The 144179-nt window shown below is 46.1% G+C and overlaps 4 protein-coding genes across 4 annotated transcripts; 2 read left to right on the top strand and 2 right to left on the bottom strand.

Moving 5' to 3' along the window:
* Window positions 1-29735: 29735 nt before the first annotated feature.
* Window positions 29736-44379, bottom strand: LOC149333024 (pfs47 receptor-like). The gene is made up of 6 exons (XM_089558549.1): window positions 43943-44379; window positions 38550-38653; window positions 37709-37761; window positions 34108-34155; window positions 32171-32394; window positions 29736-30127 (listed from the first exon to the last, which is right to left on the bottom strand). The coding sequence occupies exons 2-6, from the start codon at window positions 38555-38557 to the stop codon at window positions 29798-29800; spliced, it is 663 nt and encodes a 220-aa protein (XP_089414675.1). The 5' UTR covers window positions 38558-38653; window positions 43943-44379; the 3' UTR covers window positions 29736-29797.
* Window positions 44380-59437: 15058 nt separating this feature from the next.
* LOC149333023 (pfs47 receptor-like) lies at window positions 59438-83605 on the top strand. The gene is made up of 7 exons (XM_089557615.1): window positions 59438-59540; window positions 62144-62292; window positions 65947-66023; window positions 73510-73733; window positions 78167-78411; window positions 80289-80362; window positions 83544-83605. Exons 2-7 carry the CDS (start codon window positions 62264-62266, stop codon window positions 83603-83605), a joined length of 711 nt encoding a protein of 236 aa, XP_089413741.1. The 5' UTR covers window positions 59438-59540; window positions 62144-62263.
* A 691-nt stretch (window positions 83606-84296) lies between these two features.
* On the top strand, window positions 84297-87603 carry LOC149333022 (pfs47 receptor-like). The gene is made up of 2 exons (XM_089555960.1): window positions 84297-84500; window positions 87130-87603. The coding sequence occupies exons 1-2, from the start codon at window positions 84312-84314 to the stop codon at window positions 87442-87444; spliced, it is 504 nt and encodes a 167-aa protein (XP_089412086.1). The 5' UTR covers window positions 84297-84311; the 3' UTR covers window positions 87445-87603.
* An 11041-nt stretch (window positions 87604-98644) lies between these two features.
* On the bottom strand, window positions 98645-116872 carry LOC149333021 (pfs47 receptor-like). Its single transcript, XM_089555958.1, has 5 exons — window positions 116636-116872; window positions 110535-110683; window positions 107560-107609; window positions 100274-100503; window positions 98645-99269 (listed from the first exon to the last, which is right to left on the bottom strand). The coding sequence occupies exons 2-5, from the start codon at window positions 110561-110563 to the stop codon at window positions 99015-99017; spliced, it is 564 nt and encodes a 187-aa protein (XP_089412084.1). The 5' UTR covers window positions 110564-110683; window positions 116636-116872; the 3' UTR covers window positions 98645-99014.
* Between the last annotated feature and the right edge of the window lie 27307 nt (window positions 116873-144179).

Genomic DNA, 144179 nt, shown 5'->3' with positions numbered 1-144179 from the left:
ATGGGAATAGGCGTTTGTCAACGCCACTCCCAGCCACAGGCGGCACAACAGCGTAGTATCACCGCGGGGGAGGCCGAATGGTATATGATGTTTGAGCAAGAGGTTGAAGTGATGCGTTGTCTGGAATCAACCTTCCAGACAACGGAAAGCGGTGAAAGCGCTCCTGACTTTCTTAAGGGACTCGGGTTTGCATTCCCGCCTATAATCTTTAAGTTTTCAGTGCGCGCCCTCTGTCCCTGTGACATGGTGGTGGCTGGACACTTAGAAAACTCATTTCCTTGCCGCTCTTTTTCCTTTTTTCCCCTTTGTTCCCCTCCCCAAGTGTAGGGTAGCCAACTGGGCATCGCCTGGTTAACCTCCCTGCCTTTCCGTCCTTTTCTCTCTCTCTCTCTCTCTCTCTCTCTCTCACAGCAGCCGCTCAAGTTTCACCTTCTAGGCTGATCGTCGTGCAGCGCGCGGGCCCTCTACCGTATGACGTTTGGCGAACAGCAGAGCACCGGCCGTTCAAGTACCATTCCGTCGAATCTAGACACATTGGTCGCTGCTGCCCACACAAGGAATTTGTCCTTCGAGGGTACCCTTTCGATGCACGCTGTCCACTGTTGGTCAGAGGCAGCGAGAGGTCCGATATTACATTGCGTACGCCCAGCCAGGCTCTATCCGCTTCTGACGATCACCCGGTACTCTACTAGTTAATCGTGGTACCGGTCCCAAAAGTCCCTCAGAGGAAACTATTTATTTATTTATTATTATTAGACACACCAGCCTCAATGGAGCGGCTGCTCTACAACAAATTGTACAAGATCCCCCAACGGCGCAACACACTACTCCAGCATTGTCGCGCAGCACAGGGCTCCATACGACCCAGCAAGCAGCCGTCCTGTCGCCAAGGCGGCGACTCGAAGTTCCCCTCAGTCAACCCACAGTCAATCTCCGCCGCATCGCTACTTTGAACTGCGAAAGCCGAGACCGAAAAACCCCACTGCTGAACTGCAGATCTTCGTCAACGGCAGTGACGTAACAGCCCCTGTGGGTATTGACGTCGATTATTCCTCCATTAGTGGGCAGTTTGCCTCAGCACTAGTAATGTTTACTACTTGGGACGCCCAGTAATACGTATCACTGCAGGACATTTGATTCTGCTCAAAGAAATGTGCACATCGCGAATCACGGAGCAAGGGGTAAGTAGCCTTCCAGCTAGCCCCATTCCAGAAAAGGGCAATGCCTCTTTCAATGGCAAGTCCTGGGTCTAAAACCGAATGGGCGCTCCACTCGTTAATATCTTCAGCGTCCTCGGTACTGCTAGTAACCACACGGAGAATGACGCTTTACTGGTATGGTACACACACTTGCTTAACGACGACACTACGTTCGGAGTGATGTTCTAAGGTTGCCATCTAAAGCATGGATTTACCCGGTGAAAGCGTGATCAGCTTAGATCGAGGGTCAGGAAATTCATAGCGAATATTAAGTCGTGGGAATATTGTGAGAGAACTACGAAGCTGGGAGGGTAAAGATGTCCGTTGACCTTTACTCACGCGGCTCAGCATCCTGACGACGTGAAACGGCTGGCTCACACGGTGGATATTCGTGGACAGTTCGAAGTTTTCGTCACGTTCATCAGCTGAGTGGCGAATATCCGCAGGTCACACAGGAGTCTGCACCCGTGTCCAACAAGACAGTAATCGCCCTGCAGTTTATAGCCACTGCAAGGTGAATGGCAGGAGTCAGATTTCAGTTTCGCGTTAGGCTCGGTTGACGGCTTCATCTGACACTGTGACTGCGGCTGGAGCTTGTAGCTGTCATTGCAATGGAAGGCGTGATGGTCTCGAAGTTGTATTGCTTCGTCGTTAAAGTGACTGTTGCGTATGCGGCGTGGTCATGCAGCTTCGCCGTGTGAGGATCACTTTTCTATCGTTCTCTATAGTTTTTCCTACAGAGGCTCGGGGACCTTCGTCGGGTGACCACTGCGTAGCTGCAGTTTAGGGAATCGAAGAAATTTGGTGCGTTTTTGGTTCAGCAGCACTACAGGCAAAGTCCATTGGTTAGTGGACAGTTGCGCTACCTCGCCATTAAACATTTCTTGCACCTTGGTGGAAATTGCCTTGGGTTCCATTGGCAGTGCGGGGCGTGGTTCGAAGACTTGGGTTTTCTTTCATTATCGAGTTTAACTCAGCGTTTTGCTACTTCACTGCAGCCTAGTTTTGAAGCTGATGCCAGGCACCCGGAAAAATCTTTACGGAATTGCGACAACTGCTCCTTTTGCAATCCCTACAAGCCGGAATTGGTGTGCACGTCTGACAGAACGTCACTTGGATCGCGCCTGACTTGCGACGGTAACTCTAGAGTGCAGATGTTCCACACTCAAGAAAGTCGGGGACATAACCGATGGCGGGGCCTTTTTCATCTTGCTACAACTCAGACGGTAGCAGAAATCTCATATAAGGGTATAGGGCCTTATGGAGCACAGATTACTTTCTCGACTAAAAGTCATCTCTTTTCGCTATTGCGCCGCGTTAAACCGATGATTCGCTCTTGAATGAAATTTTAATGTTGCATCCTGATAACAACGGGGCATCGTCAGAAGCAATCCTCAGGGCGGCACCCGCGACTCTTATGTGTCGATTTTCGCCTTGGATTCGGCCGGACAAAATGTCACAATCGGTTATTGCAAATCGATAACCCAATCATCTGCGTGGAAGAAGTCCAGGCTGAGTATGATTTCTCTCAAACATCGGGGAAGGTAAAAAAAAATCGCGAACAATGTGAGCCTTGTGTCACCAGCCATAGCTAATTTCTGGCCCAGTCCATTTGGTAAATTTCCTCTGAATCCTTTGCCACTGCACTCCTCAAAATCGAATGCTCAGCACCACACGTGTGTAAACTAACCCGAGCAATGCGAAAGTGTCGATAGTTAAAGGTCAGACCGAAGCTGCGCATTCAAGTTCTGGAGTGCGTGTCCTAGTAGCAGCTAACCATGGTGGATGATGTTCGACCATTTGGTCCTCAGCAGCTTCACCTCCGAAGGCAGCCAGCCTTTGTAAATCTTTCATCGTGGCCGAAGTGCTGATAGCATAGCAAATTATTACAGACGTGGCCTAAAAGTATACATGAGAACACGTCCTTGCATCTGCTTACGCGACAGAGGAGGCACCTGAAAATATGATGTGGTATCGCATTGTATGGTATGGCATGTCAGGTTTAACGTCTGAAAGCTCCACATGGACCGAGGTACGACCTAGTGGATATGTCGGGATTAATTTAGTCCGCCTGGAACTATTTCGCGTGCACTGACGTCGCGCAGCAAATGTGTGTTTTCGTTATCCGTCGCCATCGAAATGCAGCCCATGTTGTCCGAATCCCGTACTAAAACATCTAGCGCCTGGATTGAATAGGAGCCTAGCCGTTACGAACTAAGTCTTTCAATCCGATTTCTTCATGATTTCGGAAATATTTTTTTATGATTGTAACACCAATGCTAACGTAGCCTGGAGACAGGTACTTACGGCGGGGAGACCTAGGAATTGAAGAGACGCGACCTTGAACTTGAGAAGACGAATCGTCGGATTTGGCTGTTCTGGGTACGAAAAAGAAAGAAACTTCGTTAGCTGATGGATCCGGCATCGTATTACATGCATCTATCTGAAAGGCTGTATTATTTTCACTTTTATAACCGACGTGAAACTGTCACCTGTATAAATCTTCTCTTAAACGTTACATAATTGGGAGGTTAAATCGGGCAAAGTGGGGTGGCCGCTGATTTTGAGAGGATATCTTGTTTAGTAGCTTTATACAACGTTAGTCCCTTACATGTGGTAAAGTGTAATTACATGTAATAAAGACTACTTTTGTTACCTCCCTAGGTCTACTTGTTCATAACACTGATGTAAAGCGGGCGTAATATAAAATAATTATTTATTTCTAGGTCTTTGAGAAATACACGCCCGCGTATATAAGGGAATTTTCCCGTTCTATCACTTGACTTCATGCTCTAGGTTCACCATACGATTAGCTTTTTCGACGATATTTCATACACCTTTCAAAAATTCGCCCTCCGCAGTCTGCTGCCGACACAGGACAGATACTATGCCGCTACTCACAAATGAATTTAAAAAAAGTACACCGGCCCGTTGCTTGTCTTCACGTGACCGCACGCACAACTTGCTTCTGGAACTACGCTCTCTTCTCAGCCCTAGCGGCTACTTTAAAGGTTACGTCCATATCGCTGCCTATCGCAATACCTAACGCACATCGCTTTTCTGTGTAGAATTGCCAATCAGAATTCCAAGAACTTCAACACCTGCGGAACAACTAGGCTGCCAACACTTTGCTGGAAGGGGCAGGTAGTTAATTTTTTGTAGATTTAGCAAAAAAGAAGAAAAAGAAATGCCCCGCAGGGATTAAAAGGGCTGAAACCATTTTTGCCTGCAATTTGATGGCTTTGGCTCATAGACTACACAAATCGTTTGGCAACTAACAAGTTAACCCTCAGCCCTCAGTACCAAGCGGATGCGGGTAAATTTGGGGATTAGAGTTAATGGAGAATTGTCGTAGTAATTTGCGATTCGCTGATGACATTGTTTGCTAACTCACCCAGGAGATGACCTGCAAAGCATAATCAATGAGTTAGATAGGCAGAGCAGAAAGGTAGGTCTTAAAATTATCATGCAGAAAATCCAAGCATTGTTCAGCAGTCTACCAAGTGAACAGCAGTTATGAATGGTTAGCGAAGTGCTGGAAGTTGTAAAGGAGTACGTCAACTCAGGGCAGGTAGTGGCCGCTGATCCGGATCATCAGATGCAACTAACTTGAAGAATAAGATTGGGGTGGAGCGCATATGGCAGGTTCTCTCAGATCATGAGTGGCAATTTACCAATATCCCTCAAAATGAAAATATACAACAGCTCTATCGTTCAAGTAGTCACCTACGGGTCAGAAACACGGAGGCTAACGAAAAGGGTTGAGCTAAAGTTTAGGACACCGCAACGAGCTATGCAGAGAAAAATGACAGGTGTGAGGTTAGGAAACCGGAAGCGGTCAGATTGGGTGAGGGAACAAACGCGGCTTAATGACATCCTAGTCGAAATCAAGACGAAAAAATGGGCTTGAGCAGGGCATCTAATGTAAAGGCAAGATAACCGCCGATACTTAATGTTGACGGAGTGAAAGAAAGCAAGCGTATCAGGGGGCGGCAGAAAGTTAGATGGGCGGAAGAGATTTAGAAGTTTGCGGAATTTAGAAGTTTGCCGCTGCTGGCAAAGGACAGGGTTAATTGGGAAAACATGGGAGAGGCATTTGCCCTGCAGTGGGCGCAGTCAGGCTGATGACGATGATGATGATGAATACATTGACAGCTTTACCTCTGCGGATCACTGATCTTTTACCGCTGGGTGTGGACTGAACTACTCGCTGCATGGAAAATGGCTGCACGCAGTGACACAAAATAAAATGAAATTATTTTAACCAAGGTACCAAACATATCCACAACTAAAGACGCACGAAGATAAATCAAGTAAATTACTAGACAGCACTTAATCTCAATTCAACACTTAATGAAAGAGTTCACATTAATCAAAATGTAACAACAACACATGGAAGGGGTAGTAATTGAAGTGAGGAGAAAGATGCATTTATCTTGCCAATAAACATGGTAATGGACTGAACATCGATAGGTGCTTCACTGCAGAAACGACAGCGGTTTTCAAGAGGCAGCATGCGTTCCTGAGCACGAGCTGTCAACAGGTCAGCACAGCATGATGTTTGGCATATAATAAATGCCTTTTAGATTTCGCTGCACAGAACAGCAGGAAGACTGGAGCTTCCCTCTTTGAAGCCTCTTTTTCACACAATGCGCCCGGTGGGCGTAGATACGGCCCGCTGTTATCGGTTTCAGGAGCGGGGAGGTGGGGATGGTGCAGGGCGTAGCCCGCAGGAACCTCGAGGAGCCACGAAGGAGGCATCTATGTTGGCTACACCCTTAGTATCAAAGAGAGAGGAATGGTGCTGCGCGAACGCATGACGACGGCCGGCGTGCAGGACTGGGGATATGTTGGTCGGGAGGGGGAGGATACGAAGATTGGGAGACCGGGAGGGGGGGGGGGGGGAATAGGAGAGGTAAACGGGGAGATTGGAATGGGCGACATACCAGCTTTAATCAATAATCACTCACCCTGACGGGCAAGGGAAAGCCGGGCAATCTGTGAGTCACGATGGAGAGTGAGAAGAGAAGGGAGACGATGGAAGAGGCCTGTGGCAAATAGCTTAGCGGTAGAGGTAGTGATAGGGAGGTTGAGAGCTGCCTTGTAGAGGCTCACAAGGGCAGTTTCGAGAATGTTGAGCCTAAGTGAACGAAGCGTAGGGTGCAAGGTAAAAGACCTTGTTGAGGGCCAGCGCATGGGCAACTCGGGATGCATGAGCCTCGTGGAGACCTGAGCGCCGAGTGACCGCGTGCCACAGGAGGTGAGTTACCGAGTGCAGGTGGTGACAGCGTGGTGGAGGGCTTGCACATTCTTGGCCGCATGCAAAGGGAAGCCAAGAACTTTGCACTGCGTGACGACATGAGTGGAGAGGCAGAAAGGTGAAGAGAGACCAAGTGGTTGTGTGAGCGGCGGTAGGAGGAATGTTTAAGAAGGAGAAGCATTGCCCTCAAGGTCAACGCCATTGCGCATGCCCCCCAGTCATTTGCCTTCCTTCCCTCACTCCAAGAGTACACAGTCTATTCAGACTCTAAAGCCGCTATACACAGCATACAGAAACGCACCCTAACCCCTTCTCTCCAGCAAGAGGCCCAACGAGAGGTCTCCGCACTGCAGCCTTCCATCGTTTTCCTCCGCGGAGTCCCTAGGCATTCAGGGGATTGACGGTAATGAGGTGGCCCATCAGCTCGCCCGCGACTTACTTCCTAGGGCACCGTTTATCTCCTGGCCCAAGCCCTCGGAGGACGGTGGGAGACTCACCCTTCGCCGCACCATAAAAAAACTCTACCTCGAGCTCCGCCTCGACAAACGCCTTTACCCTGTCACAGCTCATACCTACCACAGCAGTCACTTTGGTGCTAAAAAGAACTGGGTGAGACGATCGAGGCCAAAGCCTTACTTGATCGATTGAGCTAAAGCCCGCCTTTGTGTGTGATAACACTCGATGGTTCCAGTAAAGACCTGGGGTTTCTCGAGCGGCCGCCACCATATCGCCGTTCGAATGGGTTTGTCTGAAACTAAACGTAGAAAAATGCATGCAGGAACGGCGCTTAGCCGACTGCACCGTTTAGCCAATTGCGATAAAACTAGGCCTTGCAAGGTTGCATTTGTGCCGCAAGACGCAGCCGATGCGCGGCCCGCATGCGTGGATGATTTTCTGCCTTTACAGGAGTAGAGTGAAGATGATTTTCCTGCCACAGTAAACCAGCCTTTAGCTCTTTTAGAAAGCCTTTTAATTCTCGAACAGTGAGGTATGAAGTTTCAGATGATGGTGTTTTACAATTTCTAGATTGGAAGTACACTCGCAGAGAAATGTGTGGGGTGTGAGTACCATCAAAGAGAAAACAAACCCTTCTTACCATTTTATTCGTCCCTTTCTAAACTGGATAAGAGACAAACTGTAAGCCAGAGCCTAAATAACGCCCTAAAAAAAACCCTGCTGTTATTCAGTGTTTAAGAGTTACCAAAGGCCGGTGGCACGTCCTGCTTCAGCAGGCTATCGCAAAAACTTTCTATACCGGTGCAGTTGCTAGAAAAAATAAATAATAAAAAATGCCTTGTGTAAATAAATGAAAACCGCACTGTTGTAATTCCTTACCTGCATAACACCTCGCACTGCTTAAAAAAAAGATCGGAAGTCGTCGCAATGTTTAGGTCGTGCTGTCTGCGCCCGAGAAGCTGGCAAAACTTTGCAAGATGACAAACCTATTTAAAAATGCAAGAAGCCTGGCAGAACGAAACAACCTGGCCAATTTTTACATGTTCATCTCGAGTGGTGTATGAAGTCCCCTTTTCTTGAGGGTCCAGTTATAGTAGTCACACAGGCCGGTGCATAAATGAAAGATTTATGGAGCACAGGAGGAAGACTGGAAATCTCAGTGAAGGGTACCTTCCTGTGCTTTTTCACGACTGTGAAATAAAGAACAAAAAGCCTTGTAAACCTTTTTTCTAAGCGTGCAGAATACTAGCTATGCACAGGAGCCAGGATGTGCGAGAAATCATTGAAGCGGATTTCTTTAAAAAGCCTCTGCATCATGTGTAAGCGCTCCATACATTTCCCTTGATGTCAAATCCTCATTTCTAAGCGCGATCACCTTATCTTGGCATTTTGAGTTGGATGACGTCCCGAAGGAAGGTCTATATCATGTATTTGGGCCAATAAGCCATTAGTTGGAAGTGAGCGCTTGTGCTGTCTGCATCCTTATTTGCCCATGTTCGTGCTCGTACGTGCTCTGCGTTGCTTCCCACCCGACACTTTGATGAACCTGCTGTTCAATACCTTTCAGTCAAGGATATTTCATGTCCTGTACTGCTTGTGTTGCTCTTCTCGCCCTCCATAATGGATGCCTTCGGCGTGAAATTGTGCCTTTGCAGCGCCTGGAACCGTTGAGGTACGCTCGTCGAATCCTCAGATCATGAAACCAGGATCACGCTGTTTCTTTGCTTGTCAGCAAGCCCCTGAACAGAGATGAGTGCTTCTGTAGCGCCATGAGACAGGTTCTCCTCATTTGTTGGATATAAGCACGGCGCGCAGTGCGCCGCTCGTGGTGACGACTAAAACATATCACACTCACACCCAAACATATACGATGAATTGTAAACGGAAAAAGCACCCGTATGCTGTGCGATGCCAGTGGAGTGCTAGTAGTCCTCTACTGCGGCTACCTCATAGCCCATGTGTCGCTTTGGGCGTGCTAGAAAACGGAAGTCATGTCTTCCATCCCTTCATAAGCAACTAACCATGCGGAAAACAGCCTTGCTAAGCGCAGGTCCCGAAGAAAAGAAACTTTCGCAAGTGGGGCCCCCGTAGCAGCTTTAACCAATGTAACCCTGATATGCAGATTACAACCAATGGGCTTATACATAGTTTCTACAATGAACATTTTCAAAAGCAACAACTACCCACCGAAGAGGATCTCCACTAAAGGAAACGTCTACATGCAGCCGCCGGCCACCGCCGATGAGGAGGAGACCGAACCATGCGCCTTCGAGATATGCGTGCGGTCACCCGGGTTGGCGCCCCTTGGAAACACCGGTGTCAAGATTAGAGGATCGATAACCAGCGTTTAGGCATGCGTCGTCTTGTGAAGGAACAACCGCGAGCTGCAGGGGCCACTGCTTGCATTGCAAAGCACTTAATGCAAGACGGGTTCGGAGCGTCGTGAGTGGTCAGCAATATACTCGCATTTTGACAAAAAATTAAGCGCACAAGGAAGGGACATGTAAGAGACACAGGGCAAAGCGCTAACTTTCACGGCCTTGTTTTACTTCATTTCTAGTCCATCGAATGCTTTTCCATGCGCTAACCAAAAAAGACGAGTGGCACACACGAACTCGCCTCCCTTCGACAGGGCTTTTTGAATCCGTGGAATTTCTTGTACCTGTACTACATGGGTATCTTCGAGTGACATCTCAGTCGGACGACAATCTAGATTTGAAATGAAATTCGGACTCGACGGACTGCCGCGGAGCTACACATTTTCCAAAAGCATTCAAAAGCTTGAGCTCACTTTCAGTGTACAAGGACTACGACGGCACCGGGGTCACACCAGTCCGACAATGACACCAGGAAGAGAACAGCAGCAGCATCTCATTGTAGTGTGGTGTTTTTCAGGCGGAACGACATTGCCGAATCAGACTGGTGGTCGGTCAGCCTTCATTTCCTCGTCAGGTCAGTGGCGGAGCTAATGGCGATGATGAGGGTGCGGTGTGAATACATTCGCGCTTGTTTCTACCTTATTCGCATTGGAAAGAACCGAAATGGGCCACTACATTTCACGTGTGCAAATGCGAACACTCAACACCGATAAACGCTTGCCAAATTCTTAAGTTTTACGACGACCACCCCAATCCGCGACGGCAAGGCCAAGAGAGTCTACAGGGTCCGCTTTGTGATTTCAGCGCTTGGAGAGAGGGAATTCACAAGTTTTAGCGAATGCAAATGATCAACGAGTGTACTTTTGTGAACATTTGCCTAAAATCTAGTACTGCTTACATCGCAAGATGCGCATAAAATGAACGGGTCGCGCCGGTGTGACCCAGACTGCCCAGTAGTGCTTTACGGCACGCAGCACTTGCCGCCGTCACGAGCATGAGGATAAAAAATAAAGTAGGCCGTTTCACTTAACGCGGACGGTCATAGAACATACGTCTGGATAAAGTGGTTTAAAATAAAGTACTGGTAACACTGAGAAAGCAGGGACCATTAACGAGAAGCGCCGGTTTTTCCGGAAGTCCTGTTCGAGGGCGGATCGCATTTTAAAGAAGTCCTGCCACACACGCTTCTTCAAGTTAGCAACGTCACGCGGAAGGATTTTTGTACAGTGACCCTTGGTAACCAGTATCACAACAGTAAGACACCATAGATTTAGGTTGAAACTCACGAGTCGTGCGCCGTCACAGTCACGTACCGCAGCGGCAGAGTGAAGAGGACGGCTCAGTGCGTCTATTTTAAGCAGCCAGTCCCTGGTAGTGGCGGTCATCTTGTTGACGTCAGAAGAGATATCGCCTGATGACGCATTCTTTTGACATTGCAGCAAAAAGCGAAATCACCGACAGATAGTTCGGCCACCGCTGCCTGATGCCGTGGCGGGATAATTATAATATAAATAAAGGAAACGTATCAGGCGTGTCATATCGCGTCCTCATCAATACCTTCGTGAGTACCCACGACCACCCGCATTACTTTTTCCTCAGTCTCGGCAATGCGCCTTTTATGAATAATCGAAAACAAGTCAGCGCGATGAGAAAAATCATCATTCTAAACGGCGTGATGCACGGTTGGCAGATATGCACGGTTTTGTCCTTTATAAACAAACGTGAGCGCTGATGATGATACTAACCCCAGAAGAGCACTTCCGGTATCAATAGTACCCGGGTTCGCACCCGACCGCGGCGGCCGCGTTTCGATGGAGGCGAGACGCCAGATGCGCCCGTGTGTTGTGCGATGTCAGTGCACATTAAAGATCCCCAGGTGGTCGAAATTATTCCGGGGCCCTCCACTACGGCACCTCTCTTTCTTCTTTCACTCCCACCTTCCTCCCTTCCCTTGCGGCTCGGTTCAGGTGTCCGCCGAGATATGTGAGACAGACACTGCGCCATTTCCTTTCCTCAAAAACCAATTTTACCGGTATCAATAGCACGGTGTTTAAAAATGTGTGCCCCGGGTGCACATGACTGTTGCCGTGCTCTTTTGTGGCAAGCGTGCCAAGCGAGTGTTCAGCGCCATGTTTGATAAGTCGCTGGTGACGCGCCAGCTTTCATTCAAACAGGAAGTGTCCTGGGGCTAAATCGCAGTGTTGCCAGAACAAAAAACGTTCGACAAAACCGTGTATACGCACCCAACCAAGCCTGCCGCTCTGGGCTGGCGTGGTGGAAGCTCTGAAAACGAAACACATGGCTGAACTCCCTCTCGGCCTGTCGATAGGGGCCGCGCGAACACCTGCTGTTTCTTGCAAGAAAGGGGGCCGCTGGAAGCAATGTAACGCGCAGTTCAGGCCTGGGGACAAAAATCGGGACTATCGCTTATTGAGCAGGTCATACCCCTGCACGGCGCCACAACCGCAGCTCTTCCGAATTCAACAATGAAATACCCAGGTCGTCCTAATAAAAAAACTTTCGACGCCATTGATTTACATGAGGATACTTCGGCAGGCACTCGAATTTTTCTGAATTTGTGAGTTAACGGGGGTCTCTTTAACTAGGTTTTACTGTAAAGCGCTGCTGGTGGTGATTGCAGGGATGGAATATGACGCCCTCTTGTGGCGGTGCGAAGTGCGACCAGCGGTGGTGTGGTTTCTTGAATTTCATATTTTTGTAATTAAAATCTATTTTTCGTAAAATTTGCCGTAAGATTCGTAATATAGTGAGGCGGGTCCAAAAGAGTACATTGTGCAAAAAATTGGAAAATGTTGGCGCATATGCGAAGCGCACAGGGCGAGTCAATAATGTTTTATGAAACAAAGAACTCTCGGTTCATCCACTGCTTTGAAAATTGAATAGCAATTGTCAAAGAGCTTGAGCCTTGACTCAATAATGTGAGGAAATTGATCTGTTTCGGAAGAAATTCTACGAAAACATGGCCAATTTAGTAAAAGAAAAGTGTTATGAGCTAGCTTGGTGACCGGACCATTGCACCTTTGTGGTCGTTTGCCATAAGATAAAAGATTTTTCTTTCACGGGAGTTACGAAAATTTGGCATGCTCGTAAAAGGAAGCGAAACCAAAGTTCATACCATTCACCTGAACACATAAAAGTACAAACACGGGCTGCGGTGTTGTAGGACATCTCAAACGGCACCAAGCAGCGCCGATATCCTATTCGGTACACAATGTATTAATAAAGGCATTGTAAAAGACGTGCCATTTAATTCTAGACGAGTAGTGATGGAGTGAGGGAAAACAACCATTTGAAAGAGTCACCAGCAGACTGAGAGGAGAGCAGCAGTATGAGATGTGGAGCTACCAAGATTAACAAACAGATTATTATTTGGCGACGAACTCCGGGCCAGTACAGTGCCTTCAGAATGCCTTTCTACTGAAAAAAGCTGGGCCACATTACACATAGGACCTTTCATTGGCGAGGATCAAAGCAGGAGAGCACAGTGTGCGCGCAACTATTCAGAATTCAGGTAATATTCTTCTTTCACCGATCTGTTATATGCGCGGCTTTTCTAAGAGGTGCTCCACGCGTCCTAGAGTACCGTGCAGGGAAATCCTTTCTGGCTAGTTTATTTGCTACGAAGACAAACGTTGTTTATACGGACGAGAGGATGTCATGTCGACCGTACAATCACCAAATTAAAAATGAAACCTGTGCACTGATTCCCAGAACACCTTACTGTTGACGAAGACGAAATAATTGATTCAGTGGCGTCGAGGCCCCATGCGTTTGAATAAAACTGAACGTAAATGTGACAGAAATGGCGTCAGACAACTTTTCGTCTCTCGGCCTTCCTTTTCTCTCTGACGATCAATATCATTTTGGTTCAAACATACAATGATTGCCAAAGATATCTCAACTGTCTTGGAACAAAAGTATTACGCTGCTCATGTATAAATGAGCGCAGTGATGGCAGTGCGCCTAATTGATGCTTAGGATGTACGTGACATTCTCGTCCCTATATATGGCTACCCCTTTCCGGCGATAGTAAGCAGTAAGCCGGTATACTACGATAAGACAGAATCATCACGATAATGCACGCTTACGTGGGATGGAATATTGCCCAGCATTGTGTTCTCGTTGAAAGCACTTATATTCCGTTTCAGACAAAGCGTGCAATGCCGCGAAAGGTACGAAAATAGTACGCAGGAAAACTAAAGTAGGGGCTGGGGAAGACAAGTTAGTCGATAATTTATTTATTTATATATTTATTTATTTATTCATTTATTTATACAAAATACCCCTAAAGGCTCTCGAGAGGGTATTACATAGGGGGGATGGGATACATGCAATTGATAAAAATAAAGCAAAACCAGAAATATAATGCAACAAAACTACAAATAAAACACTTAGGATGGCATAAATAAGCAAAAGAATCAAAATTATGGCCGAGCGGCAAAGACTGAATATTACTACAGTATTGAAGTTATATAAACAAAGCTCTAATTCAAGAAAAATTTTTATAACATACCCTGCAAAAAAGGAAACCATGAATAAATAAAATGATAATGTATGCAAAGAGTTAAGAAGATATAAGATTAAAATATTCGTCAGGATCAGTGGTGGTTGCGATATGTGAAGCCAGAGTGTTCCAGTCAGATATTGTGCGTTGTAAGAATGAATGCGCATAGGTGAACGTTCTGCACGTGAAACGCCTAACTTTAAAGGGATGATCGCGGCGGTAAAAAATCGAAGGAGGCAAAGAAAGAAAGTCGTTATGAAGTGATGGATAATGACACAGTTTTTGAAAAAGTGATAGTCGTGCAACTTTGCGGCGGCGCAATAAATCATTGAGACCTGCTCCTTCTTTAAAGGCTGTGATGCTGGTATTACGTGAATAATGGAAGTAAATAAAACTAACTGCGCGGTTCTGTAATGGTTCAATGTTATTTATTAGGTAAGATTGGTGAGGGTCCCAAAGAGCCGAGGCATATTCAATTTTAGGTCGAATTAGAGCAGTATAGGCATGGGCATGGAAGTGAGGAGGAGCATACTTTAGGATATGTTTTAAGAGACCTAATGACCGATTTGCAGATGCAAGAATAAGGTTAATATGGTGGTTGCATGCTAAGTCTGAATGAAGGTGAAGTCCGAGGTACTTATACGTGGTGCCTAGCTCGAGTGAGCCATTATTTAAGGAGTATACTCTTTGATTTCAAGACAGTCGGTTAGTAAAAGACATCAGTTTTTGTTTTTGAATGATTAAGTTGTATAAGCCAGGTTGAGCACTATGCTGTTACTGAATCCAGGTCAGATTGAAGGGAATGGCTCTCGGTGTTAGAATAAATTTTTAGATAACTTACACAATCATCAGCAGAAAGTCTGATATGGGAAGTTGCTGATGAATATTAGAAAAAGTAAGGGGCGAATCACACTTCCTTGCGGGACGCCAGAGTGGACTTGGCTGAAAGACGAATTGTGGCTATTGACAGCTCTAAATTGAGACCTGGAAAAGAGAAAATCTTTAACCCATGCAATAACAAGCGGGTGAATATTAAGCAGTGCTTGTTTCATTAATAACCGGTTGTTAGGTACCCTGTAGAAAGTCTGATATGTGAAGAAATGTCATCTGGTAAGTTGCTGATAAATATTAGGAAAAGTAATGGACCAATCACACTTCCTTGCGGGACGCCAGAGAAAGACGAATTGTAGTTATTGACAGCTGTAAATTGAGACCTGGAAAAGAGAAAATCTTTAACTCATGCAATAACAAGCGAGTGAATATTAAGCAGTGCTGATTTCATTACTAACCGGTTGTGAGGTACCCTGTACAAAGCTTTAGAAAAATCAAGAATTATGGAGCCGCCATAAAAACCAGCATCAATCGATGAATGCATGTCTTGAATGAACTCGGCAAGTTGCGTTTCGCATGGGTAGCCTTTACGGAACCCATGTTGATATTTAAAGAGAATATTGTCACGGCTATACAGTCGGGACAGCCAGGTCACGTTTTACTGAGCAGCGCCAGGTAGCAGCGAACTCCCGAGCGGAACCCGAAGAAGAGACGACGAAGAAGCCCCGCCCGCCACCATGGCTAAGGCTAGCCAGGATGGCGGTTGAGACAGTTCGGCCAGGAGACGGCGCCACGAGAATGTCCAGGAATATGGCATTGCTCCCCCCCTCTGGAAAGCGCCGCCCGCGGCGCTGGAGGGCCTGTGGTCCGGCAGCCGCTTCCCCGGGCACAGGATTTTGGGGCACGAACATCCGCTGATCATAGAGTGCCCTTGCAGAGGCGCAGTAGTCCTGGTGTATATAGTAGGTATCGGCGACGGGCGCGGAATCCACTTTCTCGGCCGTCGTGATCTCGTACGCGAGGAGAGGGAGGCATTAAGACAATCATCATAGATGCGGATAGCTGGAGCATATTGACGGTCAGGATGGAGAATGCCATGATCTTTGCGCTCTTAGTCGTCTGGACATAGGCTACTTCCAGTGGGAGCAGCACTCGGTCGTTCAGCGTTCGCGACAGTGAAGCGTGGGTACTCCGTCCGACGAAATATTCAAGCTGCAGCGTATTGTGGTTGAACAGCACGGCAAGTGTGGAATGGATGTTGACGTTGCCGAATTCTATGAAGCGGTTCTGGCCGATCACCATTTCGACGGGTGCGCACGGTGAAGAGCCGAGTGGAGAGAGAGAAGGTAGAGACGAGTGAGCTGCTAGCGGGCGTGGTAAGGCTTCATTCGGGCGACATGCACAACTTCGGACGTTGGTCGCCTAGAGGAACGAACAGTTCCTTGAGGGAGAACTTCATAGTTTACCTCGCCGAGTTGGCGTAACACTTCATAGGGGCCAAAGTACCGCCGAAGAAGCTTTTCAGAGCGCCCTCGTTGACGGACTGGGCTCCACACCCAAACATGTTCTCCGGGCTGGTAAGTGACATCCCTGTGGCGATGGTTGTAAAGGCGAGCGTCTTTTTCTTGTTGATGCCGGATATGCTGCCGAGCAAGTTGGCGGGCGGCCTCGGCTTCGTGAACAAAGCGGTCGGCCCCCACGACAGTGGAGTTTTCACTACCAGGAAGCAGCATGGCGTCGAGCATTGTCACGGCCTCGCGACCATGGACTAAGCGAAATGGTGTGAAGTGAGTAGTCTCTTGCAGCGCGGTGTTATATGCGAACGTAACGTAAGGGAGTACTGCATCCCAATTGCGGTGGTCGTCGTCGACATACATGGAAATCATGTCGGCGATGGGTGACAAGCTGTTGTTCGTCGGTGACTCGTGCCGCTGAGTCGCATAACTTCCTGTGTCAGCACCGAGGTAAAGGCCGTTCCTCTGTCAGTTATAACGACCGTGGGTGCACCATGACGAAGCACGATGTTGTGCATAGCCGTGACATATTTGGTGGAGCCGGCTGGGTAACGTCCCATGTACACTGACTCTGAAGACACCTTTGAAGCCAGCCCTCAGTGCGTGGACACAACCCCCGTCCACAAAGCGAGCCGCCGCCTGCGAGGCCTACAGCCAGAGTTCAGCGGCCTGACAAAACCGGCAAGAGATATGACATCAACCACAGCTAGCCAGACCACTCAACATTTTGGAGCTGACACTCCCTTCGTACTTCAAGCGCCCAGGTCACCGCCGACTTTCCACGGTGACAGGTTCAGGATGTTGAAGACTGGTTGGCCAGTTTCGACCGTGTGGCAGCCTTCAACCAGTGGGACGGTGAGCGCAAGCTGAGGAACGTTTACTTCGCGCTAGAGGACTCGGCAAAGATCTGGTTCGAGAACCACGAGTCCTCTTTTGCCACCTGGGAGGTTTTTCGTCGCGAGCTGCTGACGACAGTTCGGCCAGGAGACGGCGCCACGAGAATGTCCAGGAATGTGGCAATATTATCTTCTTCAAGATAGTTGATTACCTGCGAGTGAATTACGTGTTCAAGAAGTTTGCAAACAGTGCTACTTAGTGAAATGGGTCGATAATTCAGTGGTGAGGAACGATCGCCAGACATGAAAATTGGCACAACTTTAGTTAGGCGCCAGTCCAGCGGAATTATGCCAGATAATAGAGATTGTGAAAAAATAGCGGATAAGATGCGATTAATACCATCAGATGAATTTTTGAGTATTTTGTTATTAAAGGCAAGGTGATCTGATGCTGATGTTGTTTTAAGCTTCCCTAGTAAGGATAAGATACCGGTATCGGTGATACATATTTCGTACATTGAGGTATTAGAAGTATCTGATAGAAATAGGGAGTAGAGGGAGATCTTCACGGGTAAAAACGGATGTGAATGCGTTATTGAAAAGTTCGGCGCATTCGACCACTGGAACGCTGATGCCTTCCGCGTTGGTAAGAGTAATGTCGGGATCATTAGAGGGGTTTATTATCTGCCAAAACTTCCGTGGATTATTTGTAAGCATTGCCGGTAGATCGTGTGTGAAGAAATGTCTACGTGCAGATATTAACTCAGACTGATATTCCTTATCACATAGTTTGTACCGTTGCCAAGATTCGGAGTGTCTGTTCTTGTCGGCCTGTCTGTAAAGGCGCTTTTTTATTACTAAGGCGACGTAGATGCCTATTGAACCAAGGCGATGTGTTAGTGCATGGGATACTGATGACGGGTATGAATCTGTCAATGAGAGTAGCAAGTTTCACGCTGAACAAGTTCCAGTTCATTTCCACAGAGCGTGACGAAAAATCGTGAAGAAAATGACCAGCAAAGACTGACTATTGAGCGTTTATTTCACCGAACTTTGCTCGGTTGTAGCACCTTATTTGTTTAGTACGAGTTGCTTTTTTATGGGACACAAAATTCAGGTTTCCCGTGATTATGGAATGATCGGAAAGGCCTTCTAAGTGCGCAAGGTTGGGGCAAAGGTAAGGATGATTTGTTAGGATAAGATGGAGAATATTGGCTGTAGTGGCGGAACGACGCATAGGTTCAGAAATAAGTTGTTACAAAGAGAAATCGAGACAGGACTGGAGGAAAGCCTGAGCTTCAGAATCATTGGCAGGAGCTGTTAATGACGACCAGCTAATAGCGGCAAAGTTGAAGTCACCAAGTAAAAGTACGCTTGAATTCGGAAAACGACAAGTAAGATTGCTTAGTAAATTAGAAAACTGACTTGAGAATGAAGAATTCATGTCCGGAGGGCGGTAAATAACGCCAATGATGACGACCATGGGACCACATCTCAACCGAACCCATACCGATTCAAGGTACGACTTGACCTCGATACGCACAGCAGTGATCACTTTATTGCTGGCCAGAAGTACACCGCCACCTCTACGGTCTGTGCGGTCACAACGAAATATGTTGAATTCGGAGTCACAGGCGAAAGCGACATCGTCAGGAACCATGTCATTTAACCAAGTCTCGGTAAGCGCAATGACCGAGGAACAGCATGAATCAATTAAAGAAGAAAGAGCCACGTTTTTGGAAAGAATACTCCTAATGTTGGTGTACAGAACGCTGACCGTAATTAGAGCAATGCTGTGCGTTTGGCTGCACGGGTGGTTTGCTTGCCACTTTACGAGAACGGGAAGGGATGCGTCAGCCATGGGACACGCGCACTGCGCTACTGACTTGATTATCCCAGACATATGAGACACCATTGATAAGCAGCTTATCAAAAGCCAAACGAACCTTGTCATCTTTTTTTTTACTGATTTGGCATGCTTCCACAGTTGGCTGCGTTCCTCACGAACCGTTTTCGAGTAATCATGTGGGGTTGATAGCATCAATTCCAAGTTTCTGATCAGGATTAAAGCCTACAGCGCTATAATACTTTCTCATCTTTTCCAGCAATCTCTTGACACAGCCTGCATTCCTGGCGACAGGAAGGTCGGGAAGGTGATTCCCTTGCACAAGTCTGGAGATAAACGTTCACCACTTAATTATAGACCCATTTTTCTCACGAGCATTCCATGCAAAATCATGGAGCATGTAATTTACTCTCACCTTGCAATATTCCTACAGTCAAATTCCTTTTTTACAGATTATCAGCATGGATTTCCTAATTCATTTTCCTTTGAAACACAGCTCTAATCATTTACGCATGATCTGAATTCCGTCCTTCACTTGGGTTTCATTGTCGATTGTATATTCCTAGATTTCTCAAAAGCGTTTGACAAGGTTTCACATCAACTGCTCTTTTTCAAACTAAGCAAACTTAATATTCATAATAACGTTCTTGCATGGTTGCATTCTTTTCTTACTGATCGCTCACAATTTGTCAAAGTAAATAATACTTGCTCCTTCACTTCGCCAGTCGAATCAGGCGTATCACAAGGCTCTGTGTTGGGTCCTTTGCTTTTCCCAATATATATCAATGACTTGCCTATTTGCTTATTTTCATCAATTATCCTTTTTGCAGATGACTACGTCATATAACGCGAAATTAACAGTGACGCTGATGTAACTCTTCTTCAGTCCAATATTGATCATGTTCTTGACTGGGCTAACATCTGGAACATGGAACTAAACCCTAAGAAATGCAAGCATTGCGTGTTTCTCGTTGTAATACTTCACTGCCCTCGTATCATCTTAATAATAGTAGCATCGCATCTGTGTCTTGTTACAAATATCTAGGCGTATTTATTTCTTCTAATCTATCTTGGAACACGCATGTAGATTATATAACCAACAACGCTAACCGCATGCTGGGCTACTTACGCCGCAATTTTTATCTTGCTTCTAGTTCTGTAAAATTACTTCTTTATAAATCGTTAGTTCATACTAAACTGGAATATCCTGCATCTGTTTGGGACCCCAGTCAAGAAACGCTCATCTATCAACTGGAATCCGTCCAGAACCGGGCGGCTCGTTTGATTTTTTCAAATTATCATCGCAACTCCAGCGTCACGACGATGAAAACAAGCTTGTCTCTATCCCTGCTGTCACAACGTAGGAAAATATACCGTCTTTGCCTGTTCCATAAGATTTATCATGACAATCCCATTCTTAAGAATGAAATGATGTTACCACCCTGTTACATTTCACATCGCATCGACCATCGTCATAAGGTTGGTATTCCTTCATGCCAAACCAACCATTATCACAATTCATTCATCCCAAGTACATCAGTAAGCTGGAATCACCTTCCCGGATCTATTGTCGAAATTTCTGATAATTCTACGTTTCAATCTGCTTTAACCAGCCTGCTGCTCTCATAAACTCGGGAATCCTAAACACTGTCGTCTTTTTTTTTCGGTTGTTCTACTTGGTCTATATGCGCGCATGTTACTACCTTTTAAACGTGATTTCTCTTGTCGTTTTTGCTTTTATTCTATGCTGTTGTGTTTTGTTGTAGTTTTTATTCTCTGATATGCGCTGTTAATTTCTTAAATGTTTTAACGTAACCTGTTTGTTCCTTTTTCTGTGAGCTTCATTTATGTCTAATTTTTGTGTATATTTGCAGCTGTATTTTTTGTTTCGCTTTCGTGTCTAACTCACTCCCCTCTGTAATGCGGTCTGGCCCTGAGGGTAATGAAATAAATAAATAAATAAATAAATCTGGCGAAATGCTAAAATAGGTATTTTTGAGTTTATAGCCCCTACTCATGAGCGTTTCGACTTCTTTTTCGTTGAACAGCTTTGCAATAATGGGTCTTTTTTTTCCTGAGAAAAACGGCCTATGCGGTGAGCACTGGCTAAGCAAGACAAAGTGACACCAAGTTTCCTAGAACAAAATTCATTCACAAGACTCTCAGAGTCTTCCCAAGTTTCAGACTCATCAGTGTCCTGAAAACCATAACAAAGATTGTTAGACCGGCGGGAACGGTTTGCCATGTCAAGTTTTACTTCAATGTTGGACACATCGTGTGTACAACTCGTACTAGACACTGGCGGTTTTTTAAGTTCCAGTTCCTGCACATAGGTAGCTAAAGACTAAGTCACTTTGAACAACTGGGATAGACTCGATTTTAAGTTCAAGTTCATGCAGACGATCAGTTAGTCTTCGTTTCATTTTGCAAGCCAATATGAATTGTAAGAATCTTGTTAACACTTTTGAGGATGCTCGCGTGGTTCGTCTCGAGCATTTGAACAGATTCATAAACCAGTTCCAGCTTTTCTTCTTGGCCCTTCGTCATAGGTCCTGGGTTTGCTTCAACGTCACCACCAAGGACCAAAATGCGCCAAAAGTACAATACCGCCGTGCGGCAGTGTACTTGCTTTGTGGCAGAGTGGTCTTAGGAATAAGAATGCGAAAGCGTGTTGCCAGAAATAAGAGCGCATTTAATCAATTTCATGACAAAAGTATCACGTAAAAAGGTAGTCAGCAAAAATATCCACAATTTTTCGCCCACTACAAGAAACGCACTACTTTTCAATCGCGAATGTAGGCAGCGCAGACAAGAGCCTTTGATTTGACAGTTGCACCTGATGTATGAAGCGTATGAGGGACAGCTTGCACGCAATATACAGTTTTAAAAAGTCAGAGGCCATGGTACGCAGTAGCAGTCATCTACACCTACTTCGCCAAATTCAAAGCTTTTTCTCGAACATGCGAGGGCGACATAGAGCTAGCACGCCTGAAGCCCCAGTAAAAAATTTGGATTTTTATCAAGATCTTATCTCAAGATTTTTTGTTTTATTTGCACATTGTGGCAGCCGTGGTGTTCATGGGCAATTAGGGTTACCTTTCCTGCGGGTGTGTTAGTAACTGCTCCACCTACGTTCCTTGATAAATTAAAGTGTTTTTCCTAGCACTGCCCTTCAAGGGAAGATTTACGCTCAGAAAATCTTTTACATTGTTCATACGAATGATGCGTGCCAATAAGCTTATAAAGCTTTCTGACCTCGTGAGAACCGAAAAGAAATTATCGCCTTCTAATGCTTTTCGAGTTCACAGAAAATCAGGTGCGCCTTTCAACCGTGGGTTCGAATCGCCTCAAGTATTTTAGCTCTACATGCCTGCCTATTGTGGCATTATAGTTATACAAAAACTAGATCCTATTTATTATCAGGCCTACAGCAGCGACTCATAACTACGTCTGTGTAGAAAGTTCTTACTGGAGCTAGTGCTAAAAAGAAAGAAAAAATCAAAAGATCCTATGTTGGCATCAAAGCATAACTTACGGAAATCACAACAAATCATCCGGGGATGTTTTCGAGCATTCCCATTGTACAATCATGTTAATCTTGTTTAAACTTTCACGTAAAATTGCATTGCATAAAGGCAGCGTTATAAATAGGTGAAAGTAAAAACATGCTGTGAAACTCTTTCTCTTGTTTCTGGAGAATTTTTGCGGCGAATAATTCTTTTGTAACTGGTATACAGCGCACTTTTTACACCAGTATTATAGGATGCGATCACTTGCGCTTTGAGCAGTTGGAAGATGGTGATGGAATGCAAAATTTTAAGCTCTTGTATCGCGAAGTGCAACAATATAATTCATGCCAGGTAAGCGATTCTCTTTTTATGCTAGGATTAAACTTCGTTAGATAAAGAACTTCGAGCATTTTCCACAAAACTACAGGTCTATCCTTGGCATGTACTATGAGGACAAGGTCTGGTTTATGGTTTGGTTTATATGGGTTTAACGTTCCAAAGCGACTCAGGAATGCCGTAGTGAAAGGCTCCGCAAATTTCGACTACCTGGGGTTCTTCGATGTGCACTGACATCGCACAGTACACGGGCCTCTAGAATTTCGCCTCCATCGAAATTCGACCGCCGCGGCCGGGACCGAACCTGCGTCCTTCTGGTCAGTAGCCCAGCGCCATAATCATTGAGCCACCGCGGTGGCCATCTGAGGACAAGTAAATACAACTGGACATTGACGAGTGAACATTTGCGCACCCGAAGGCTTTTTGGGACTCTAATGATGCACTGGTATACCATTTGCATTATGACGAAAAACAAATGGGTAACCTGTGGATACGAATGAAGTATTTGTCAACTCGATGATGAAATCCAGTTAGAAAGTTCTCCTAGTGCGCTTGGCCCCTATACATTTTTGCACCATACACCATTGCTTTCTCAGCATTGCGACTTCTGTGCCTTCCATGCGCCTGGCTCCAGTCAAAAGCCTGTTACAGTCCATCTTTTTCGTTATTTATAAGTAAAACGCATTATAGAAGCAAACCGGCTATTCCATGATTTGCCAGAGCAAGTTTATACATAAAAAAACTACAAAAAGTTTACATTTTCATACATTTTTTCGATTTGTGAAAATATTTGTGCCATGTGAAGCTGCATGCTCAGAATTATATCAAAATTCATAATCTGTGCAAATCTCATTGAAGAAATTGTGGAGTCTTCTCTAAAGATCCCAGTATTCTATTAATTTTTCGGCAGTGCCTGGTTTCTCGCCTTTCTTGATGTTTAAACTGCGCTCACCTCACGAATAAATCCTTTTCGGAAAATGCATTTCAGGCTATTATTACGCATATTAGGATATGCCCCGCCGCGGTGGATCAGTGGTTACGGCGCTCGGCTGCTGAGCCGACAGACGCGGGTTCGATCTCGGCCCCGGCGGCTGAATTTCTGTGAAGGCGAAATTCTAGAGGCCCGTGTACTGTGCGATGCCAGTGCACGTTAAAGGCCTACTTGACCGAAACTTTACTTCGGGTAATTTTGCGCTCGATATTGTGTGCATGTTATTAACAATATTTATATTTAATATTAGGGCTGTGAAACGCCTAGAATTTTAGTTAGAAGCGTTCAAACACCTCTGTAGCAGACGACGCAGTCCCCTAGCGGTGTGCTGGACAACTAACAAACCTGACCAGAAATTACGCACAATTGTGACACTGGCATTGCCGGCTCGCCAGATTCAGGCGTTCTGAAATGGGTGCGCGCCCCTTGAAAGGTATTCTTCTGTCGCATTTCTGGCTGTTTTCACCGCGAAGCACGATGGTCTTCGAGAAAAATAAACTGTCGACGAAGTGCATGGCCGCGGAAGGGCATACGAGGAATGCGGAAAGCACCATGTAGACCTCTCGGCCACTGCCCTTTACCCCCGATCTCGAAAGCTGGTGTCAGCTGTGGAGCTCAGGTTTTAACGTGAATTCCCTCCCTTCTTCAAAAAAGATAATGGTGGGTGACTGACGCTTCTGCCTCGCGCTAACCCCTTTTGTGGGTTGGGCTTTGTCAATAAACCTGTCCCGGTCTACATCATGCATCAGAGCACGTAGTACGTGTTTCTGGCCCGATCGGCAATGCATGCCACGAACCGGGTTGTAATTCGGAGAAGAAAGGCTTCGAGGCGTCTCTAATCGGGAGAATAAAGAGGAGGTGGGACCGCTTGTCACAAGCTAGCTAAGCCGGTTCAGAAGCTAAAGAGGACGGCTTTGCTCATCGAGCAACGCCCTTTTGACGGCACGTTGTTTACACCAGGCAGAAGTCTAAGGACCGGTCTGCTTCGTCTGAAAAGGAATCAGCATATGCACACCCGTTTATTGCAGGCGCAGCTCTGCCCAATGCGCAATAATGCCGTCGTGCGCCGAGTGCATCTGCTGTCTCGAAGATTTGCAGGCCGGGCTGAGAATCCTGGAAGGCCACACTATCGTTACTGTAAACGTCGACTTTCTTACTGCCTCACGAAATTCGTACTTGAGGTCAATTAGAGGAAGCTTCAGCGTTACCGTTCCAGACGCGTCTCCAAGACCCCAGAGAACTGGTTTGGTTTTTTGGTTTTTGTGTGGTTTAACGTCCCAAAGCGACTAAGGCTATGAGAGACGCCGTAGTGAGGGGCTCCGCAAAAATTTCGACCACCTGGGGTTCTTTAACGTGCACTGACATCGCACAGTACACGGGCCTCTAGAATTTCTCCTCCAAAGAAATTCTAGCCGCCGCGGCCGAGATCGAACCCGCGTCTTTTGGGTCAGCAGCCGAGCACCATAGCCACTGAGCCACCGCGGCGGCCCCAGAGAACTGAATGCATGTTATTTCGATGATAATATTTTCAAAGAATTTTGATTATATGTTCTTCATTATTACTCAGTCGATAGAGACACACTGCCTACGGTAATTTGCGCGGTGGGTGTGTACGGTCGACTGGGGTTTGGCAACCACGTCGTGCTGCCCAGCTGTGTGGTTTGAAAAGATTAGAAAAACATTTCCGTCCCTGCAGTACACGGTATTTAAGTGGTTCTAGGTAAATACTGTAATGAACGCAGCGCATAAGGTTTTGTTCATTTGAATCGGCATGTATTTCGCAACGCGCAGTGGCTTGCCCGACCGAGGCGCGCAAATATGAACCAGCCCACCATCGGCACCACACTGATGCCACGATCCTCGAAAAGAAAAATATATATTTATTTTGCAACAAAGATTTTGCTTCTGGCATATTCTTTCGCTTAACGCAGCACTTAATTCTCTTGAGCTCTCTTTTTAGACATCCAGCTATTTTTATTGATTGAACTCGCGTTCACAGCACCTGTTCTAAATTTCTGTGCACAGGCAGGAATCCCTTTCGACGGGGGAGAAAAATGAGAACAAAAAGGAGAAGGCAGGTCATTTTTTTTTATCAAGACAACAACGACATTGTACGCACAGCAGAGCGCACATGTGCTGTTGGCACACGCGTGCCCGCTCAAAAAAGCCGACTTTACAAAACAAGCACTTCTACTTGGCCTCCGTTTGAATATGCTTCCTTCCTCCGCTATATCCGAAGTTTGCACAAGCTGTAATCGAATACTGCCAGGCAAACAGCGCTCACTAGCATTGCGGCGCGATCATCTTCGCTGAGGTTGAGCCAAGACTTTTCTGGTGTACTACAGCAAATAAAACCCGTTTAAAACTTTTTCTAGGGCGTTTCATCCGCTTTAAGATGTGTGTTTTCACATATAACCAGTATTTATAGTACAAAGTGCTGCACGCGCTACCGGTACCAGCGCTTTGCTCGAGCCGCAACGAGCAGACGCTCCGAACCCGTCCGGACTACAGTCTCAAACATGCTTCACTTCCGGCGGGCGGCAAGGGCGCCCGTTTTTTCAGTTTCGGTATTGAAAACTTCAATTTTTGCGTGCCCTTTTCATCGTAACTGCTTGAAACTGGACCGTAATGTTTTGTGTGTAGCATAATACGGGGATGTACTATGAAAAAACAACCTTTTTAAGGTTTGAAAAATTTCGGTCAAGTAGGCCTTTAAAGAACCCCAGGTGGTCGAAATTTCCGGAGCCCTTCACTACATCATCCCTCATAGTCTGAGTTGCGTTGAGACGTTGCTTTGACGTTGCTTTGAGACGTTGCTTTGCTTTGAGCCTGAGTTGCTTTGAGTTGCTTTGAGACCGGAGTGTGCGGCCTAGCGCTTCGAGATACCGGCTGAGAGAGGCTAACGTTAACTTCTCCTTAATATGGATGAAATGGTTTATATTCCTCTAATGACTGTTGAGCGCCTCGCGAAGTGACTGCATTCTTCAACACGCCGGATTTTCCAGGCGCTGTCATCAACAATGAATGTTCGTGGAATTCAACTTTAAGTACTCATTCACCACGAACGAAAACTAACACGACCGCCCAGTCGAATCATGGTCTGGAAACTGCAGATGTGAACTCAATATGAATGCTAATTGTTCACATACGCTTGCAGTCAGAGACGGCTGACAGCAAGATACCGCTGGTCACAGCGGCCTTAACCAGGCTCAGAGTGTGGCTTGCCATGTGAGCAAGGTAAGGAGTGCCCTGTCCTCACATTTTTTAGACATTTTTGGTCTTTATATGTGTTTGCCGTGAGCGCTCCACCATATGGCCAAGAAGTAAAGCCCGTTGGTTTTGCAAGTATGGGGCACATACTCTAGATACACACATGCCGCGCGCGTGTTATATTGTGTCACTATACGTCACCCCTGTGGCACACTGTGCGCTAGTAGTCGTGATGGAATGCACGGCTGCATTCCGCCCTTAGACAGCACCAGCGGAGCGTGCCCTCAGTATAGGTCTACCTGCTGTGCAGGAGACCACATGCCAAGCCCATATGTTCGATCTACGCGGGTAATACACGGGCATTTACGGACTAGCTTCACAATTCCACAATAATCAACCGTTATACCCACACCCAGTATATCTTACACGAGAGTATTACGGCATGACGAGGATTCTGAGACGTGTGTTTTTTTTTTATTGGAGATATACTGAAACCTAGGTGTCGGCCTAAACGTGAGTTTAGAGAAGGGGCAGGCTTGAGTGCTCGCCGCGCCAAACGAAGCTCGTGAGTGTAAGATGCCGCCATGGACCAGGAAATGCCTCTGAAACGGTAGGCGCTTGTCACTGTCGGCGTACAAGAATCTTTTAGAAAACTGGCGATAGCACTGCTTCTGACAGTGGGAGGTGACCTGCATTGTACCGGTCAAGGAAGCGATTGGAGGGGGAATGAAAATTGCCGCAAATATAAAAACGCAGATAAAATTGACTTTTCATCTTGCTAAGGGTCACTAGTTATGCGTCGTTCGGTAAGCCTAAGCAATTATTTTTTTAGCTTCATATTTTTGCGCAAGGTGCCTCCACATTAAATTTATGCTGATCAGGCTTCAGCGGAAAGAAGACCTGCTGAGCACATTTATAACTTCGAAAAGGACTGCTCCAGATTCAATAAAGCATGAATGGCGCCTACAAAAAATTTCCAGTCTATCTCGTCATCTAAAGTAGGTGCAAGTATGAGATACAATGCACGAAAGGCGCAGCAGATTCTAAAGCTGCCTATAGATGGCGTTAGCCGCATAGGCCTACTGTCCACGCTCCTTGGCACTTTGTCTGTGCTGTGTACCGTTTATACGCGTATAAGACAAAGCGCGAGTCACTGCGGCGATACCCAAGTGGTCTGATGAGTCTGTGAAGTCGGAGGTTACATCGTGCCGAAATACATGCTCTTTATAAAAGCACGCAGGCAAACAAATCGCTCCACCGCTTGGAACAAGTCGAAATAGCCATATTTTGTTTAGCCACCGCTGCGAGCGTAACCTCTATTTCGAAATTCTAAAAACTGAGGCGGCCATTACTAACTACCGTTTACAAGTCTCTAATTCCAATCACGCGCCTAAAGCAAAAACAAAGAGTCAACTATTGCAATTAATTTGAAAGCTTCACTTGTTAATATTGATCACCTGTTTTTTAATGTCCGCCTGCACTGGTATTACTATGCCTCTTTACCTGCTTTACCTGAAAATCCCGATTTTTAAAAATTGGTGATCACGAGAGAGAGAGAGAGAGAAAGATGAAGAAGGACGGCAGAGATATCACGAGAAGGTTGTTCCGGTTGGATTTCCTGCACTGGGGAGAAGCGCTAAGAAAGTTGAAAAGAGATTGAGGAAAAAGGGTTGAGAAGCGCAGTCCATGTTTGTTATCCCAGCCAGTCGCTCTCACGAATGCCGTAGTAGTCCTTGAGGACAGTCGAGTTCTGTTGCCGTGGTCCGAGGATCTTATCCTCTCTTAATGGGCGGGGATGCAGGCAGGCCAGATCTCAACACAGCGGGTAACTAGATCACAAATGGCTGTCGGCAATGCCGACGTTCATGTGGAGGTTCTTGGCTGCTGACCTCAACGGCAGGCTCTCGGGCCTGAAACACCTGGCGCATCACCATCCATTCGGATAATAATTAGAGTTTTATACCTTACACAAGTTTGTTGTTAGCCCGCTTCCTGCAGCGAGTTTATGTATATATTTCATACGTATGACGGATGACTGTGTGTACGAGGTGGAACCTCACACGCCTAGCAATCTGCTTTAAAGGACAACTGATGACGTATTAGAATTATAGGAGTTTAAACGAGTCGAATGTGTGAAACTGCAGGAAAAGCATGCGAATTTTTTTTTTCCGATAGCATTTAAAAGGGTGACGTTATCGCCGCGAAGGCGGCGTCGGCGTTCACGCTACTCTGCAAGGCGCAGGACAGGCAGATGCGGCAGTGACGATGTCTCATACGACGATGCCTAGTTTACACCCAAGAAGCGGTTGTTTAAAGGAAGAAAACGAATGTCGTCGAAGGTGAAGCTCACGAAGTGGTGCTTCGTGGCATCGGATGACGTCAAGTAGGATGCAGACGAAGGCAGCGGAGAACTGAAATTTAGGCAAAAATGACGTCCCCACAAGTATCCCAGCTCTACTTCAACGCAGTGAGGAGAAGCGAGCACACTGCCGCGGTTTTAATCGGTGATGACGTCACCACTTTAAAAACTAGCGCAGAACTAATTTTGATGCTTTAGCTAGAAGCTTCATAGATTTGAATTCTGGAATAACTACGAATTTTGAACAAACCAGTCCGCCTTCCCTTTAATACCTACGATTTGCTGGAACAGTCTTAAGATTCGCACACTCATACAGGTAAAACTCTATATGTATACATATATATATACCGAAAAGTGCCTACTGCGGGAACATTGATATTAGTACTTCCGTTAGTTTCTGCGCTTTTTTCGCCGCGATTTTTCACCATGGTTTTCGTGCAGACTTCTCATATTTTTGTTTTACGAAACTAATTTTACGCACAGGTTTATTCAATGATATATTTATTTTAGAATTGAATATAAGGTAGTGCAAAAGCATTACGGAAGTTTAACATTCATTTTTGCCTTTATTGCACTGATAGTCAATGCTTGATAGAGCTAGCTTGTAGAAATTCCGTGCTTGCGAAGAGACTGAGAAAGCAGATTCGTCGACGAGCACCATGTAGTCCGTGTAGCGGTATTCGTGGCCACCGTACGTGATGTAGAGGCATTCGTGGGAAGGGTGCACCTTGCCCACTATCCACGCACCCTCGTGTTCAGCGCGGCCTATGTAGAGTTTTTCTCCACAACGGGTCCAGCCTCCCTCAATGGCTCCTTCCGGTACGGAGCCGTCAGAACCCTGCATCCACGTCAATCTGGCACCGCTGTTGACGAGTACCTGCACAGCAGAGTCGTGTCATGTGGCAAATTTTTAGACTAATTAAGGTTGAATAAGGGACCAAAATTTTTTGCGGCACTTCCTGCTTTAAAAGAAATGCCTCTACCAATCGTGAGCCAACACGATAATGACGTGCAGGATCAGATGTGTGCAGAAGTAGATGAGTGAGATCCAGTGGTGCAGTGAGCCATTTGTGAATGGAAGCGAAAGGAGATTCCTGGCTACTACAACACGATCGCTTTCGTTGTTACCTAATACGCTTTCCCACCAGGGAACTTTTGCAGCGCGACGCCTGCAAAAGCTACTGGAGCGGCGTTACGTGCGAGAGGGTTAGCATGCCCACTCATGCTTCGGAAATGGAGATGATTCGTTCCCTGTAAGACTTGCGCGGATTAACACATGCGCCATAAGGTGACATTGGGGCATTTCTGGCTTCTTATTTCCTGTTTTCACACACCTGGAGTCATCGTGAAATGAGCTCAATAATTGCGCCAAATAATGATAGGCGGTATCCTTTAAAATATATTCCTTTTTTTATATGCAGGGCGCACGAACAAGGACTTTAAGTAATTTTTGAAAGCAAGCTTTTTGGATTTGGAAGAGGCTCTTTTTTTGGCACAGCATTGTCAGAGATATAGTACATCAGAATACAGTTAAGACATGCTAACTAGCCGGCTCGTGATATGCTATTGAAAAGTTAACTTTCTAACTTTTACTCTTAGGTTCCTTAATTATTGAGAAACCTGTAGCCCAGCGTAACTATTATCCATATCAGTGTTTATATTTTAGAAAACCCCGGTCACCCTCTGCGCTGTAGCCCAACATATTCTGGCTACATCACGCCATAATGCATGCTCTTTCGAAAAGCTTCCGCGTAAAGCAACCTGTCCAGTGCAGGTAACTCGTCGAAATGACCAAAATTTGTTATTCTACAGCGCCGACGCTAACCACGCTTTCGAAACTCTAAACACTGATATAGATATTAATTACGGTGGGCTACATGCCTTCGAATACTTAAGGAGCCTAAAAGTAATAGCTAAAAAGTTAACTATTTATTATTAGTAAACCAGCATGCTAGTTAGCATGTCTTAACTGTGCAGGTATCAAGATAGGTACCACCGCCAAAGGTCTGTTTCTCGAGCCAAGTGCAGTGGCGTAAGTACATGTGTTGTTTGTGCAGAGAATTCTGAAGCTAGACGACGCAGCCAGCCCTATATGTTGTTGATCGTGGATATCTTTTCATCACGTGCATCACGAGTTTTCTCTTGAATGGCGATAAAAGAAATGATTTTGCAACTAAAATTTTTCACCAATAATTTGTGCCGTCAAGTAAACTAAAAGGTACTGTTAAATAAACTTAGTCGGAGTCAGCGCCCGTCCTGTCCGTATTGCTGTGTGTTTTGTGTAGAATTTAGCGCTGTTTTTACTTTCCTAACACAACGTCAAGTAAACACCCAAGCGAAAACTAGGTTAGCACTTCGTTTTAACTTTGAGCAGAAAATACTGAGATGTTTAAAATTTTAAAAGTTTCAGTACCATCGATATCATCAGTGGCGCGAAATGCTGATGGCAGTCGGAGTGCTCAGAAACTGCGGTTGATGGTGGAAACGATTGTTGCGTTGATGATGCTACACTCGCATCACCACAACGGATATGCTGTCGCATTTTTTTTTTAAAGCTTTCTACAGGGAATGTTGGAGTAGCCAAATTTAGATATCAGTGCTGAGGTGTGGCATGTGATGTTAGAGATGTAGGAGGGCTGGAGTGCGCCATGGAAGATCGTATGTCATACAGTCACGCACGGTAACTCATCCATGCATGCAATGCGGACGTCCAGGGTGACAGGCGCTGCAACGGAATGCAGGAATCAGAGTGAGGGGGGAGAGCAGCAGAGTGCGGATGACGCCGGCAACGGCAGCATAAATTCGTCAAATGCCTACTCTACAGCTCTCGCTGGAGTTGGCTTCAGATTTGCTGGAGTTGTTCGCAATGTACCCTTACTTTTCCTTTTATTTTCGAACAGGACACCGGTGGATTACTCACATCGAATTTGTCGCAGCGTTGCTCGCCGCCATCGTAGGAGACGCAGCAGCAGCCGTCACCAGGCATCACCTTGCCGGGAATGACGTCTCCTTGGTGTTCAGCGCGGCCGATATAAATCGTCCGGCCGCCTTCCTCGCCGCAGGGTAGAGCGCGTCCAAGGATTTCATCGCCGTCGAATGGCAGCCACATATAACCTAAAGGCGACAGCGCCGCACGAAGGACTACTGCAAAGCAGAAAGGGCCCATTTCAATAGAGCATGAGCCCCCATAGCAGTTGCATGCCGAATGACCAGCGGTTGAGCCGACGAGGGAAGGAAAATGAGGGGCTCATTATGACATACATTTGAAGGAACAATAATCACCGAAACCCATGATGATGAGGGAATCTGTCGATCTGTTTCGCTTAATTTCTTCTATAGAGCAATGGGAAATACGACTGGATTTAGGTTATTGCTGAAATGTATTTGATAATAAAGTGGAAGAAAAAACACCCACATGCTATTGGTGGCATCCGAACTAACGTCCTCGAGATTTTACGGCCAGTCGCCTAGCAACTGAGCTATAGCGATGGCTCTCCGTTCTAACACTTTCAGGGTTATTTATGTAGCGTGTAAGCCAACCTCAAGAGTCTTAAACAGCTCCACCATGAGTAAGTACAAACCATCTTGGATTATTCAAGGCCTCTCAGCTTGCTCCGTGACGTCACGCTAGTTGCCCGTCATACGCTGGCGGCTGCTAGGGTGCGCCGGCAGTGTTCAGCGCATTATATTACTACCCGAAGTGTAATTTCTGTACTAATAATATGAATTAGCGACATAATAACAGCTTTTTAACAGCTTGCATAATTAAGCTCTATATTTTCCATGTTAATTTGTAATTTATGCTTTCTTTCGTGGCCCTCGAGACACACTTCGAGATGGAGCTAAGTGCTTCGTTTTTATGGTTTCATGATAATACTTGTGACCAAGTATCGCAATACTATAGTTCCTGCTCTCAGTTCATCGCAATTAGTTGATATTAACACCAATATATCATTTACTATACAGCATAGTATCAAAATGCAGTAGAATTAATGAATGAAATGAGGATCTAGCCGCATCTCTTGCATTCCAGTGCATTTTAAATAAACGCACGTTTTTTTTTTTCAGTTTTCGAAAGCGGACGGCGTGTGAACGCCAAAATGAACAAAATAATATAGTCGTGAAAAACAGTAACATGAAGTCTATATGAACATTTTATTGACCTCGGTTGCTTCCATTAAAATAATTCAATTCATTAATCAATTTTTAGCTTCCTGGCAGCTGCCTTCTTCTGTCTGCTGTGTTAAATTACGTCATTCTTCAATTTCAAAGGTAGTGAGCGCAGCCTCACCATGCCAGTAGTCACAGGTACTGTCAGATCCGGAAGGACTATGACAGCACATTTCACATATGGAGACGTCTCAGTTTGTAAATGAAGAAACATGATGGACTTCTTTTCTTTTGGAGTGACTGTGACTTCAAACGAAGACACTTAATTTATGCGTTTTTCTTCCTTGCTTGCCTTGATAGAATTGTTGATGGCTTCCTAAATATCGTCATTTTCCTGACGTGCTCTCTTACTTGCTGCGTACTCGCGACATGATTGTGTAGAAGAAAGGTACGATGGACAATTGGGGAACACTGAAGGCACTGCGTCTTTAGGAAGTTGAACACCATCGCAGTTGAGTTGTGCGGTTATTCGTGTTTGCTTATCATGATGTGAGAGCTTGGTATAAGGTCTTGCTCATGGAAACGGAGCTCGAAAAACTACACGAGAAAGCCTAATTTTAATACCATTCAGTTCTCTCAAAACAACTATTTAAACAGCTTTTAAATTTACAGAACATTTTCATTTGGTGTTGTGTTCTATACAACATGAAATAATCTATCAAAAGAGGTTAAATTTTAGTTACTTACGTCTGTGAAAGGAAGTGCCATCATCCGAGTTTTCTGGGAGCTTCAACCCTGGGAAAATCAAACACTCTTTTTGGGCCACCGTCGTATTTCCCCCGCCACCCATGCACACAGCATCTGCCTATGTTGCGGCGGTTACAACGTCAGTGTGGTTTTCTTCAGCACCACATCAAGGTTTTAAGCGCACAAGCCAAAAGAAAACAGTTTGGCCTCCTGCGGCTGCAAAACCGAGAAGCCGGAAAGGAGAAACCTCAGCACGTTCACTGCCTAACCTAACCACAGGAAGAGAGAGTGGCAATATACACATACGTTGCCTCCCGGGTGCCATGCACCTGTGTTGCAGCCGCCTTCATTTCACAGAACTCTAGTCTAGGTCGCTTTTGTAATTAGCGGCAGACGTAGTACTTTCGTCGCGGTGAGGTGGAGCGTGATTGAATGGTGGGAGTGAAAGCAATAGGAGAGCCCTTTTATGCTACTGTCACCCAGACTTCGCGCACTTTTAGTGGGAAGCTCCCAGACACCCTTAGAGCGTGTGGGGGTAGCGGTCTCGGACTCGAAGGAGCTGCCCTCGACTCAGCGTGGCAAGCTCAGCGGAGACCAGCCACCAAGTGACAAGAGGTTTTTGGGCGTTCGGTGCCAAGCTTTCGCTGGTCGCAAGCCAGAGAATGGGTCGGAGCCAAAGGTTCACAAACAAAACAAAGTTTATACAGCAAGGAGACGATACAGAGGATTTCACAATCACTAGTACACGCACATACAAAGTGACTAACAGAATAATGCAACTTCGTGCAAAGTTAAACTCGAGAGAGAATACAATTCAAAGGCAATATTGCACCTAAAGTGCACTAACACAGGAGAGAGAGGTAAACAAACAAAACACAATTTGTTCACCGGGCACTGCGGCAGTCCGACGACCAGAGTTCCACGACGATGCCGTCCCGCAGATTGGCGAACGTTGCCTCGTTGGTCCGATGCTGGCCGAGTGGTGTTTTCCCGGGAGTCGAACGGGCGCGCTTCGATGAAGCTTAAACGGCGGTCCGGACTGACTGATAGCTGTCAGCGTCCTTCTTTTATAGGCTCGCTCTCACGTCTGTTTGTTCTACGCGCCAGAGTAGGCGCGCACATACACGCAGCATCTCCAGTGTAGTTTCCCTTTCTTTCTCTCGCCGGCCGCGCGTCCCCATTGGTCAGAGGTCGGGGGTCGCGTCTCGACGTTTCGAGCGTATTCTGGCCTGGCGCCATCGTGGCGGCGTCGCCGACGTCCGAGTGCAGAGGAGGGGGACATGTCTTAGCGCACGCAAGGCTTTCCCCTCTTCCCCCCGTCAGCTGTAGAAGCGACTCGGATGTTCTAGACTAGAGTAATCTTCGTGCATGACTCATTCCCTCGGCGCACGCCGTGGCGGTGAGCGGTTGTGGAGGAGAGAGGGAGCACACGCACAGGCTAGGCGCTCCGCGGGGGTTTCCTCCTCTCCCGTTCGTCTCGTGCCGGCGAGACGCGTCCGCGCGGCGCTGTTTTTCTTTGTTTGCTTCAAAAATGCGCCGAATTTTGTGACAGCTACATATGGCGTCAAGCGTGTTGAGCAATCAGCACAAAGTTACGCTTTGAGTTGAGTTGAGTTGAATTGTGCATACTACAGGTAGAATAAGGTCACGCTTGTCGGTGACTGCATCTATATGAATGGCACAAAAGTTTAAAAAGGGCGTGGCAATGAGAGTTTTGCGACGTAGATTGGAGGCGTAACTACCATACTATTGATCTTTCCGTAAACTGCTCCGTGTATGCCTCATAGCGCAAATGAAATGTCTCCCAGAACTGCTCCTGTAACCATTTCAAACATAGCTTTACTGGTTGCTGCAGGAAGCCTCTTAGTTTGTGGACTGCCAGGGAATACAACGAAAAACTACGCAGTCTACGCGGTCTTGCGGCATTTTGCAGCTGTGCAGTTTACGCCCCAAACCCCTCCAGTTGATGTCTCAAGCATAGAGGCGTAGCATGGCGAGTCGTATGCGCGGAGTCCGTGCGCAAGAAAGGCTGGAAAATGCATTTATTTTGCCATAGATGAGGTGCGGCCCAAGTGGATGTACAGAAGATAGGAAGATAGTCATGTGGCACATGCTGCTTAAAGGAACTTTCGTACCATAGAAGTATCGCTAACAGTGAACGTGACCGAGATTTCCGGAAAAAATGCGAGGTACTGTAATAAGCGTGCATGCAAACATAAGTGGAGTAGATGAGGCTTTAGACATAGAAAATAAATCTTGCGCCTAAGTCGGCTTCTTGCTGACGTTATTGTTTATTGCCGGCGATCATAATTTTGTCTCTTTCTAAAATCTTCAAGACACTTCTGCTTAAATAAGGAAAGAACCGAATCGTGCTGCTTCGCGTGAAGTCCCTTAATTAAAATTTCAAACTGCGTTTTTCACTTCAAAAAGAAAATAAAAATTTTATTAGCATAGAAAAAAGTGGAAATGATCAGGTGTGCACCGCCGGCGGGCGCTCACGGGTGCTGGATCAAAAATTGACAACAAATGATAAATATTCCGTGGCGGCCAGGTAATTATCACTACAAGAAAGTGTGTCGAAACTTTTTTCTGCTATGATGTTCGTCAATAAGAATTTGGAAAATGCAGTAAAGAAGATAGGGTGGAGGAAACACGAAATACGGACAGAGTGGAGCTTGTCGGCGTCGCCCTGACCACCTTTCGTGTTTCCTTCGCGCGATTTTTTTTTTTTTACATCATGAGCCTTCACCAACTATAACAACTTTCGGCTTTGTAAACTGCTTCAGGATGTGTTGTGCATCGCATGCAGTTTCGCCGAATATCACTCTACAAGTACACCCTACTGTCACATTAGACGACATTAGAGAGAATTTGCGACGTTTTTTGTTTTTTTTTTCACTGGGACATCTATGAATATGTACGCATATGGCGGACGAAGACACCAATTAGTGCCTTTTGGTGTAATGTGTATAGAAAAAATGAGCTCAGCAACTATAATAATCTTTTTGATCACACAACATTTCGCTCCTGTCGCCTAATACTACTCCCCAGACCACCTGAATCCTGACTACTGGTCACTGCATCTGCGATCTGTGCACGCACGCTTCCAGGGTGTGCTCTCAGAGGGAAGTTCTCGGAAATCTTTGTCCGATACAAAACTTCTTGAGCAATAAGAAGCACCTTTCCGTAAGCGAGATTTCGATCTGGACCGCTCTTTTATAATGTCAGGTCAGACAATCAAATTTAGATATGCGAATTACCACTATTATTTTCTTTTTCGCAATGAATTTACTTCAGTCTGACCGTTCACTCCTGGCAATGCTCGCAGTGGAATTGGTACATCTGACTGCTCAAAGTAATGCCAGGCAGCACCAGGTTGTGGGCACCTATATGCAGAAACTTACATGGCATACATTTGAAGGTACACATCCTATGCCGATGTGGAGATGTTTGAAAATTTGAAAGAGACTTGATTATGTATCATGGTAATCATTCTAAAGCGTTATGCTTTCCAATATGTCGTGTGGTCATTTTTGTGTGCGTAAATAACATTTTCCAAGCATGTCTCATAAATGAAATGCCTGAACAGGCAGTTACTTACCCCTCGACAACAACGCAAAATTGTTCTCCAAAAAAGTCACGAGATGCTGCGAGCTTCCAATGGACCCAAACAAAAGAAAAAGGAGAAATGAAGATTAACCTCTCTTCCCTAACAAGCGCTTATAATACGAATGTGCAGGGCATGCTAGACTAGAAAGATAATTATATGTAGTACACTGCTAAGTGGAAGCCTAAAATATGCTTCATTTTTGCGAATCTTTTCAAACTTGGAAATTTCGAAGCCTCGCGGATTCCAAACATGTCCACGGTTGAACTTCACTCTATGTGTGTCGTTTCGATCTCTTCCACCACCTGGCAGATGGCGATGCACTCAGGGCCTCTGTTAGGGAATACACCATTTTTACCCTTGTCCTTGTACGTGGTAGTACATTGAAATTCGTGCTGACGCTTCGCTCGTCGGTCTAAGGTGGCAGTTGCCAAGCTTGAGCTGCCTACTTTGCGGCTTCTCCGGGCTCTGAACGGTACATGATTCTTTATTTATCACTTGTCAGTGAAGGCGTTCGCGCGGCTGAACATCTCTCTAGCGGCTGCCTGCCGAAAATCAGAATTAGAGTTTCATTCCTCGTATAGAAGAAAGCGGATAGTGAAATTGTGAAAGGGATGACGCATGCGAGAGCAATTTTTGGAAGAAAGCTTTATATGGCTCATAGACTTGTCTGTTACTTTCCTCAGGTCTTTCTGGCTCTCAAGATCAGATCCACACAGTTTTCTGACCAGTGGCTATCAGTCGGGAGAACTTTCGTCACTCCCGCCTACGCTTGTTTGCCTTAACGCCGAAGGGGCTGAGAAATGTGTGCTCGACCAGAATTTTCACCACTCACCTTTCCATCACAGAACTGCAACAAGCGTTTGTCGACGTGGGCGCTGTGCTTTCAGGGATGCACAAAACACTGCCGTTGGTTGAGGGCGGTCACAAGAGGACCGGCTTGAAAATGAATAAGCAAGCGTAATATTAACCTCATGCACAGCCGGGGTCGTCACGAACACTATGTGGCGAGCTGACGCAGCAAACCACAAACATCACAGAGATGTCCGGATTGAGTCTAAACCTCTACGTACCAAGGCATAATCTCTGAGACCTCTTGTTTACCAACGTTTTTTCGTGGAAAAAACTGAAGACGCTCTCACGACATTATATCTGCCTTAAGCTAGACTCCTCGTGGATATAACTTGTGACGTCCTCGGAATGTGAGATATAAGAATTCCATAATTTCAACAATTTGATATTTCCTGTTGCCTTACTGCATGTAAAGCTGGAAATTGCTCTTGACTACAGATTGGAAGCATGAGCAGCGCCGCCTGTATATTTGTTTGTGTGCTCGCGATCGCTTCACGGCAACATTATCCTACCTAAAAAGGGCCGCCGCAGTGGCTCAGTGGTTATGGCGCTTGGCTGCTGACCAGAAAGACGTGGGTTCGATCCCGGCCGCGGCGGTCGAATTTCCATGGAGGCAAAATTCTAGAGGCCCGTGTACTGTGCGATGTCAGTGCACGTCAAAGAACCCCAGGTGGTCGAAATTTTTTGAGCCCTTCACTACGGCGTCGCACATAGCCCCAGTCGCTTTGGGGCGTTAAGGCCCATGAACCAACCCACTTAAAAAGAATATATTGGAAGTAGTAAAGAGGAATATCCGTTTGCATCCCTCAGGTTTTTGACTCCGCTGGACACAGTTGGTTTAGAATGCCAGTCACTTTGGTTAGGATTCGCTTTGCGATTTCGTTACTATTTTTACCTTCAAATTATACCTTGCGCTACAACGAAAGCTGTCTTAGCTTAAGAGGTCCGAGACCACAGTCTGAAAAACGTTTTTTATATCGACAGCCAGCACTATAATAATAAAATTTTGGTCTCATCAACTTAAAGAGCTATTTCAAGTTCACGAATCAGTTAAATTAATTCTTGGGAAGTTAATATTTCTCCGAAATATGTGAAAAACGCTAGTCGCGCTAGCAATGATAACTACTTAAATGCTGATATGAGGAAAGCTTTGGCAATTGTGTAGCTGGTTCTTATCTGTTATGTTATGTTACGTTATGTTATGCGTTATTGTTACCTTGCCTTCACGCTGCATGCGCAGTCCATGCCTGTTATGTTAATTCGACTAGGATGTTTTTAACTCAAGTTAATAATATCGTAGTTGAAATGACAAAGCCGGCATAGTTGAAAGAAAAAAAGCAACTGAGTTGTTTCGTGAAATACCCGCAAATGCAAACAGCATGCGTTGCAAGCACCCGTGCTTTGCATGCTGTCATACAAAATTACAAGGTCTTCACCCCGCTGACCATTGGGCATTTCTTCAATTGAGGAGTCCACTCACATTGTGGACATAATGCTCTTTGCATTGTTTTAGCATTATCGTAGCATTATAGCGGAGGTCTAGAGGCAGCAGATGACCCAAGGAACAGTAGAATGAACACGTACATAATTTTTGTAATGAAGAATTTTACAGTTATCGCATATGCAGTATTTAACACAAATTATTGGTCGATATACAGTCATATTCTCTTTATCTAGATGTCCAGATCACCTAGACTGGGCGCACTTAAAACATGCCGAAATATCTGATAAATGTCGATCTGGATCTCAGCGCTACGCACTATACCTCGGACCAGATACGAATTTATGTGTTGTAGGTACGTATATTTTCGGTGTAACGGTAATAAAATGGATGTGTGATGGAGGGGGCTAATGACCAGCCTAAAAATCTCGCTGTCATCCATGTAACGTTTTATGGTTAGTGAGTTCGTCCTGCCTTCTTGCTACCATGACCTATTTCTAGCGCGGGGGTGCTAGTCCTAACGCCAAAACTGACTGCGTCTTCACTGAGGGCAAATTCTGGATGTAGTGTGTCAAGCTATCCGATGAAGCCTGCCCTCCCAGTACTGAAGAGCTCACCGTCCCTGAAGACCTCCCGACAGCGCCAGAAGCTTCAGTACTGCTTTCCCTTTCGTGACATGTTGGACGAAGTTATTTTTTTTGTGTGCTAGCGACTTTACTTTGTCATGGCTCAAGACTCCCTTGTCTCGTACTCGCTGCTTAAAATGATTGACTAATCCTTCATCATGTGCACCAATGAACTATGTACGATCGAGATGCCGGCAGCATCTGGCCGGCTTTACTCCTTTCCTGCCTATATCTTCGCTGTAATTCCAGAAGTAGTCAGCTGAACACGCTGATTACACACGCTGCGTATGACGCTTTGCGTGTCTGCGCTTTCCTTTTCTTAACCAATGACGACCGTCATCCGATTTACTTCGAGTAGATCGTGCTTCTCCCGAACTCCTCTCTTTATATACCACATAGAAGAAATGCTTTTCGACGCCAAAACCACCATTTCAATTAATTTTTGATCACCATTTGAGGCCGGTACTCGCCGCGTTGAGATGTGTCCTTCATATTTGCAGCCGTTGTAGTATTGTCTTGCACAGCGTAAGGAACTGACAAGTTCAGGATAATCGCCCACGGGGCCTTATCCGCCACTCGCGTCGCCCCAAGCCAAGCTTCCCTGGTTATCGTCAAGTTAAGCATTCTGTCCGCTGCCAATAGCACGCCGCGTAACGGAAAGAGTACTTTAGAAAGAAACCAAATCCTCCCGTTCCTTACTTTTCCTAAGCGCTGCAGAATCCGACTTTTAAAATGCATCCTGAACTCGCACTGAACAGGTTTGATGACATTAAAAAATATAAGGGCAACACGGAACATTTAAAATGAAATAGGTTCGTCCCACTTGTGCGCGTATTCTTCCCTTTTCTTTGTTTTGTTTAATGATGTTCTTTGCACATCGAAAGAGGGGGACAAGCTCAGTGTTCAAGACTGACAGCTCCTGCACCATGTAGCATGTTCGACAAGCAGCCCACAGTGTATATGACAACAGTAAACTTTTGCACAAAAGTTCTCATCATTCATACAAAAATGTGTACAAAAATGCATTAAATTGTCTAAAATTTTGCAACGGAGTTTCTACATGAAATAATGATATCAACATAAATTCCATGACTTGTCATTTTAAGGTTCAAGACTGACTGCTCCTGCACTATGTCGCATGTTCGACAAACAGCTCACAATGTATGTGAAAAAAGTAATGCTTTGCAAAAAAGTTGTGATCATTTATAGGACAAATGCGTACATGAATACATTAAGATTTCTAAATTCACCTCAAGAGAATTTCCACGTAAAAGAATCATATAAACATTAATTCCATGATGTACTATTTTCCAAAAATGTTTTACAAAAAAATTTTCAAACATTTTCCAAAAAGCCCAAAAATGTTTTATCTCTTGTAATATTTTGCTGTAGCGCAGACAGAGCTGTAATACCAGAAGAGACTTGATTCTTTGTTTTAAATATAGAACACTTGCTTTGAAAAAATACTTAGCAGTAACCGGTTTATGTGCTACCAATCAGAGAGAGGGAGCAGATAATCGTTATCTGCTAACGATTATCGTTAACGCTGTTTTTAAGAGAAGAAGTGATGTTTTGGTTTATGGGGTTTAATCTCCCAAAGTGACGCAGGCTATGAGGGTCACTGTAGTGAAGAGCTCCGGAAATTTCGGTCCCAGGAGTTCTTCAACGTGCTCCGACATCGCGCAGTACACGGACCTCAAGAATTTCGCCTCCATCGAAATTTGACCGCCGCTGCCGGGATCGAACCCGTGTGTTTTGGGCCAGCAGCCGAGCGCCGTATCCACTAAGCCACCGGGGCGGCTCAGAAGTGATGCATATGAGAAAATGGCGTTCGTATTTTCTCCATGTGGGATGATTTGGGGAGTCAATTGTGTGGAAGGAAGGTCGCTGTTATGTACGGTAAATAATGAAGATGCCAATATTGGTCCTTCTAGAACACCTTTTGGACGTCCTACTCTTAATGAGGGCATCCTTTTTCGAAGAGAGATACTGATACCTATTAGAAAAGGTAATTCTTTTGGAGATAACGTGCCTTCCTATGCATTCCACAGCCTTAAAGATTAGAGAACAAGACTGCAGGAATAACGTAGTCGAATGCTTGCCGATTGGTCAGGAATAAACCCATTTAGAATAAGCCCTTTCAGTATTCTGCAATTTTTTTCTTTGGATATTCAAATGGTGCATGCTCAGACTACGGCCTTTTATAACCCTGCGTTCATAATGTTACATCTTTCAATAAATTATATTGGCCATCCATTGATAAAGAGTTGAAACGTTTTTAAAATAAGTGGAAGTACAGGTATGGACCTGTACTTATTTACGGGACTATCATTTCCGTCTTTGGGAATAGGGCACACTCCGTCAATTTTAATGTTGTCAGGATATATGCCCTATTTCAGGACACGATTTATAATGGGATCTGAAAGATGTTAATTATGTACGACTTATGTTTTCCAGGAGTAGCGTCACTGTCATCGAATCTAATAGAAGAAATAGTTTTCGGTTTATCTATCGTTACCTTTGCATCATGTGGCATGGTATGGGACAATATCATTGAGTTGGCGATGCTTGCACTAAGTACACTAAGCGCCGATGTGCTTCGATAATTACTAACGGGATAACGCCCGCCCATATAAAATGGTTGTTAACACAACGAATTTCACGTAACACTGAGAGCTTTAGCTGGCAGATTCTTTACCGATAGGTTTCTAACTGCATTCCATGTTTTTATCAGGTCGTTAAAAGCCGTAATAAACAGCTCGTCGTAGTAAAGAAATTCCGCCCATTGTATTTATCGTTTAATTTCATACCGATATTTTTTATGCAATAAATTCATTTGAATCACTATCTTTAACTAATTAGTCCTACATTTTATTCCTGTAGAGCATTAACTTCTAGTGAATCGCATTGCTCCAATCATTCCTTATTCATTTTTTAGGCGCCTTATTTATCGATATCGTAATATAATCTGCATCATACCAAGCAATAAACTGAAAAAAAAAATTGAATGCGTCATTTGACTAAGGCTCGTTTAGTACCAATTTCAAGTTGACATTGTTGATAAGCGCGTGATGAAAATAATCGCTAATTGCAGACCATCATTAAAATACGAACTGTTAAACATTATTTTGCTTATTTACACATTATATTATTACTACACTGGAGTATCATTATAGTAGTTTGATTGTTAAGCTATTAATTAAAATACGATATAAATATCGTTTCTTAACGCTCAAGTTTGGCAAAACCTTCCAATCAAACACGTAGCGTTATTTGAACGCGTGCAACGATATATGGCATTGTTCTAACCTTTGTTGCAACCTGGAATGGGGTCCAAAAGCAGACTGTTGCTAGTTGAAGGCGAGGACTGTAGAACAAAGAATGGCCGCTGTTCCCAATTGCAGATGAGAAGATCGTGTCGTCGGTACAGGGCGGTGTAGACACCGAACGAACTGGAAGCGGCGCGGCTGCTCCGAGGGGGCACGCTGTGCAGTTTTATGCTCACACAAACACACCACGCCTTGCAAAGCGCGATCGCCGGAACTTCCGTGGCGATAACGCCGTTACGCGCGCGCACACTATGGAGGAAAGAACACTCATGGTGACTCAATATTGGACGTTGCAAAGCTTCCCTGCAATCGGAAGTTGGCGCGCCACTGCTTCTAGCCTTTGTGCTAGAGGCGAGGTTCCAACAATGTTGGTGAAATTTTTAGGGGAATCCCCCAAGCAGGAGAAGATTTGTAATAAGCGAGTAATTACTCATTGAAGAATGTTGGTCAAATCTTTAGGAGAATCCCCCAAGGTGGAGTAGATTTGTAATAAGGGAGTAATTACTCATTCACATCCATCCAAGCCCAGCCATACGGCTACAAAAGAAAGCTAAACAGCTTTCTCAGAATCTTCTAAGTTAAAGAAAAATTTGTCCTTGTCCGGGTTTCAAACCTGGGACCACCGCTTCACCGAAGAAGGGGGTAGATTTGTAATAAGCGAGTAATTACTCATTTAACAGTCTTGATCAAATGTTCAGAAAAATCCCCCAAGGTGGAGTAGATTTGTAATAAGGAAGTAACTACTCATTGACATCCATCCAAGCCCAGCCATACGCCTACAAAAGAAAGCTAAGGTAGCTTTCTCAGAATCTTCGAAGTTAAAGAAAAATTTGTCCTGGTCCGGGATTCGAACCTGGAACCACCGCTTCACTGGAGAAGTCACCCTACCAACAGAGATAATCGGGACGGCAAGACTATGGTAGGGAAGCTTCACGACCAAAGCAGCAAAAGCCGTTTCACGCTGCAGCATGACCTTGAATGGACTTTGCAAGCCAGAATATATAAAATTTATATTCCCACTGCAGGAGAGCTCTATGATATCGCCGCAGCCGATCATGCCTCGTGTCGACTTCATCGACTTCATCAACTTCCATCTACGGCGCGAACAGATCAGATCAGCTTAACCTCGATCAAGGCTTACCTTGAGTCTAACATCGTCGCCAGGCGTGCCGATGACCCAGCAAAACAAAAACCTGAGCCGATAAGGCTAAACACATGCATTCGCAGCTCTACTCGGCTTAACGACATTATAACCACATCACTTTTTTGGGTGGCCAATGAGGTTTTCCTCCTTTCCTTGTTCTTATTATTCCCCGAATCTCTGCACACCGGCACTAGTAAAAACAGGCTCCTCGATCTGTCATGAACTGTGCCTTTGGACCAGGAACCGATAGAGGAAAAGAAAACTGGCATTGCAGGCATAGAAGATAAAATTGGCACTCACGCACGCAATACCTGTTTACAAGGTCGTGCTGCAAGCATGGGAAAGCGCCAGCAGAAGCCGGGGTTGCAGAAGCAGATAACAGATAAGCGATCGCCACAATCAAATAGCCACAAGAGGGCTCTTCAAGTGTGAGGTGACATCGCTCGGTTGTAAGGTAGTCTTTTTGTGGAAGGGTACCAAGCCGAAAACACTTTGCCTCACCGAACCCCTTGTTGTATAAAGAGCACTAAACTTCCGGTTTGACTCAGACAAGTGCTACATCGCTCAAGAGGTTGAATTCAACTATGTCGAAACTCTATGCCACTGGTACCCTTTGTCAATAATCACATAAATCAAGCGTCAGCTTAAAGTACCCTTTTTATTTTTCTGCTAATAACAGGCTTTTAAGATGTCCTGTTAGCAAGCACACGAAACTGTTATTTTGCTTAGAAGTACACGAAACAAAGTTGCTAAAATGTTACTGCAAAGTGTACTAAAACCAAGGCTACATTTAAATTTGGTACATTAATGTTGTTAAGCATCCTCTAATATTCTGTACTTCTTCATGGAGGGGCAGCTTGATTGCAGTGGCCGCTCTTAGGCAATGCACAAATTTGAATAAAAAGTTGCTCATGTTTATAAGAGGGTCGGGTTTGATTTAGAAAAGACATCTTAAAGAAAGCCTGAAGATTTTATTTTATACCAGACATTCGCATAATGTTCAAAACTTTTTGCATGCACAGATACATTTTTTGCAGCATCTTTTATTGGATTCGCGCCAGCACAGTTTTCATGTTTTGAAAATTGTGATAAACGATTCTTCTGAAGGTGGTATGCTCTCGCCAGCACGATGGTATTCTCTCGCCCGCCATCTTCATTCATCAGCATTGTCGGCAGCCTGTTACCAGTGCTTGAATAAAATCTAGATTCTAGTTTTCTGCAGCACTGGTCACAATGCAAAGTGAAAAATGAACAGAAAGCAGTTTTTAGTAACAAATTAACACATCCTGACTTCATGCCACGCTGAGTTCTTGTGAAAATTCGCGCACACTCTTTCGATGCTGCTTCACTACTGAAAAAAAGAAGAAGTTTTGATTTAACATAAGTAACAAGCGGTTGCCTTGTGGTAGACCATCCGTCTCGCTTTCGGGGACCTGCTGGGTTCGATCCTGAGTGCCGCCGAGTACCTACCCATTTTCTAATGGGTGAAAGATTTCCCCCGGCCTAGTGCTCCGTTTTTCAGAGGTGAAGTGGTTGAGAAAAGGATATTGAACCAAACCATTGCGTTGACTGGCCAGTGATTCATTCGGCCGTCTTGTAACCCTAAGTGTTCCTCGTGCAGTAAAAGCCCGCTTGTGACCCTTTTAAACTGGAGCGATTGTCTTCTGGCAGAGATTCCGTCTTGTATTGGGGAGGTTCTGGGTTCGATCCCCAACGCCACCGGGTACCCACCAGTTTTGCAAGGGCACAGGATTTCCCCCGGCTTGGTGTTGTAACTCACCGCTCTAAACGTGTGATGATTTTACGCCGTACGCTTTTTCTGGCCGTAAGGCGGGTCAAGCCACATCATTCTTCTTGCAACGAGTGGAGGATAGAGAATAAAAGGGCTCTAAACATGAAAATGGGATTCGACCGCTGCGAGGAATAAGTAATGGCTATTCGGTTACAGTCACGGGCTGCAAGGCACTTCACCGGGCGTTGGCCGCTTGCTAGCGAGCTCGATGCGCTCCTTCGACAGAGGCATTAGGCACTCGCCTGCTTTTGGATATCGAGTGGGCTTCTGGTGGCTTATAAACGCATATTATCCCGAATTTTTTATCTTGTGTATAAGCTGGAGCGTCATACTGCGCGCAGTCTGCTGAAATTTTAAATGTATATCTGCAAAGCGACTCAGGCTATTGCGGACGCCGTAGTTGAGCGCTCGGGATAATTTCGACTACCTGAGGTCTTTTAACGTGCAATGACATAGCACAGTACACAAGCCTCGAGCATTTCGCCTCCATCGAATCTGTTCCGCCGTGGTGGGGTTTGAACACGCGTCTTTCGGGTGAACAGCCGAGAACCATAACATCTCAGCCACTACTGTCGCCTATTATTATTTCATTTCCTAGAAGCGCACTAGTCAGCTATAGAATAAACACTCATTTAATTCATATAAATGCAGTGTCGGGTTTGTAAGTGCATAGTTTGTTGCCTTTTAGGTGATAACTGCGCAGTGGCTTTTTTCTGGAGAGCTTCTGCCATACGTACTCAGAGCTGTTGAGGAAACGCACTCACATGTTAGCGCAGATGTGTTATTTTATGAATCACGAGCGGTTCATTTCTCTAACAAACCTATAGAAATGTGAACAAGTGGGGAGTTTTCACTGGTATTTAAGCTACTTGGTCATACGAATCGAGAAAAAACTTCCTCCACTGAGGTAGAGCTCGGTGACTCTTTGCTTATATGCGACATACGAGGAAAGATTCGATAATTAGCAATCTGAGAGGAAGTCTTCTCCACCAGAACTTCATCATCTGTGTAACAGTATTCGCGGCCCTTATATGGAATGTAGAGACATCCGCGGGAGCGTTGCATCTTTCCAACGATAAGCGTTTCCCCGTGTTGTACCTGGCCGAAGTAGAGGGGAGATCTAGAAGCTGCACTGCTTCCCTTGGAGGCTTCGTCAGGCACATAACCGCGAGAATCTTGAATCCACGTAAATGAAGCGCCGCGAACGGTCAGTACCTGCCAAATAAAGGCATGAAAATGTTACGCATCATCAATATCCAGACATTTTGGAGAAAGGAAGGAAAATATTTAATACGCCAAATCCGAACTGAAATAAGAACTTCGCCGGGTGACCTACGTGCACATTTAAGGTCAATGTCAGCTAAAGTATATCGGTTGAATGCGACTTCTTTGTGAGCAAAGCCGACAAATGACTGTTGTGGGAACTAAGGAGAGCGGTCAAGAAGGAATTTGTTGCGGCTGACCACTGTCCCTATGTGCCGGAGCTGGCTGCAGTGGGGATGTTTTGGCTAAGAACATAAACTTTGGACGTGATGCATAGTTAATGGTGTAAAGACGAATCTGGCTTAGAGACTAGATAGTATAACGCTTCCTTTAGGCTACCTCCCGGTCCTACCCTCCCAGTCTTGATGCCATAGGTAGCATAAGAGCGTTCTCGCCCAGCTTCAGCCTCACCGTTCGTCCACGTTCCTAGGTGGCACTTGTGACAGTACAGGACGTCCTACGTCCGCCGCTATGGACAAAGGTGGCGCTGGTGAGCTATCTCAAGGTTCGTTTGCACTGCACATAAATACCCTTCACTACGGCGTCTCTCTTAGCCTGAGTCGCTTTGGGATGTTAAACCCCATAAACCAACCAACCTAAATACCCCCAAAAACAGATTGGACTGCAGTCGCGTAGCTCGGTTGGTAGAGAACCCGGCGCGAAATTCAGAGGGCGTGAGTTCAGATCCAACCGTCGGCAGTGGTTGTTTTGCCGCTGTTATTAATCTCACAATAATGAAAACTACAAATAAAAAAAACACTTCCCGCATGCTCCGTCGTTTCGGTGACTGTTCGCTTCCGTTGTGCACGTATGTCACAACGAGCACCTCTTTTCATCTCTTGTCTCCCGGTGGTGTTGTAATACTGTCACGTAGCGGTGACTGTAGTCCGGCGAACAGGAAAACAACGAGGATGTCTTCGAAACGGAACTCTTTATTCGGGCTGACTTGCGCCAGCAAAGAACTGAATCACTCGGCGGCGGCGTAGCAACAAGCGTGCTCGGCGGTCATCGGACGGAATGCCCGCCACTGTCGGCCGTGCTCTTTTAAAGCTGATAGCTAACCTTCTAGATAAAGCATGGAAGGTTCTAGAACTCTGTGGAACAAAGTAGAATGGGCTCAGCCTGGATGCGATCAATCGAGGTAATTCTAGGCGCGTCTTGCGTCACACATGAAGCGATAAAGAGGCGTGCCGGCAATCTTGAAGCATGAACAAATAAACACAACAAAACGCTGCAAAGATTCACGGCAATACACATCTTTATGTTGCGATTTAACCGTCGAGAAGCACACAGCGTACAAGAAGAATGCTTTTTGATGGTGCGCATCGATTGTAAGCCTAAGGCCATCGCTAGGGCATGCCAATAAAACAGGCTGCCCTGTTGAGTTCGTCGCCTGTTTTATTGAACTTTAGCATTACCTGAAGAGAAATCCGCAGTAACATGCAAAGCAATGAACAAGTTGAGCTCGCAGACGCGATATATTTTTGAGGACCTCCCTGCTGAATGCCGGCAATAAAAATCTGCGCGTAATGTGAACAAACTTCGAACATAGCATTTCTAGCAAATGTGACACTGAAAATCGAATGCATATTTCTGATAACGTTACAACCGTGCCAAAAGAACGAACATGTCCTCGCCAATATCCTTCCTTTCGTCAAAGAGGAAGCTTCTAAAAGCAGCTTTTGTTCCCTGTTTTTGATTGGAAGTACGAATTAAGGCAGAAACGCTAGCATGTAACAAATTTGTTCCCGTTGTCGGCACGAAAAATTCCCATTTAAAATTACTATTTTTGCGAACAGTCGTACAGCATTTCAAGGTTTTTTTTTTCAGTATAATTGTTCGTGCGTTTTTCTCTTTCAGTTTTCGAGGTGCGGCCCACCACATCAACATTATGAATTGCCGACCTTGAGATCCTTTGGAGAAGATAACGTTATTTATTTGTCATCAGTACAAACATTCCCTGCCCAAAGTAATTAAGCCGCACTGTTTGCTTTCAAGACAGGCAGTTAAACCATTAAGGCACCAAAAAGGACTAAAACATCTCGAAAGTTGAACACAAAAGATCTCCTCATTTGACAGTTTCAGAGCTTGAGGACTGCAATATGTACGGTATTATATGGCTGAAAATCAAACTATGCAGAGTCGTAACATACGAAAGAGGGGAAATAACGCCCCGTCTTATGATATATGCGGAGACCTAAGCCTCGTACTGCTCTATTCATTGCTGAAGATTACTCCCGAGGAACACAAAGGCAAGAAACTCACTACTGTAAGGTGATAAGCGGCAATGCGTCCTAACACGAAGGTATGTTTTCATAGTTACTCGGGTATTCTAGATGAAACATCAGTCGACAGCTAACTCTGAAAGGACGCTTTCTTTAAATTATCTCGTTTCATTCCTGAACGAATATATAAGTGTTAAAGATATGGACGTTTGCTTTATGGTGGTCTAACGTCCCAAAGCGACTGAGGCTGTTAGGGACGCCGTTGGGAAGGGCTCCAGAAATTTTGACCACCTGTGGTTCTTTAACGTGCACTGTGCGATGCCAGTGCACGGGCCTCTAGTATTTCACCTCCATCAAAATTCGACCGCTGCGGCCGGGATTGAGCACACCTCTTGCACGTCAGCAGCCGAGTACCAAACTACTGATACACCACAGAGGCTAAAAATAATGGCGTGAATAATTCATACAGTAGTTAAAGCTTCAACAATCTCGAGGCTGAGATGACGCATGAATATATTTGTGACTATACTTCCTATCGATACTTAATTTCCTCATTACTATTACACTTCCGAGATAAAACGTTTTTGTACAGCAGAATGGAAAGTTGGCCGTTGTAGTCCGTTGTATATTGGCTCTACCGTTGCACACCACTCCGACAGTTTCCTTACTTGGAATATTTCATGGTGGTGTTCGCGCCAGCGTAAGGCACGTAGTAGCAGCCGTCACCAGGAATGACATCTTTCCCGGGATTGATATCTTTTTCGTGTTTCGTGCGCCATTGTAGTTAAGAACAACGCAGCGAGCTATGGAAAGGAAAATGATAGGTGTAACGTTAAGAGGTCGGAAGAGGGCGGAGTGGGTGAGGGAACAAACGCGGGTTAATGACATCTTAGTTGAAATCAAGCGGAAGAAATGGGCTTGGGCAGGGCACGTAATGCGAAGGCAAGATAACCACTGGTCCTTAAGGGTAACGGAGTGGATTCTAAGAGAAAGGAAACGTAGCAAGGGACGGCAGAAAGTTAGGTGGGCGGATCAGATTAAGAAGTTTGCGGGGATACAGTGGCGGCAACTGACAAAGGACAGGGTTAATTGGAGAGACATGGGAGAGGCCTTTGCCCTGCAGTGGGTGTAGTCAGGCTGATGATGATGATGATGTAGGTGGTCGCACCGTGCTCTTCGCTTCCGGGCACAGCGTCGTCCGGGATGATGCCTTGGTCGTAGAATACCCACATATATGGGATGCAGGCAGATTCCGCTAAAACGCAGATTGCCGGGAAAGGAAACGGCGCATTTTTATAGAGAGCGAGTACCAGTAGTGGCTGCACGTTAAATAAGTTGTCGGTTAAAAATCAGAATTGGACACACTATGCCGTGACGACATCTACTGTAGTGACGCCGAGTAGAGCAGTGGTGACGTCGTGAGTTCCTATCCTCGACAAGGTTTTAAGTCGCCAGCGAGCTCCAAATGTAAAAAAAAGATTTCACCAGCGACGGGCCAGTGTATGTCAAGCATTAAATAAAATGACCAGTGGTCAATTGTGACAATATAAATTACATTGAGCCCGTTGTGACGTCATCTAATCGTGACATATTCAATCTTTTTCGGGTAATTTAGGTGTTATACTTATGGTAAATTAGAAAAACGTGCTGGAGAAGTGAAAGGTCTGTAAGAAAAACATTAAAACTTATCAGTGCAGAATTGCTCTCTCTCAATCTTCTGCTGCAAACTGGGCAGACAAAAGTGACCGAGTGCTTGCGTAGCAAAGTTTGCTGCATACTTTTTTCTTGAAACAAGGGGCAATATACTCAGTTTCTAGTGGAAGGTGAGGTAAAGTTGCAGAATTAGCGAACTTTGATAGCGCCACGGAAAAAAAAATGCCGTATGAATTGTGAGATCGAACATATTCTCAGAACTTATTTTTACACTACACAAAGCTTGCTTAACAAGGGACTGCCAGCAATTCTTACAGAAAAAAGAATGACGGACCCATGACAGACATTGCGACTAATGCGAAATCGCACTCTTTGCAGAAGACAGGAAGTTCGAGACTGAATGCTGTTCTAGAGCACAGAGGCTGCCGCGGGGTTCAGTTGCTGCTTTTGTAAAAAGAAAAGAATGAGTGTGTAGATACATGCGGTGAATTAGTAAGTGCAATGATCAAATGATGTTGTTTAAACAGGTGGCACATAATGCGCTCAGAATATCTGATCTCTACACTCCTACGCTCTCTCTCTCGTGCAGTAAGACTATCTGACCTAACCTGACAAAATCTCCGTCAGCACTGTTCTGTGATTCGCCTTTCACTTTGTGCTGCAACGTCTATAAGAAAGCCTCGTGGCGTGTTTAAAAGAACAACTGCGACCACATGCATATTCGGCGCTTTGGTTTTATCCTGACTAACAAAACGATCATTAGTTGACGAAAGATTAAGCCTCATGGTACTAAAGAGTTGGAAGAAGCTGTTATATTTTGCATTTCATCACAACACGGCTCTTTTTTATGCTACCGAGTTTTGGCTGTAGGCTGGCCAGTACTGAGTGAAGCTAGTAGCAAGGCATAAACTGACGGAACTACCAGGTTCCCGAAATAGTTTCTTAGACATCAGAAGATCTGGCCTTCAATATCATTCCCGGGAAAGATGTCATTCCCGGTGACGGCTGCTGCTACGTGCCTTAAGCCGGCGCGAACACCGCCCCGAAATATTCGAAGTAAATAAACTGTCGGAGTGGTGTGCGGCGGTAGAGCCAATATATAACTGACTACAACCGCCAACTTTCCATTCTGCTGTACTACAACGTTTTATCTCGGAAGTGAAATAGTAATAAGAGAATTAAGTATCGATAGGAAATCTAGTCACAAAATATTCATGCGTCACCTTAGCATCGAGATTTTTGAAGCTTTAACTACTGTATAAGTTATTCACTCCATTATTTTTAGCCTCTGTGGTGTATCAGTGGTTTGGCACTCGACTGCTGACCCGAAAGAAGTGTGCTCGATCACGCGCTCGAATTTTGATGGAGGCGAAATTCTAGAGGCCCGTGCAGTGGCAGCGCACAGTGCAGGTCAAAGAACCACAGGTGGTCAAAATTTCCGGAGCCCTTCACAACGGCGTCCCTCACAGCCTGAGTCGCTTGGGGACGTTAAACCCACATAAACCATATCTTTAACACCTATTTACTGGTTCAAGAAAAAAACGAGATAATTTAAAGAATACGACCTTTCAGAGTTAGCTGTGGACTGATGTTTCAGCTAGAATACCCGAGTAACTATGAAAGCATATCTCCGTGTTAGCACGCATTGCCGCTTATCTCCCTACTGAAATGAGTTTCTTGTCTTTGTGTTCTTTCGGAGTAATCTTCAGCAATGGAGCAGTACGAGGCTTAGGTCTCCGCATATATCATGAGACGGGGCGTTATTTACCGTCTTTGTTACGTTACGATGCTGCATAGTTTGATTATCAGCCATATAATGCCGTACATATGGCAGTCCTCAAGCTCTGAAACTGTCATATGAGGAGATATTTTGTGTTCTTCTTTCGAGATGTTTTAGTCCTTCTTTTTGCTGCCTTAATGGTTTAACTGCCTTTCTTGAAAGCAAACAGTGCAGCTTAGTTACTTTGGGCAGAGAATGTCTGCATTGATGATAAATTAAACAACGTTATCTTCTCCAAAGGAACGCAAGATATATAATAAATAATGTCCATGTGGTGAGCCGCACCTCGAAAACTGAAAGAGAAACTCGCACAAACAATTCTAGCGAGAAAAAACCTTCAAACGCTAGACGACTGTTCACAAATATAGTCATTTTAAACAGGAATTATTTGTACCGACAACGGTAACAAATTTTTTATATGCTAGCGTTGCTGCGTTAACTCCTACTTCCAATCAAAAACAGGGAGCAAAAGCTGTTTTTAGAAGCTTCCGCTTTCACGAAAGGAAGGAGCTAGCGAGGACATGTTCGTTCTTTTGGCACGGTTGTAACGTTATCAGAAATATGCATTCAATTTTCAGTGTCACGTCTGGTGGCAAATATGTTCGAAGTTTGTTCACATTGCGCGTGGATTTTTAGTGCCGGCATTCAGCAGAGAGGTCATCAAAGAAATATCGCGTCTGTAAACTCATCAATTTGTTCGTTGCTTTGCATGTTACTCCGGATTTCCCTTGCGTAAGGCTAAAGGTCAATAAAACAGGCGCCAAATTCAACCGGGCAGCCTGTTTTACTGGCATGCGCTATCGATGGCCTTAGACTTACAATCCATGCTCAACATCAAAATGCCATCTTCTTGTACGCTGTGTGTTTCTCGGGGGTGAAAGCGCAAACACAAACGTGTGTATTACAACACCACCGGGAGACAAGAGATGAAATAGAGGTGCTCGTTGTGACATATACCACGCAAGCGAACAATCACCGAAACGACGGAGCATACGGGAAGTGTTCTATTTCTTTTTTGTAGTTTTCATTATTGTGAGATTAATAAAAGCGGCAAAAACAACCACATTCCGACGGTGGGATCTGAACTCACGCCCTCTGAATTTCGCGCCGGGTTCTCTACCAACTAGGCTACACGACTGCTCTCCAATGTTCTGCATTTGGGGGTATTTATGTTGGTTGGTTTATGGGGTTTAGCGTCCGAAAGCGACTCAGGCTAAGAGAGACGCCGTAGTGAAGGGTATTTATGTGCAGTGCAAACGAACCTTGAGATTGCTCGCCAACGCCACCTTTGTCCATAGCGGCGGACGTAGGACGTCCTGTACTGTCACGAGTGCCACCTAGGAACGTGGTCGGACGGTGTGGCTGAAGCTGGGCGAGTACCCTCTTATGCTACCGATGGCATCAAGACTGGGAGAGTACGACCAGGATGTAGCCTAAAGGAAGCATTATACTATCTAGGCTCCAAGCCAGATTCGTCTTTAGACAGATCCCTTCTTGGCCACTCTCCTTACTTCCAACAACAGACATTTTTCGGCTTCGCTCACAAAGCCGTCGCATTCAATCGATATACTTTAGCTGACATTGATATTACATGTGCACGTAGGCCACCTGGCGAAGTTCTTATTTCATTGCGGATTTGGCTTATTAAATATTTGCCTTCCTTTCCCCAAAATGTCTTGACATTGATGATGCTTAACATAATTCATGCCCTTATTTGACTGGTACTGACCGTTCGCGGCGCTTCATTTAAGTGGATTCAAGATCCTGGCGGTTATGTGCCTGACGAAGCCTTCAAGGGAACCAGTGCTACTTCTAGAGATCCCCTCTATATCGACCGAGTACATCACGAGGAAATGTTTATCGTTGGAAAGATACAACGCTCCCGCGGATGTCTCTACCTCCCCTATAGGGGCCGCGAATACTGTTACACAGGCTATGAAGTTCTGGTCGAGAAGTCTTCCTCTCCGACTGCTAAAAATCCAATCTTTCCTCGTATGTCGCATAAAAGCAAACAGTCACTGAGATCTAGCCCTGCGGAGGAAGTGTTTTTCGATTCACATGACCATTGAGGTTAAATACCAGTGAAGCTTCCCCACTTGTTCATATTTCTATAGGTTTATTAGAGAAACGACGGTTAGTGCTTCAGCAAACAACACATCTTAGCTAAAATAAGAATGCGTTGCACCAACATTGTTCTGCATCGTATGCCAGAACCCGTGCAAAAAAGGCAGTGCGCAGTTCTTAGTTGAGAGGCAGCGAACTGTGCATTTGTAGACCCGATACCTGGCATTTATATAGACTAAATGTGTGTTTATTCTAGAGCTGGCTTGTGCACTTCTAGGAAATCATATAATCACCGGCCACAGTAGTGGCTCAGTGGTTATGATCCTGGGCTGTTAATCCGAAATACGCGTGATCGATCCCGGCCACGACGGAACATTTTTCAATTGAGGCGAAATGCTAGAGGCTTGTGTACTGTGCTATATCATTCACGTTAAAAGACGCAGGTGGTTGAAATCTTCTGGAACTCTCGAATATGGCGTCTGCAGTAGCTTGAGTCGCTTTGGGGATATACATCTAAAACTGCAGCAGGCTGCACACAGCATGACGTTTAGGCTTAAACGCAACGTAAACCTTTCGGGATAATATGCGCTTACACGCGACCTGCAGCCCGCTCGATAGCCAAAACCTTGCGAGTGTCTAATGCCTCTGTCGAAGAAGTGCATCGAGTTCACTAACAAGCGGCCAACGCATCGTAAAGTGTCTTGCAGGCCTTGGCAGTAAACAAATTTCCATGGCTTATGCCTCGAAGCGGTCGAATCTCATTATCATGTTTCTAGCTCTCTTTTCTTTCTATTCTCCAGTAGTTGCAGCTTAAACGACCTGGCTCGACCGGCCTTCTGATTACAAAATCCGTACTGCGTAAGATCATAACACGTTAAGGTGCGTGCATTACCACACCCGGCAGGGGGAAATCTTGTACCCTTGCAAAACCGGTGGGTACCCGGCGGCACTGGGGATCGAACCCAGCACCTCCAGAATGCGAGGTGGATGGTCTAACACAAGGCCACTGCTTGTTATTTCTGTTAAGCCAAATCTTTTCTCCAGTACTGTAGCCGCATAGAAAAAGTGTGTGGGAATATTCACAAGGGCTCAGCGTGGCGCGAAGGCTGAGTATGCTGATTACCAAGAACTGCCTTTTGTTTATATTTCACTTTGCACTGCGAGCATTAGAACACAAACTAGAAACTGCAGGTTTTAATGAAGCACTCTTAACAGGCTGTAGACAATATTTACAACGACATTATTCGAAAGAACTAACTAAGACGGTGGGCAAGAGCATATCATCTGACTGGCGAGAGCGTAAGATCTTCGGAAGAATCATTTATTACAATTATCAAAACATGAAAGCTCTGCTGGCGCCAATGCAATAATGGATACGCCAAAAAATGTTCTGCACATACAACACGTTTTGAATACATATCTTGTGAATGTTTGGTATGGAACAAAATTGTGAGGCTTAATTGAAAATGTAATTTCGAAATCAAACCCCACCCTGTTACGAACATGAGACCTTTTTTATCGAAATTAGTGTATTGCCTTACAGCCGCCAGTGCAAAAAAGCTGCGGCTCCATGAATAAGTACAGAATTTTTGAGGATGCTTTCCGGACAAGATAAATGTACTGAATTGAAATGTAGCCTTTGTTTTAATACACTTTGAAATAACATTTTAGTAACTTTGTTTTGTGAACTTGTAAGTAAACCAACATTTTAGTGCATTTAGACATTGGACATTTTCAAAGCCTCTTATTAGCAGAAAAATAAAAAGGGTACTTTAAGCTGATATTTGATTTATGTAATTATTAACAAAAGGGCACCCGTGGCATAGAGTTTCGACATAGTTGAATCCAACCTCTTGAGTCCTGTAGCACTTGTTTGAGTCAACCGGAAGTTTAGTGCTCTTTATATAACATGGGGCTCGATGAGGCAGTGTTTTCGGCTCGGTACCCTTCCACATAAAGACAGACTGTCTTACAACCGAGCGACATGATCTCACACTTGAAGAGCAGTCTTGCGGCTATTTTATTGTGGCGATCGCTTATCTGTTATCTGCTTCTCCAACCCCGGCTTCTGCTGGCGCGTTCACATGCTTGCAGCACGACCTTGTAAACGGGTATTGCGTGCGTGAGTGCCAAGTTTATCTTCTATGCCTGCAATGCCAGTTTTCTTTTCCTCTATCAGTTCCTGGTCCAGAGGCGCAGTTCATGACATATCGAAAAGCCTGTTTTTACTAGTGCCGGTGTGGAGAGATGCGGGGATTAATAAGAACAAGGAAAGGAGCAAAACCTCATTGGCCATCCAAAAAAGTGATGTGGTTTTAATGTCGTTAAGCCGAGTAGGGCTGGGAAAGCATGTGCTTAGCCTGGTTGGCTCATCGTTGTGCTTTGCTGGGTCATTAGCACGTCTGGCGACGATGTTAGACTCAAGGTAAGCCTTGATCTCGGTTAAGGCGAAAGTCTTATCGTTGTATCATGAGCGTTCGGCATCTACGTACGTTGCGCACTGAGAAATGAAACGGAGACCCGTCTCCGAACGCTGATTCTACAAAGGTCCGAGTTAAACACTCGAGTAATCGGTTCCAATACCTGTCGCCAGCTAGCCTTCAACCTCAGTGAGCAACGCATGCTGCATGGAAAGAGAAACCGTACGACGCCCCTCGCAACGGGCTGGGACGAATGGTTGTGTCTGAATTTTAAATACAAAAATTGGTTTTGACGAGAAAAAAACGCACACAAACTCTCTCATCTCGATGGACACCTCAACAGAGCCTTAAGGGAATAGGTAAAATCAAGGAAGGCATGCGATTAAAGGTGCATATGTCGTCGATTCGAATCCCTGTCGCAAGATAACCTCCGGCTTGACTAGAGCATGTAAGCTACATGCAAAGAGAAGTAGTATGACATCAAACGGAAGGCTGTACGATGAGCGCTTCCTCACATTTGGTAAGAATGTAGTCGGGAATACTGGCTTACGATTGAAGTCAGCCTGTGCGATACGGATGAAATTTACACCATTGTCTCAAATCATCGCGCTGGGCTTGGTGTCTGCGTCTAGCCGCATGATGGTGTCACTATAGTTTCATTGCATCGCTTTAATTTTTTGTACCTCTTCCGAGTACACACACTAACACACGCTGGCTTTCGTGTTAATGGGGCTAGTGAGGCTTTCGCCTTCAAATTATATAAAGCATCAACCATCATTTCACCAGTAACTTACCGCTTGTTCCGCATAAACGGTGCATTGGAAGATTCATATATCTTGTCGCTGTGTGAGTAACATGCGGTTATTTTGTTTCTTTCTCTACTTTTTGTTATTGAACATTTGGTTCCTGTAATGGTTCTTGGATATGGAGCAATGTACTACTTCCTCCGAGCAACTAAGCACTCGTCAGTTCGTGAATCCCTAAAAGGAGGCTAACACTCCGATGTCCAATCTGAGCTGGACAAACACTGATTGCTCCCGATTTCGAAATACACGAAAGGATATTTCTCGTGCGCCTTTCGACTTCAAGGTTCTGCTCACTACGTGTGTTTATCTGCACAAGTGGCTACGTTTTGACTCATCCCCTGCAGCATATAAGGGCATCGGCACTGGCGGAGAAGGTCCTTTGCAGACGGCGAGTGCGTTACACTTTGGATCGCAGCGTGCCGTAAAGAAAGGTGAGTACTGAGCTTTTTAATCGCTATAAATAATGTCAGCCTTCCAGTTTCAACTTTCAGAACACGCCTTGTAATGTGTCACGCTTATCAGAGAGAGAGAGAAAGGAAATAGGCCGAAGCGAAAATTACAAAGTTTTACTAGCGCAACGGCTCTTATGGGTTCCCTTTCAGCCATGAATCACAGTACATCTGAATACATTTTGGAAGTTTTGTAAGCAGGATCCAACCTTATGCGACGAAAATTGCCATCTTGCCTGTGACTGCAGATGCAATTTCAGCAGCATTCGCCCACGTCCACATTGTGACTCACCTTCTAGGTCCGAAATATGGTTTCCTTCGTTCTTTCGAGTTATATCAGGTCATGGTTTATGCCTCCAGCGCACTTTAACATCTGAAAGTTCTCATGCTTGCTAAAGAGTTAAAAAATTACAGAAAAGTTCTGTGCCCCTTCGTATCATAAAACTGTGTAGGGTGGTCGCCTAGAAATTTGCTTTGTCGAAACCTGTGCCTGATCTAAAGGCTGGATTTTTTGGAGTTAGGTCACAGGTAAAGACTAGCCTTCTCTTCCACCGCGGTAACCCTCGACTAAATACCAGTCCAGCCACAATGGAACATATATCCTAATCATAGCCGAACTACACTAGTTCATTTCATACAGTCGGAATTATGCGCCAAATATAGATATCGCTTCGGAAAGATGACAGATGAAGCGCGAGAGGAGAGAATTTTAGGAAGTACGTCGAGTTTAAATAGACACTCAGCGGCACTTGCACGGCCATGAACTATATGCGCCAAAACTCATTTACAAACGTAAATTCCGGTCGCGGATGCTGGAATCGGACCGGGGTGTCTTCCACCCCTTCGTGTGCTCCGGTCCGCGGCTTCCTTTTATTGGCTTCACGTGCAGTTAGAAAACTTTTCACGTCGAGATCTCTAGGCTGGCCAGTTTGAAGGACTGGTTCAGTGAGAAAATGTAGTAGACGCAGCTGCTTCTCGTGAAGCCTGCGTTGTTTTTAAACAGAGCCTTGCTGATAATGTTGGCGGGATGTTTGGCCTGAGAACTCGCATTTATCGTAACGTATTAAATAGCTTCGAAATGACTTTTCTTCACATGTGCTTCAAAGGGACGTGATCTGATCTTCTGTTCCTAGCCGGCGGTAACTACGGCTGACCTTTATAAATACAGCTTCTTGTGGTGTTGGTATTTCGCAAGAAGCATGAGAAGCCTGCGTAGAACTCTACTGGCCGGCAGCTAGACTGCTTTTGGACTGCGCTTATCCAGATGCTCGTCTTGTAGCGCCCCTGTTGACATCACATAGCGCGTCACTTATCACGCAGATAACAAAATACGGCGACACGTATCGCTTCCTCCTCCGCACTTCTCAGAGTCGGCGATAAAGAGGCTGGAGTGCTTCCAAACGAGGGCGCTATGGACGACCAAGAAAAAGATATGACGGTGTTTCAAGTGTCGTTGGATTTGCTGTGTTCCGATAGGCCATCTACAGTTTTGACAATGTTTCTTCAAGAATTTGTCGCAGAACCTTTGCGTAGGGCGTTCTGCACCATCTCAAGAAATCTTTCTAACAGTCCGTTGCTGCTCGGGTACTAAGCAGAACTGAAAACTTGCCAAACGGCGCGCTGTTTCAAAGACGCCTCGAGCTCGGAAGATGTGAACTGTGCGCTGTTACCACTTACAACCGTCTCTCGAGCGTCGTATCGAGCGAAAGAATCACGTAACACTGCTATGGTTGCTTGCGCGGGCGCACGTCATGAAGTAAACCTCTGGTCACTTTGAATGCGCGTTTACTGCAACTATCAGCATACATTTGCGGAAGGGGCCCGCAAAGTCAATATGTACTCGGGACCATGGTCGCGTAGGCCATCACCACGGGTGCCATAGTGACTTTTGCGGGATATGTTGCTGCTGTAGGGAAGGACAGGCAATGTCTCACTTGATTTTCGAGGTATTTTTTTACGGATGGCAACGATACGTAGCTTCGGGCCAGTTCCGTGCTCCCTATAATATCTGGGTGTCTCTGATGGAGCTCCAACAAGACTAGATGTTGCTCTGCTTGAATGGTCGTTTGAGCCGCGCGTCGCGGTCCTCTGGGCTTGCGTTCAGGAAGCGAATCATTGTGTAGCTTGTGCAAATTTCAAAGCCATTTTGTAGTAGCTTCTAATTGTTCCTCTTAATGGCCTCAGATATTGAAAGTTTGGGTTTTCATGACTGTTTTCCCGAGACACTTCTACAGCACCTACATATTTCTGGACTTAAACACTAACGAATCATTATATGCAGTGCTTGATGTCTAGAAATCTAAGCACATAAAAATGTGTTGACGTTGGTATTATCTTGCCTGCAACAAGCAGAAGTTAGGCTTGCGAAATGAATCCAGGAAATAATCCTTAGGATGGATTCCAAGGAAATTTACGGTAGCTCTGGTTTTCCTCCGAATGTCTTTAGTTAAAGTGATTTGCCAGCATGAAAGCTATAAAATGTCTACCATGTACCTATCTACAAAACCAACCGTAATGAGCTGCTTTAGATTGTGCGAAGGGGAAAATGAGACAAAATAATCTCGCCGTGTACTGATTATTCACAGTGGACCCCTTCCATCTGGGAAGAAATGGCCGCCTTCTTTTCTTGAAGCCGTGACCAGATAGGTGGACCACGATAGTTGAGCCGTTCGACGTGGACAGCTTTCAACTAACACAGTCGCATCATGGGAAACGCCAAGAGCAGCAAATCAAGGTAATCACTTGAAGTACCTCGCTGGGACCATCTCCACCAAGGTGCCAGGCAGGCAGTCATAAGAAAATTTGACCTGATATGCTACTGATTCAAACGCCCTATTGTAGTTTTGGACACTAGACTCCTCGCCTTCGCCAAAATTAAGATTACTCACCTTATTCTTCCGCTCCAGATGCTCTGAAGTTAACCACGGATCCAGTCATACAAGCGGCATTTAAATCGACGGGCTGCGACATATTTTTACAGAGATCAGTGTTCCATTGCTTATAAACGTTCTGATATTTATGTTGCTTTAATTGTATGTACTATCGGGGACAAAAGTGGTATACTCCACGTAGCCGGAGCCGGAGCAACGGAAAACTGCATTTCAACGCAATCTGCAGGCGGCATCTCGGACCCAGACAGCCAATCTGTGACCTTTATTATCAGCAAGCATGTCGCTGGTCTTGTTTCAATGTTTCTTGCTTTTGCTCGCCAAAATGCTGAGCGGCGCCGCAGCAGTAGGAATCTGGTGGCCCTCTTTTCATTTTGGGTTTTCTTTTTTCCAACGCACGTTCGAGATACGGCTTCAGAGCCGGCGCTCGCACCGTCATAATGCGATCAAATGCCCGCGCGCGCAAGGCTAACTTGCGTGGAAGCAGCGCATTTTTCAAACATTGAAACGAGCCAAGCAGCAGGCTTTACTGATAACAAAGGTCACAGATTGGCTATCTGGGCCCGAGATGCCGCCTGTAGATGGTGGATGGTGTTGCAACGCAGTTTCCTGTTGCTCCGGCTCCCGTCGCGTGGAGTATACCACTTTTGTCCCCGATAGTACTTATAAAAAATTAATTTGTGCGCAACCCCATCAGAAATTAGGTTTTCGGTCAAAGTGCACTGTTGCAGTGTGGTTTCAGTATGTCCAAATGAATGATCCAGTGTGCTTTTTACATGTTCACACGAGCGTGCTCACTGTTTCTATACTCTATTCCGGTCATCTAAGAAAAATAGCACTCTTGACTATAAACGCTGATTTAGGCCTTTCTTCCTATTCAATTTTCCTAGTGTTGAATAATAGCAAGCGAGGAAATCTGTGTACTCTTGAGAACCGAAAAACGAAGTTATGCGTTCACTGCTTCAGGAAGTTACGTGCAGTGACCGAACGCTCCGCGTGTGCTACCTTGGACGATGAACAGCTGAACGCCCCCACTCCAGCTGTTTTGGGCTTTGTGTCGTGCGCGTGTGTTTGTACTGTGTCCTACCTGACCTTCACGCGCGTGCGACCAGTATATATTTATATTTTATCATGTATATATGTAAATAGATTTATTGTCAGTGTACTCCTCCCCCTGTTCTTTCTACTATCCCCCGCCCCCCCCCCCCCCTCTTTCTTTTCACTTCTACACACTGCCTGCTATCCTTCATTTACGCTGCCCCAGCTCAGGTGCTTCCAGCAGCGATAGCAGATGCCGGTTAAGAAAAAATTCTTTTACCTTTCATATTCAATGAAAAATAAAAACCACTACTACTACTACTGCTTCAAGAACGACTGAATTCTGCTTGTTAGCTGGCATGGCTGTGGCGATTCTGGCCTCTTAGTACTGTCAGTAGCATCATATACAAATGTAGATAAAGTCCTGAAGGTGTGGAGACCCACTAATCAGCCATCCTGGCAATAAATAAAGCCTTAATTCTCTTTGTCGTACTCGTGGAGTGATCGCAGGCTGCACTATCACAACAAAAATGACGTTGAAAGCTGTAGACCACGGTCTCCGCAAGGACCCTGCCGGCGGATGACAGAAACATAAGATCGATTACTTTATGTCAAGGTTTGAAGTAAAAAATGGCTGAGGCTTAACTTGGTTAAGCCTGGAGAATGCGAAGCATCATCGTGTCGCGTAATTTGGAGGCGCACAATCACAGCGACGGCGCGAGGTGGGCCCCCGTTTCTCCACTGTCGTGACGTCATGTATCACGAGATTTGGAGGCGCACAACCACAGCGACGGCGCGAGGTGGGCCCCCGTTTCTCCACTGTCGTGACGTCATCGTGTCACGTGGTGTGACGTCATGTATCACGTGATTTGGAGGCGCACAACCACAGCGACGGCGCGAGGTGGGCCCCCGTTTCTCTACTGTCGTGACGTCATCGTGTCACGTGGTGTGACGTCATGTATCACGTGATTTGGAGGCGCACAACCACAGCGACGGCGCGAGGTGGGCCCCCGTTTCTCCACTGTCGTGACGTCATCGTGTGACGTGGTGTGACGTCATGTATCACGTGATTTGGAGGCGCACAACCACAGCGACGGCGCGAGGTGGGCCCCCGTTTCTCCACTGTCGTGACGTCATCGTGTCACGTGGTGTGCCGTCATGTATCACGTGATTTGGAGGCGCACAACCACAGCGACGGCGCGAGGTGGGCCCCCGTTTCTCTACTGTCGTGACGTCATCGTGGCACGTGGTGTGACGTCATGTATCACGTGATTTGGAGGCGCATAACCATGGTGAAGGGCTGAAGTGGTAGCTAAAGTAGTATGCTTCGCATAAAAAATTAGTTCAGAGACGTTTCAGAAGCCACCATTGTGGCCAGGAGCGTGTAACGTTGTTCCGACGTTTTATTGTTAAATTAAACCACTTCCATCAACACCAAAGAAGTGGGGGCTGTCTGTGGTTTCATCAGTGTTTCCGCTGCAGTGCACAGTTTTCAGTTTTGTTATATGCGTGGACTATGCTCTTCTCCGTTAATAGCTGCACAGTTTAAGATCCACAGTGCTAGTTAAGAATTCACTCCGCCTTGAAACAGTGCACTACCTTTTTTAAAGTGCAGCGCTATAGAAGAGATGAACCGAAGGTGTGGTTTGTACGCCACTTAGACTGTCGCCTCAGGTTCTAAAATTCACTAGAACTCTATTCCTTCGAGGTAAATTGGTCAAAGCGCCAAATACAAAGCTCTGCTTTCATAGCCTTGGATAAGGTTGTAAAGAGACACAGAATTGGAATATATGCTGCATGCATACGTGTACTGTATGCAAAACGACCCTCATTAGGCAACTTTTTTTCTTTATTGAGCTAATTGAGAATGATGGCGCCTGCGTGTGGTAATTCTGAAAAATATTTCAGCTCACCTAAAAGCATACCCATATTTCCACTACGCATAAAACAAGGAAGTCAATGTGCTCTCATCGCGCTTCACATGCTGACGACGTTACTTGCATGCGGGCGTCTGCATGGGCGCGTAAAAAAAATCAAAAATTCAAGGGTGGACCTTGTTTACCTAAAGTGCGGCGAGGCGAAACTCTTTAGCGCGGTGTTGCTGCTTGTGTCACTGATGTGTGGTTAAGATGTTAATTAAGTACACAATTTTTTTGCGAATCTTAAATTCTGGAGACACTGGAGGGTGTTTGGGAGGCATCCGTCTGATTCGACGCCTTACTGCAAACGCTCTCCAACGTTCTAGACAAGAATAACTACATCTTCGTTTGCATGAAATATAATCATAGAGATATCATCATGGAGTGCAGAATAGAGGGAGAGAGTGGTGTATTTAGGTACCTTAGTAGCAAGCGATTTCAGTGAAGCAGTAACTGAAGCAGTAAAGCAATTGACACAAGCTTTATAATAATTAACAACTCACCACCGTTGGATTGCTTGAAGTGTTCTTTTTTTGTATGCAGAGAAACCGGTGAACCACAAAATCCTTCTTGTGAGCCTGGGAGCCTCCCCCTTAATACGAGACCTGAGCCTGAGATTCGTAAGTTACTATAATCTCCGGCTGCTCCTTTAAAAACTTGCTGAACAAGCCTATTTGTAGTAGAGAGAGGGCTGGAAGATAGGATTCCTGATAACGCCAAACTAGGTGAAGAACGGTTTAGGCGAGTCTAATCACCTAAAGGACGTTTCGCCAAGAGGTCTTTTCGAGGACTTCTTTTGCCGAATTGTTGGCTAGTCGACTAAAGCTGTTTCTCAGCCCTTGTTCACTTTATTTTGTGTCATCAAGCATATTTGCTGTAAAAAAAATAGCAATGACAGAAACAAATGTCACATCATTTGACTATAATCTTTTTGGGCCTATATTTGTTGCAGAGACTGTTATGTCTTCAGACACCGTGTCGACTGCTTAGGCCCCCGTACAGTGACCCATCTAAGGACATGAATTATTCGACGACAAATCTTGTTGAGCTTTTCCTAGCAGTGTTTTCATCACCATTGTCATCGCCATCGTCATGAAAGAAACTTCAAACTGATTTTTGATAAAACCTGTCCTTGGGCAACGGCGACCCCCTTATCGCCGCAAACTCTGTAATCTTACATTTATTCATTTTCTTTTATTTTCAACACACTGCAAGACCCTACAGAGATTAATACAGAAGGGAGTGAGTACACATTCAAACTTTTCCTGGTTAGAGCCAGAACAAAAAAAAGAGCAGCTTTAAAGATTTACAAAGAGGCAAACATAAACACTAATTTTAACAAAAGATTGTCTTGACAAGCTCAATAAATTTGTCAAAATATGCATGCGCTGTAATACCTGATTGAAGTTCGTTGCATCTGCGTGAAGAGTACCAAAAATAGAGGAAGAAAAAAATTGTTCACGCAGGATAATTCTTCTCATTTATTTAGATGCATCTCTCGAGTGTTACGGGTGTGTTCTAGTTAGCGAAATGTGAGCAATTTTGCTTAAAGGTGTTGTGAAATAGTAGATACAAGAACATCTAACGTTGTACTTCTTCTCTACTAGCCAGAGTATGAAGGTCTGCGGATGGCGAAAATTCAGCGGCTCAGCCGTACGCCTGTGACAGTTATACAAATAATCGCACACCCTTACTTTTAATTCTTTCGAGCTCCAAATCGTTTCCATTCATGCGTGGAAAGCAAACTTTAGTTGCATATTTCAAATTCGGCTCAATAAGTGTGACGTAGGCCATAAGCAGAATAAGTGTGACGTCGAAGTCCTGAGCTGCAAGACATTTTTTTGAACACACAGATTCTGAATTGTTTTTTATTGTTATCTGTTGCCCATGCGCTGCCCAGACCTGAAGAAATGATGATCTCCAGATAGCGCTGATCGATAGCACTTGGAATGCTACATTGTTAAGGGAATAATATCATTCTAATCTTCTTTTTTTCTGTAAAGATACTGGAACCATTTTGTGTATAAACTTACTGACTTCTGCCTGTCATTGAATCAGTGCTCAACCTTTTGCAGTGCGTTATTAGGTCTACATTAAGTATCAGTGTTTTTGAGCGTTTGCTATAGCACGCAGTCGTTGGCAAAGAGTGGGATTTTAACCTCAAATTTTTTGGCGATATCATTTATGAAGAGTAAAAAAAAAGGAACGGAGCCAGATCAGTGCCCTGAGGCATACCGGAAATGAATGAAACACGACTGAATGAATGGTCACCAAACTACAAATTATCGCCTATAGGACTAATAGTTGCTTATCAATCATGCTTGCGGCCCATCTGCGAGTGTGTTGACAAGTTTAAAAATTAGTTCATCATGGTTTATCGAATCACTTTGAGACTGGTTATTAAGAGCCTGTGCAAGGTTGTGAAATATTTCTGTCATTCAAGTAACTGTAAATAATCAGCTTCAGAAGCTGTTCTGGCTCGGATGAATTATATAATAAGTTTCTACAAATTTTGTTATAAATCTGAAGACAATACACTAAGTCATTCTGCAATATGTACAAGCTAAGGTTATAGGCCGGTAATTTGCTTGGAATGAATCTCCTCCCCATTTATTAACTGTAACAACTTTAGCAGTTTTCCATTCTACGGAGAGACAGTTGTCACGTATTTATTTTCAGTATATTAGACACAGGTACTTACTAATTTTATCTGCGTACTGTTTGAACAATTTTTTCCGGAGTTCATCAAGGCCACTACATTTTGTTTGTTTAAGTCCGTACTCAATAACACAAACTGCAAAGCAGTTTCGGAGATAGTTGGTGAGCTGACAATTTCTTTTCGTTCATTATCAGTGGTAAAGGGGTGCTCTATAATGTTACATCACCCGTAAATATGGACTAAAAATAATTGTTTCCATCTCCCTTCCCTGATTTCGCCTGATTTTAATCGGTTGCTTTGTTGAGAGTTTACGAAACGCTAAAATTTTCGCGGAGAGCCCTTGATTAAATAATGGAATGCGGTGCTACTGCATTTCTCGTAACTGTTGCTATTGTCTAAACGAATCTCTTCATTTATATATTCAAATTGCATCAAGACATTCGGTGTTCGATTGTTCATTAGTACAGAAAGAAAATAAATCTTGCTACTCATGGGTAAGGTATGTCACAGTAGCAGCATCATCTGCCCTATTGAAAGAAAACATGTATTTCACAGAGCCCTTCATTCGAGTTACACGTGAAGTTGGCAAAACACATAGATGTAATATATGGCCTACAGGCCATCTAATACTTGCACATTGACATAATTTTTGTGCAATCCTTCAGTGACAAAAATCAAATCTAGAACAGAACTCAGGAGTCCCTGAATATGGGTAGGCGTGGCAATGAGCTGTTTAAGGCTAAAGAAAACATAAAATCTAGAATGGGAATAGAGTCTGTTGATCACGAAATCCGACCACTCCAATTTACAAGCTTTGAAATCAGAAGCCATGATTATTTTCCTTCGAGACGTGCGCTTGAGCATGTAGTCATAAAAAGAATCAAGTTACATCAGAATTCGGGGGTCTATAGACTGCACCCCCGCTAAAAAGACATTCTTAGAGACAAACCTTCCACCAGAAAGTTTGAACACCGGTAACACCTGGCATTGCAGAATAAGATATGCCTATTCGCAAAAGAACTGCAACGCCTCTCTTTTTGGAAATCTGTCCCTGCGCACAAACGCATACCAGTGCGGAACAATTTCATGAATACAGATAATCGTATGCAGCCGTATACTGGTTATAATGAAAATATCGGGTCAAAATGCCTGCAAGATAGCCTCAATATCTTACGCTTTGTCGATGAGGCTACGCACGTTCAAATTTAGCAAGGTTACCAGTGCCTCGACCGAGTGTTCCGGGCCTCCTCACTGTTTTTTTTTTGTAATTTCGTGGTTTCAGTCCTATGATGTAATTAAATACTGCCTCAGGAGAAGAGCCGGTCATTTATTAGGCCTTTATCAGACATCAGCATCCCGTTTTGCTTTCTGTCTCGGTTTTTTTTTTCTTTTGCTGCGATTCCTTAACTTCTTTGGACTGCTCGGAAACCGCGAGAAAAATCTTCACTGAGTGAATAATTAGATACTTTTAGGTTAGCGCAGTTGTTTAGAACGTTGCTTTGGTCGCGGTAATCAATTTATTTAAACCGCCTCAGTATCTGCGAGCGTCCTGAATACTTCGGAAGTAAAAGAAGTGCTAATTTTTTTTAATTAAGAAGAACATATATGAGCTACCGAGGTTCATCACTACGCTCTAGGTGTATTCCCAGATAACGGCCATAACGTTAACGTTTCGTTAGGCGAGGTTGCTCCCCTTATTTGTGTCTGTGTACAGACAACCGATGTAGGAGCACGGAAAAGCCATTGAGAAGCAGCTGTTGAAGGGCATAAAAGCAGGACAGAAACAATGTCCCGGTGAACAGGTATGCAAGTTAAAAGCATTAATGTGTTTCTGCAAAGGAGGAAGGGGGCTGGGAGTTTTTTTTTTTTTTTTAAGTAGAGGCTTCGGGCGGATTCGTTGCGTGTTTCAGTTAACTGCATTACATCGTCACGCTTCGGATTAACCCTCTTGCATTACACGCTACTGCGTTGAAAACACAAAATAATGGCCGAATCCCGTAGCAGCATGCGTAGCGCATACGCTCATCGAGGCAAGCTCACGCGCATTTACTCATTAATATCGAGTGAAATTTCAACGCCAACGAAATAGATGTCCTAAGCTAACTGCTAGTCTTCTCCAATTTCATGCTATTGCGAGATATGAAGTGCGCCAAATGGAAGCATAATCCTATTTTGCGGAAATAATGTCTAACTTGAAGCTGTTTCGTCCTTTGTTACCGGACTAACTCCCAGAGATTCCGAATTCTGTAATGTTCATATACATTTTATGGATCTAGATGCATGGCGCGTATATTTGAAAACATTACGCATTACGCACTGACTAAAGAAATAATATTATTTATTTGCCACAGAAATCAGAAGACCGAGGTGCAAATGCTCCTCAGCATCTGGTTTTGGAACTAGCTGATTATTTTTCATTAAAGGGCAATGTTTTGTGCAGAGTTTGCTTCACGTTACCACAAGTGCAACTCTCAGTGAGCTAAAAAAAAGGTTAGGCGTCGAATCAGGACGCACTGCCATGTATTCGACGTACGCAGTAAGGCTCATACTTAATTTGTTCTGAATGAATGAGTGACTTATAATTTCGGGACTTCACAACAGCTGCCTTCAGTACGTTTCTTTTTTCAAGCGTTACCATTATAACTATCATTATCGCAAAAAGCTTTTGTATTTGCGTGTGAAGCCTCGGGATAGGCGGGAGAAACTGTAAGAGGGAAGAGAAACAGAGGGTAGGAAATGATGGGTGGAGAGAGTAGAGAAGGCATGGTCGGCAATCAGAATAAAGAGTTGACAGTGCAGATGGGGAACGTCGTGCTCCACTCTGCTCGATTAGATCAGGAGAATTGAGTTGGGGTACCGTGTCTTACACGATGATTGAATAAGTGGATCAAGCCACCTACTCTCATGGCCTCAACCCCTCAGCGGTAGCAACAAGCGGTAGCGGTATTATGTGAAGTCTCCGTCTTCTATGGCATAAGTGACTGTAAAGTTTTTGCTAGTAGACATGATTAACAGTGCGTCTAAGGCCTCCTGTGTGATTAGAGCTGCGTAGGCTAATTTCGAGTGGTGGTGGAACTTTATTTCCAGCGGATATAGAGGAGCGACCCGAAGTCGCTCCCCGCTTAAACGACGGCCGCTATTCCTTGGGCAGCGGCGGCGTCTTCGGCCAGCTGTAGGAGTTTGAGCTGTGTCCCCGGGTCGGGGCTGAGCAATAGAGCCTCCCAATGATCAGAGTCGGTAACGAAGCGACTCGCGAGTAGGGACTGCGGGCAGTTCCAGATCATATGATTTAAATCGGCTTTGGCATCACAATTTTTGCATTTGTCTGAGTACAGTCCATCCGAATAGAAGCTACACAATTCGGGATTTGGATAGGTTTTAGTTTGAAGCTTACGCCAGGCTTTCGCCTGTTGCTTGGAAAGCGTTTTATCTGCTGGGGGAAATCTGAGTCTTGCAAGCCTGTAGTGCTGCAGGATTTCTCTGTAAGAAAACAACCTGTCCTTGCCGGAGTATAGGGCGGGTGGACTGCACGACCCAGCTCGGCGTGATAGTTCTCGATCTAGGTTATGAGCCGCCTCATTACCAGCAAGGGAGGCATGAGCAGGCGTCCAGATTAGGCGAATGCGCCGCGTGGGCTGATAATTTAGCAGAATCCGTGCTGCTTGTGGAGAGATTCTTCCAAATGTGTAGTTACGTATTGCCAATTTTGAGTCGCTGACAATGGTTTCTGCCGAGGATCCCGCAATGGCTAGAGCAATGGCTGTTTCTTCTCCAACATGTGTGTGCTGAGTGCGTATAGTTCCCCCCGTTATGAGTGTACCACATTCCGTGGTGACCACAGCTACCATCTTGTCAGCCGAAGAATCTGCTGCATCAACATATGCCACAGAGGTATCATTAAGGAAGCGTTTGCCTAATGATTTGGCTCTCTCTGCACGACGTTCAGCGTGGAAATCGGGGTGCATGTGCCGAGGTAGTGGAGGAATGACCAGAAGCTGGCGTATATGTTTGGGAAGGTCAGTTGTTGGTCCCCCTTGTCGTTCGTATGTTATGCCGAGTGTGGACAGAATGTGTCTGCCAGTTGGTGTGGCCGTTATTCGTTCGTACTGCGAGACGGTTACCGCTTCAATAATCTCACTTAGGGTGTTATGAAGACCGAGACCTAAGACTTTCTTAGTCGCTGTGTGCATGGGTAGCCCAACTGCCTGTTTGACGCATTTTCTGATTATGGCTTCCACTTTCTCTTTTTCAGCTGACTTGAGATGTAGGTAAGGGCATACGTAAGCGATGCGGCTGATCACAAAAGGCTTGTACTAAACGGAGAGTATTGCTTTCCCTCAAGCCCGAGTGGCGGTTACTAATGCGGCGAATGAGTCGCATAATTTGCTGCGAGGTTCCCTGAAGCTTCTGAATTACGTCACCATTGAAGCCGTGTTCTTGTAGAATTAGGCCCAAAATTTTAATTTTGGGTGCTCGAGGAATGGGGACTCCGCGAATACTGAGTTCGATGGCCGGCTAATTTCGAGTGTCTTAAATCTTCTCTTCGGCTTATAGCCCTTATATAGGCATCGCTATACTAAGTGGCATTGTCACACACGGCGTTTCACAAAAGACTTAGCAATGTTTAAAGACCTCGTTTCTCGTGTAGAGCAGCGCTTTCTTTGTCATAGCATTTTCAGCGGGGTGAGTGCATCAGAGTACAGCTAAATCGTGCTAACTAGAAGGATGGTCAAATAATGATAAAAACTTGCTCAAAAATCAGCATCCATTTCTAGTTTCAAGATTTTTGAGAATGCTATTTTTGGTCACCACGGCAGTCCTAGCAAGTTCGGAGCAGCACTGTGGCGAAACCGAAAGCGCAATGTCGAAGAGAGCGCCAGCCTACGACTGGGAGTTGCACTAAGCTGAGGGTGTCCCGTCATCATTTCGCAGAGTCTAGGTGGGCGCGGCGAGCGGGCAGAGTGCACACGACAGGCACGTCAGAGTGTGGTGCCCATACATAAGCGTGACGAGCGCATGCTAAGATCGCCTCTTTTTCGGTTTCACCAGTGTGTGATGCCTAACTTGTTTGGACTTCAACAACGACATGAATGGCCTTTTCGAAAACCTAGAAATTGCATATGAAAATTACTTAAAGTAGGTTATAAACATCTCAATAAAATACGAAGAAAACTGAAATAATTTTAGGATAACAATACAATTTCAATTAACCACCTGGTGGATAATCCGTCATAGGTGTATTCTAGCGCGCAGCACCACTGGCAGTGCTGTGCTTTATTCAAAAACTGTATTTTCAAAAACTGCTAACAGTCTCAGGTGAAACACTCTGGAGGTGCTCAGTTGGCAGAGGTGGACCATTTGCTCCATTGCTGAATACAAACCTAAAGCAGTATCCAACTGCCCTGATTCCTCTCACTCTAATATAAAGTATCATTCCCGACCCGCAGGTCCTTATTTTGCTATACCGGTGGATTTCCGACACAGTTGGGTACTCTGTCACGGCGGCAGCATCCCAGAAGACGCTGTTCCCGGCGGCGAAGAGGGTGGTGCGACGACCTACATCGGCCTCGCAGAGCACGAAGGGGATGCTATTCCGGGCAAGGTTGTGCCCTCGGACGGCTGCTGCTACGTACCCCACGATGGCGCCGAACACCGCTATGGGAATTATGGTGTGGGTATGACAATGGCTCAAATTTTATTTTAATACACCTACGGTACATTGGCTAAAGAAGGCCGTGAGTGACACGCTTTCGGTGTGCGCAAAGTAGTGGTAAAGACTCGCATTTCTGTCGTGAATTTCATTACAGAGAAGCAAAGCACGTGACTAACTGAAAACATGTGCAAAAAGATGGGGAACATGTTAGTACGCTGCGCAATTGATCGAACACCGCACGTCCCTCACAAGAGACGATTGCTCAAACCACTAGGCCGAAGCAGGGCTCATGGCATAAGTTGAGCGTGAAATCACAACACAGAGCACTTTCACACAACGTGTACGTATAACAAACACACGGTATAACATGTGCGTATTGATGATTTTCATAACTCTTCGTTTTTTTTTTACCTCTTCCACTCTGCTCTCCTTCTGTCTTTATCTCCCAAATTCCCCTCCCTACGCAGAGTAGCATGCCAGCGATTTTTAAAACGCCGGCTAAATTCTCTGCTCTTCATTAAAGAGTCTCTCTCTCTCTCTCATAACACTGACGTATTAGAGGAGCAATGCAGAGAGCTTTCTCTAAAGAGGATCAGTATCAATGGAATGTAACTTTTGATCCATCGAGTTGTAGGACATTGTAGAACAACCATGCATAGTGAATCCCTTATGGCTTCCCTAAAGATCAAGATATCTGAAAAAGTGAGGGCACGGGCTCTCTTTTTCTGACGCAGACTTAGAATTTCAGGGGTGTGCGCAGGGTCTCCAATATACTTCTTAAAATGAGCATACAGCCTCGTTACTTTTGACAAACAATGAATTACTCGAGTCAATAACCCCTTCCCGTCTTATAGTTAGGGTCATTATCAGTGTCACGCAGGCAGTGTCGTCGTTTTTCGCTACACAGACACAGTTTACAGGCTAGTCTATAATACCAATAAGGACAATTCCGTCCTTTACTGAGGCCTCTACTGATAAGCAGTTGGCTTCTCACAAGAGATCATGCCCTCGCCCCAAAAACTGACCATAGCTGCTACCTTCTCAAGGCTGCGAAAGACGCCGGCAATGTTCGTTTAGTATTGTTTATGGTCCGGTTGAAGCACATATCAAGCAGTACTTCTGTTACCAACAGAATGATCAAATGATTCTCTTGCATATATTTTATTTTGTCCAGTCACAGGCGCCGTAGTTGCTCAGTAAGAACTTCATGGAAAGCAAGCGCCGCATAGGATCGCTTTACGCGGAAATGGCAGGCCCACGGGGTATCTATTAGTCCATAAATTCTCTTCGGTTTTCCGAGCAAGTTTTATGTTTACTCATAACAATGTTCTTTGCGGTGAAAAAGATTCGTTTGTATGTGAAAGATATGTACAGTGTTTCTCGTCGTAATGGGGAGATTTTATGTCATCCAGTTGAACACACCCTGCAATCTAAACAAAACTGACAGCGAAGGTACAGCGCAGAGCCATCTTTTTTAGAAGCCACTTGTCGAGACGGATAACAGAACCAGTTTTGGATAGCGGATACACTTATCCTGAGGATGCATTTTTCCGGAATAGCGAAGGTTCAAATAATTGCTAGTACATACGACACGCGAGATTATCTTTGCGAAAGCGCGCCTCGACGGCTGAATAGTGTCTCGCAAGGAGGCACGATTATTTCTAGTACCATCCACCGCGTATTTGCGGTAAGGATTCGGTGATTTGGACTGGGAAGAGAGAGGCTTAAAAGTTAATTGTGAAAACTTTACTAACCTCGAAAACATGATGATACTGCCTAGCCAAGTAACTTTTGAAATAGGCTGCAAGCATTATCGAGGGTGTAGGCATACACAGTAGAAGAGCAAGGTTCCGGGCTAGTTGGTAATGCATTTAAAGGAAGAAACAGCGCGACGAAACACGGACACACGAAGAAATGACACACACACGAGCTCTGACTCACAACTGAAAGTTTATTCTGGTGGAAAGACCCTTAAATAAAAAACAAGAGGGGGTGGGTAACAGGGCTGCTCAGCGATAACCGGCAATCAGTGTGGTCGCGTCACAAGATAACACAAAAACACAACAGGGAACAAAGGAAAGTTATAAGCGATAAAAAGACGGTGTAAAATGCCGCGTAATAAGTGGTCGGGTAACATTAACAAAAACTATAAAGAAGTAGCCAAAAGGGCGGGGAAAGGTAAAAACTATGAAGGACAAAGATGAAAATTGTACAGGTGAATCCATAAAAATATAACGAATGTAAAAACGTGAAGAAGGTAAAAAGTTTAAAAAACGTGCTAAAAAAGGGGGTGTGGAACTAAAAGCAAGATAAAAGCGGTAGCAACGAGGATTCCGTGAATTAATCAGCTGTGTGTGGCGCACTAGAACCTTCGGCGTTAGTCAACGCACCCAACGCAACGCAACCCTCCTTGTCAAAAAAAAGAGCTAGATTTCCTGGGTGCGTTGACTAACGCCGAAGGTTCTAGTGCGCCACACATAGCTGATTAATTCACGGAATCCTCGTTGCTACCGCTTTTATCTTGCTTTTAGTTCCACACCCCCTTTTTGGGCACGTTTTCTTAAACATTTACCTTCTTCACGTTTTTACATTTGTTATATTTTTATGGTTTCGCCTGTACAATTTTCATCTGTGTCCTTCATACTTTTTAACTTTCCCCGCCCTTTTGGCTACTTTTTCATAGTTTTTGTTAATGTTACCTACCTGACCACTGTTACGCGGCCCTTTACACTGTCTTTTTATCGCTTACAACTTTGCTTTGTTCCCTGTTGTGTTTTGTGTCATCTTGTGACGCGACCACACTGATTGCCGGTTATCGCTGAACAGCCCTGTTACCCACCCCCTCATGTTTTCTATTTAAGGGTCTTTCCACCAGAATACACTTTCAGTTGTGAGTCAGCGCTCGTGTGTGTGTCATTTCTTCGTGTGTCCGTGTTTCGTCGCACTGTTTCTTCCTTTAAATGCACAGTAGAACAGTGCGTCTACAAATTTATACTCTGAAAACTAAACTAAAGTACAAAAGTATTGGAAAGGAACTGCTTTATATAATCGTCAGAGAAATGTTATAAATGCTATGGAGATACATTTACTTAAGTCCACTAGTGACCATTGATCCGGAGTAGAATGGTGAAATAGCTGCGGAAATAAGAATGTGTTAAAAGGCACTTCGCATGTAATTTCAGGTCATGAATCGCAGCTTACCTGTGTCCCTCAAGAGGAAATTATACGACAGCTGTAGCTTAGCGGTGCTCACATACGGTGCACAAGCGTGGAAATGAACGAAAAGGGATGAACTTAAAATGAGGACACTACAGCAAGCAAAGGAAAACAAAATCTTCGGTGTATCTTTATGAGACCGGAAGCGAGCAGAGTGGATCGGTGAATAAATGGAGTTAGTTACAACCTAGTCGAAATCAAGAGCAAGAAATGGCACGGGCGGGACATGTAATGCGAAGACACGATGACGAAGATTTTCAGGGGACCAGTCTAGATTCCAACACAAGGCATTTAAGCAGGGGCGGAAGAATGGCAGGTGGGCGGACAAGATTCGGAAGTCTTTAGGAATCAAGTGGTCGCACAGAGATAAAGTGAAAAGATATTGCCGAGGTCTTTGTGCTGCTCTGGAAGTAGTTAGGCCGCGATGGCTATGGAGATGTTTTTCTTACGTTACAAGCCACTGCTATGGTGCACATATGCGGAGTTCGTGGAATTAAAAAAAAAGACAAAGGATTTAGCGCCGTTAGGCCAAATGCATATTAGGGGCCCCAAAACTTTGGTTTTAAGTTCGCTTTCGGTTTCAGGTTGAGGCTCGGTTTTCAAGGTCAAGCAGCGAGTGGAGACTGGTGCCCATCGTGCTAGCGAACTCAAACTGGCAGACCCTTAAGCTCAGTATTAAGGGTATGACGCGAAAACCCTAATGGGCAGAGCCCAAAAATGCGGAATGCGTCATTCCTTTCATTACATTCATATATCGCTGGGAGTCCTCACACCACTCTTGGCGCAGTGGTGCGGCGGTTAAGCGAAGCAGCACTGCCCTGCGATAGTAGGTGCTGCAAGTGGGGGGAGGGGGCGGGGGGGGGGGTTGCTTGGAGACCGAGCAACCTATTAGAACTAATAATTATCTTAAGCGCTACCTGGGAAGTGGGCGATTTGTTCACGATATTGCAGTGGTACGTTTTGTAACGACATAAAAACACGTGACCTGGTGACCCACCTTCTGGCCAGGGCGGTGGTATCGAGCCATCCAGCGCATGAGTTCACCTCTAGCGCTCCTCGGACTGACTAGTTCGACGAGTTTCACTTGATCGTGGAAGCCTTCATGAATAGTAAATGCCTGTTAGTTTTCAGCATGTAACGCCAGAGTTAAACTATTAAATATCGCCCTCCTTGTTACTACATGCGTCATCATAATCCCTATGGTGAGAATTTTATCGTATGTCTCTACATGGCAGGTGCTCCCGTTCCGTGACAATCCTTTTGAGTGGGTCAAGGATTCCGGGGGTTACGTGCCGGATGGAGCCGTAGTGGCCGGTGCAACTCATTTCGGAGAAGCCCTCTATGTCGGTCGAGTTGAACACGAGGGCATGCGGATTGTCGGCAAGATACAACGCTCCCAAGGATGCGTGTTCATTCCCTATGGCGGTCAAGAATACCGTTACACCAACTACGAGGTTCTGGTCGACAAGTCTTCCATTAGGTAAGCAAGAAAAACTTTCTGGGTTGTGGTAAATAAACAAGAAATCATTTGTAATTAGCTCCACAAGCGTCTTGTTAAAAGTGCCCATAATGATGCATGAATAATGCTAATACACAGTTTAATGTTATTCACATTGGTGTTGATTTTTCAATAAAATGATCCGAAAGGTGATTCCAAAAATCCTTTCTGAAAAATAATGAGAATCCTTCACCAACATATCCAACATATCAGTGGGCGCAACTGGCTAATAGACAAGCAATGCGCAGTTCTCTGCCCTGAGGTAGCGAACTATCACTAGAAGGAGATGCATTCAGGATATTAAGCATAAACGTCAATACAGAGATCTCTTCATTTTAGTCAAATGAAATGCAATTCGAAAGGTGTCTAGTTGTATTGGTTTATTAATCCATAGAACTCTGCACGAGGACCATGTATACTTGCTCTACCAGGCGCTCCGCTATCGCAAGGCATCTGCGCCTTGTTATATGTCACTCTTGCGTTTCTGATTGCGGGTTCGGGGGTCCTCACGCAGGGGCTCTTCTTCACTTGTTCCTTCCAGCTTCGGCACATCATTTTTGCGCAATGCCTTCATCGCGCATACTAACCGGTACAGGAATTACATCCTGTAAAAGATAGGCGAAGCTTCAAAGCGAAGACCTAAGGGAAAAACAGGAATAAGGGCATCAAAGGGAAGACAATATTGTGGCAATGCTAATGAAAGACCACTTCGGAAAAGAGAGAGGCAGACGTGCAATAGTCTGCGTGTTGTGCAGAAATTCTGAAATATGTTCAACTCTGGCAGTGTTTCCGCATGCTTTGCATACCACCTGGCACTAAACGATAAAGCATGGTCCCTTCGGATGACGGAGAGTATTGAAAAGGGAATTAAATGCTACATGGGCGGCAAATAGCCAGGTTGAGAGAACTTAAAAGACTTTTCGGGATAGACTCTATTTCCAATCAAACGTAAACGATTCCTTCATGCCTCACAATGGTACTATTTAATTACATATTCCCCCGACACACTGAAATGAAATTTTTTTCACCATGTTGGACAACCGAATCGCAGCTGCGACAGGTTTTGAAGGTAGTTACCAAGGAAAGCGTTATCTTTGCTTTTTTAAAGCCCCGGGGCTATCTATGAGAAATGGCCACAGTCGTATATTTCGCTCCTCTTCAGAACCTGTTGAAGCATAGAGAGCCAATGCCAGCATACTTTACGGTAGCGAGCGCAACAAACATCGGGATTCACGGGCACTTCAACCGGTTACAAAGCTCTTTTGTGCACTCATCACACCTCGAAATTGTCTGATAATAGGGCGACGAAAGGGTTCTTACCATTGTTTGTGGTTCGAAAATTTCATACGCTTTTCTAAAGAGAGCAATTCAAATCACACAGCCAAAGGTGTCGAAACAGAATACCTGAGGGCTATTTAGGAGCCCAAGTTTTACCCCAAGTATTTTAGAAATCGATCCCGCCGTTTAGACTTTGAGCCTGAGGAGGGTAGATATTTACATATTACTGTAATATCTGGCTACGTGTGCGTGTCTTTGAGAGCAACAATTACTTATTTGCTCTCCGCGGTGGCTGAGGAATTATTTCTTTCAGCTGCCGTGGAGGCCACATTTCGATGAAAGCAAAAGGCAAACCCATAAGTTGCATGATGTCAGGACAAGTTTAAGAACTCGATGTGGTGGATTCCTGAGCGCTACGCAGCGAGGGTCATTGCCCATGTACCGTGTCGGGACTTTGAATCCCGTAAGTAAACCACAGTAATTCTGTGTTTCTAGGACCATGCGCTTGACATTCCTGCTCAAACAGTTTGCTCGCTCAGAACGAGACGCCTTTATTTTTTTACTACTTTCCACCCATGCAGTCGTAAGAAGATGCACCTCGTACCTTGTGGTCCGCGAGGATTCTGCATGATCGACCCCAATCCTCCGAAGACCCGTAAGTGACTATGCCCAAATTTTAGGTTGCGTATGACATTCCTGTCAAGTATGATTTATATATTCAATAACGCAATGGTGATAAAAGAATGTTCAAGCCAATTTACTTTTCGTTGAGACATCTTCCAGTTGCTCAGGAATTTTCAGATGTGCTGTCGAACGCGTAGAGAGCATCCAAGCGCATGTATGCCCACGTTTGCGCCCAGGATATGCCAATTTTGGGCCTCTGCCAAGCGGTATTTAGACCAGAAAGAAATAATTTCCGAGCAAAGATGTTTCAGTCACAATATACGCCAGAAACGCATGACTTGACTAATGTCCACCTATAGAGAATGGGAAATGCATCTTGACTATTCCCCACTTAGCATTAGTTTCTCTCCATCACATCTGTGAGAAAGCATTCCAGACTGGCATTTACGTTCCGCATCTTTCATGTTTCAAAACCGATGTGAAGAACTGCGTCTTTGCCACAACATAGGCCTTGTTCCAGGCTTAAATGCGAATTAACCAGCCTAAAGCCAACATTTAGGTTCCCAAGCATATATCGGAGGTGTGCTCGACGGAAAGCAATATACAGCATTTAATTTCGAGTATCTCATAGGACGAGGATGAGGTCATAGGATGAGGCCAAGAACCGATTTGGCATATTTTAGCCACTATATGAGCGCAGCGCTCAATACGTCAACAAGCGGCAGATATTTCTACAGCACAGGATACAACATATTATTAAAGAAAATAAAGTGGCTGCAGAAAGAGGAAAACGGATCATCAATCAATACGGACGTCTATTTCGTCAGCATAAGGCAGAGAACCCTTTAAACAAGATAGGTAAAGCGTAGGAGTGCAAAAATAAGGGTTTCCGAGCGCAGTATGTGCAACCTCTTGGCGTTAAAAATGGATATTGACGTTGAAAATGGAAAAATGAAGAACTAGCCTTAAAAATAGATATTAAGAGCCCCGTATGCATATATCTTATTCTTGATTTTTTTAACGTACCAATAGCATCACGAAGCAGCATACGTAATCTACATCGGTATCCAGGCACGAAGTGCGTCCTGTCATCAACATTTAGGGAAATTTCGAATAATTCAAGATGTCATCAAAAGTGAACCATTTGTCTCGTATAAAAATAGTTGAAACTCCCACATTTTGTGAAATTCATGCGTAGCATACAGGCCGTTTTTTAACATCGTTTTCTGATGTAACACTGCTTCTGTCACCCCTGGTTACATCTTTTTACGCATATTCGTGTTTGGCTCGGTTTCTATTTTCTATTTTCGTGTTTATTGCTTTTTAACTCCATTTTATATCAACTTCGGGTTCCTTTCGTGTTGATTCCTTCTAGCGCGTCCGTTGTACGGTAATTACTTTTATTAATTCTGCATATTCCTGTTTTGATATGCCCCTCCCCCTCAACCAATGCCCTACACGGCCTGCGAGGGACAAATAAGTAAATAAATAAAAAATAAAATAAATAAACGTTCAGTCGTACCAAAAGTGCGCAAATGTTTTTGTGCCAGAGCCCTTATGGTGGGCATTCGACGCAATTCGCCGTTCTTCGATGTTTGTTTGGTTGTTTGTTTGTCTAAATCCTGCTTTTGGACAGGCTACCCACCGTGTTGTCTCCATCATGGCCAGTGTAAATACAAGTGTATGTGCATATGCACGCACGCACGAACGCGCGCGCGCGCACACACACACACACACACACACACACACACACACACTCCACCCAGCAAACTGCCCACCATGGCATGTTTAGGTTCAACAGTGATTGGTCGCGAGATGTTGCTCGGGAAGAGCAACGCACTCCGCATATATAGGCATAAACCCACAACTTCACTCCATGAAAAGTGAGTTCGAGCACTTGAACCGGAGTCCTAGCGCACCTAATTCGCATTTGCCTAACTACGCAAATAGATCCCCCATTTTTTTTGTACCCTGCGCTATTAAACTACCACAATTCTGTAATGCCCCCTATATTTGACTGAAAACTGAATTCACTGCCCTTTGCTTATTGACGCAGCTGCATTAAGAGGCCTTGTCGGTGGCATCTACGTCAGTGTTGGCGGCGGTGTCGTTTACTGTGAGCGAAGAGTCCATGAAAAATTCTAGAGAAACTACCTAGGCGGGTTCATAGGTGGCAGGTGGGTCACCTTCATCACGTGACGTTTTGTCGTCATTGCAACGAGGCAACCATGGCATGTGCCAGCTAAATTAATAATTGGTCGCAAGAAGTTGCTCAGAAAAAGCAACCACGTGCCACCGCAGTGCCCCTTGCAGCATCGCTTAACTATTCACCACTGCACCAGGAGTCGTTTGGTTTATGGACTACGCAGCATCTATGAATATAAAGTAAAGAATGACCAATTCAGCATGCAGGGGCTTTAAGCCACTAAATCTAGCACGCCATAACATTAAGGTGGAGCTCCAAGTGCATCTAATGAGACTTACAGCAAACTTTGCTACCATGCTTTGTGTCCTCGACCGCACGTTCAACCCGACGGAACTACCCAGTAAACATTGTTCATTTGAACCACATATAGATTGCTTTAAATTTTCTTTTTTTTCCTCTAACTGTTGAAATTTGGAATCGATTGGACGGATGACTTCGCTTATTGCCAATTGAAGAGTTCGTTGTTCAGTTGCCTGACAGTTTGACCTGTTGATCTGTTTTTAATACTTTTATGTTATCTATTTCTATGCTACCAATGTTATTTGTTTTTACTAATGTATGTACCCACTCCTGCAACGTCTCTTCTCTGAGACAGCAGTATTTCTCAATAAATAAAATAAAAAGCCCGCGGTAACTTTTATCCGCCAACTAGGTCGCGCAAGAACCTCACATTCCCAGCATTTTTTTCTTTCACAAGTCTTCATATACTTTTTGTATTCTCTCCTGGTTCCCTGGCTGGACTTTCTGAAATGAACCAACTATAACCACCAGTCTGCTCAATACGACTTAATATGTAATGGTTAGGCACCTTTATAAGGGGCACACTTTCTACACCATGAAGAATGAGCTCTAACCTATTTATTTAACGTTTCACATATACCAGTTCTTCCCAGTGCTTTTTTTTTTAATTTATCTGATGAGTTCATACCTCCACCTAGAATATTCTCGAAGATGCCTACCTCCGAACAAATCTACTGCTTTGCCCACCTCATTCCTATATGTGCAGTTATGGCAGAGGGTGTCTTGCACCGACTCCCAGCCAACAGGCCATTCGGCCTGCAACGTTGACGCCGCTCGCTGTCTATTCTGGAAACTGGAACTAGGTTCTGGAAACTGTCCAGAATCGTGCAACTAGATTCATTTTAGGCAATTATCATCGTACATCTAGCGTCACCCAAATGAAAAGGTCTTTAAACCTCCTGCCCCTAGCTACCCGCCGTAAGCACTTCCGCATCTGCCTATTCCATAAGATTTTCTACTGCAATTTTCAACTTCGCTCTCGATGGATTCAACCAGCACCGTTCACTTCTCACCGTCGTGATCATCAACACAAGGTCACAGTGCCTCATTGTAACACAGTGGCATTTGCGCAATCATATTTTCCGCTAACCTCTAAAGAATGGAATTCCCTACCCGCTTCATTAACTAGCATCACTGATTGAACTCAATTTACAAGAATACTTACCACTCTGATTACATAATGATAAATTTTGTATTTTATTGTAGTGTTGCGTTCTCCACGTACTAGTAATGTTCTTAAACTATTTCCTTAATCTGTTCCGTGTTAATTTTGCTCACTTCTTTTTATCCTGCCTCAGTTGTTCTATAGTTTTGTATGAATTGTGCTTTCTTTATTTTTCTTGTTATCAACTGCCCTTCCCCTCTGAAATGTACTCTGTACCCTGAGGGTATCACAAATAAATAAATAAATATAAATGCGCCGTTTCCTTTCCCGGCAGTCTGCAGCTTAGCGGAATCAGCCTGCATCCCATATATGTGGGCATTCTACGACCGGGGCATCATCCCGGACGACGCTGTGCCCGGAGGTGAAGAACACGGTGCGACCACCTACATTGGCCGGGCGGAACACGAAAAAGATGTCATTCCCGGGAAGGTGGTGCCTGGTGACGGCTGCTGCTACGTTCCTTACGCCGGCCGCGAGTACCGCCACGAAATATTCCAAGTAAGGAAACTGTCGGAGTGGTGCGCACGGGTAGACAAATTATGAAATGGGCCAAAAAATTTTCATTTAGGAATCGAATTAACTTTTACGTACGAGTCAAAATGTAGCACGGGAATCATGCGCCTTGAGAGGAAATCTGCTGCGAAAAATACTGGTACGTCAGCTTAGCCCAAACACATTGGAAGCTTTCACTACTGAATGCTGTTGAATTATTAAGTTTCATACTGGTCATTACTACATACACTTCCAGGAATAAAACAGTACAATTCGAAGTAAACATTCTTTGAGGGCAAGCTGTGACTGCTGTTTATGAAATTGTGCCATTCAAAATACAAAAGCTTTTCTTATTACAAGCAGGCATGGCGGCTCATCAGTCTCTCTGCAAAGAGTTTTCACCTGAGCCATGCACTACCCATAGCCTTAAGCTTACAATGCACCTGCAAGGTGAAAGATTATTCATCGCGAGCGTTGTGTGCTCCTCGAGGCACCCAGAGAGATCAGAGGGGCATTCATTATAGCTTCACCCAGCGGGAGGCTAAATGAGACATAATGCGATCTCCTCTCCAAACCTGATCCTTCGTGACACTCTCACTGCCCAACACGTACACATTCTATGTTATCTACTAAAATTCCCCGACTGCAACCAGCGACTATATAACCAACCCTTATGTGTAGCCTTCATAGATTACGATAAAACATTTGACTGAATGTAAACCTCACCAGACATGCAGGCATTCCGGAACCACGGTGTCGAAGAAACATATGTAAAAATACTGTAAAATATATTAAAGCGGCTGCGTAGCCACCGTAGTCTTCATACAGTCATTAATAAAATCCCAATAAATAATGGTATCTGGCAGGCAGACGTGGTCTCTGCAATGCTAATCGCCGTGCATTTTCAGGAGCCATGCAGAGACATGAAATGGGAAGAGTTCGGGATAACAGTTAGTGGAGAATACCTTTGTAATCTCTCGATTTGCTGGTGTCATTGCTTTGCTGAGTAACTCAGGGAACAAATTGTAAAGCATGATGTATGATATATGCAAGAAAAGCAAAACAGCATGTTTAAAAATAACAAGCAGAAACTAACATAATATTCGGGAGTCTTACAAGAAAGCAACACTGCGGAAAGTAATAAAGAGGTGTAGGTGGCATGGGAATTATCTATTTAGGCCAAGCAGTGACCGCAGATCCAGACCACCGGAGTGAACTCACGACAAGAAAAGAATTCTGTTTCTCTGTTTTTCTGTTTTGCGGGATGCTGGTACCAACAGTATCGTGGTGCGTAGGGACCTGGCTCTCGAAGCGGCTTTTACTGGTGATATATACTCTGCTCCTGGCGGATGGCAGCAGTTTGGAGGTCCCTGAGGCGGAGGTGCTGAACTCGTCGCCATATTTTTCGGTTAAGTCCATCGCTCGGTGCTTGTAGACTCCACTGTACGACGTCATCATTGGAAATGTACCAGGCGCCCAGGATACCTTTTCCATCAATCGGATGGTGCCACCGAGACATCTGACTGTCACGAATTGGATAGCAGAGACTGAAGGCTCTGCCATGCTGGGGACGGCGAAGGCTCCTATGGCGTGCAGGGACGGGTTCATCAACGCGTTGGAGGTGTCGAGACCCACGTTCCGAAAGAAACAAGAGCAGGACGCATAATTGGATGCGTGCCGGAACAAAGTCAGCGAGTCTTATCCTGGCAAGAACAACACCGCCTATACGTTTCACTTCGAAGACGGGATTCGAAGACGGGAAGAAAAAGAAATTGGCATGGGCCGATAACAGATGCCAAGGCGAGTTAAGCGTTGTTCGCTAAAATGTAAAAGACTGGATTTTTGCAGAACGCAAGTATAACGGGGGGGACAGGACGGGGGGGGGGGGGGGGGGGGGCAGTGGGCCGGTGAGTTTAGAGAGTTTGCTGGGATAAGGTGGCCGCATCTGGCGTGGTATCGGGTTAGTTGAAAATGTGTGGGACAAGTCTTTTTGCGGCACTGGTCGTAGTAACGATGATGATCATGAACAAGCGTTTTTGCACAGGACCACGGCTAACTGCAACATTTCCATACTTTGATCACTTGCATTACTTTCCACATCAGACCGTTGTATATTTTACCGTAAATTTGGTCCTCTGTCGTTGCTCACTCAGATATACCCGCAACTTTCAAGAGTGTGTGGTAAGCGACCCGGCGATTGTGTGGTTGCCGACCGAACCTCCCTACTGGCCGCGTATCACGGCCAACGGTAAGGTCCGGTCGTCCTCTGTTGACACAGTGCTGCGGGGCACCTCACCATTGGCTCATTTTGTAGCCAATGGTGGGGACCGGTCACCAGCCATTCAATGGTCGGGTCGCTTCCTACGGACGCCTGAAAGTCGTAAGTACATCGGAGTTACCAATCACAGAGGACCAAAAGAACGTGATGGAAGATCTTAAATGGTCAGCTTACGTCATACGGCCCCTGCAGCCAATATAATTTAGCCGGTACTCGCAATAAGTGTGCACAAATGTGACAAGCTCCACTTTTTATTTAACACCGTACCTGACGTATCAACAACTTCCTTCCTTCCTTGCTTCCAGAGGCTTCACCATGTCGATGCTATATAACGTATTTCGTATCTCTCCTTGACAGGTGCTGACTTTTCGCGGCCTTTCATTTGAGTGGACTCAAGATTCTGACGGTTATGTGCCTGAAGAAGCCATCAAAGGGGGCAGAGCCTCTTCTGGAGAGCCACTCTACATCGGCCGAGCTCAGCACGAAGGAATGCTGATCGTGGGAAAAATACAGCGATCCCGCGGATGTCTTTACATCTCCTATAGACGCCGCGAATACTGCTACACAGACTATGAGGTTCTGGTCGAGAAGTCTTCGTCTGCGGGTGCCAAAAATGCAATGCCTCCTCGTGTGTCGCATAAAAGAAAAGAGCCACTGAGGTGTATGCCTTAGGAAGAAAATTTGTTTCCATATAAATAATCATACTGGTTATTTACTGGTGGAGTTTCCCCACATGTTCTTATTTCTGTAGCTTCTTAAAGAAGCCAAAGATAAGTCATTAAGGAATCAATGGATCTGAGTTAAAACATTGTGGTTCCTCAAACTCTCTACGTATCCTATTCCAGAAATCCTTCAAAAGAATGGATGGCGCGGCTGCAAATGTGCGAGGTGCAAATTGTGCATTTAAATGCCACTTACTCTGCATCTATATCGATGAATTTGGCGTTTATTGCTCGGCTGGCTTTTGCATTTCCAGGAAACCGTATAACTGCAAAAGATCATTCACTGCATCCTGCTCCAGCTTATACACACGATAAAAATTTGGGGATAATTTGGTTTTATGTGGTCTAATGTTCCACAACGACTCAGGTTATGAGGGACACCGTAATCGAGGAAACTTTATAATTTAGATCACCTTGGGATCTTTGAAGTGCGCAGGCAGTGCACAGCACACCGGCCTCTAGAATTTCACCTCCATCAAAATGCGGCCTCCTCAGCTGGGATCGAACGTGCGTCTTTCGAGTCAGATGCCAGGCACGCTGACACTCAGCCAACGCTGCGGCTTCAAATTTTGATGGATAATACGCGTGCTATCACGCTAAGTATGACCTACACTGCGCTAGTGTAGCCCGGGTGCTCGCGCGGTGTAGCTCATACTGAGCGCGATAGTACATAGGTAACCTGCAGCCAGCTCGATAACCGCCACCTCGCTAAGATATAAAGGGGCAGAATTTTTCAGTGTGCCTGTGGATCCGGTAAATAGCACAACTGCTCGGACTGCTATTATACATCCTGGACATGCAAAACCAAATATCCCATCGCCTCCTGTTCATCGCAAATACACTTTATATAAAGGAGTCATATGGCATTTTGTTATTATTACTGCATGAAAATCAATGGTTTTTCTTCCATAAACCTCCCCCCTGAGCCTGTTCCCCGGTTGTAGGGGCGCTGATGGTGGCAGATACATTTTTTTTTTGCAAAAATTTACTTGCCTCAGGTCCGCTTTTTTATTTTTTAGAGCGAAAGCTGTAATTCAAGGCAAAAGCTGCAAAAGCCGAGCCACCGCTGAAGCCTTGCGCTTGACCGCAAATAAATGAAATAAAATTTTCCGCCACTAGGATTCGAAAAGTTCAGCTTCACTGGCCACTGTATGAGAGCGCTATGCAGTCGCTGCACTTTTATTGCGAAAGCAATACTGCTAGCACTTTTCTGCCGTCGGTGGAGGTCGTTCCTTCGCTCCGGCGCAGCTGCGGCGCACGACCACGTGACAGCGTGACGTCACGACCAGAGGAGACCAGGGGCCCCAACTCGTCTCTTCGGCCGTAGTCGTTCCTTCGCTCGGCGCGGCGGCTACCCCGTGACGGCCTCCTCGGCCCGCCGCGTGAGGGCGCTCGCTAGGAGAGGATTTATTAATTAGTTTAACTAAGTCAATTAATTAATTCAATAAATAGATTACTTCATATAATTATATTTAATTTTACTTAATGCCGAAGAAGAATCTATGAGTAGTGCGGAAAGATATAATCACAAGAGAAGAAAACACCGTGCGGAAGAAACACCGGAACAGCAAGAAGAGCGGCTTGCTAAAAGAAGATTGCAGTATACAGCCAAGAAGAAAGAGCAGAGCATTGTGGTGATTCGAGAAGGTGACATCGTGGCTCAGCGACGTGAAGAACAAGAGATAAGAGTTTGCGAGTTCGAGTCTGCTACGCGTGAATTCGAGAAACAAAACTACCAGCAGAACCAAGCGCAGCCAGGTGTTATTGCTTTCGCAATCAGCCAGGCTTAACCAAGCTAAGCCTTCAGCCAATTTTTTTTGTTATGACATGCAAACCAAATCCGCTGAGCTACCAAATGTTTTCATACACACATAATATTCAGCGATGCAATGACACATTTTCTTGTCTTCGTACACTCCACTCCACCAGCATATCAATATTGCGGTAGACATACACATGCGTCAAGAACCGGCAACCATTCAGGTGGCCTGTCCTGCACAGCATAAACCCCTTGCACCAAGGTGCACTGATCACTGAACAGAGATTTGGATGAAAAAGGTGGTCCTGCGTGTCGATCTGTCATACGGCTCTTCTACGGGCTAAAAAATTAACTGCGGTTCATGTACTGCTGACCCTCGTTAGAGAGCGAAAGCTACGGCGTATCGGGCAGCTATAAGCTGCTTGGAGACTGTAACGTTGACTGCGTTCCGGACACTGGATAGGCAGCACACCCACAATGTAACCCTGGAAGGTGGCAGTTATTGGTTGATCGCGAGAGTTTGCTCACCCAATGAACGCTGCGGCCTATTGCAGCAGTGCCGCTTGTCTGCCACAACTTCGTCAGCGCTAGAGCATGCAGCCCACATCTCTCTCTCTCATCACCCCACGTACTTATAAGCGTGATTCAGGCGTCTACTCACCCACGGAGCTAGTTATGCACACTTCCTTTCCTTAAAATCATCGGAGTGTAAAACGTTGTTACCCTGTAGCGCCACCGTATCGGCACGCGGAAGAGAACGAAGCGGTGGGCACGCGGAGGACAACGCTGGCTCGCGCAGAGAACGCTCTGGGCTTCGGCCTCGCCGAACGCTGCCGCCGCTGCTCTGTCGCTACAACCCCACGTACCTATAAGCGCGATTCAGGCGTCCATCGACCCAGGTACCAGGGAGCCAGTTATGCGCACTTCCTTTCCTTATAATCATCGCATTGTAAAGCGTTTTCAACCCCAACGAAAACGACAATGAACACAATGAACGCCGAAGGCCTATGGCTTCAGTTCCGCGTTTCTTGCCTCTTCCCTCCACATCCTTTCCCTCTGCCCGGCGGACCCTCCCCCGCGGGACCTAGAGAACCTCAAGACCTGGAAGGACTGGGAGACCCTGCTGCGCTCGGAGGACCCGGCCGTGCAGACCATCGCCACCGGCCGGGCTGCCAGTGTTATGGACCTTAGGAACATAAACACTTGAGTGCAGTGGGGTCGTGCGGGGGCCCTGGGGTATGCCCCGAATTCCTTGTACAATAAAGTTTTCTCTCTCTCTTGTCAGTGCCAACGCATGCAGCGCACATCTGTCACCACCGCCACGTAGCTTAGCTCCCGATCCATTGATTTCGTAGCTCAAACCGCTACTAAAGTGTCTTCTGTCCGAGGCGGCCAGTTATGCGCATTTCCTTTGCTTTCGAAGCTCAAGGTCATTTGGAGGCGAAAACTAGCCACCTGGCGATCAAAGCACGAGGTCCCGTTGTGAAGCTTTCGTTTTCATCCGTTCTCGACCGCAAAAACAGAACCGGTACGAACTAACCGAGAGGACACTAGAGGATAATCTCTGACCTAGTAATTTCTTGAATCTTACAGTGTTAACCAAGTTTTCCGTGGAACCATTCACCCTAAGGATACTGCGCCTTGATACTGATGTACCGCAGTCAACTGGAGACCACGAAGATACCCCAACCCCATTAACAGCTATATTCAAGCCAGTTGCTGAATGAGAATGGGCCCGCATAAAACAGCACCGCTGTTGTAGCAGCGCTCATCATTTGTAGACATCCAGGACCAAAATACTTGCCCACTGACATCTGTGCAGAAACCCCGTATAGCATGATGCGGACTGAAGTCCCTCCGCAAGAACCAAGCTGTTGTGATTGCCGAGTAAAGCTACCAAGCTATCGGTCCTATGGACGCCAGCGGAAAAGTAGATATTCGCAAATGTTGGCGCGCTACAAGGATATTGACTACAAGGATCGCACAGACCGGGCGCATAACTTTTGTGCCACATTTGCACAATGATTAAATTTCGTTGAAATTAATATTGACAAGCCCCCCCCCCCCATGCCGTTCGTGCGATATCAGTTCTAAACACAAGGAAATTCTTAAAAGGACACTGAGGAGAAATTGAAGTTGGCTTGTATCGACAGAATACCAGCTCCTCATTACAAAAAGAACCAAAATACAGGTATCACCGCCACAGGCCAAACTCGCAAGTACAAGGGTGATGACGTCATAGGACAATACAGTGTTGCTAGAACCAATGGTTCTAGCAACACTAGAACACGAGAAGCCACGAATCAGTGGGGCGCAGCCAATGCCTGCGCAAATCTCCTTGACGTCGCCAGATGGCGACACGTACCCGGCAGCTACGCGCGCGCCTGCAGCATCGGGACCAATCAGCGCCTGCTCACCGGCCGTAGGGGGCTCCCGGTATTCCGCTAAGGGTAACAAGGTGCACGGTATGCTAAACGTGTCTATTGGCTAGAACTTCATTGACGACTTCGTCAACGGCATCCATCGTAACGCTGGCAAAACGCCGGTGCAAACGTAAAGGAAGCGATGGTAGCGACGGCCGCAATAGCCGACAGATGCCTTCAGCGTGCGGCCGGCGGTAGCTTTCTTTTCGGCTGCTGCCAGGCCGTACTGCTGGCCGCCAGAAATCACGGAGTCTGCGTTACGTCATGTGCACGTCACTTAGTCCTGTGTCGTCATAAGAGAATCCAAAGTTTGAATCAGAGTGGCGGGAAAAACTTTTTCAACTTCGAATCCAAATTTCTTAGAAATAAATGCCCCTTTCGCTTCCGGCTAAGTGGCAACAAAGCCATGAAATGCCGAACTATCGGGTTTTGCTGTAAAGAAAATATCAATAGAGCTCTCCTCACTGTCCCTTTAAGTGAGAAGGGCCGATTAGAAGAGAGCCTGGTTTCCTTAAGTAATGTCTGCACTATGCGTAAGCATCAGCTGCGGCAAATCATGGAAGGAAGATGCGATGGCGCGGCAATTTCTTGGGAGGACTTTTAATTCCGCCAGGGTTATTCTTTTAGAAATCAGGCGGCATCAGCCTCTTCCAGCACGTCAGACTTCTTCGTGATACCTGATGAACCTTTTTTAGTCTTTAGAAGAATATGATGAGGGACGAAGCGTGACGCTTCTGAGTTGGACATGACGCGTCTAGGTCAGAGTGGCAAATATTAGCGAAAGGGAGTGTTTCAGTGTCAGTCGTCAATGCTGGTGTTGACGGAATAGTAGTAGATGGTTGGGCTGAGTCAACAGCTACATAGAGTAAGTACTTGTTGACGGTTTTTGGCTACTCAAAGCAGATGAAGGAACCTGAGCTGGCATCACCTGTGACAGGGCGTCGCTAAACGTGCTGATCTTATGATCGCGCACGCCAGCAAGAGCCTTCTCCACAGCAGCAACAAATGACTTTGTCAAGCAGGCTTCATCAGTACCGGTTGCGTGGACAATACCTGTATAGGAGTGGCTTTTTCTATCTAGCAGGGCATATGCATCTGCTCGCGAGCACCTGGCTCTCTGAATAATATCTAGAAGAGTCTGCTCAGCTGCACGCGTCTTACATAAGAGATCGTCAGATTTGTGAGCACAACGGCAACTGTAGCAGCTAGCTGAATCAGAATGGGAGGAATGTGATGGGTGATCTTCACCCCAAATGCGACAGCGCGTCCCCGATTTACATCACCTGCTGCTGCGGCCAAACCGCCAGCAGCTCCTACACTGCAATGGTCGTGGCTTCAGTGGGGCTTGGCCATAGACAATAGGCTACACTGTGAGTTCGTATGAGCAAGAGGACTCAGCAAAAGCCACAATTACTGATTCTAAGACCACACCAGAACCACTAGCCTCCCTGATACAGCGAAAAGGAACACAATGCCAGTTCCGTCATCTTGGAAATCCACCAGAATTTATTGGGGTGTTGCTTAAGGATAGACATCGCGGATAACACCTTTTGTGCCGGCAAGCTTTTCAGGAATGAACGGCTTGACAGGCGATGAGGCGAAAGACGTGCACCGGAGTAAGTCCGCGATACAATCTATATCTGGAGACTTGTGCACAATGCCCCTCCTGCCGTACAGTCTTCTGAAATTTTCACGTGCCGACTGTTCGCAATCTTCAGCTGCTCCTGAATGATTTGAGAGTTTTTCTTTTTAACGGCATAGTTGTGTTCCCTACCATAACCATAATTTCCCTCTCTCTGCCGGCACATAGAACGAACTTCCCAGACAAGGTAACAGGTAAAATACAAAGGTTTAATTACATGAAGAAAGTAAGACAAGAAGGTAAAGTAGGGAGACAAGGTTACAAGATTGAAGAAAAAGCCTCTTTTTTCCATGCCGAACAGCGGCTTAAATAGGGTGTCCTGTCCCCCAGGTCCCTAGTTGGGGAATTTAGTTAATCAAGCATGCGTCCAATCACTGTGAACTGGGTCACGTGTCCATTGTAGTGGTCCGCCCACAAGGACGTCCCCCAGTTCACCCTCGCCACTTCTTCGAAGATGCTGTCCGGCCGATCCCTCGCGGCAACGATGACAAGCCGTTGAGTTCGAGCCATTCGTCAGCCGAAACACGAGTCTGACGCCTGCACTTCACAGCGAGCCGCGGGGACGGAGGGCCGGCGTCGCACTTGCGCCGAAAGGTTCCAGGAAGACCGGAAGCCGTTACCGAAGCGCGAGCACGCCAGCACCCGCGCTGGCCACAAACAACACAGAACAGCCGCCGACACACCATGCCGTTGCGTTTCGTTTGGGTTCGGCACCGCTAATGGGAGTTGAGCCGTTCCCGTGCAGCGGATGTCCCCCCATAAACCACCAGGGGGTCCCCTTGTTGACGCCGCTCCCTGCTTTCGGGGTGCCGGGGCCGCCACGCCGACGCCTCTCCGAAGTCCTGTCTATTGACAGTTTCCAGATGTCTGGAGATTCTTTGTAGACCGGCGTTACGCGTCTTTAACACATACGGCACCAAGGGGCCGTCCCGATGCTTCGGCGCTTTAGCGGAAGGAGTCGAGCGTAACACCTCCGCACCAACTGTGTTGCATGGTTTTCCTAGCGTGCAACACAACACACCAGAATAGCTCGACAAGCCCGAGCCCCGGCGGCCGGGAGTTCCCGATGGCCTCCCGCGCCGCGTGCAAAGTCAAAGCCTTCTCCCACTTATCTCCCAATACCGCAAAAAAAAAAGAGAGAGAGAGAGAGAATGAAAAAAAAAGAACTACCTGACCCCTCCCCCGTACACACAGAGATCCCGCTGGAGATTAGCCGGCACCCACAAGCCTTGACATGGCGTCGGCGTTGGCATTTTGGACCCCCTTTTTTTGTGTTCTATTGTGAGGTTGTACTTTTGCAGAGCCAACGACCATCGAGTGAGCTTAGCACCATGTGGACTGCAAAGGGTGAGGTAGCGAAGAGGGTTATGGTCGGTGATCCTCGCACCTTAGTGCCGAACACCCACTCCTCGAGTTTCTCTAGTGCCCAAATGATGGCATAAGCCTCCTTTTCAATGGTGGCCCAACGGGACTGGGCCGGACTCAGTTTCCTGCTCAGGAAGGCTACGGGGCACTCCCTACCCTCCTCGTCGAGTTGCGCTAGGCACGCGCCGACGGCGAAGTCGGACGCGTCTGTGGCGAGGACATAGTCTCGCGTGGGATCTGGCGCGCGTAGCGCTGTCGCGGACTTTAGCCTAGCCTTGACCTCGTCGAATGCCCTTTGGGCCTAGCTTTGCAAGGAGCTCCTGAGTCAACTTAGCTGTGAAATTTGTGCCCTGATCGCAGCAGATCGTCTCTGGGACACCTAGTTGCGCAAATATTTCTAGTAACCCGTCGCAAGTAGCCCTCGCAGTCAAGGCCTTCAAACATATTACTTCTGGCCACCTTGAATGGACGTCCACTACACATAAAGCATAACGGTGTCCTCTAGCGGAAGGCGGCTCGAGCGGGCCTACAGAGTCCGTGTTTACCACTTGGAATGCGACGCCCGGTCTAGCTAAAGGTGAGATCGGCACGCGGTCCTGTGTTCGCATAGGGGCTCTCATCTGACAATCATGGCACGTGCGGCAGTGCTGCTTCACATCGCGGGCTACCCCTGGCCAGTAGAATGACGCCTTAATGCGCTGTAGAGTTTTCCGCTCGCCAAGGTGTCCTGCCCATGCGGAATCATGGGCCATTTCTAGGACTTCCCTGCGGCGTTCTGATGGCAGAACGAGCTGGCAGCACTCGTGCCCGGCGACGTGCTCTCGGTGATAAAGCAGCTCGTCGCGCACGAGCATGCCGTGCGTGCCCTCCTTCGCCTGTGCCCATGCTTCTCTCAGCGTTTCGTCCATCCGTTGCGCCTCGCGGAACGTCTGCCGCGTCGTTTGCGCTGCCTCTTGCGAGGTGCTCTCGACGGTCACCTCGCATGTGCGCACTACTTCCCCGCTCTCGTTCTCGTACGATTCCTGCCCTGGGTCTAAGTTCTCATCTTCGCCTTCAGGCTCGCAGATAGGTGGTACTGCCACTCTGTCCTCCAAGAGCTGCTCGTAATCATTAGGGGTTATCAGCGCGTCTATGCCCTTTGCCAACTTGTCGGTGATTGCGCACAGTATGCCCTTCTCCGAGGGGTAAAATGAGATACCTGGAGCGCCCTCCGTAGTCGACATCGGCACGTATGCTAGCTCGGCAACTACTTGCTCTCCAAACGCGCCTGTCAGTTTGATAGTCGACCCTGCGCTGTCGTACCTTGGGCATAGTGATTTGCGAATGACGGTCAAGTCCGCCCCGGAGTCTATTCGCGCGTCGAAAGTTTGACCTGCACTCTTTAGCGTAACCGTGCTGGCCCCGCCGACTTCTGTTACTCGCACTGGCGCGTCCCCCGCCTCAAGTGGCGCGGCTACCCGAGCAACGACCTCTCTGTTCTCACTACGATTTTTCTTTGTCGCCTCCCTCGCTGATAATGCGCCCTGCGGGCATTCCTTTGCTACGTGCCCGTAGCTGTAGCAATTAAAACATTGTTTCCTGCGCCGCGAATGGGGGCTAGCGTTTTCTGAAGGCCGTGCTGTCGGTGTCCCTTCAGCTTTCTGTTTTTCGTTCGCACTTGATGTCCTTCCCGCTGTTACTCTGCACCTGACACTCTCCTCGAATGCCTGTGCTATCGTAGCAACATCTTCGGGTTTAAGGAATCCTCGCTTTTGGCTTTGATTTAGCACAATGTGTGCTCTTGCGTCTGCGCTGAGACAATCCTTCAGACGGTCTGAGACTACTAGCTGTTTAATTTTCTCCAACGAGTTTGCTTCACTGCTTTCGACATAGTACTCCCAATAATTCTCTAATCTGACCGCGAATTGCTCCCACGACTCTTCCGGTCTCCTGCTGGATGTTTGGAAAAGGCGTTTGTACTCCGCAGCTGATAATCTGAGTCCCTGCAAAATTTTGCTTTTTAGAATGGCGTACTCTCGCCTTTCATCTGAAGACAGACGTGTAAGGAGTCCCCGCGCCCTCTCACTGAGTCGCGGCAACACAAGTCCGGCCCACCACTCTGTTGGTACATCGTAGGATTCCAATGTTGCCTCGATGTCTTCGAACCAACCCGGCACTAGTGCTTCTTCAGTAGGCATTGTCGCGAGTACCCCCTTCAACAGGCTAGCAAATTTTAGTTTCCGGTCCTCCTCCGACCGCGTATCCGCACCTGAGCAGCTGCTCCGCTCGACGGACGCGACTCCACTTTGCGATTGTAAACGTACTGTTTCTAGGACCTTTTCAGCAATTTTCAATTGTAACTCCAGCAGCCTTTCTTGCTGCTCCGACGCCGTCTGTGGCGAGGCGTTACTACGGCCTTCTACCATTTCGCTTGTTAGCGCCGGCACCTCTCCTCCTTCCCCATCTACACCCAAGTTCGCCATTATGGTTTCTTTAGCGATGTCACTCCTCAAAACCCAAGGCTTTGACATTACACGCAAGCACAAGAAACCAAACGGGTACTCGCCTAGCTACCGAAGCGTCGCTGTCGGTGCCCCGGCTGGGTCAGATGAGCCTGGAGGTCTGGTGGGTCTCCTTGGTAGCCTGGTCGCTCCCTCCGCCACTCTCGTCGTCGTTGTCGCTTGTCCCCGGTGAAGTTCTTCCGCTCAGCCTAAGCAGGATCCTGCCGACTGCGCCAGTTGTGTTCCCTACCATAACCATAATTTCCCTCTCTCTGCCGGCACATAGAACGAACTTCCCAGACAAGGTAACAGGTAAAATACAAAGGTTTAATTACATGAAGAAAGTAAGACAAGAAGGTAAAGTAGGGAGACAAGGTTACAAGATTGAAGAAAAAGCCTCTTTTTTCCATGCCGAACAGCGGCTTAAATAGGGTGTCCTGTCCCCCAGGTCCCTAGTTGGGGAATTTAGTTAATCAAGCATGCGTCCAATCACTGTGAACTGGGTCACGTGTCCATTGTAGTGGTCCGCCCACAAGGACGTCCCCCAGTTCACCCTCGCCACTTCTTCGAAGATGCTGTCCGGCCGATCCCTCGCGGCAACGATGACAAGCCGTTGAGTTCGAGCCATTCGTCAGCCGAAACACGAGTCTGACGCCTGCACTTCACAGCGAGCCGCGGGGACGGAGGGCCGGCGTCGCACTTGCGCCGAAAGGTTCCAGGAAGACCGGAAGCCGTTACCGAAGCGCGAGCACGCCAGCACCCGCGCTGGCCACAAACAACACAGAACAGCCGCCGACACACCATGCCGTTGCGTTTCGTTTGGGTTCGGCACCGCTAATGGGAGTTGAGCCGTTCCCGTGCAGCGGATGTCCCCCCATAAACCACCAGGGGGTCCCCTTGTTGACGCCGCTCCCTGCTTTCGGGGTGCCGGGGCCGCCACGCCGACGCCTCTCCGAAGTCCTGTCTATTGACAGTTTCCAGATGTCTGGAGATTCTTTGTAGACCGGCGTTACGCGTCTTTAACACATACGGCACCAAGGGGCCGTCCCGATGCTTCGGCGCTTTAGCGGAAGGAGTCGAGCGTAACAGGCATCATCTCCAATAGGGACCAACACCACAGGGATCACCTTGACATCATTTTTAATAAATGACTGCAAAGTGAAGTTTTGAGCCAGCAGACTGGCTAACCAGTATGCCGGACCTCCGCGTGGGGAGATCAGAGCCATAGTGTACAGCCTACAGACGGATCAGCCTTGATTCCTGCAGGGCAAAAACCGGCCTTTTCCTCCGCCAGTGGAATGTCCTCCCCAGGAACACGAAGATCAGCAAGGGGAGGTTGCACCAAGGCTTTTTTTTATATACATACATATATATATATATATATACATATATATATATATATATATATATATATATATATATATATATATATATATATATATATATATATATATATATATAAGGGATAACAAAATCTTCAAGGCAACTGATTAAAAATATAAGAAGAAACTCCCATAAATATGAAGTGGCATGGAATGATTAAGCAAAGTAGTGCCTCAAGAAAAAATATACAGGAAGAAGGCTTGGCCATTGAGCCTTGCGATGGGGCTTTCTGGCATTGCCTACTTTTCAGAGCAGTCTAAGTCGAATAGAACTCCCGGTGTTGCCCCGGCAGTACTGACGACTTCCAAGGTTTCCACATAAGCAGTCTGCTTCATTACACGTCTGTAAACCCCAGGGCTAAATACTTTTAAGAAAGGCTGTACGCTGCTCACAAGCTGTTTAGAATTGCGCTTTCTGCCAGTAGTCTCTTGAATATCACTGGACACAATAACGGACAATCCACCGCTCCTATCCGATTGGAAACACAGAGTCCGTAACTAGGACCTCGTAGTCGGTGTAGCGGTGTTCGGCACCGGCGTAAGGGATGTAGAGGCATCCGTGGGAGGGCTGTATCCTGCCCAGGATAAGTGAGCCATCATGTTCAGTTCTGCCGATGTAGAGTTTTTCGCCGGAAGTTGTCCTGCCCCCGACGATGGCTTTCGACGGCACAGTACCGGCGGAACTACGGGTCCACTTCAGGAGATTGCCATCGTTTACAAGGACCTGCAAAAGAGAGGATTCACATATACAGCACACGCAAGGACCAATGCAACGTCTTAAAAGTGCTTAATTTAAAGACCACGTTTAGAAATGTGATGCCAGATTCCAAACAAGTATTCAGGGTGTCATTAAAAGGTAGCAATGGAAAGGACTAAAGATTATTAGCTGGAATTATCGTTAAGAATTAATTGAGGGAAAAATAAGACGCGCGCTTCAAGTGCTTAAATTGTCGCATTATGACGTATCCCAAAAGAATAATGCACCACAGTACCTCAGCTTCGTTATTTCTTAGCTTTGAATCAATGACCATTCTAAATATTTTGTGCTGTCACGCTGGCAGGTTTCCTACTCCGACTCCCGCAGGTTATCTTATGTTGTAAAAAGCATTGGCATTGAATGCGGGGCTTTTTGATAACGATTACTTATCTATGAATAGTACCCTTATATTTTTCTTTAACGTACAAACTGGCGCAATACTTCAAATTAGGGACAACCTACAAGCCAACGAATTAATCGAGAAAATGTGCCTTTTAAGAGTCCAGTTCTGACGAAGGCTATCTCTTGGGGCTCAAACAGAGTAACCAATTTTAATCCAGAGCAATTTTTCTTATCTCTCCACAATCGCTGTGAAAAACAACTTGAGAATAGACGTTGTTGAACGGCAGCTCGAAAGCCTACAATTGTACTCCTTTCTTCAAAATTTTTTCGCAAATCTTTACCTTCGCCACACCTCCGTTTACTCTCAGTAGATGATCACGGCGCGCTTTAATTACCATGCCATGACACTGAATCATGCGGAAAAAAAATGTTTCGTGTATTGCTGCTTAGTACACTTCAGACGCCATTATAAGTTTTTACTACAAAAAAGTGCTTGGAGTTGGCTTCTATGTCGTCCTAACTTTTGGTGTTGTATGCGAAATTAGCAATCTTATTTGTTCTTCTGTTCGAACAAGTGTTTCGACCCATTATCCTTGCACTCTCTGCACACCCCACCGATAATATCTCACGTGGTATTTGTCGTAGCGGTGCTCACAGCCCGCGTAGGACACGTAGCAGCCGTACCCAGGCACAACCTTGCCGGGAATTTCCTGTCCTTTGTGTTCCGCGCGCCCAACGTAGGTGACAGTGTCACCCTCCTTCCCGCCGTAGACAGCGTGCTCCGGGATAGTGACTCCGTCGCAGCGACGCCAAACAAATGAAAATCGAAGTTGCACCCCTTGTCGCACCCTTCTGGAGTCTGAAAAAGGAATTCATTTGGATGTAAAGTATCTGAAACACTTCCAAGTCCAAACAATTTACAATATTGTCTGCAGAATGTCGGAAAGTTACAAACAGCGAAGTGCACCGTCTAAAAATTAATTTGAGGGCTTTAGAAAGGAGCTGTATTGTAGCACGTATAAAGGTACCATGAGAAAAGAAGGCTGAACTGAAGGAGAAGTCTGAAGTTATGTTGCGTGCCGTTGCCCGAAATTCCCTTACTTACACTTAAGAAATAACATGCATACAGTTCTTCCTGGCTGCGCTTTGATATCTCACCGCCTTTGTTCCTGAGTTATTTTATTGTTGTGTCTTGCGCGTAGACGCGTAGACGGGGGACAAACGAACCGCTCAGCCAGTGCTCGATTCCCGCCGCGGTGTTGTGTTCGGGTTGCGCGTGTGAACGAAGGGCCGACGAACCTCTCGACGTTCCCTTCCTCCTTTCCCCCCAGCCCTCTCCTGTCTGCACCAGCCAGCAGTGTCTGGACAGAGGCAGTGATGCCACGCCTGCTGATTTATCAGTAAATCTAATGATTTTTAAAATTTTCTGCTGATTCAGTGATAAAGGACTTGAATCTACTGTTTTTCTTGCTTTTCTACTGAAAAAAAAACAAAAGCTGCTACTTTTTTAGTCTCCGGCAAAGCCTTGCAATCTTTGGATACCGAATGGCGATATTTAAGAAACGCTGATATCCCTACAAGCGAAGATACATCGTTGCACGAGTTCTGGGCAGTCGTGTTTTCTCAAAAACATTGTGATTGAAGCGCCGCTTTTCCTGCATTGACCGAGTTTGTGACGGCTATAGAAAAGAATCCAGAGCCGCTCCTGGGCGCGGCCATTTTCCGCCGACTGGTGCGCCGCGGTGCGGTCGTTTCTTCGGGGACTGCGGGGCTGCGGCAGCTCCGCGGCCGCGCCTGCATATAGCCGCGCTGCGGGTGCTAAAAAAACATTGCCGAGCATACTTCCGCAGCGTGGCTGTGTTGCAGGAAGTATTAACGTTATCAAAGGGAGCACGTTATGCGTTTTAATGACATTTAGTTTGACATTCACGTGAATTGTGCTGACGCTGAGAAACCCGCTCGTGCTTATATCGCTACAGTCTTGGTGCTCCACTGCAAAAAAAAAAAATACTTTTTGTTCAATATCAAGTATTAGGTGTGCGGCTAGCATGCAGTTCAAATTCCCATGCACTCTTAATCCTTCGGCCATAAAGTACCGCCCACAAACAGGGCTTTCTTGTCGCATGCGTGATGCGCCAGTTTATCAACAAATTACCACTGTGAGCTTAACTTAGTCGCAGCGCCAACAAAAAAAAAACCAAATTTGTCATGTTTTCTGCAACCTGGTGCATAAAAACGTACTTTTGCTAAAATGATCAAAGTTTGAATAGATATTAGCAGCGAATCCAGCTTTCACGAATTCTGAGGTCCGAAGTCGCGTTCATTTTATTCGGCAGCTCTCGCCGCGTGTGACAGCGTTACGTAGGTGTTTGGCTAAGTGCGAATGAACGTATTAAAATCGCGCATATTTTCCTATGATTAAGATAGATAGCAAAAGCAGAAAGACACTACGGTAAACCCTATACCCCCCCCCCCCCCCTTTGATTCTTATGACATGCGTGCGGAAAGAGCAACTGAAATCGGTAGCGGTCGTGCTTACAGTCCTGTGCATAAAATGTGTTTAATGGGAACTATAGGAAGCTCAGCGCAAGGAGGTGATCGAAAACACGCGCTTCGTCGGGACAACCTTCAGTCTGCAGCTCGCCTATCCAGTTACTACACCACTGAGTCAAATCAATAAATATACATTCCTGTGCCTAAAATTATCATAGATGATAGCGCAGGTAAAAGACAGCAACAAACGACACGCCAGCGCAGAAATCTGCTTAGAAGTGCCAGTTTCCAGTCCGTACGCTACCTGGCCGACTACTCCGCGGGAAAAATCCTTGCTGTTTGCAATACTATTCCAGAATTTCCCTTAGCAGCGCCGCCGCACCAGCGGCTCGGTGGAGCAGCGTCGCCGCTGCGGTGCCAGCGTTTAGAATCCTGAGCCAGCAGAATATCATCATTGAAAAACGTAGCGCGAAAAACGAGACACAGAAAAGGTGAAGACAGGACACGAGCGCTAATCATCAATATCAATATCATCATGGTGGGCACAAACAACGAGACTGACGCGCACTGCCTCGCCGCACTTACTCACATCCAATTGAACGGGAAAAAAAAAACTCGGAGATGTCACGTTAACGACTAACTGCGCGCAAGATAACGTGAGTACTCTCTGGTAGACGGAAAATGTGAGTAGTGACGCACAGCACACACCCTCACACGTTATGATGAAGCACTAAAACGACAGAAGCTAACACGTAAACATGCATTCAACGCGCGGCGCCGGCGCGACCCGCAGTCCATCGGGCCGCGCGCGCCGATAGATGGCGACTGGTGTCGAGAGGAGGGGCGCGCCAGCAGCCTGCGTGTGAGGGTAAAAGAATCTGGTCTATACTGTGCTTACCGCATTCCAGTGCAGCAGTTGAGCGGGCATTTTCTGCTGTAACCAACCTGAAGACAAAGCTGCGGAACAAGCTTAGCACGGAGACTAGCTGTGCATTTCTGCACACGAAACGCCTGATGACGTCTTCAGCATGTCACAGCTTCAACATTGACAGGCCACTGATAAGGAGAATGGACGACTGGCACAAGGGTAAGCATGAGTGCATTTCATGCGGCTTTGCTGGCACAGCCACTTGTGGAATTTCACAGCATATCTAGTCATATACATGGCCATTTTGAAGTTGCCTGTTCACGCGCAATAAAGTTTCATGATGGGTTTCAAAGCGCGACAAGACGGAGACGAAAGGAAGAAGCACACACGACAAGCGCTTACTAGCAACTAAAACCGTTTATTGCAACGCTGGGAATAAATAGGGGTCACGGAAAACATAAAGAGCTAAAAAATAACAAGACAGAAAAAGAGATTAGCCGTTACTCTAAAAACGCTCGTTCCTTCTCAGAGAGCAAAATTTTTAGATAGTAGCGGCTAATCTCTTTTTCTGTCTTGTTATTTTTTAGCTCTTTATGTTTTCCGTGACCCCTATTTATTCCCAGCGTTGCAATAAGCGTTTTTAGCTGCTAGTAAGCGCTTGTCGTGTGTGTTTCTTCCTTTCGTCTCCGTCTTGTCGCGCTTTGAAACCCATCATGAATGTTTACCAACTTGCCCAACTTTCTGCCCTCCTTCAATAAAGTTTATTTGCGTAAGCTATAAGGGACTCATGTTTTCTTATTTCTGCATCGTCATCATCGTGATCAACCTATATTTATGTCCACTGCAGCACGGAGGCCTCTCCCAGCGATCTCCCAATCACCACTGTCTGGAAGATACTATAATCTAAAGATTTCAGGTACTAACTACCATCTGACGCCTTTGAATATGCCATCAGAGGGCTTCACTGTTTTTCACTTCGTGCTTGACAATGGCTCTCTGGATCCCCGGATTTTTCAAAAGTATCGCCAAGAATCTCGTGGCCAATTTTTGTACCATTTCTTAGAAGCTACAATACAACAGCAGAGTACTAATATAAGCGCTGAATTCGTGGGCTCATAAACTGAGTACAAAAATTGTAATTCAAAATCTGCAGATTTCTACTGATTTTTCGAGAAAAAATTTACTACTATTTTTTTATGTGTCGTGGCAACACTGGACAGAGGAGATGACTTCGGATCGCGCCGATGAGCGGCCGCCAGCGCGCACTGCTTGAGTCGAGTGATAATAAATAGTTCTTGTGTTCGCGAACGCCTTGTATCTTCGGGCCAACCGCGGACATAACAGTGGTGACGAGGAAGCAGATCCGAGCCCAGCGTTAAGCTACGCCGCACACCAATCATGGCTACGCTCACGCTTCCTGGGCGGATACCGGAGTTCAACGGTTCCTCATGGAGATCGTGGTTTGGACGCCTTCAATTCTATTTTCAGGCAAACAACATCACGGAGAATGCCCAGAAGAGGGCCCACCTGCTTACGCTGTGCGGGGAGGTGACGTACGACACCGTTTGCGCTCTAGTTCAGCCAAACACTCCAGCTGCCGTGGCCTACGACGACATCGTAGCTGCACTGCAGAAACACTTCGACCCGCGGCCATCCGAAGTCTACAGCCGGGCTCGCTTCCAACGACGTGACCAGTTGGAGGGGGAAACAGCAAGTGCCTACGTTGCGGCACTAAAGAAACTGGCTGCCGACTGCAACTTTGGAACGCTGCCTGCGAGCACAGCTGCCACCGAACAGTCAGCCGGAGCAACATCATCCCTGTCGCTAGCTAACCTCACGATGCTCCCCCTGGACATCATGCTGCGTGATCGATTTGTCTGCCTCTTCTGATGCCACGGCCGTACCACAGCGCGCTTCCACACGAGCACGCCGGCCTCCTGACCGCTACCAGGCCCCTTCCTAAGGGGGGAGGAAGTGTTGTGTCTTGCGCGTAGACGCGTAGACGGGGGACAAACGAACCGCTCAGCCAGTGCGCAGTTCCCGCCGCGGTGTTGTGTTCGGGTTGCGCATGTGTACGAAAGGCCGACGAACCTCTCGACGTTCCCTTCCTCCTTTCCCCCCAGCCCTCTCCTGTCTGCACCAGCCAGCCGTGTCTGGACAGAGGAGATGGCTTCGGATCGCGCCGATGAGCGGCCGCCAGTGCGCACCGCTTGAGTCGAGTGATAATAAATAGTTCTTGTGTTCGCGAACGCCTTGTATCTTCGGGCCAACCGCGGACATAACATTTATTAACCTTGTTTCCTTAATCCATGGCATTCACATGGATTGATCATCATCGTCATCATCGTTTGCACTATACCAGCGCCCACTGCCCGAGAAAGGCCTCTACAGTATACCTGCAAGTAACCCCGCCTTCTGCCTCCAGTGGTAATGTTCTCCCGGTAAGCCTAATTTTACCCACCCGCCTGATTTTCAGCCGCCGCCTGCTACGCCGCCTACCTTCTCTTGGAATCCAGTACGCTTTCATTAAAGACCATAGGTTACCTTGCCTTCGCACTGCATGCCCTGTCAAAGCCCATTTCTTCCCCTTGAGTTACACTAAGATGCAATTAACTCGCGTTTTCTCCCTCACCCGCTCTGCCATCTTCCTACCTTTTAACGTTACACTCGAATTTTTTCTTTCCATACCTCGCTACGCGGGTTCGATCCTGGCCGCGGCGGCTGGAATTTCTTTGGAGGAGAAATTCTAGAGGCCCGTGTACTGTGCGATGTCAGTGCACGTTAAAGAACCCCAGGTGGTCGAAATTTTCGGAGCCCTTCACTACGGCGTCCCTCATAGCCTCAGTCGCTTTGGGACGTTAAACCCCATAAACCAACCAACCAACCAACTTTTTCGTATACTCCTCGTTTCTGTCCCTTAAGTCCGTACCTCTAAAACAGCAGCTATAAAAAACTTTCAACCTAAAAGGTACTGGAGAAATGCAGGTGACAGTGAAGTATTGGCCAAAGACTACTCGTTGAGCGTATTCTGTGCTTTCCTTTCCGCGCTCCGTCACTTATTTCAATCTCGGACTACCTGTGGGAAGTGTAAGCCGCCATCGCCACCTATGGTTGCATCTTAAACTAAAACTTAAACAGTCATTTTCAAATTCACCCGTACCGTAATCCATAACGGTAGAAATTGACACAAGCTAATCAATGACTAACCTGAATTGGCACACTGTATGTCGTTTATATAAATGAGAGTAATGTCAGGTCAACGTTACTGCCGTAATCGGGAAAGAGCGAAATTATTTTTAACTAGCAATTCCGTACAAGTCTCCCAACGAAAGGTTGAACCGCCGAGATAAGACTGATATGCGGCTAAAGCGAGCTGCATATAGCTCAAAAAGCAACGACGTGAGAGACACGTCACCTGAGACATCTCCATATTTGCATCCAGCGCTAAGAGCAGCAGTGATATACAAGGGAGCGGGATAGAAAAAGCTAGATAGAACTGGCTTTTTTTGTTCAGGTGATGGTCGACGTGGAACTTCAAGTCTGCTGCGTACTAGATGTTTTGCGTTAACGACAGCAATTTGTCGAACAAGAAGGCAAAGATGGTGAAAACATGCCATCGGTGAGGCGGCAGACATGGAGTGACTCTGCGGAGATTGTCGTATCGGCGTTGTCTCGAAATTTCTTTGGGACATATTATTGTTCTAGCAGGCGCCATAATTTGAAACGACTCAAAGACGGCCGTAAGGAAACTGTGTTTGGCATGCTATCGCTTAAGGTTTAGCTCTAGCCTTCTTTTCTCAATGCGGAGCTTACTTTGTGCCTTTCCTTGGACGGGAATATAACCTTTCGCCTGAGAAACGTTTAGGACAGAAACGCCCTGTGATTTTCAGTAGTTACCAAAAATCTGAGAGGTACATTTTTGAGTTTTTATTCCTCCTTGTGACCCAATTAAATACCCACCACTGCGTGAAAAAAAAGAAAGATTCTCGAAACGAACATGTCTGCCAGCCAGCTAACAGTCGTCAGCAAACGGTGCCCTGGTGCTCTAGCTCGTTCCCATTTTGCCCATAGTTCGCATAGTAGTATAAGATTTAAGCTAGAGTGAGCAATTTCTTCAAAAAGTTCAATCGCGAGTAATAAAATAATACAGTTTGCCAAGAAAAATACCCATTCGGCGGAGTCTATCGCTTACGTGATCATAAGTGCGCCACATAAGCTACAAAATTTCCTTTGTACATTTCTCCTTTACCGCAGCCTCAACTCCAACCTGCCACACCTGCCCAGAAATGTTCGCGGTTTTCGCGCATTTTATGAAAGGTATCTCCGCGTGTTCAAAATACTGTTTGCAAGCTATGCGTCACAGTAAATCTTATTAGACGGGTATGTACGCAGCCTATCAGCAAGGTGTTTGGAATGCTATAAGAATTCCGATCAAATAATATACGAAACAATAGAAAATATTTAAGGGCGGAAAATTCTTGGTCACAATAAGAATATAGATGCAAACCTATATCACAGAACCAACGAATGCAATATACGAGCAGAGCGACTTACCACTTGTGAACAGTTGGAAAAGACCAGCTAATTTTTGTTCGTCTCTGTCACTGCGTGGGAGAAGAAAATTAGGTTATTCACATCACAAACTGGGCTGCAGTCAGCTGTATGTCAAACCGTTTTTCATTAAGAATGAGAAAACTGATTTCTTAGCTTAGAGATGAAAAGATGACTGCTCGCGGACAACTTTCCGTTGCACCGCACTTAGGGAGGCGGACGAAATCGCAGGTGCCGCTGCAAGTCCTCACGAGGATGGTGACCTGGTCCAGATATTTACACAAAACTTTCTACCCCTATTCCGCGCTTAACAAGAAAACAATCCTGCAGGTCGCTCCTCGCAATTTTAAGAATAGGAGGGACGGGAATAAGTGGCGGTCAAGGCAGTGTGTCAAAAACCGAGGCTTCGGTCTTTGGTTTCGGGAGTGGGAGAGAATGCCTTCGTATACTGGCCGGACAACTAGAAGGAGGGACACGTAGCGGGAATAAAGGCCCTTCCTCTTGCCTTTCATGTCTAGCCCTAGCTGCAGGGGCAGAAAAAGTTGGCCGCTAGAAAAGTAAGAGTTTTATAACTTGTTAAGATAGAATGAGTGGTCAAAAGCACGGCAAAGCGGAAGCAAAAGAGGAAGCAAACATCAAACGAAAAGCTGAAAAGGAGGACAAAGAGATTAAGCAAAACCTACACAGTGATAACAAGGGCTCAATAACAACACACATCATCAAAATGCAGACGTGTCTTGTTTTGCAGCAAATGTCATCGCTGCGGCACATGCGGCGGCTATGAAACTTGTTTGTTCATTCCACACATTTTAATCTTTTTTTCTATTTGTTTCTGTTTGCACGTCACAGTAAGAGCGGTCCAGCTGGTTCGAGTTCAAAGGACAATGCGCTTTTCTTTTTTTTTTGCTTCACACATTCTGCTTACTATTAACGCTAGTACCAACTGGCCAGCGGCAGAGCGTTAGACTCTTGGGCGATGCAGGCTGTCGGGAATGCTTCATCGCCACGTCCCGAAGGCTAACCACCGGGAGGCGGAATCACCGGCTACCGTTCAGGTCCCGCTTTTCACGACGCAAACGAGCCACCTTACATGGCCATCATCAATATTTTCTAGATGAAGACACGAAGACGACCTACTCGTGGTATAGTTAATGCACAGCTTCCCTGCATGATAAAGGCGCTGTAAATATTGCAGCCTTTCTGTGTACTCGCGAGTGCCGCGAACTGCAGATACAGAAGCTTGGTATTGATTCACAGCTAATTTGCTGCGTATGGGTGTGAAACCATATGCCATAGACGCCCTCGCCGCGCAGGCGAAGCTGCGTCCCCTAACGGAAATCACACCAATTTTGTTGCACGATGCAAGGTTGAATGGTTTATAGTAAAACCAACTGCTTGTAAACCGGATAATCTGTTCCATTCGTCCAGTATGCTTTTTTTTTCTTTAGGGAAATAAAGACAATAAATAAAAAAAACGTAAAGGAGCGCCAAAAAAGCGCTCGCTTCCATGCGGTCTGTGATGAAATTTTCGCCGTTGGTTACCTCGAATACCGATCCGTGAACGCAACTCAATCGCATTTTGGAGCGAAAAGCTCCGCTTCTCGCATGCAAAGCTCAAGGTCAAATAACGCTTGGATTTGACCTTTAACTGGAGGCTCGGCGAGGCGGGGCTATAATGTGCTACAACGTGACTTATCGCAGCTGTTACCGCTCGTTCCGCCGCTCCGAGCGCTTGTTCTCGCCAGTTGCGTGACGTGAATAACCACGTAATTCGCTGTAGCTGAATAAAACCATCATTCGCTGCCTGGACACCGCAGTGACATGGAGCCAGAACCGGTTACCGGGACGAGCTGTTCTTGATTGCCTTGATTGATAACAATTAACAATTAACCACGAGCTGTTCGACTGAGCACTAGAGGCGCCGGGCTGCATATAGCGATCCCTACGACAGAGAGCGTCACGAAGTCGCGTAGGCTATAGAGATAAGTCGCGAAAGTGGGCTCATCGAGTTGATGAAACCGATGAAGAACGGGAGGTATGTCTGTGGAAGCAGCGGCGTAGGCCACAAGAGTATCTCATGCAGGAAAGGGCAGCGGATGCTGCCAACGTCTCCGCGTCGGCATCAGCCACTGGTTCGGATGCCTTTCGGTCCGTATAACTTGGCTCAGCCGAGTTTATTCACAGCCACAGCTCAGCCACAGCCACTTTTTTTATGTGGATGAGAAAATGGCCTTCAATGCCTCATAAGGTCAAACCAAACTTAACTGCGTGGTGGTATATACGGCCCAAGCTCTGGTGGTAAGACCAGGTGACCATATGACTATGACCATTCGGTACCTGACCTTGACATTGGATTTCAGGCAGTGGAGATCATGCTTAACAGAGCTTTCGCCCGTATGAATAGGTTCAAGCCACGTTGAACATCAGCCATTTTTTCTGGGGGAAGAGGTAAAAATAATTTTCCAACTCCCCTGTGTGTGCAACAACCTTTATGTTATATTATTATAAGCTTTAAGCCCAAAATTATGTCTAGTCATTGCACTTGTAGGCGTGGCCTCCGACAGTGCGAATTCGGAATATGGTTTGGCAATACGCATTGCGGACGTGCAATACCTCCTCATTCCCACCTCCATCGAGGCTACCAGGCTCTTGAGTTCCGCACTTGTCGCTTTCTGTAAAGCGTGTCGAAAGCCTGGAAAGCCAACTAAAAGGTAGTATGGCTGTTGAATGCGGTGCGAGTTTGATTTTAAAAAGTCAGATTTGAGGACAGCAGTGAATAAAGCAAATTTGAGGCAAAATGTGGCCAACAAGTGGGCAATACTGGCAAAGCGGGCAGATGAACTGCCAGATTGGAAGAACAACTGACACTTAGTCCGGATTGCACGGAGCAGAGAGGCAGGCAGCACGCAGCAGTCAGGCCCGTAGTGGACCTGTCTTCCATGTTCCGGTAGAAATAGCGAATTTTAGCCTTTAATTACCTATTTAACGCATCCTCGTGGTTCTGCATGCTGAGGCACCTCCAGTGGAACACTGTCCACGTCAAAAGCTTCAAGCCGTTTTGGTGCACTTGTCCTGTTCGCGCATCGACGCTCCAAAATCGGCAGTTTTCCTCTCGGAAGGCGGGCTCCTGCAACGAAGGCGAATGCCATATAGAGTGCCACCCGCATCAACTGATGTCACGTCTTTGTTCTTTTCGATGCTTTCGGTTGCTCGTGGCCACCAGTCCTGCCGATGCAGAGCCCTGGTTATATGCGTTATAAATTCGCGGTGAGCACAGCTAAGGAGGAATAAGTAATTAGAAGCTTCCTGTTCTGTTTTTTTTTATTATGCGCGAAAAATATGCATGTTACCCTTTGGTTTGGGCGAAGCTCTTTACTTTTACTATGGGTCACAATCTGCGCTTCGGCAGCCAAGTGCAATATGCTCGACATTCTGCAGACCCTTCTCAGCCGAGGGCAGATTCGTTTGATAACGGTTATCTCTGATATTGGTACTTTCCTCCGCGCGAGCCGCAATAGAGTTTTTTTTAAGCTCTCAGGGATGACGGTGATAAAAAGTACATGCAACAAAGTAGATTGCAGCATTTCGCCTGGAAAAACAACAAAGAAAGATTCTGGGGAGCCTTGAGTAGCCTTAACAGTGCATTGCAGTAGCGTAAAACATTATGCTGTATGGGGTTGTCCCATAACTCCCCTAAACTATAGCTGTGAACGAAAGATGAGAACTTGCGGTGGTATGGTGGGCTCGCACTACGCAGCCTGGTGTTCTGTGGCATAACCACATTGAAATTCTTTTCTGACACTTTTTTCATGCAATAAAGAAAAAAAAGTTATTCAGTCCTGCTCACGACCTAAGAGCACCGGTTCGAGTCCCGGCTCTACCATTTCATTTTTTCAGCGCAGTTAATCGCGTTTCTTTCTTGGAGACAGTGCGTAATGGTAGTGGAATGATTTCACGGCCCTGCACACAAATGAGAAACTGTGTAGTGAAGCCATTTATATCGACTCTCTTCATCAATGCGGATTTTCTCCACACGGTAGCTACGACGCCGTGTTCCCTGCTGAACGCGTTAATATTACTGACTGGTTAATATGACGCGCAGTAATGTTCTCACTGTGATGGGCATTTAAGCAGCACAATGAGAGAAGTGTGGTAAAAAGAGCGAAAAAGTGAACAGACAAACAGACGTCGTGGTAGAGGGCACTGGATTGATTTCGACACCCTGGAGTTTTTTTATTATCCACTGACATCGCGCTGCATCCGAGCGTGTAGTGCATCCCGGCCGCATCCAGACAACGCCAGCGTGGACTGCATGTGATACTGCATCCGCTGGATCAGCAGATAAAAGCCACAACCACTGGCTAGGCAGTCCAAAAGAGTTTCTTCATTGACGCATGAACGGCAGCAGCCATCACTTCATGCTTCGTGGAATTTGTTACATTGCATACCGCATATGAATGTGGAAGTGTGCATTCTAAGAGTTTTGCAATAGAGATAATGCTTCAAATTTATGGGTTTAGAAAATATCTTTGTATAAACGATCTCAAAAACACCTAACAGTGGATATCAGCGGCCACACAACATTATTTTTGGCTTGGTTCTTATCACTGGCATGCCTGCAGACCAGTCTCTCAGGGCAGCGTTCATGCTTCAGCTACACTGACAGGGGAAGACCAGAACCTCCTTATGTGGTGTTCAAAAATACGCGAAAAAAATGACTCCGTAGAAAGCTGAGTCTTGCATTGCGTAAGCAGGGGTATAGGAGGGCATAGGTAAGTTTGCTGGAAATATGTGCAACGATTGCACAGTGACCACAGTCCTTCACTTTTAAAGTAATGAAATACTAATCAGGAAGGGTGTGAGAAAAAGCGACATCATCTGTCATGAACTATAGTTGATTGCGTTAGTATGGCTCGTACGTTAGCCACGTTTACTAACGTAGCACCTTCCACTCAGAGGCTGTCATCACCTTATCAGAGCAATTACTTTTCTAAGTAGGTTTTACGCAGCATGCAGTCTTTTTGAGGGGCCTTGTTACCCTAACTAGCTACCATTTCCCACCTTAACTAGCTACCATCCTCTCAAACGAATGCGCACTCGTCAAATCGGCATCCAGTTTCCATGATGGTTCAGCGGGAGTTCGACAGTTGCCATCACCATGCGAATCAGGTGAATGCCTCTGGCTTGTGCGGAATTTCGGTGAGAAACGCTTTATATGGCGCTCGGCTGCTGACCCGAAAGACGCGGGTTCGATCTCGGTTGCGACGTTATAATTTAGATGGAGGCGAAATTCTAGGGGCCCGTGTACTGTGCGATGTCAGTGCATGTTAAAGAACCCCAGATGGTCGAAATTTGCGGAGCCCTTCACTACGGCGTCCCTCATAGCCTGAGTCGGGTTTGGACGTTAAGCCCCCTAAAACCATAAACCCTGTCGTCGTATACGAGTGACTTGGAGAGAAAACTAGATTCCATGAGGTGTAAAAGGAAGAGTATTGTGTGATTCCAAATGAGGGTCATAATTCACGTAGTAAAACTAGCATTTTATGTTACTGGAAAAATTCTCAGAACAAACGACTACGCATAGATGTTTTTAGGTTCTTCCTTTCCCAAATTACTAAGGTAAAAGTGACCGTTTTTAAAATGACATTTCGGGGAACGTGGATGCTATTTCACTTAATCTTGTTCCGGATTTTGAAAGGTACTTTTAAATATTTGCATTCAGCATGCTATAAATTTGCTAATAAGCATGCTTGGGATTAAAGTCAGGCTCAGTTTTAGAGTACAGCTTTAAGCGCCCATGCCTGCGTTCCTCGTCCTTGTCGGCGTTGTCGGCGCAATCGCTTGTCCAAGTAGCAGAGCGAAGCGCCACCTGGAAGCGGGATATTCCACCTGGAATATCCCGGAGGGTGGCTAGCCTAACACACCACCTGGCAGGTTGCTTAACAACGCAAGTGGCGTGCAAAGAGTTGCGCTCAAACCTCACATTACGGACTATCGTAATCGTCTGTCAAATTTTAGCGTAAGTACTCCCGCTCAGCTTATTATTTGAGTGGGAGAGTCAGTCTGTCTGTACCTGTTGCAGAAAAGTCTGACGGCTTTCTTTGACTGTCTTTTTTTTTCAATTATTATTTCGTGCATAAATATAAACACAAGCGATTTGCATAAAGTACCATGGGTCTAACAAAATTGCTATAGGTTGCCGTGTGCGGTCACTCTCGATTGAAGTGCTATGACCACGGCCTCTCATGTCCGCACGCTTGTCTAGTAGTCATCGAACTCACGAATTAAAGCGCGTAGTATTCATTCATAGGAACAATTCGTAGCACTTCTGAGAAATCCATCCTCACATTGCGCCTGCTTGAAGTGAAAACAACCAGAAACCTCGCGGTTTCTTACGAAAGCTTATGGAGCTTGACTTATGGTTGGGAACGAAACTGCCGGCGACTGCGCAACACATTCGGTCTGGACTAAAAGCGAAATGAGCTCTGTGATGAGTTAGCGAACACTTGACAGGATGAGAACCTCGACACCATTCGCTCGCGAATGTTCGCTTGAAGGAGCTTCTAAATCAAAGTGATTAAGATCACACTGCTGACAGAAACAAGAAGAGAAGAGAGGCCCAACTGACAACCTGAAGAAATGGAAGATTTTCCGCCCCTTGCGAGAATAGCGGAAGCCCGGAGTACTCTGCATAATGAAATGACACCTAAATACCTTAACGGAACAACAAAAGAGAACTAAATCCGAGAAAAAGGGAACCAAAATAGTTAAACACCAACAACCCAGGTAGTGCTGAAGCATTAAAGCAGTGTTACTTTTAAAGAAAATGCTAATACAATATCTTGATGTTTGTAGAATTTGTGACAGGATTTCAACAAATTCTGCTCTCTTCTTGCGCTTTTGCTTTGTCAAGGTACCTTCAAATTCTTTTTACAAAGTCATTACAAGACGGCTCTTTGCCTGATGAATGGAGGCTTGCTAATGTTGTACCTATACATAAATGGGGACCTAGGAATGTTATTTCAAATTACCGACCAGTGTTCTTGACCAGTGTATTATGCAAAGTTTTAGAGCACGAGTTTTATACTAATATTATGAATCATCTTAGTGTACATTCAATATTAAATACTAATCAGCATGGCTTTCCCAGTGGTTACTCGTGTGTCGCCCAGCTTACCGAATTTGTACATGACCTGTCAAGTGCTTTGGATAAGGGATATTCTGTTGACTGTATTTTTCTAGACTTTAAGAAGGCCTTTGACGTCCTATCACATTCCTTGCTAATACAAAAATTATACTGGTACAACATAAATGAGAACGTTATTAGGTGTATAAAGGAATATTTGAGCTTTAGGCGTCAATGTGTTGTTGTCAACGGGAAACAGTCGCATGAGGTGGCTGTAACATCAGGGGTCCCCCAGGGATCCGTCTTGGGCCCATTACTGTTCATAATTTACATGAATGACTTCTCTTCAGGTATTTCTTCATACATGCGTCTTTTTGCGGATGATTGTGTATTGTATGGAATTATTAACGATCAAAGTGACTTTGATGCATTACAACAGAATTTGTGTAAAATGGCCCAGTGGTGTGAGAACTGGGGAATGGATATTAACTTACAAAAATCTGTACATATGTGTTTCACTAAAAAGAAAGTTCCCCATATTTTCACTTATAACATAAATAATAGCAGACTGCTTTCAGTGTTGGAATTTAAATATCTTGGTGTATATTTAACAAGTTCAATGCCTTGGCATCGTCAAGTGGATTTCGTTACTGCCAAAGCCTGTCAGTGTTTTAGGCTTCCTGCGACGTAACGCTAAACTTTTCCCTTTAAAGACTAAAGAACTGCTGTATAATACAAACGTTAGAAGCATACTTGAGTATGCTTGCACAGTCTGGGATCCGAAATCCTTTCTTGACGTTCAAAAGCTCGAAAGTGTTCAGAATTGGGCCGTTCGTTTTGTTTTCAATAACTATGGGCGACATTTTAGTGTAACGAGCGCGAAAAAATCTTTGGGTTGGGACTCCCTTCAAAAACGTACGAAAGTTCTGCGTTTAAAAATATTTCATAACATATTTCATTCTAGAACTGGAATAGACAAAACCAAATATATAGCCAACCCTGATTACGTGTCTTTACGAAGAGATCATCCATTTAAAGTTAAAGAATACAGATGCCGGACTGACCTTTTTGAAATGTCTTTTTCCCTAAAACGGTTTCGGAATGGAACAAGCTGCCTGAGGAAGTAGTGTCCATATTATCAAATAATTCATTTTCTTCCACACTGTGACATTTTTTATGTATAATAATTCCGTGTTCTTTCTATCTCATTGTTATCTTTTTTTGTAACCACCTGCATGAGGTAGCATTTGTGTACTTTTTGTTCAACCCCCCCACTGTAATGCCAGACAATGGCGCTGTAGGTATGATGATAAATAAATAAATAAATTTTGTGGCGCAATTTTCTCAATCTGACGGAAGCCTGTGTGCCACAAATGTGAAAGTTTTCTTGAAACAGTGAAGTAGGTACAAGGTATGCAAGAGGCAAACTGTGAGAAGTAAAAACTACAATCAATATGCTAAAGGGGTGGAGGGTAATGAAAGCAGCGCCAAAGCATTAAAATACAAGACAATAAATCTTAAGAAAACACGCACTGGCATTTCAAAAGGTAATATTGATAGACGCCTGTGTACCAAGTTATGAATTAAATGCGCCCCACTGCACTTAATGTCGAACAGGCAATAAGTAAATATAGCTAAAGATGTTTTTGCTGTCTCGATCGTATTATTCGCACGCGCCAAGCAAGAGAGTCAACGGCGCAATTCCCTTCGTTGAACAGCTTAAACGCAGTTTGCAGAGCTGAAAATATCATGGGCAGGGCGCTTGAAACATTCTTACCATGTTGTGTCGGACCAATGACAACATACTAACGTTGTTTCTCACAACTTGTTGTCAATGTATTATTTTGAACCATACGTTACTACTCAGGCTATCTGATAAACGACATTGTTTTAAATGTAACGTCACTGACGGTTCCAAAGGTTTTTTAAACAAATTCAAAAGTTTTTAACTACCTTTGAAAGGATCCGCGCACTGAACACACGTGGCTACAGATCCGGTATGCAGCTGATCAGGTTGTGTCGTCATTCCAGGGTGTGAAGAACTCCAAAGGAAGAGAGAACGGTGCGTATCAGCCGTGGGGGTCAGGCTGGGCAGTGAGGCGCTCACGCAAGCGAAAAGAAAACTGCTCGTTTTCAGTCGCTCATTCGGTGACGACTGTCGTTGCAGCACGCGCCCGACGCAGTCTAACACGCGCTCACGTCCTGGAGGAAGGAGATATCTGAGGGAAAGCGCATGACGGTTAGTTTTAACGATGTTGCGAAGCGAGCCTGCAATCGCAAGTTTGCGCGTCTGAGCTTCTCACTCTCTCCGCACCTATTTCCTGCCCCGGTGTGCCTTGGGCAACCCCGTCCACGTGATGTAACGTTTCGCCTTCGTCGTGTGGGAAAACCCCCTTTCGAGGAGGCCATCTCCCGCTGTCATTGAGCGCGTCCCGAAGATGCAGCTTCCAGCCGTTCGGCTGCATCTGAGTAAGGAACACTAATGAGAAGTACTTGCTGCTGGACATGTTGATGCTTAAGCTAGAAATTATAGGAACGGACACGACGGACGCGGTGGATGTGAGCGCGCATAAAAAGCGCCTGTAACTCCCGCACATTTCGTCCCCGTCCGTGGTTCCGTCTCCTGTATTTTCCTGAAGGTACAATAATTTCGTTATCGATCTAGGCTTCTTTTTTGTTCTGAGAACATAAAGCGACTAGGAAACAAGTTTTTTATTCAATCATGCACTGTTAACAATTCGAAATCATGTATTTGCCATAGTTAAGAGGTTCCTTTCCTGGTATTTATTTTGAAGCAGCAGCAATAAAAAAAAATTCGGTCGAAGAGCGCCACTCAGCCTCTCGTAGTCGAATACTGCGCCCACATGCAAGCTGTGATAGGCACGAGATTTATAAAAAAAATGAGTTTTCATTTCTTTTTTTCGCAAAATGCACACTTTGAATCAAGTTGCCTTTCCCTCGAGCGCACTCTGCTGCGGCTACAAACATGTCATCGCTCTCCTCTGAGCAAACTAGAGAGAGAGAAAGGTACAAAGTGGACACCGTTTTCGCGAAACGGAACTGGGAAGGAGAAGAGTAAAGTTTATTCGGAAAGGCTCCTCGATGGCAGCAATGTGGGACGCTCCGGAGTTTCGCCCAGTCCAGGGCCCCCACCGAGACAGCCGCGGCGCAGGCTCGCTGCTTGCACGCAGGATGCCATGTGGTCCAGGTTACCTTGCGCTGTGATGTAACAACAGTGCAAAAGGAACACAAGAGACGGAAAGAAAACGACGCAGACAAGCCCTAACTCGCAACTGGGGTTTATTGCTTAAACACACAATTTATACAAGTCCCTTTCACAAGCTGCCCCCTCCTCGGAAGCCCAAGTCAGAGGGAAAAACGAATTGTAAGCAGCAAGTGCCACTCATCGATATGAAAGAATCAGTTCAGCAAAAAGATCCGTTATCGAAAAAGGTGTCAATGCAATGCGGAGATTTAAAAAAAATAAGGAAACGTCAAAATTTGTCCGTCAGCTAGCCCTCTGTTACCACGGCAGACTGTACAGTGGATTTTTTAGTCTCCGCATTGCGCTGACATCCATTTCGATTACGGATCTCTTTGCTGAACTGATTCTTCCATAGCGATGAGTGGCGCGTCCTGCTTACAATTCTATTTTTCTCTTTTACTTGGGCTTCCGAGGAGGGGGCTGCTTGTTTTTTATGTTTTTCGAAAGTGGCTTAGGTATATAAATTTCATGTTTCAGCAATAAACCCCAGATGCGAGGTAGCGCTTGTGTGCGTCTTTTCCTTTCCGTCCCTCGTGTTCCTTTTGCGCTATTGTTACATCATGAACGTTGTCCAACATGCCAAACTTTCAGCTTTGCTTACCTTGCGTGGCCCAGATTGTAATAACAGGCACGTAAAGAGCGCGATGTATCTCGGACAGAGAAGACAACTTAAAGGGAAGACGAAGCATTGCCAAATTGAAGACGAGGGGAGACAGGACCGAGCCTCGAGGTGTTTCCCTCTAGAAGGGTGGTGTAGGGTCCGTGTTCCCCATCGTGTATGCGTATATATATGCTTGTCGGTCTGTACGAAATTGTTTTGTAATGGAACGTTCTGTGGCCGCAGCTAGTGTGGCTGAGATGGTCCAGGATTACTTCGTGTCTGACGTTGTCGAATGCGCCTTTAAGATACAAGGCCAGGACCGCCTTGTCGTTGTGGGGACATTCGACAGGATCTAAGATGTCGCGGTGCAGCTGCAGAAGTATATCTTCTGCTGACTTCTGAGGGCAGAAACTGAACATGGGGTCCACGAGAATGTGCTGTTTCCAGAAAATCGGAGAGTCTGTCGCGCACCATCGTCTCCATCAGCTTGCCGACACAAGACGTGAGGGAGATGTTGCTTAGGCTCTCCCCATCAGTAGGTTTGCCGGCCTTCGGGATGAAGGTGACGAGAGCCGACTTCTAGTCGAAAGGGAGAGATGTCTCCATATGGTGACCAACATCAAGTGCATTACGTGGACGTTGCCAGCACACACCACGGGCTGTTTTACAGGGCCGCAGTCGTACACAACGCAAACACAGTGAACGGATTAACTTTCAAATCCTACATCTCAACACACGTGGAGGAGACTGCCATTGCTCTGGTTCTCACTAACCGCAAGTCGAAACACATCAGCACCGACTCGCAAGGGGCCTGTCAGAGCTATGAGCTGGGATGGACTAGCGCTTGCCCGGTGCATACTGCAATATAGCTGCCGATACGAAGTTTTTACTCCACGTAACCTGATTTGAGCCCCCGGTCACCGAGGACTCCAGGGAAATAAACAGGCCGATCAGGCCGCCCACGCACTTTCTCCCAGGCCAATCTTCCTGACCTTGGAAGCCTGCTCACAATCAGACGCTCTGGCGCCTACATTCAAAAACAACACCGATTACTACAAGGAACAGCACCGGCGCTACCCGGCCCCTTGTAAGGGACTGGATCGCGCCGACGAGCGCCTCCTCATCAGAATTCTCACGAACACTGTACTGTGCCCGGCGGTGCTTAAAGGTGCACTGAAGAGGAATCTGAACTTGTCTTTTTGCCGCGGGAACTCGATCTACACGTTTCTAGCATTTTTATAAACTGCGACTTATTGCCCTGTATGGCCGATTTCCCAAATTAAATCGAATTAACGGCCGGCTCCCGCCCTTTTTTTTGAATTCTGCCTCGTACGGTGGGCGGAGTCGACCAACGCGTGGAGTGCCTTTCACCCAGTCGCGTGGCGGCTTGCCGCTCTGCCATCGGCGGAGTAATACGTAGTAGTCCGTAGTAGCAAATAGTCCGCGCGTTTTGTTTCTTTCCGCGGGCTGATTTTGCGGCTATATTATTTGCGAATGAAACTATTTATTCATGGAAACCTAAAAAACAAAATAAAGCGAAAGCAAAGCCTCCACGGAGCTGGCTGAAAGGAACTTCACGCGTTGGTCGACTCCGCCCATCGTACGAGGCAGAATTCAAAAAAAAAGGGCGGGAGCCGGACGTTAATTCGATTTAATTATGGAAATCGGCCATACAGGGCAATAAGTTGCAGTTTCTAAGAATGCTAGGAACGTGTAGATCGAGTTCCCGCGGCAAAAAGACAAGTTCAGAATCCTCTTCAGTGCACCTTTAAGCACATCCTTTGGTGGCGCGTGTCAGTTCTGTACAAGGTTTGGGCGTGTCAGTCAAACCCATCTATCCCCCACCCCCCCCAACCCCAACCCCACCAGAGAAGACTGGGAGGCTGCCCTGTTCTGCTGTCAAGACCTAAAGACCCAAAAGGCCTTGGTTCAACGGATGCGGGCGGCGTTGCTTGCCAATGGGGCCCCGGAATAGGTGCTCCACCTAGTATTGTGAGGGTCCCACTGCTCAAATGTGGGACTTTGGCGCGAAGCCACTGCCGGTTTACGTTAGCAGGCCCACGTGGGACAAGCGAAACTATCGCTTCGGGACGTGCGCAATCTTGATTGATATTGCATCGCTTGTGTGCTTCGCATTATTGGTGGTTGCTCTTGTCCTTTGCGTTCTTTTGTTAGCTGTCACGGAGGGGTTGAAGGTTGGGGGAGCGTCTGTTCCCACCCATTTACGCTTGGATCCGCTCACTAGTAGCCAAATGGGACAACAGCTGACAGGTGCGCCGAAACCGATTTTGAGTTTCAGGAGCCAATAGAAGGCGAGACTAATTCATGGCTTTTATTTCAGGGGATTTTAGCGAGCTCTATAACTAACGCGTACTGTTCAATATCGAGGAACTGTCCACAGGTGAAACATGCTTCATCCAAATCATTGATTGCAGCACTGGAATCATCCTTGCAAGTTCACCTTGCAAGTTTGCTCGCAAGAAGTTTTTTTTTCAAAAATTTGGCTATGAATGATCATACAGTATAAAAGTCAAGTGAAATGAATGCTAAAATTCAAAAAATATTCCGAGTCAAGAAACTTTTATTCATGTAACACTTGGCATATTACACGCCAGCTGCCAAACTTCCTTATGGAACTTTGTTCCTTATATTAAGAGGATGAGCTCCAACTTAGGTTACCCTAAAAGTGACGATCACTTAAGAAATCCGGTGTCCGATCACTTTTCGCTAACCGTGAGAATGAAGCTAAACATTTTACAGCACGAACACAGAACAGGTGACACCCAAACACAGAGCGCGAACTGAGAAGTGTTTACTTATTTACGAAACTTTTTGATTTTCATGGGTGAAATACACGTGCATCTCTGTTTAAACTGAAAATTAATGTAGAAATGCAAAAAGAAAGCGAAAAAAATTGAAAACGGAGCACTGAAAAACAAATAAACGAATTATCTAACGACGCAAACACAATCAATGAGAGAATGTCGTTTTCTCCCCTTTTATGATATACCCCAATCCTGCAACAGCCTCGACATGAGGCTATACTAAACAAATAAACTAAAATAAAAATTCCTCAATTCAGCAGATCCATGACGATAGCTTCAGAATTTCCGTTTCACTATCTGCCAGTGACAATGAAAGCTTGATTATACACGTGTCTGCTCCGTCAGGTCTAATCCTGTATGCTTTCAACATGCTAGGATGACGTTCTCCCGAACAAAGGCTCGCAATCTTTGCAACGATAGCAGCGACCCGCCAACTTTCCGCGACGATTAATCAGCCTAATGCTGTTGAGTTCTTTATGTTTATACATCTACTTGTTTAACCCACGTGTCGCATCCTACATGACAGCGGTGAGCAAGTGAAATATCTGGATAAAAACGGACTATCGTGGTGCCTTAGCAAAAAGCTTTCATTTCGAGCTAATATCCTGTTTTAGTGTCATTCGTTTCGAGTTCATGAAGAAAAATATTTAACATGTTCTAGAATGACGTATAACATTAACCAACTAGATCCACTTCTCGAACCTCCAGCAACACAACTACTCTAGTTTTCCAAAACAGGGCCTATAAAATGGCATTATTATGCTTGCCCGGTCGGGCCTTATGTGAAAACCACCATCAGCTGACGAAAAATTACACGATATTTCATTGAAAATATAAAACCCTACCTGTCATTTATCGACCATTAGATATCAGAGAATCAACGTTTATAATTTCATTTAGGACTAAAAATTGTATAAGACAAGCTAAACCAGCATTTTGTGGCGGAACCACGCACTAATCTGTGTAGCGCACACCATGACAAACTCTTGACAGAATGTTATGAGGGGTTTTAAAGCTAACATGACCACCAACTGCAAATCCCAGTATACCACCTCCTACGAAAACAAATGTCGACAAATGTGTTAGGCTTGTTGTTTAGCTGGATCTATTCTTGCTTGTAAAGCATATCAGGAAGCCCCAAAGTGTACTCCAATATCAGAAAATGAAGTCTGAAAGGTTTTCTTTCATCACGACACAATCACAATTTTATTGAATTTTCAAGCTTATTAGTGATTTTTTCTCTTGCTCCAAGTAAAATTGGATTTAATTTGAAAAAGAATGACAATATAGTGAAAGCTTTTATCATTTCTTCAAAATGGAAATTGTTCATCATCGACCTTACTAGACTCTCTGGAAGACAAAGGCCTTCCCCATACCTCTACTATTTGCCTTGCCATATGCTGTACCAGCCGCGGCCATTTAATGTCACTATACTTCTTGATCTAATCCGCCCACCCTACTTGCTATCGCCGCCTGTACCATTGCCTCCTCTGGAAACGGCCATCGGTTATCTTGCATTCACATACATGCCCTGTCCAAGTACATTTCTTCTTCCTGATTTCAACCAGGATGTCATGAACCATTGTTTGTTCTCTGACCCACTCTATTTCTTTCGGTCGCTTGACCGTACCCGTAGCATTTTCTTTTCCGTGGCTCGCTGCGTTGTCTTATATTTAATTTGAACCCTTTTCATTACGCTTATAAAAATGGTCTATCGAGAGTCTATAGAATTATTATAGACTCTATTGACTTCCTATAGATATTTCTTTTTGTCTATTCATAGTCTACAGGCCGCCTACAGACAAAAGTCTGCAAAAAGTCATTGGCCATAAATACACACATTTTCTATAGACTGTGTATAGCGCTTGTACTGCCTATTGACTGTTCTCTAGGATTTTTCTATAGTTTATGGACTTTATTGACAGAAGTCTATGGGCAGTGTATAGAGTCTGTATAAAAATTTTTTAGGGTTAGCCTCCGTGTTTCTGCCCGATCGGTGGGCGCTGGTAATATACAGCTGTGATATACTTTCTTTTGAGGAATAACGGCAAATTGCCACTTATTATCTGTGATGACCTGCTAATGCACTTCTCTCTGTTCTTAATATGTTCTTTAGCTCTCGTGGTCCGGATCTGCGATCAGTACCATAACTAAGTACACGTGTTTCCTAACCACCGTTCATAAACTTTTCTTTATGAAGATTACTTACACCTTTGCTGAACATTACTCTTCTGTATATTAATTTTCAGACCCACCATCTCTGTGCTTAAGGTATAGACCATACTTTGCAGTTAACCCTCTGAGTGACATAGCAAGACAATGGACTCAGTGAATCGCAGATTAGTTAGGCATTCTCCATTAACTATTAACCCCATCTGTCCCCGGTCCAGACCTCTAAATACGTACTGTAAACAGGCAGTCGATAGAATTGACGAGACCATATGTCACCCTTCCTGACATCCTTCTTTATTAGAATTTTATCGCGCTCTTCATGAAGGACTACGGAGGCTGCGCAGCCGGTATTGTTATCTTCCCGAACTTTTACATATGTTGTTCTACAGCCTCATTGCGTAATTCTACGTGACAGCTGATGTTTCGACTGAGTGAAATGGTTCCTCGTAATCTATGAAGGCTATATGAAAGAATTGGTTATATTCTGCGCATTTCTGTCTTGTATAAATAATAGTTTGAATATGTTGTATTGTCGTATAGGCTTCATGAAAGTCTCTCTGGTCATTTGATTGAATTAAATCTAAGTACGTCTTGATTCTATTAACGGTTACTTTAGTAAATACCTTGCAGGCAACGGACAGTAACTGCTCACAGTAATTTTTCAAGAACTTCAAATCCCCTTTGTTATGGATTAAGGAATGTGAGTGTTCTTTGAAGATTCTGATATGCTCTAGATCATAAGCCACGGCGTATATAATGTGGCTGGTTTTTGGGGGGGCCACAAGGTCACCACAGTCCTTCAAAATATCGGCTGCTACTTAGTCATCAGTTGCTTTTTCTTTCTGCACAGCTCCAAAGGCTTTCTTTACTTTCTTTTTCTTACTGACAGGATGTCCCATTGCTGTGTGGTACTGTTTCTCTCATTAACATTCTGATTACACTAGCTACTGTACAGATTTGAGTAGAACTCCTCCGTTACTTTAACTATCTTATCCATATTGCTAAGAACATTGCCCCCTTTGTCTCTTAACCAATACATCTGGTGTTTACAAATGCATAGTTTAAGCTTGACTGCTTTTATGCCATGTTCGTTCCTTACAGCATGCCAGAGTCTCTCCATATTAAACTTGTTTATGTCGGCTAACTTGCGCTTAGTTATTAACTTTGATAGCTCTCCCAGTTCTATTTTGACTGTACGGGTAGATGCTTTCAGGCTAAGGCGTTTTAAATCTGATATTTATACTCCTGAGAGAGCCTTACGATATTCGGTCTGACCATCCTACTGCCTAAATCGACTGCGCAGTTCGTAATAATAGCTGCGAGTTTATCGCTCATTGTTGGAACGTTAGGTTCTTCGTCCTCGGTTAATATCAAATATCAGTTCTGCAGCGACCTCCAGAACATTCCTACTTTTCATCTCACCGCGAGATATTTGATGGGCTTCTCTCTAACTAGTTTCTTTCGTTCAATCTTCGCGTCTAAGCTACCTCGAGACCTTACACTCATATGATGGTGACATCGTACCTTTCTTAGGACCTCCACTTTTTTCACAATACCAAGGTGAGCGCATAGTATGAAATCTATTTTATTTTTAGTCTCGCCATTGGCGCTTTCCCGCATCCACTTCCTGTTTCCCAGTTTTGCGGAAGAAGGTGTTCATAATCCGCAAATTACTGTTCTGTCCAAAAATCCACTAATAACGGCCCCTTGCTATTCCTAAAACCCGTGCCATAGTCGCCCCTTGCCTAGTATTCAGCCTGCTTCTTGCCTACCTTCGCACTGAAGTCGATCATCAGTACAGTGAACTGCGTCTTTCCTTTACTCACTGACGATTCCTCGTCGTCGTAGAAGGCTTCAACGATCTGGTAAACATGGCTGGATGTATGCGCGTAGGCCTGTGCCACCTTCATATTACCTCTCATTAAGCCTAATTACGATAACTGCCACCCTCTGGCTAGCCCTAGCTCCCCTATTTTGCCACCTATATCGTGAATGATGCGTAATCCCACACCCAGTTTATGCCCGCTAATCCACGATAGAACAGTGCTTGATCATCATTTAGCACTCTATACGCCTGATCCCTCCTGCGAACCTCACTTATACATCGGACTTCCCATTTAATAACCACGTCTTCCTCGAAGAACGCTGCTAGGATAGCCTGAGCGGGTAAGGTTCTTCCGTAAATTATTGCCAAGTTTTCAGTGGTGGTCTCTTCGAAATCCTGGATCCTTAGCACACACTGTTGCGGCACAGATCTCACCGCCCCCTTGGTCAGCTGTTTCGCAGCCGCTGAGGACCAAAACCGGAGAGCTAATTGAACGGCTGCTCTCAAATATTACACCAGAGTGGCGAAATCCTGTTCTCTCGGTACTGGTCACCAAGATGTGACGCACCCAAGGCATTTTTATGCAGTGCCGTCGACACCGAGATTTGTTTTTACACGGTGAATTTGGCGGCGGGATTCGAACTGTGGTCCTTGTGCTCGCAAACCAGATGCTCTGCCTCGACGCCAGCGCTGTATTTTTTTTTCCTTCTAGCCAACAGAGATTCATTGATGAATAAATATTTTAGTGCAAATGAATTTTCTTCGTCCCGTGAAAGCAGCAAGCATGTAGCAAAATGCAAGACAACAAAATCCCGATGTAACGACTATTTGTTGCGTACAGTACGCTTTTTGAATGCAGAAAATCAATGTTTAGTAACTGAACTCTGAATTTTGGTAAATCAATTGCAATCATCGAATTTTCGCGGTGAATAGTCTTCAGCGTAATTCTTTCGCATTACTATTTAACTCTTCCTTTACAACGCCTGTTCAAATCGTCCAGTTTGAAAGATGGGTGTGAAATTGCCCGTTTTTTACGATCCGGGGCGCTTATGAACAAGTAAACCCACTCAGCATATCGCAAAAGACCTCTCCTGAAGTTTAAGATTGGGTTTCGTTCGCCAGCCGTATCAGAGGCTATTTTTAAACTTCCCTTAAAGCCTGCCGATACGGAGCTATCATGGTGACTACGATTTACAAAGCGACGGACTTGTTTTTCAGGGACCTGCACTCTAAAAACTGCTACTCCTGCATTAAGAGTAAAAGAGCCTCGCTACTCCTGCAGGTCTCAATATACTCTCTCTACAAACGAGAAAGAGTGAAAGGTCCTGTTCACTCCTCTTGACAAAAGAGTAAAATGGCATTTCCACTCCTGCATACCCCAAGGGAGTTCAGTGCTTGTTTTACTCCTCCGCCAAAGGAATTAACAAACAAATGATAACGTTCATGCGGCTCCACAGGCTGCGCAATAGATATCATTGCTCATCGTAGCAAGCAACTCGTATTATTTTCTTATGCCGCAAAGAATAATCTACAGCGAGGACGCGTTGTTCATTTTGCTAAGAGCGCTCGCCATGCATTCCTTCAAACTTGCGTTTAACTGTATTTTCGCGGAAGCACTTTACGTATACTGTAGTGCCAGAGCACACATTTCGCTGGCTGGCCTCTCTGGAAACAAGCGCTGCGCGCCCGCCGTCGCTCAAAGCAGGCCCAGACTCTCTCGGACAAGTCGCGACATGCAGCGTGACTCATCCAGCCACCGCGGCGCCGACACGGACCCTTCCTCCTCTCCTCCTCTCCGTCGGTGCGAACTCCTCCGCCGCTCGCCGGCTCTCGACCATTGGTCTAATTTGAACGGTGGCCAGTGATTGGAGGATTTGAACGGCTGGCTGCCGTAACCGTTACCAGCGGCTACAAAAACGGACCCGCGCTGAACCCGAGCAGCAGACGGGCAGCAGAAGAGCCATCACGCCGGAGCTACGCTCGCCGCCGGGGCCGCCCTTCGTCTTTGTGCTGCCCGTGGTGCTCTTGGCCCTTGTATCATGTAAAAGCCCTTGTACATACTGTACATAAAGTTCATTTGACTCACCGTCGCCTCGACCGTTTCCTGGCTCGGACACCCAGTCCCAACAGTGGTGGCAGCGGTGGGATGCACCAAGTCCTAATAGTGGATGGCAGCTGCGGGATCGACCGGCGTCAGCTACCTCGGCGCGGTGAGTGCCTGATGTTTTCCCCTCAATTCGCCAGACTGGTCTAGCACACGTGATTGTAGTTTAGAGTAGGGCTGTGTGTTGCACTGGAGAGAGCTTTGTTGTTTCGAGCCAAGTCGGAGCGCTTTGAAACGAAAGCTGGTGCAGAGGGAGTAAACGAGGCGTTTTGGAAAGAATTACTTGCGCGTGTCATACTAGTAGCGCTATAGTAGTGAACGGCGAGGGAATTCTAAGAAAAGGGCAAACTACAAGAGGCTATTGTGAGCGATGGAGAACTTCAAAGTGAAGGAACTCATCGAAATTTGTGAAGAGTTGGGCATTGATTTGGGCCCCGCTAAACGAAAGCATGCGATTCTTGAGATCATGCGAAAGGAGAATGTAACGGCTGAGGAAGCCAATGAGGCCTGGGAAGAGATCACAGAACGCCGTGAGCGCGAGGCCGAAGAGGCAGAAAAACGGAGGCAGCTTGAGCGGGAAGAGGAAGAAAAACAGAGGCAGCTTCAGATAAAACGGCGTGCTCGCGCTAAGAAACTGATGGACCTGGAGCTTGAAGCGCATGAGACCGATTTCGAAAGATATAAAACATTGTCCGCTCTACATGAGACCAACGGTCAGCAGCTGAGAGACAGGCCGCAGCCCTTCGTGATCGCCGAAGATATGGCGAAATATTTGGCGGAGTTCGAGCGCGTCTGCGATAGAAAGCGCGTTGAGCGGAATGGTTGGGCACAGAAGTTGGTATCCCTGCTTTCCAGCGAAGCGTATGACGTTGTCAAGCGCCTGTTGGACGACGGCTTGGCGGACTACGATGAGCTGAAAAGCTTCTTACTGGCGAGATATAACGTGTCACCGCTGGTCCTTCGCCAAAGGTACCTGCGAGAGAATAGCACCCCATCGTTTAACGATTTTCCGTACCAGTTTAAAGCCGACATTTTAGAGTGGCTCGAAAATGCTGAAGGGTCGGAAGATCGTGACGCAGAGGTAGAGTGCGTAGCTGTAGAGCAGAGCTGCCAGTGCGGCACAGAGGAAGGTAGTCCGTACATGGCAGATGTAACTGCTGCGGTAACATTGGGAATTGCCCCGCATTCGCCAACTGAGAAAACCTCTACCCCATCGGATAAGGTAGTCACAGCATCGGACGATGCACAAACAGAGGTCTCGCCCATTGAGATTGTGGCGGAGTTACCGGAAAGCGAATCTCCTAGCGTGTCGAAAGCAGGAGAAGTTGCCGAACAGGGCAGAGAGGACGTCCGTCTGGACATGAATGAAAACGCCTGCGCCGACGCAAGCGAAGTAGATGAGGTCGGCACACCGTGTTGTGCAGCGCGTTCGGCAGAAATGCAGAAACCTGAGACTTCCGATCAACGGATGCGGACGCATATAGAGTTTGCGGACGCTGAGTTGTGCGTTAGTGTCTCTGGCGAGGAATGCAAAACGAGTCCCGTGCTTTCGCACTGCTCTGAGCTTTGCGACATTCCAGAAATCAGCTGCAGTAGCGGGAACACCGCGACTGAGTGCACAGCCGACCCTCAACCGAAATTGGCTGAAACGCGTCAGGAGCATGACGAGAGCTGCGTGTCAGCAGTAATGTCGACAGAAAACACTGGTTCGTCTGCGCCTGAAGAAGCTAAGGCGCTGGACGACAGTGGAGAACAGAACGTTCCTGACAACATAGCGGCGGTAGACGTCAACCCGTCCGAAAAAGATGAGGCCGAATGCACACTCAGAGACGCTGAGCAGGAACAGCGCAGCTTTGAGGAACTTAGTGAAGGCGCCAAAGACAGGCCTGATCTAGGTAGCACATATGAATCAGCTTACAATCAAAGCGATGTTGTCAGAGAGCAGAAACTTAGGCGACGGAAGCAGAATGTGCTTTCACAGGCGAAAGTGAAAGGAAAGCTCACGATAAAAAGCTGCAACCGGAAGGAAAGGCACCGCCAGTTCAGGAATGTGAGCTATCGCCACAAGGTGATAGCGAAACAAGAGAAACAGTGCTGCCGTCGAAAGGAGAGGAAAGGCAAGCTCAAGAGAGAGAGCTGTCACGGAAAGACGATGGAAGGCAGGCAAAAGAAAGAGTGGTGGCGCCGAAAGATGAAAGGCAGGCATAAGAAAGACAGGCGCCGCCGAAAAGAGAGAAAGGGCAAAAGCGCGAAAACGGGTTTCCACCATCGGAAGCGCCAGCGTCGCCGGCAAAATGACTTCAGTAAAGTCAGTCACGTTGTCAGCCCTGAAACTAGCGTCAGAACCAGAGCTAAAGAAATGTGCGAGGCATTACTATCGCGCAAAGCGAAGCGCATAAGTGTGTCGGGGCACATAGGTCTGGGCAGTAGAATAAACTGCAAAAAGAAATCGTGCAAACATTCGCGCGGAAAAGTGCACCAAGGCACCAAACCGAGATTCAAGAGAGCGCTGCCCGGGAGGCGAAAAATTAAGGAGCGGGACAAGTGTGAATCTTGCCGCCAGCACGGAGAGAGCGAGACGCGCAAAGGCACGTGCTCTCATGCGGGCTCTCGCTTTCCGCTGCATTCACGGGAGAGACCGCGCTCCCACAGAAAGCGGCACGCGCGCGCAAGGAAAACGCGAGTACGGCTCAAAGAGCGAAAGATTGTACGAGGCCGCAGTGACAGGGGCAAGAAAATGGCCAAGAAGAAACCGTCTAAGCGCTCAGCCAAGCACAGTTATCGCGAGAGAAAGCCGCGATTCGAAATGACGCCACTTAGGCGTAAAATCAAAAGGCCGTGTAGAGGCGAACTACACACCGAGCGGAAAGGCAAACGGATGCGCGAGAAAGTCAAGACTCGTGCAAGGTCTGACTTGCCCCCACGAACAGAGAGAAAGAAAGAACGGTCCCATCGGAAGCGTTGCGCACTCGCTATGGGACGTCGCGACTGGCACGCGAAGCGCAAAGAAAGGGACAAGTTGCCAGTCTATGAAAGCGAATCGCTCTCGTACTGTAGCTCCCGTAGAAACTGGAAAGACAAGTACAGAGAGAAAGAAAAGCGCGTATACCGCGAAAGAGGCAGAGACATTAGCTACCGCGGTAGTAGAGAGAGAAAGAAAAGCGCGTCTACCGCGAAAGAGGCAGAGACGTTAGCTACCACGGTAGTAGAGAGAGAGAGAGAGAAAAGCGCAGCACAGCGCAAGAGGCAGAGTCACTAGTTTCCGCTGTAGCGGGTGTCGTTTACTGTCCGTTAGAAGCGAGGAAAACGCGAACGTAGACGCACTAAGCCGTGTGTTCTAAGCAAGGCTGGCTTCGCCTCCTCGTGACCTACATTTTGTCTCTTCGCGAACCGCTGTTAAGTTCGCTCGTAGATCCGGGAAAAATTAATGTCCTCATTTGTGGCCTCAGCTGACTGTTTTCCTGGCCGAGTAATCTCAAGAGAGCGAATTTATTTTGCATTCATTTCATTCCGAGTGTTTCCTGTGTTTGAAACTTTGTTTGAGTTAATTACTTTCGAGTTCTCGTATCCCACATGCGTCTCTTGTTGGAGAGGGAACAAAAAGGGGACAGAAATGTAGCCAACAGCGATTTGAGACTTTAAGTCTGGTGTATTGACGGGTGACAGAAGGCACTTGCTCGTGTTGGGTGTTGCCTGTTGTCGGTCGGTTCTTTGCAACCTGCAGAACGATCAACGACCGATGCTGAGAAGCAAGCTCTTCTGAAGGACCGAGCGTAGCTGATCCAGTCACCTGGGCGACAAAGCTGCGGAGCAGTGATCCTGTCCTGACGAACGGGACCCGTTCTCGGAAAGGAGCCTGGAGCTACCTGCGGCTGAACACCGGACGAGAACTTGGAGGAGCCTGGCGTACGAGCGCGCCCCGCATCCGAGCCACGCGGAAGTAGCTCGTCTTCGCGGCGCATTGTCTGGCGGCGGTGGTGCTGTAGTGCCAGAGCACACATTTCGCTGGCTGGCCTCTCTGGAAACAAGCGCTGCGCGCCCGCCGTCGCTCAAAGCAGGCCCAGACTCTCTCGGACAAGTCGCGACATGCAGCGTGACTCATCCAGCCACCGCGGCGCCGACACGGACCCTTCCTCCTCTCCTCCTCTCCGTCGGTGCGAACTCCTCCGCCGCTCGCCGGCTCTCGACCATTGGTCTAATTTGAACGGTGGCCAGTGATTGGAGGATTTGAACGGCTGGCTGCCGTAACCGTTACCAGCGGCTACAAAAACGGACCCGCGCTGAACCCGAGCAGCAGACGGGCAGCAGAAGAGCCATCACGCCGGAGCTACGCTCGCCGCCGGGGCCGCCCTTCGTCTTTGTGCTGCCCGTGGTGCTCTTGGCCCTTGTATCATGTAAAAGCCCTTGTACATACTGTACATAAAGTTCATTTGACTCACCGTCGCCTCGACCGTTTCCTGGCTCGGACACCCAGTCCCAACAATACATACGTATACGTGAACTACGTGAACTAAGGGACTCGCTACTGCAAACGGGCATTGAATGCCCATTCACACTTGCAAGTAGCAAAGGGCATGCGACCAGCAGTCGCTTGCGACCAGGCAGCAGCTCCACGACACCGTTCCTCACACCTACAAGGGTGACCTGCGGGTCGCCTGCTCGTTTGATTCTCACGTGAAATGAGGTCTCGGGAATGACGTCAGTCACGCGCTTTGGCCCAGGCTCCTGCGCCCTCGCGCTCGGTCTTTTAAAGTGGTCTGGTTCCTCGTTATTAGCAGTGTGCTGCTACAGCCTGAGCGAAGAGTAGAATATCGTGGCGGTTTTGATGTGCGCCACGGCCATACAATCGTAAGGGCGCGCTAGCTTCTCGGGGCCGGCCTGCCAGCCTGGATGCCGGCTGCCGGCGTCAGAAAAATGCACTGGTATTGTTTGTTCACGACCAAAGCTCTGGGATAGAGTATCATTAGCCAATGTCGAGTTGTTGGTAGAAGCGATAACAGCCATACAAATTTCCTCCCATAGCCGCTTTGCTGCTGCTCTGGAGTTCGCCTGGCCTCTGCTATAGCTCCGCTCCTGAAGGGGTCGCGGAAACCGAGCATATATTTATTTCCCTATGACGCGGGGTTCAGAGTAAAACGGTGCCGAGGGTAGCACCTAAGTGCTGGCCAGTTTCGAAGCACATTCAACTACAGCATCTATGTGAAATCGGCTAGGTTTAGCGACGACAAGGGCAGCCAGCGAGCAGCGCACAGTTCGTCGCCCGGCGCGACCGCGGGCGGCGTCGTTGCCGAAAGCTCGGCTCGCTCAATGATTCGCTCCGTAGCTTGCGAATCGCGCACTCAAGGCTGGAAAATCGAGCAGCGACTGGCCTGCGATTGACGAGCCTTTATGCCCACGTTTGCACCACAGGTGAACAAATTTAGCACACATGTATGCATGGAATAACGGCTGCGTTGCGGCGATTCTTAAGCTCGTCCTCGACGCCATCATCACCGTTCGGGTGGACCCGAGCATATCTTTATTTCACTACGAGACATAGTTCACAATAAAACGTACTTACAATGCAAAGAGTAGCACCTCAGCGCTAGCCAGTTTCGAAGCGCTCTCAGCTCTGGCATCGAAGTGAAACCTCCTAGGCTTAGCTACGAATACGGCAGCCAGGGAGCAGTCCGAAGCTCGTCGCGCGGCGCGCTCGCGAGCAGCGTCATTGCTGAAAGCTCGGCTCGCTCACAGATTGGCTCAGAAACTTGCGAAATATACTCGCAAGGCTGGCAAATCGAGCAGCTAGAGGCTGGCCTGCGACTCAGCGCAGTACAGGTGAACAACAATTAGCGCACGAATGCTTGGGATACTGGCTGCGTTGCGGCCACGTTCAGGCGATTCTTAAGCTCGTCCTCGACGCCATCGTCACCGTACGTGACACACAGGCTGAGAACTTGAATTCGAGTACGTGCTAAAGTAAGCTGCTCGTATTTCTCGGAACAATCTGAACTCGAAAAGACAGTTGCTTCTGTCGGCTTCCATGCATGTGGGCTCTTGCTAGTGAAAGTACACTCGAACAGGATGCGGCGAGTGCGGGCCGCTGTTGCATATAAGCTAAAGTGTGAAGCAAGTATCGTCGTAGTTCCGTAACGCAGTTGATATCACAGTAATCCGCTTGTACGGGTCACATTTAAGCTCTGTTTCATGTAGATCTCCGTCGAGCATGCCAGTGTCGCGTAGAGTAATGCATCGCAGCTGCTCTTTGTCCTACCGCTCGCGTCGAACATATCCTTGATATGGACCAGCTTGCGATACGGTGCGTTTCTTTGCCTTTTTTGTCGCATTTAAGGGATTTTCGCTGCCGTCAATCGAAATTGCATTCCGTCAACAGCGTCGTCTGCGCCGTCGTCTGCTAGGACACCCGGGGATGGGATCACAGGATCGCAGCTTCTACAAACGACATGTCAGCAAAAGTATCTAAAAGCGCTTTGGTATTCGCATTTAATAAAGAAATAAAATGAAAAAATATAATTTGTTTTTGTTAAGAACACAATTCAAATATTAGTAATAAAAAAAGCGCATTTGTAGGTTTTTTCAACGAAGCAAAACTGCAGCCGCCGTCACGTTTTGTGTTATTTGGGTTTTCGTAGCATTGTTTGAGTGCTCGTGCGGTGGACGTGTATGAAGAACACAAGTGTGTTTTGGAAACCAACGACGAGAATTACGCCCTGTCAACACTGGTGATTTTGAACGGGTAAAGCCGTGAAGAAAGGTAGCGCTACGACTTGTCATCTGGAGAGGCAACGAAGAAGAATGTGCGGTTTTGCTAAGCCTTGATGAGCCGTCTGAACGGTGAGTCCCGTGTACGTTTCTTTACTTCTGATCTCTATTCGCACGCGTTATTAGTGTGCGCCTATATAGGGATGGCAGTGCAGGCAGTCTGCGTGCGGTTGCCTCAGCTATAATGCGTTAAAGGGGTCGTGAAACGTTTTCCGAAAATTTTGAGCGACGTGTGTATTTGGAATTCTGACCCTTCATTCAAAAGTATACCTAGGTTCGTTTCATCGGCTGGGTTGATTGAATAGCGAAAAAAACTAAATTTCGGTTTCCCAGCGCGCGTCCCCCTCAACTCACAGCAAACGTCATTTTAAGAAGCCAATCAGAGGCTTCTGTCGTCAACACAACATGGCGGCTTAGCGAGGCCTGTTTAGCCATAGTTGACCGAGGTTACAGCAGACATATTGACTCGAATGTGGCACTGTCGTCTGCTCAGAATGGAGTCTGCTAGCTGGCAAGCTGACATATGTGCGAAAACTTGGCCGGCGCGCCGCACCAGTCGCCGCTTGCGAACGGCCGCCTACTGCAAGCAGGGACACGGAGCGGAAAGCATCTTTGCGCCGCTAGACTCATGCCCAGGCCACATCCGGTGTAACACTTTGCCACCGCACACCAGCGCCTGCGCGCTGCTTGGCTACTGAAGTTCGCACCAGAAAAGACAAAATAGCGATGTTATCAGAAAGACTGCGGGCTGTACTCGGGCGGCGACAAAGCATGCCTGCCCACGTAGCACGCTTTCGGCAACGGCGCTGGACGCGGGCGCGCCGGGCGACGAACTGCACTGCTCTCTGGCTGCCCTGGTCGTCGCTAGGCCTGTTTCACACATCGAAGCCGCGGTGGACAGCGCTTCGGAAGTAGCCTGGGTTATAATAAAATGCCTGCTTTTGGCATCGCTTTACTGTCAACAGCATCGTCTCACAACAAAAAATATGGTCATTGTTGCGGTGCGCTCGGCAGCGGAGCTATATAGCGGACGCCAGGCGCGCAAGCCGGACCGCAACGGCCGGGCAGCGGCAGCTGAGCGGCGGCTGTGGCAAGAAATTTGCTCGTATTACAGTTGCTGCTTCTACCAGCAACTCGGCATTATTCAACGATCCTCAAAAATGATCTATTTTATACACTTCTTGCTCCCACAGTTTATTATTTACTTGAATAAAAATCTTTAGCTCATTTTTATGACGCCAGCGGACGGGATCCACGCTTGCCGGCCGGCCTGCAGACTCGCTGTATTTTACATTCGCACCAGAAATGACAAAACAGCCATGCTATCAGAAAGGCTGCCTGTGATGTTCGAGCAGTGGCAGCATGTAGAGCTTTCTGCAACGACGCCGCCTGCGGACGCGCCGGGCGATGAACTGCGAGGCTTGCCGGCGGCCCTGGTCGTCGCTAAGCCTACCCATGGTTTTGCATCGATACTATCGATACCGCAGCTGAGGGAGCTTGGGAACTGGTCAGCGCTGTAAAAGGTACTACTCTCGTCACCCCTTTAACTGTGAACCTGTCCCATAATAAAATAAAGATATGCTCGATTTCCGCGACGCCAGCGGAGCTAGCAAATGCCAGCTATGCGAGCGGCGACCAGGCAGTAAATAAAGCGGTCATGAGATGAAATTTGCTTGTATCGACGAATTAAATACTGCCAGCAACTCGGCATCAGCCAACGATCCTCAAAAATGATTCATTTTTGGCATTCATCTATTCCAGGGCTTGTTATGAGCGTGAACAAATAATACTAGCGTGTTTTTCTGACGCCGGCGGCCGGCATCCAGGCTGGCAGGCCGGCCCCGAGAAACGCGCCCCCGCGTCATTATGATGCTGGCGCTCTGCGCGCTTGCATTCTGCCCCTTGCGAGTGCGACGCGCCGCGTGCGGCCTGTCATTGACATCGGTTGGGCGCAGGCGGCGAGCTGCTGTCAGTCGTTGTTACGCCGCTCGCAACGGCACGTCGCGCGCCCGGCAAGTAGCAGTCATGCCGAGAGCCCGAGACATCTCTGCCTGCGGGAGCCCCGACCGTGAACCTCCGAACCCGGTCGTGGACTCGAGTCTTCATCTCTATCGCAAGGGGTGGGTTGACTCGCAGCCCCGTCTGCAAATTATGCCTAACCCTCTTCACGCTTCTGGAATATATTTTTCTGCAGGAAAGAAGAGAAGCGCGGAGCCGATGCGCTCCACAATAGCTGACTCGTTCGTATCGAGTTCATGTAAACAGAGAGTCGTCGAGATGGACTGACCTTGCTCAGCTCGATTCTCTGACTCAAACCACCGCTGTCAAGGAACACCGCCTAGATAGGTTCACGTAAGCAAGGCTATATCGAACCGCTGATACTTAAGCCAAGGAGGATGGAGAAGCAGAACCGAAACCGAAACTGGTCCCAGGTCAGTGATTGATGTATGACCACGCGCTGCAGTTTAACAGAGTGTAATTACGCGTGCAAATAATTGGAAAACATTGTTTCACTTTCTGAATTTCTCATAAAGCTATTATTTTAGGGCAAACGAAAGTTGAAGATATCCGTACGTTTCTGAAGTTCTTAAAATGACGTAGTCGAGTAGTGCGTGTTCCACCCGACGGCGGCGCATGGTCGTTTCATGAGCACAAAAAGGCAGCGATTTCGAACGGGCTTTATTAAATGCAGACTCAATATTGAGTCGAAATATTTCGGAATCAGCATGTCTAATGTTTATGGAAGCAGTAAAAATTAAAACCGGGCAGCTTCATTTTCTTTTCACAACCCCTTTAAGGCGCGTTATAGCTGCCGCGGCCGACAGCGCGCCTCTCAATGTGGTGACGCATGAATACGTAGTGCGCGGGCCGCGGGCGAACGGACCATCGTGTGAATCGGCCTTTACCAGAAAAGAACGGGCGTTTAGGCCGCATGGCAACTGTTGCTCCATAGTCTCAATCTGCGTTTAGTACTCGGGTGCCGCGGTAAATAAAAATGCCACCAGTTATCACAACAGAGTTATGCGCTCGCTTGCTAGCGCTGCGAAAAACAACAGACAATGTTTACTACATTCCAATAGCATATATTTGTGCTACGTAGGAGAGGATGATGAGCGTGCAGTGCCACGTTAGAGAGCGCTCTTGCTAGGCCAGCTGCGGACAGACAAGGGAACTGACAACGGTCGAGTTGCCTCGCGCTGGTGCCCGTCGGATATTTGTGCTACTTAGAAGATGACGATGAGCGGCAGTGCCGCGCGACAGAGCACTCGCGCTAGGCCAGCTGCCAACATACAGTGCTCAGTGTGTGTACTCGTCGGATTAGTGCTTACGCCTTAATATTTGTCCTACAATTTTTTTCGGGGACAATGATCGCGTGTAAAAGGCTGGGGCATATCCCTTGCCTAGTCATTTGTAAATTTTTATCTGTGCTTCCCCATGGAACAGAATTTGACACAGTATTATGTCAAAGTTAGATCGTTCTTGCGTCTGCCCTGAGGTGTAGGTGTCGATGCTTCCTCGCCTTCAGATTTTGAGAACTGTTTGGGATGCAACTGCGCACTTATTTAGGATTTCAAGCTTTTTGCTATATCCCTCGTTTGTGCGGCCCGCTTTCAAGTCGTTCGCTATATCGGTGATGGTTTGTTATTGATTTTCACTTTCTCTTATTTATTCTTGGTTGACTGCCACCAGCTGTGCTGCCGGCGATTCTCCGCGCTCGGAACTATTCCCAGGCACGAGACCCTACCCACAGACCTCCCTGCACCACACTCACCAGTTTTCTTCGGTATTTTTTTCCCTTGCTCTTACTTGCATTGCCACTAGGCAGTTTTTATTTCTGTGCAGATTTATTAAATGCAATACCAATTTTCGTTTCATGCTGTGATGTGAGATATCGTGCTTCTTGCTAATGAATGCATGCCTTTTCCATCCTCTCGTCATTTGTGCAAAGCAGACGGGTCTACTGGTCGCTACGTTTAATTTAAAAATACCTTCGGTGCTGCTGCAAAGCACCCTAGTAGTAATAATTAAATCCTGTGCATGCTATATTCGAATAGTTACGCTCTTTTCATCATGCATAAAAATAGTGGTATTCCAGCCTGCTCATCTTTCTGTGCGGTTGTGACAGTCATGTAAATTACTGAAAAAATGTATATCGGTGCATCACATACAATCTGTTCATTTCTTTTGTCATGGGCCATCTCATTGCTTTTTGTGTTCCTATGTTAATACCTTATTCTAATTTATGAAGCAGTAGACAATTTCTTCTCTTGTCATTCATGACATTGTTGAATGGTACGGCAAAACAGCGCTGACGGACGGGACGGAAGAAGATGTGACAAACACATGCGCTGTTTCATCTTCTTCCGTCCCGTCCATCAGCGCTGTTTTGCCGTACCATTCAACATGAACCAACCAGCCCAACTCAGCCCTCTCCTTGAATGACATTGTTACGGCCACTGACAACAGTTGTTCTGACATATTTATTTGCAGTTGCCAGCTGCCAGTATCTACTGGGCCATTCGTGCTTCCAGCTTTTGGCTGTGCTATCTCTCCTCAGCTGTTTGTGGTAGGTATTGTTTTCCAGTGATGCATACCTTACCTGCCTATTTAGAAAAAATTCGTAGACATAGGCTCACAGCCGGGTTTAGAAATGCATGCAGAGCTCTACGTGCACTTAGCAGCAGTACCTCCCTGTATAATCACATGAATCTGATCCTGAATTACATGAATGTAATTGCATGATCTGTATGAAATTGTCGCTCATGAAGCTTTTGACTGCTGCTGTTAACATAATGGAGTTTACACTGCTTCAGGTGCAGTGACTATTTCACACATGTTGCCTCTTATGCATATGTGCCCTCTGAAAGGGCGAACATATTCCTTTATCCCTTTAAAAAACATTGTGTTCTATCATGATGCTTTACCGGTATTTCTGGTGTATAGACCAAAATGTCACTCAGTATTGTAACATGAAGCGGGAACTCAGTTTGTCCAATGTTTTAGAGGTAACATGAAGCGGGAACTGAGTTTGTCCAATGTTTTAGGGGTCCTAAAACATTGGACCAACACAGTTCCCACTCGAGTTATTGATCACTTCGCTCTCGCCCTACCATAAGCTTGCCGTCCAGGTTGGACAAATTGGTAGAGCGACTGCTCCAGTGAAGTGGTGGTTCTGAGTTCAAACACCGGACAAGGACGAATCTTTCTTTAACTACGAAGTTTCTGTGAAAGCTGTATAGCTTTCCTTTGTAGCCATTTGGCTGTGCTCGAGTGGATGTCAATGAGTAATTACTCCTTATTACAGATCTTTTGTCAACGCCAAACTGATTCAGTAGCAACAAATAGTAGAAGGGTAAAAGCATGCTGCTCCCAAAAATTCGTTAAGCATGTTATAAAATGTATGCTGTATTGTTTTAACTGCTGCAAAGAAATAACGGTGATGTTAGATGCCCAGCCCCTATTAGGTAAACATAGCTCGCAATTAACACAGTGGATGGAAAAGAAATATGGACTTCAACCCTCACGACGACCCTCACCCCAGTAAAACAAAAAGTGCCAGTGTTGCCATACTTGAGAGCTTTGCTCTTTAAAAGTGCAGTAGACTGCTACTCAAAGTTGACAAAAAAATGCGTCTCGTTTTCTGCGTGTGCATTCCACAGTGCTGGTGCCGTTTTCACTGGCCATTGACATTCAGTCGCATGATGTGCACCCTGCTCCTCGAGTTGATTTTGTTTGTCTTGTGAACCTGCCGTCAAAATCAGTGCAGGATAATGCTTCCCCAGTTGATCTGCAGTTAACCTTGTCCTTTGCCAGCTGCTGTCACCCTTTCTCCACAGAGAAGGGCGGTGGGAGTCCAAGCCAGGTGGAGTTGAAACATTTGACTAGTAGTGGACAGGGATCCTGCGGTTTGTTGAGGACACAGGCAAATTGGAGACTTATGGAAGAATTTTTTTACCAGCCAAAAAAGACGCATACACAAGAGAGAACCGCACAGGACAAGGGCTGGTAAAAGCCGTAGTCCTCTGTGGTTCTCTCTTGTGTATGCGTGTTCCTTGGCGGGTAAAAAAATTCCTCCGTAAGTCTCCAATTTGCCGGTGTCCTCCACAGATTGGAGGATCCCTGTCTGTTACTAGTCAAATTTCACTACTCCACCTGGATTGGACTCCCACTGCCCTTCTCAAACTTTTGAAATCCTGTTGCCCTAGCAGATCATCAGCTGTCGGTTGTATTACTTTCGCTTCAGTGAAATTTGACATGTAGCGGACAGGGATCCTAGAATTTGTGGAGTACACAGGCAAACTGGAGACTTATAGAAGAATTTTTTCACCAGACAAGGAAGACGCATACACAAGATTCGTTGTCTGTGTTTCACAACTGAAAGTTCTAAATGCGTGCAAAAGTGTATCGTGCATTCGCACGTATTTTGAAAACTCAGTTTTTGCAGCGTTAGGTTTTTGGAATTGGAGCTGTAGCATTGCCGCCACAGAATCCCGCTCGTTAACAAAGCGCACACTTATTTGCTAGGTATATATTCGGTATACCGCAACCAGTACACGTCACTGTTTGGAAGGTTCTGTCGCGAAATTTCTGATTGTGCAAGGTAGCTTTTATTTTAAATTCAAGCGCTCTCTATTTGCTTTTTCCTGTGCATATTCATCGGTCGTTTCAATTCGGAAGCGTTGGTGCTGCAAGACGTGCATACGGAAGCTACGTTTGTGCACAAAGCTCCTGAATTTTTGAAAGCGCAGCTCTGACAGTTCTCGTTGTCATAAATAAGTACAAAGCAGCCTAATCTTTTTGGACACACCATTTCATGCTCTTAGCTGTTTCTGAGAAACAGGCTGCCTTTTTTTCTGTTTTGGTGTGAAACATTCCTAACAACTTCTTTCTTTCTCCATGCACAGATAGCCTATGCATACACGGGCAGCTTGATTGCAATATTTAGGGCAATATTTATAACAGGTGCAGTGAGCCTTGGTGCATGTGGACAGAAATTAAGCTAGGGTGGGGTGGGGTATTTTCGCACGGGGTAATGTTATGCGGAGGGTTTGGCGTATTGAAACCGAGTCTTTCTGAGCTCTTATTAGACGTCCCAGCACCAGGACAGTAGTTGAGGCTTTTCTTCTTTGTTGTCTAGTCAATGGTTTCCATCACATAAAATAGTCTTAATTCTAGCTATCCCGTGGCCGTCTAACAGAACGATGCAGATATACTGAAGTGATCAGTGTTGCATAAAAGTAGTGAGAAAATTGCAAATGCAAGACAACTTCATTGGTTTGCAGTGCACTAACATGGCAGTCATAGAGAATTACACATTACATTTGCAAATCTAAATTGTGCATAATAGTATGGACTGGCACGTAATGTGCGAAGTAATCACAGTTATCTCGTTCATGCCAAATGCTAGTGTCAAACATTGTCAGTATTGCATATTTATAAAGAGCAGACATGCTGCGCCTAATTTGTCGTTGGATAGATTTTATTACTATGAAAACAAAAAGTTTACACATGGCTGTCGTGTTCTTGCGTGGGAAGTAGTATTACCTTAAATGAGTATAAACACCAAATTTTTGGTTATGTGTGTTCTTTGTAGCGACGTGCTGGGCATTCGTATACATAGAATTGTTGCATAGTATTCGTCTCCAATCGCTAAATAATTACCACCAGATTTTTTTTCTTCCCTGTTTCAATAGCATAGCAATTGCTATGACATCAATGTTCAGTATAGGTTATGGAAGGCACAAAAAAGCTACGATATCGCTACTTCATCGTTTTAATTAGTTACAATGCTAAAGCCAGCCTGCCTTAAGAGTCGGAATCACAATGAATGACGAAGCAGCAATTATATTGCAGTTTTCCTCATGCCTCCCCTGGCTTATACTGACCTTTGATGCCATTGCCATTGCTCAGTTTTTAAAAGTGAAGCAGGATAGAGAAGATATTTAATTCCAAATTATTTAGCAGTCATAGGCGAATACTGTGTGGTTATCCGTGCATAGTAGTGCCTTATGCATCATTAAACAAAAAAATGTGCAACTGAAATTTTCTCGGCTGCTGACCCAAAAGACGCGGGTTCGATCCCGGCCGCGGCGGCTGGAATTTCTTTGGAGGAGAAATTCTAGAGGCCCGTGTACTGTGCGATGTCAGTGCACGTTAAAGAACCCCAGGTGGTCGAAATTTCCGGAGCCCTTCACTACGGCGTCTCTCATAGCCTGGGTCGCTTTGGGACGTTAAACCCCAAAAACCAACCCAAAACAAACTGAAATTTGTTTCTGCCTCTTTGAGATGAAAAATTTTGAATTTTTCCTTCACTATTTTAGAGCATGAAATTCAGTTAATGGTATCTGAGAAACAGGAATTGCAACAGCCATTTCTCTTCAGCAAGAAAACTGTCATTGGTTTAAGTGTTTTCCCGATTCAAGGTTACCCTATATTTTAAACTGCACAATGTATTATGTGACAAGAAATCGTCAAACACAATAGGTGTGGTTTTAGAAATGACTGGAAGTGATAAGGGAATACATTTACTTAGAGCAGGTAGGGTACCGCTGATCCGGATCATGAAGGGTAATAACTAGAGGAATATGAATAGGGTGGAGTGCATATGGCAGGTTCTCTCAGATCATGAATGGCAGTTTTTCAATACCCCTCAAGAGAAAAGTATACAACAGCTGTATCCTACCGGTATCCATCTATGGGGCAGAAACGTGGAGGCTAACGAAGAGGGTTCAGCTTAAGTTAAGGACAACGCAACGAGCTATGGAAATAAAAATGATATGCGTAACGTTAAGAGATCGGAAGCGGGCGGAGTGGGTGAGGGAACAAACGTGGGTTGAAGACATCCTAGTCGAAATCAGGAGAAAAAAGGGTGCTTGGGCAGGGCATGTAAGACGAAGGCAAGATAATCGCTGGTCCTTAAGGGTAACGGAGTGGATTCCAAGCGAAGGCAAGCGTAGCAGGAAGCAGCAAAAAGTTCCATGGGCGGAGGTTTGCAGGAACACGGTGGACATAGGTGGCGAAGGACAGGGTTAATTGGAGAACATGGGAGAGGCCTGTGCCTTGCAGTGGGCGTAGTCAGGCTGATCATGATACTTGCAGAAGAGCTTGCTCATGTTAAAATTTTCATTTGGTAAATATGTGCTTGTTTTACATGCACACAGCTTTTGAAAGGACTAGCATAGTGATAATTGTATTGGGCTTCATAAAATTGTAGCTCTGAATGAAGGTTTGCAATGAAAGGTGTCCGCACTTGGTGACAATATAGGTACACACTAGTGGCGACATGACACACACGATCAGTACATTCTAGTTGTATTCTTTCTTTTTTTTCATGGGGTTATATGTAGGATAGTATGAAAAGGGCATTGGAATTGACTATTACTTGCATTATTTTCATTCATGTTTGCAGGCACCCGGAGAAATGCACGCATAGCCAAAGCTCCTTCACTCAGCCGGGCAAGCTACGGCATCATCCAGCATCTAAGTTTCTTTTGAGCGCTTGCAGCTCACTGCGGTGGATTTGGTAGATGGGTTTACTTTGCTTTTGGCAGTGTTCTTGGCATTTAATGTCAAGTACACCCCAAAAACAAAACGGGCTTGTCTGCTGCTTGAGACACTAATGGGGCTTGATCCTAGCGAGCGCCTCCCGAGCGTGTTTTGGGCAGCCACAGCAATCACAGCAATGACTTGAGAAATAAAAGTTATCAGTGTTGTACATTTGTGTCATTATTTCTTGAACCATTGTTATTCCCAACGCAGACAGAGCACCATACTAATGTGCAAACGGTAGTGTAACCATAAAGTAGTTGTATGGGAAAAAATTATTCTACTCAAAGATTATAATCCCTTTTGCTCATTACTCTTTTGTAGATGTAGCGCAGGTGGATCCTGCAAAACATATGACCAACTTGCTCTGAAGAATATGTGAAATAAGAAAATTAGT

This window comes from Amblyomma mixtum, chromosome 8 (genome assembly GCF_055824585.1).
Source record: "Amblyomma mixtum isolate Tamu chromosome 8, ASM5582458v1, whole genome shotgun sequence".
Classification (NCBI taxonomy): domain Eukaryota; kingdom Metazoa; phylum Arthropoda; class Arachnida; order Ixodida; family Ixodidae; genus Amblyomma; species Amblyomma mixtum.
Note: the sequence above shows the minus strand (reverse complement) of the source record. Positions and strands in the feature narration are given on the sequence as shown.

Coding starts and splice junctions, on each gene's coding strand:
- LOC149333024 (XM_089558549.1), bottom strand. Junction 32,395..34,107: donor TGGCACTTCCTTTCACAGAC/GTAAGTAACTAA, acceptor TCTGCTTTGCAG/TAGTCCTTCGTGCGGCGCTG. Junction 30,128..32,170: donor AACGCTGCGACAAATTCGAT/GTGAGTAATCCA, acceptor TCTGCTGTGCAG/GTACTCGTCAACAGCGGTGC.
- LOC149333023 (XM_089557615.1), top strand. CDS start 62,264: ATGGGAAACGCCAAGAGCAGCAAATCAAG. Junction 73,734..78,166: donor ACCGCTATGGGAATTATGGT/GTGGGTATGACA, acceptor TCTACATGGCAG/GTGCTCCCGTTCCGTGACAA. Junction 78,412..80,288: donor GTCGACAAGTCTTCCATTAG/GTAAGCAAGAAA, acceptor CCACCCATGCAG/TCGTAAGAAGATGCACCTCG.
- LOC149333022 (XM_089555960.1), top strand. CDS start 84,312: ATGTGGGCATTCTACGACCGGGGCATCATCCCGGACGACGCTGTGCCC. Junction 84,501..87,129: donor ACCGCCACGAAATATTCCAA/GTAAGGAAACTG, acceptor TCTCCTTGACAG/GTGCTGACTTTTCGCGGCCT.
- LOC149333021 (XM_089555958.1), bottom strand. CDS start 110,563: ATGCAGAACCACGAGGATGCGTTAAATAG. Junction 107,610..110,534: donor CACGAGGATGCGTTAAATAG/GTAATTAAAGGC, acceptor TCTCCCACGCAG/TGACAGAGACGAACAAAAAT. Junction 100,504..107,559: donor TTTCCAACTGTTCACAAGTG/GTAAGTCGCTCT, acceptor TTCCTTTTTCAG/ACTCCAGAAGGGTGCGACAA.